Below are 101,672 nucleotides of genomic sequence, written 5' to 3'. Positions count from 1 at the left end.
TTAACACTTCTCCAAAATTCTTGGATTTCTGAGCAATCCCAGAAAATATGAGTGTGGTCCCCTATCTTTCCATGAAAAAGGTATATTATTATAAATTACTAATTATGGATAATATGCTTTTACTTTTGTCTACAGCTGAGCTTGTTCCCTGTTTGGGAAACTGAACTTGAATTACATATATAGATATTATATTGTACAACAGAGGTTGTCCCATGTTTCCAATCACATTTCACACAATAAAACTTACTGCCTTCAACTTCAGGAAGGGGGCACCCAGATTTGAACTAGGGACCTCTTGATCTGCAGTCAAATGTTCTACCACTGAGCTATACCCCCTCATGGGACTGGACTGACCCTAGACGCTATCTGACGAACGCATGAATGTGTACAAACTTTGCTTGATGAATATCTGTCTCGCCCTCTAGAGGGAGGAGAACTTAGGTCACAATCACTCTCCCGCCTCCAACTAGTTCAGAACGCAGCAGCTAGGCTTCTGAATCTGATCCTGGCCTCTCTCCATTGGCTCCCTGTCAGTTTTAAAATTGATTTTAAGGTTTTACTGATCACTTTTAAAGCACGCCGTGGTCTGGCTCCAAGCTACATCACAAAATTGTTGACCCCTTATGTGCCTGCACGCAGCCTTAGATCCTCAGGTGGATCCTGCTGGCTGTTCCAAAGTCGAGGTTGAAAACTAAAGGTGACCGTGTTTTTGCCATCAAGGCCCCTCGGCTTTGAAACATCCTACCTGAGGAGATAAGGCTCACAGAGTCAGTGACTTCTTTCAAATCACTTCTTAAAACCATCTTTATAGACTTGCTTTCATGTGGGGTTTTCTTTTCACCTTTTCTTTTACTTGTTCATTTATCTTCATTGTCATATTACTGCTTTTATGTGTTTAAGTTTCCATGTGACATAGCTTTACATTTATTCATTTAATTTGAACACTTCCTTGTTTCCGACCACCTACACGTGGTGGTCTGGCCTCCTCGTCACATTTCATCCTGCTGATTGTTATTTCTCTTATATTTACTTGTCTTGCTTTGCTCCTCCATCACATCCTCTCAGGTGAGAGTGATCACAACAAGGACACAAACAACCCGGCTGAATGTTCGGGTGGTACTGAAGCAGCAAGGCCTCATGGGAATGAGCAGTGTGGAAAATCAGGGGGGCTTAACTGGGACAGACAGGCCGGCTAAATGACTCAGCACCACCAGGTCCAAACAGAGCGCTGCCACAAAGAGGGCCGGTGGAGAGCCGGTTCAGGCCCAAAGCTCCAGTCTGCCTGTCAGCAGGAATCCTGGGGCCCTGAATACACCACACACACATTGATGTGCATACCACACAAACACATCACCTCAGAGGCACAGCACTCAGACACAAACACGTTTAATAATGATGCCACACTAATTACCAATAAATCTTTTAATAGGATCATATGCCGGGAATTAGACGGCGTCGACAGTCATGTCAGCAGCTCTGAGGTCAGTGCTGTCATCACCCTGTTGTTATCAGGGATATTTTCTATCTTTAACATGCTGATGTGCTTACATTTGTTATTTAGGATGAAATATAAAGATCACCTGAGGCTGGAAATGCCATTAGATGTAATTAGTTAATTCATGGAGGTAATAAAAAAAAAAAAAATCAACCAATCTCTGTGTCGCACCATTTTTTCAAGAAAAAGGCCCTTTGTGTCACACAATGTTTTCTCATCTGGCAGCCCGACACGGTCGCAGAGCAGAAACTTCTCAGCCTCCTGTTTTTCATCACGAGTCGAGCAAAAGAGCAAAACGAGAGGAAGAAAGAAAATGAGGGAGAAAGAGGAAAGAGGAGAAATGAGTGCATCAATCAAGTGGCTTCCTGCTGCCAACAATGAGCTCAGTCTCCTGCGTGCTTTCATTTACTGGACTCACTGAGTCTGGACAAGGCACAACTGTCCTCCGATGCATGTAGACAAACCAACGGACGAGAGTTACCGGTTGTACGCCTCCACCAATCACAGCATTAGCAGTCTACATACATTTCTTTATCCAGACTCATGAAACCACTGTGGCCTTGTGAGTTTCCAGACATGCACTGGACTCCACAAGTGCACATTAGTGCCAAAATTAAAAGCATTCTCTTGAGGCGTTCCTATGAACTTTGACCAGCAAACTTATATCACTTCTTCTTTGAGTCCAATTGAACGTTCCCACTAACTTTGAAAGGATTCCCTCAAAGAGTTCTCGAGACATTGCGTTCACAAGGAAGAACAATTGTTTTATGTTTCAAAATCGAATCAGTTCACCCTTGAGTTCAACTGAACCCAATTTGGATAAATTGAGATATCGTGTTCACAAGAATGGGACAGACGTACAAAAACATAAAGCCTCCGATCGCTGGCTGTCGTCAGCACGGACGCATAAAAACAACAAACAGGATATTAAAAAAAATCTTTATTTGTTTTGTAGAGAGGCCATGACAAATACATATACATATGTATATTTATACATATATGTCATTAGAGATACTATTCTTTTCTTGCTGTAAAATAAATTTGATACATTAGACTTTGCACTGCAAGTCCTGTCATGATACATAATCATACATTTACATATATAGATATATAGAGAACTAGTTTGTATTCTTTCGATTATCCCAGGGTCCTTTGTCTTCTTCAACACTGTACTTACTCAAGCTGCCTTTATCCTGTAGCAGCCCCATAGAAGCATCTTCATGTTAGCGTTAAGGCAGCAGCCCCCGAAAACCATTTAATACTTGTTGTCTGAACCCTGGGATAAACAAAGTCGTCTTCTGGTTTGAACAGCGAACTCTGACATCCAGCACTGGCTCTGATCCTGCTCGTCTTTGTCTCTCACACACCCCTCAATTTCATTTTAATAACCCAGATCCGATGAAAACATTTCCCTGGAGCTTCTTTTGTAAATGAAGCCTTTTTAAAGGTTGTATTCATGAGACCTTGTAGATGTTAGAAGGTACAACAGCTAAATGATGCAAAGTTTCCATAACCTGTCAGATAATCATCATTTTAATGAATATCTTTGGATGTGTGGAAAGTATTTTGTTTGGAGCTGGAACAAGAAGCGTGCAGCCAGAGTTCGTTTTCCACCCATTTTTCATTTATAAACCCCATTTCTGTAATGTCTGCAAAACCAGCTGCTTCCTACAATTGAACGAAACTATGTCTTGAAAGTATCATTAACTTTGACACAGTCTAATTATAAAAAATATATTTATACATATATATTTGCTTATAAAATCTAATTGGAATGGACGTGGGGATATAAATAAAAGTGAAACAATTTTCACATTTTAAGTCAAATTTGGTAACGAGAACAAAAAAAAACAAAAAAAACATTCATTTGACAAAAAAGTGCATCTGATTGAAAATTGATCATTAAGCTAAGGGTTCTCTGTCAAGGATGTTTGGGCCTGACACACATGGACAGTATGATCCTCAGCAAAGGAAGTCCCACATTAAGGCCTTTACCGTCTGCTGACTGATACCAAGTTCAGACCATGACCCTGCTCCGTCCCTTTTTGGCACATTGTAGGCTCAGAACAACTGTGATACTGAAGAGCTGCGAGAGGAAGAAGGCAGCTGGAAGGAGAAGTCACACTGAGGCAAGAGGTAGAACCACAGAAGAGTCACTTTAAGAAGAAAAATCCACACCCAGCTCCTCTTTCACTGTTACATGTCGTCCTCATGCTTTATATGATGATTGCATCCAAATTCTGTTGGTTCCCGAAGTGCACTGATTCTCTTAATTACCTCCACCATGCAGCTTATGTTTCCCAGGATTACACAAAAACTACTGAAGATATTTCCATTACATTTTTTGGAGGGATGGGGAATGACCCAAGGAAGAACACATTCAATTTTGGAGCGGATTCAGATTTTTAAAGGCTCCTTTTAGATATAGACTGCAATAATGACAGTGACTAAAAAAATATTTTTTCCGTGCAGACAGATTCAGAGTCAAATCTCTTTCCTCTCTCTCTCCTTTTTACAAAACATAACATCAGGAGTGCAGCTACCTCACCAGGCGCCCCGTGTAAAGTCCTCAAGTCCTCCTGCAGCACCCACAGGTTCGGTTCTAACCCGGCCCTTTGCTGGGTGTCTTCCCCACCCTCTCTCCCAATTTCACATCCAAATTCTGTGGCATCAATAAAGGCCACAGTGCTCTCGAAGGTCCACTGCTCTGCAAATATTCTCACAACCGTCAAGCATTCTTCTACATATATGGATAGAAAATTTTGTGCACAATTTTCAAGATTTTTTAACCTGTTGCAATTCCTGATCTAATGACGGATGTGTTTGCCGAAGCTAAGTTATATGAGATTGCTTAATATCATTTTATATTTTCATAGAAAAGAATATGTTGACATTTTGTTGTGTTGTGCAAAGAAAACATGTCATTTTTGGCAAGGTGGGAAAGGTCATCGTGTGTTACAAGTCTTTTTAGACAGATTTATTTTCGTCCAGATTGTTAAAATAATGTTGAAATACCTTCAGAGCTTTATTAAAGTGTTGTTAATCAACCTGAGTTTTTCAAAGAGGACTGCATGATTACTTTGAGAGAAACAAATAGTCACAGATATCACAATTTGTGATTCGAATGGTTATAGTTTAGATGAGAGGCAGATTGGAGCGAGGAGCTGCAGTGCATCGTGGTCTTTGGAGGTTTAAGACAGTGGACGTAATTGTGTATTTATCTCTTGTCATGAATTTGTGATTGCTAAGACACATCCTCTGTCTCCTGAGGGGCTCAAACCAAAACATGACATAGCTTATTTACTTCAGAGGTTTTCAACAGCTGAACAATATTTTGCCATTAAACTCCAGTTAAAGACAAAACTCCATGTGATATCACTTCTTCTGTTGTTGTTGTTTTTTTTACCACCAATTCGTAGCCAGAAATAGAAAAGGAGTTCTAACTGAGGGTGGAGTTTTCTTTGTTCCAGAGCAGGAACAGAAACAGGAAGTAGCTGCAATTTGCCAAAGTTGGAAAAACCTGTCCAATTAACACTGTAGTGCACTGGGGGGGGGCGATCAACATCCACTGGGGACACTTGAGCTCTAGGCCTGCTGTAGCTTTAAAAGTCAAACACCTGAGACTTCCTGGTCTCAGGTGCCCAACAAGCGAAGGTAAACACAGGGGAGGATACTTTATCATGTGCTGAGACTCAGTGATGCTGCATTTGGAGTGTGTGTATCCGAGTGATACTTCATCTGTGTTTTGTTTCCCCCTGGTGGTGACTTTTGTACTTACATTGGTTTTAAAGGCACCAATGTTTGACAGTTTGGATCTCTTTGTCTCTACTTTGGATCTGTGTGAGCGAACACTGATTCGTCTTTGAAGCCCCTGCATTGTGGCAGAGGCTCAGTGGGTTTCACACTGTTCCAGGTCTGGACTCCTGTCATGGTTTGATTTCGAGGAAGCTGCAGATTCTGCCGAGGCTGCTGTGCCACTTCATGGTAAGAAAGTTCAGAAACCAGGCGGGTTTCAGCACAGAATCTGAGAGAACGGATGTCTGAGCAGCTCCTCAGCGCTCGGCCTGTGTTTGGCCTCCACGAAGATGCAGCGGATAAAGTCCCGTGACTGGTCGGAGGTGTTTGAGGGTAGCAGTGGGTTGGTGGGCTGGGTCGCGATCTTGAATATGGCTGCCATGGCCTCATATTCAGCCCACGGAGGCTTTTCTGTCAGCATCTCCACCACAGTACAACCAAGGCTCCTGTAGAAGATGTGCATGATTAGTAATTCATAACAAGCTGAAACAAACACCACACATTTTGTCCCAGCTGCTTTGAAGGAATGTTTGGAGTGGAAACTTTCACACTTGCTGTCTGCAGAGGGCCTCCTCCACCTGTTGGGGAGGTGCACGCCCTCCAGGGAGCATCACTCCCCCTCCAAGCCTCGGCTCAGAACATGGAACATACCATCCTCTGTTATGACCTGTCTGACTGGCTGTCAGCCAGTCACATTACTCGCCTTATTGGGTCACCACCCAATCACATTCATAAGGGAATGTTCTCTGCTCTGTGTGTGGGAGCGTGGTAAGAACCAGGATACATACACCAGACGCCACACTTTATTAAAAAAGTGTTTCACAAGCATCAAGCTTCTGTCATTCAAAGAGTAATAAGTATATACTTTTCATTCTATCAAGTTCCCACATATCCCATCAGCCCCTGGTGGGTTCAGATCAGTCAGTACATGTACATCGCCCCTGTCCCCATTTTAAACTGAACCAGTTTTACTGAGAGATGCAAAGCAGTTGTTAAAAAAACACTTGTATGCAGGTGTTTGACATTCCCACTAAATTGTTGCCTGCACGTAAAGTGTAAAAAGCCACAACGTCTGTGTTTGCACATGTGCACGTTTGTTTCACTTCAGCAGCATTAACAGATATTATTCCCTTACAGGACCAAGTGCTCCAATGTGTGTGACACTAGATTATCAGAGTAACTACAATAGTTAACTTGTAAATCCGTTAAAAATCCCAAATTAAAAGTGCACAGGGATTAATTTATTATGTGTTTGCCAAAAAAACTATTTCATTATTTGTATCTGTCACTTTTTCACTGATTGCAATAAAGATTTGTTAACAATGAATCCATTTATATTAGAGCCCGACCGATGAGCTTATAACAATATTAGGGAAAGCATTTCCAATACAGATATAATAATAATATTTATAAATATAAAAAATTGGCAATGTCAAACCCTTATGACAAAGATATATGAAACTCAAACGAAAAAATAAATCTTTTACATGAAATGCAAAACTTTTCTGCATTGTTTTTTCTGTAAAATGAAAGTTTTCATATCGGCAAACATAAATGCTGATATTGATATATCTGTGAAAGACTCATGTCAGCAGAATTTTATCGGCCAACTAATCAGTGTTTTTTTAAAAGCAACGTAAATGATAAAAGTACGAAAAAGTTTAGATTAATCAAAAGTAAGACCATAAAAAAACATTAGGAGTGTCTCATTATCTTAGGCAAAACACACTTTATACAAAAATGATGCTTTAAAACATTAATTTAAAATCTTTCTAATAGTCATGAGGGTCAAACATGACATTTATCAAGTTGTGTGATGAACTGGGATCAAGCTTTGAATGACACTGCTGTGTATTTCCTGGGCCTTACCAGACGTCAGCCTTCCTGCCGTAGCCTTCTCCACTGATCACCTCCGGACTCATCCAGTAGGGGGTGCCGGTCACTGAGCGGATGCCGGTGCCAGAGATGCAGATGGTCTGAAGCCTCTTGCTGGCGCCAAAGTCTCCAAGCTTCACATTGCCCACTGAATCCCGCAGGATGTTGGCACCTGAGAGCCACAGTTGACATGGAACACATCAAATATTTGAACTCATCTTCAATCATCTTCTGCACGTGGTAAAACCCAAAAATCTCTGTCTATTCATGCATCTCCTGCATAAACAGGCTTGTGTATTTAAACAGCACTACCTTTAATGTCCCTGTGTACGATCATGTTGCTGTGCAGATAGGACATCCCCTCCAGGATCTGTCTCGTGTACTTCCGGGTCACATTTTCCGTCAGGGCCCCGTATGCCTTCAGCTGGTCTTTGACTGAACCCTAATAATGAGAAAACGAATCCTTCAAATTCAACTGCTTTCAGATGTCAGTGCAACAACTAACAGACTGTGAATACGCACATGTGTTACGACCACCAACAAGCTCCATCACTTGAGATTTGAACAAAGGATGCATGGAGTGAAAGAGCCTGAATTAACTGTTCACTAAATGTCTCTTAACATATCTACCCCTGCCAAATAACTTTTTTTCACAAAACTTGGTGGAAGGATGTGGTTTGGGTCAGAATCCATTACATTTTGGTCTGGATCCGGAGTTTGTTGGCACTTTTTTTTTGCATAGTGAGTGAGGGTGTTTTTCAACATTTTCCTTGACTTCTCAGAGAATAATACATGGATCTTGATGAAAAAAATGGTAAAAGGGCTGATATTTAGAATTTGGTGCAGATTCATATAAAAATTCTGAACTCGCGAATTTCAATGTGGTTTCATAAGGAGACTGTTGGGCCTTAGGGGTAGTACTCTAGTACTTCTTGTTTGTTTGTTTGTTTGTTTGTTTGGAAGCAGGATTATGCAAAAACTACAGAACTGATTTCCATGAAAACTAGCAGACTACTGGAAGACTGCACAACAAAATGCTAAATCTTTTTTTTTTATCCTTTTTTGGACAAGTAATATGTCTACACACTGGTGGCAGGGTTTTATTTGGCATTCATTATTAATTTTCAGGAGGTTCTGTTTTTATTTTCTCCTCCAGGGGGATTTCTCACCTGAATTCACCCATGAACCACCCACCCTATTGTAATTTTTGTTTTACTAAACAATCAACGGCTTCTTCATCTTTTACATCATTGGTATGTGTTGCTTCTCATTTTAAAATGCCTGAAACACTGGGCCAGGCTACTTCAAAAATTGTTAATCGAAAAGTGTTGTTGTTGAAAAGCCACTTAAGTACTTATTTTTTTAAATATTGGAATCATTTCAAGGGGAACAATCACTTTTCTAAATGCCTACTTTTCTTAATATCACCAAATTAATTCTTTATATTAAGCTGGTTGAGTTACCTGAGTTTAAATTATGATTGTTTTGTTATATTATAATCTTATTGATGCGATTGTTCCATCATATGCAAATGTTGTGGAGCGCAAAGACTTGATTTCTAGTTTTCAACTTGAGAAAACACACATTGCTCTGACCGCTGGTTGAATCTGTGACATTGCTTGGACTCACCCCCGGCATGTACTCCATGAAAATAGTGAGGGTCTTCTCATTGAGATCCCTCAGACAGCCGTAGTACTGAACAATGCGCTCGTGATGCAGGTTTTTCAGCAGCTGGATTTCACACTCCAGAGCACTAACCTCCTGCAGAGAGACATTGAGATGTAGAGAGATATCACGGCTCAGATCTCAGAGATTAAACATGAAGGCTGTCATGTCTGAACAGAGCAGCTTTATTCATTTCCTGTTTTTGTTTGCATTTTTCAGACATGACAAATCCCTGTCGTCTCTCTCAAACCGATGACAAGCAAATAACCTTAAACACAGGGATGAAAAAGAGTCATTTATGGCTGCATGTGGACTCTGCGAAAAAGTGACACCGACAGCAGAGAGTAAATAAAAGTCAACAGCACAGTTCTCCAAAACAAGTGTGTGTTTACTTCAGGGAAAGAGGCCACAACAGAGAGAGAGAGAGAGAGACACACACACACATACACATACACATACACACACACACAGTCATCTCCAAGTCCCAAAACAGAAGCTGCTTTAACAGAAACAACAACTAATTCACATCTGCTACAAACTGGGGGAGCGAGGGAGGGTGAGTGTGTGTGTAAGTGAGTGGCAGGGTGATGGAAGGCCAAGGGGACGCTGACCTGTCGAGCTCCTCCGCAACCACCACCACAACACACATATACAGGAAGTGACAGTGCATGTTTTCTCTGTGGCAGACAGGAAGAGACATTAAAATGGAGGCCGAGGGAGGAAAGATAACCTCTTCAATACATTCCTCTTCATGGGTTATTGACATTTTTTTTCCCTGTGCTTTGATTATCACCTCCTCCAAGGAGGTTGTGTTTTCACCCCTGTCTGTGTGTGTTTCAGCAGGATTGCACAAGAACTACTGAACACAAAAACTTGGTTGAAGGATGGGACATGGGCCAACAGAGAATGGCACGGATCCAGACAAGAAGACGAAACCAGGAGTTGTTTTTCATTAACATTGCATTTTTTTTTTTTACACCTTTTTCCCAGAGAATAAGTCATGGATCTTGATGTGAAAAATCAGGCATACATAGGGGACTGATTTATGAGTGTGTGCAATTTGCGAATTAAATGTTGTTTCATAATAGGGGTAGGTGTTTTTCAGCTGCTGTTCAGTACCCAACAGAGCTACAGACACGTTATAATGTGGATTCAGCAGGGAATCGACAGTTTATATGCATCTTTAAAAGACAGATTTGGTGCAGAATTTAAGTGGAGTGTTGGACCTTGGCGTAAGTTAGCGGTCTACTGATTGTCATTCTAGTTTGTTTTCTGAGGAAAATGAAGGTAAACTCATTAATCCCTGGCTCAGTCATTTATGCTAACTACCTACATTCCAGCACATTAACATTCACAACACATGAGGTAATTCTTATTGTGCCAATGTGTGATTTGATTAATAACCAACCTAAGGTTTAATATTTTACTCTAATGGTTAGAGAGATGAGTTACTGTAAACTGTGAGAATAGTGAGCATAATGATGTAATGCCATTTCCTGACATAAGAGATGAACTTTGTCAAAGTGGTGGTAGCAAAAATGTCTACATGCAATGTCCGCAAAACAAACAATAGTTTTTGTAAGAGGTAATGTCCAAAGCAAAAGTAGAATTGGGGGAATCAAAAAGAGACACTGCACATGTTGTTTCTGTGAAAACAAGCATCATTTTGCGGTGTCCATTATCTTTTGAACACATATTTCGAGAGCTGTTCATCTTATCAGCTTCACACTTGACATGTGAATTGTTCAGGGCCAAAGGAAGTGCAGTGTACAATTTGTTGTGATTTGATACGTTCAAGATTATAAACTTTGAATAAACAGACAACCAGCGCTCTGTAGCAGCGGTGGTGGCTGGGACGTTGGTATTCACAACAACAACAACTGATTCTCCAGGCTGTGGTTCTGCCTACTGATATGAACTTCACCAAACTTTGAAGAAACAGGTGGAGAACTCTTTGTGCAGCAGCAGCTTCAGGTACTGAGGACTGAAGCCAGTTTCTGCGGCTCAATTTGACAGTTTCAGGATGAAAACTGCTACCAGCATCACCACAGGCCAAACAAACAGTCAGATTTAGATACTCCATGTTAAGCTTACTAGCAAGCATCTCACCTTGCTTGTCTCAGGGCTGTCAGGATCAAACTGGACCTGCTTGGCAGCCAGCTCTCTCCCAGTATCCACATCGTAACACAGGTAAACCCGTCCAAATGCCCCCTGGCCCAGGAGCTTCCCCCGCCGCCATGTTACTGGAGCGCTGGGTGCTGCGAAAAAACAACAACACACCTGTTAACCTATGTTTTACATATGAAAAGAGAAGTAACATGAAAACGTCTAATGGCTTGACAGAACTACAAAAGCATTGTTTTCACTTTTACCCTTTAACACACTTTCCTTACAAGCTTCTCCCAGACTTTGCGGTTAGGCTTAAAATATCCCAGATTTTTCTCTCTATGGGATGTAAGAAGTTCACCTTATTCTTATCTGGTTATGATAAGAGAGCAAACAAAGGTATTTTCTAAAGTGTTCCTTAAACCTCATGTGCTTTTTAAATTACGCACAGTAACTCATATGGTACAGCTAGAGGAAACATGTTAAATTCCTCTTTTCCTGCATCTTTCAGGTTTAACTATTTTACTTCACTGGAATCAGTAGCACCATTTTCATTGACCTACCATTTAAACAATTTTTCATCCTGCTAAAAGTTAAATTGGTTGTAACTGACCATAAGATTATCAGGAGCTTTGATTTGAAAATATCAGCATTGTTATTTACCCTTGAACCTTGAATCTATTCATTTCTCAAGAATTCATGTCATCCTAAAAAGTAAAGTGTATTTTCTAAGAAACAGCTACTGCAGATCAACACTCACACTTATGGGCAACAGAACGATCCTGGGGACGGAGTCTGCCCTGGGCATCGACGAGCTGCCAGCTGCCAAGACTCTCCTCGCTGCCGTTGAGTGACCGACGTGAAGGCACAAGGGTGAACAGGTTCCCCTGGGGTCGGCGAATCCGCGGAAACGTCCGGCGACCTGCAGGAGAGCGAGACAGAGGCTCAGGTGAATGTCCCATGATGACCGGGATGGAGGAAATACCACAGAGGGAACACATGAGACCAGGTACATGGTGGATAAATGGAGACATCTTACCTTCGCTGTGGTCCTTGTGATGCAGGGAGACGTGGTACCTACGAGGATAGGTGCCACCCTTTCCAGCTACCCTGTCATACACATGATTCTCCCTGTCTGAAAGCAAATATCAACAAGTCAAAGGTCAGCAGGATTACTCTGTATTTCAACCACAGTTTAGCTCAGTTGCACAGTGGGTCACATAGTGTTCATGTGAGCTACTTTCCCTTACTCTCTGACTCTCCCTTACAGCTTATACCTAAAATGAAAATACTGTTCAGATTAGCTGCTTAAACACTGCTTGTGTAAATTAATGAGGTCACTACAGGCAAACACTGAATATCATAAGCTGGATTCTTTATCAAATCAGTTATGTTGTATGCTCAGATGTTTCAAAGCATAGGCTGGACTATTAATAATGCTTGTGATTGGCATTACAGTGCTTGTTTCACTGTGAACATGAACTTTAGGACACGCGTCTCTCTTGTAGAGACACAGAGTCTCGCCTAATTTGTCTGTGTACCCATGCGGTTCACAGCAAAACAGTTTCAATGTCTATATCAGTCGCGTATGTCCTAAATATTTGCAACACTTCCTGTTTCAGGCTTTAGTATTTTAACATGGTTTTTAAAGTGAAATATTTGCAGGACTAGATCATGCACAACTTCATAACGTAGAGTCCTGGCATTTCGTCGAGTACATAGGCTACTTTAGTCGAGGTAATTCAGTAGTCATACCAAAGACCTCCCGTAGCAGCGCTGCAGCAGACACAGAGCGGACACGCAGCAGACCCAAGTGAAAACATGCCTTCCTGGAATCAGTTAATCTCTTATGAATGTGCCCTTGATTTTAACGTGAGCGACAATATCACTTTCCTTGTTGAGTCCCAACCAGCGCTGCTGTAGCACGCTGGTCGTCTGTTTATTCAAATTGTATGAGTAAAACATGAACGATTCTCAAGATACGTCTTCTGCATACAGACAGACTTAGATTCCGGAATTATCAGATAGATAAACCTGCTACATTACTGGGTTTAAGTTAAAGGATGGTGCTGTTGGAAGAATCTTTGACTGTAGCTGTTCTCACCTGAGCACTCCTGACGGTTATCAGGGTAACTTTTAGCTCTGTGCATGCGAGACTTCCTCAATGATGGGCTGTGAGAGAAAAAAAAGTGTGAAAGAAGTATGAAAATGTTGAGAGGTTTTCCAAAGTAAAGTAGCCATTTCCACAGATCGTATTTGGGTATTGACATAGAGAAGGTTACAGTTATTCCAAAAATAAAACATGAAATGGGCAGTGAGTTCCTGTGCAAGTATTAATGTTGGCGGGCAGTGTTTGATCCTCACCTGTCTGAGTTGCTGTCCAGAGACTGACAGCTTCCAGAGACAGAGTTTTCTGCACTGCTCCAGGGATCCAGCACCTGCACAGGGCACAATGGAAAATGAGAGCTGTGTTTGTGGTTGTGTGTGTGTCTGTGTGTGTGTGTACATGTTTCGGGAAGAAGAGTCTGTCCTAAAATGTATATTTGGAAACTTCGGGAGCATGAACCCAATATTTCCTGAATTATAAAATAGCTTTGCTGGCAGCGAAGGTACAAATGAATAAGTCTGGAGACTCAATGAATGCCTAGCTTGACCTTCTACTCACAAATAATTTAGCTTCTTTACAACTCTTATCATTCCTGCATGAAAATTTAACTACAATCAGCCAAACAACTTTCAGTGCCTGTAAAAGGTCCTGATTCAAGCTGTTGAGGCCGAGTTGTTTATGTGAACCAATTTTAATAGTCTCGAGATCATAAACACATCACATGAATTCTTTTTTTAAGGCGGATTTTCCCCTTTTATTGTGAAGCTATGACTCACACACTGATCGCTGGTCTCTGGGATGAACTCCCCCTCACTGTTTATGCTGGTGTATGAACCTTGGCGGGCGATCCTCTGCTGGCGCTCGGGCACATAGCCAGGAGGCGGCGAGCTACGCCCCGTGTTCTGAGAACCTGGGATTAGACAGCAGTTATGAGCATAAAAAGAAATTAGATGTAGGAAAAATAAGATTCAAGACAATATTTGTATTTTAAAAATTGCAGCAACAATGTGCTTTTTGTATCATTTTTTAAACTAATGGGCCCATGTTGAGATTTATATATATGAAGAACAAGCAGCACAAAGCAACCACGCAGATACTCAACTCCTACACAGATCCATAAATAATTGTGAAAAAAGTGTGTCAAAGAAGAAACAAACACTCCTGACTGGAGTAACGGCTGCGATTTTTATAGTTTTTATATTTATGGCCTGCTGCTGTCATGAAGTTCAGAACCCCCCCAGTGCTCTAGGGGAAAAAAAATAAAGATCCTAAACCAGGCCACTGGTCCACCACACTAATAGAGCTCCGTAATCTGATTGGCTGCCGTCCAGCAGGCATCGTCTAGTGATGGTGAACAGGAAAAGGAAGAGGACCCATTGCTAGAAGGGGAAGCCAAAGAAAGAACAGCCAGAGCCAGAGCCAGAGCAGAGAGAGAGAGAGAGAGAGAGAGAGAGAGAGAGAGAGAGAGAGAGAGTGGAGGCAACAGAGAAAAGGAAACTGAGGTAGTAAAAAAAAAACGGCAAAGGCCCGCTGACATGAGACCTGCCTATAAATTAATATTTACTATATTTATGTCGAGGCTTCTTAGGTGATCATTTTTACGTACAAACCTGGAAAATAAATGGATGCAGTGGAATAGGGAGAAATTTGAAACTAAAAATGTATTCAGTTTTGAATATTTTTTTGAGTGCGGACATTTAATGACAGTTAAAGATATGTACCGGTTGATAGGTGGCGCCCTCTGGGCTCGGCAGATTGGTACACCCCGCTAACGTCTCCAGTGGATTGAGATGACTTGATCCTCACCTGTTTACATGGCACATGGTGAGAGGGGGAGGAGACCTAGAGTCAAGAGACGGATGGACCGGACGGGGGGGGGGAGACAAAAAGTTTAAACATGAACACACACATATTGAAACTATGGGTTCATGTCAGCGAATGCAACATCGATGAAAGAGGAACCTGGATTTGTCACAACAGGGCTGTGCAATGAAGAAATGGCAGTGGTGCAACTGTACACTTTTAACGCACACCCAGTTTATGGGTGTGTGAGTGTGCGTGTGTGTGTTTTTTGTGTCTCACGTTGCTGTGCTCCTGAGTGAGCAGCAGGATCTTGATGCTCTTCATGTTGGAGCTTCGGTCCAGCAGATCGATTGCCTTGTCCAGGTCGTCCTGGCCTCGCAGAGGGATGGACAACTGCCGCGATACAAGTCCAACACATCAACACTCGCACAAACACGTGATCCAACACATACAAATGCAAACATATGAAGGCTGCACAAATGTTTGATCAATAAAATGAATATGAAAAAACACAGTATATATTCAGACATGTTACAACAAAACAAAAAACTTAGAAGCTAATTCTTTGTCCTGGCTTTTGATTAAATGTGTTTTATAGATATTATTGTATTGCATTTATCTAAGTTAAGTACATCAATATTATTAGTATGTTCTTTTATCCCATTTTAGTGAAGTTTATTTCTTGTACTTCTTTATTGTTATTATTGTAGTAATATGTTTAAAATCTATTTTGATTGAAAAAATACCAAATCATTCCCTGATTCCAGCTTCGCAAATTAGGATTTCTAACTTTTCTTTGTCTTATGTGACAGTAAAAATCTTAAAATGTAAGATTAAAATGTTACTTTGGGCTTAAGGAAACTGTAACGGAAAATCTACATATCACTAGATTTTATTAGACATCTAATAGGATAAAATATTAATTCAGAAAATAATGTCAAAACATAGGAAAATGATAGTCTATATCAGATTTCTTTGCACACACACACAATAAACAATCAAGCTGAATCAATGGTAAACCAGCAGCTGAGTCTCCACTTTACCTCATTGTTCATGTAATGCAGGTCTAACTGCTGCCCAAACACGGTCTTAACTTTCTGCTGGATTTCTTCGAACTGCACAGGCCGTCCAAACATCAAGATCCTACGCGTAAAAAGAAATGAAGAAATCAAACAGACAGGCAGATTATGAGAGCTTTGCAGCGGCTGCTCAGGAAACTGCTTTTGAGTTACATGCACACATGCAAGCAGAGTACACACGAGCTGCTGTTTTTCAGAGAGAGCAGATTCCTCTCAGTACACCTTGCATATTTGTAGTTTGTACTGGCAGCCGCAGAGTAACCACAGTCCTTTCCTCTGTGTTCTCCAGCTCACATACCAGTCTGAATTAAAAGCTGGAGCCTGTGTTTGACTCTGAGATGTGCTCGTTTCTCATGAACTGAAACGTGACAGGAACAGCTCGTGCGTGAGTATGTTTATGTCTGTCTCTGCTCTCTCTCACTCACTTATGGATGTACCGTATACATGCATGTGTGTAGAATACCTCCACAGACTGCATGTAAACAAAGCCTGAGACAAACTCACCGTCTCTCCCCTGAGAACTCAAACTTTATCCTGACATCGTCCTGGGGGAACACAGAAACAGAAAGGTCAAGACGTGGTCATCAGAAGTAATCACATAAGATAGACTGTGCTGATATTTTAACTCCAGTTAATTCACCACAAACCCATTCATTATCTTCACCGCTTATCCTTACGCCTGGAGCTGGAGCCAATCCCAGCTGATATTAAGAGTGAGGTGGAGTAAAGCCTGTACATCGCAGAGCCAACATACAGAGACAAGCGTCCAACAGTTTCACACTTAGGGCCCGGTCACACATACTCAAATGTATCAGTGGCAAACCTTGGCCTCCCGGTTCATTTAAGGCGGCGAAGAAAACACTCACTTCCTGTGGTGAGCCAAATCTTAGTGAGGCTTTGCGTGGAGTTCAACCTTGGTGGACTTTGACCCACAATATTCTCTACATATCTGCGTATGTGCGAGCAGGCCCGTGTCTTTGGACTGCGGAGGAGGCTGCAGTACCCGGGGAGAAAATGCAAAATCCACACAAAAAGACCAAGCTGGGATTCGAACAAACCTTCTCAAGTGATTCTTCCAAAAGAATACATCTCAATTAGTTTGACTTTTGGGAGCTGAATTACTTTGAGAATGACTTCCACATGTCATGTCTTCTTCTGTCGGTCTTACTCAATAATTGCCTGCTGGGAACCCATGTCCCTTTATGCCTCTTTCGTTGCTTCATCATTAGCGAACACCCACTTCCACTCATAACAAGCACAAACAAAGTTATAAAGAAAATGGCGGAGAATGTTATCCTTGGGGGACAATCTCTGGTTTTAAGAAAATACTACCAAGCACATGAGTTTCTGTAATGGTTATTTTCTGTGGCCGCGACTCAATGATACTGGTAAAATGCGAGGGTGGGTGGGCTACTGGCCACTTTCCATACAAGCAAAAGATATATTTTTAGAGAGAGTAGATGAAAATAACTGGATTTAATCTGTTTCAGATGAAGGGGTCCCAGAGTTGTGGGTGGCTACTTCGGAAACTCATCTGTCATTACGCTAAATTTGCGAACTGTGTGGGCCAGAGGAAATTCTATAAGCAATGAGAATATTCCTGAACTGGTGATACAAAATTACACTTTTTTTCAAGTACAGTTGTCCATCGTAAAAATGCATTACTCGACACACCAATAGTCATAAGGATACAAAAATACTTTGGCAGCTTTTCAGACCCCGGAAATTCACCATCACTCATATTAGACACAACCTAAAATCTGCAAATCTCACCCAGTTTGTTGAGTTTTCACACATAATGGACACCTGAAGATTTAAAGTGTGGACAGAAGACTTTCCTCTTTATCACCCTTCTTCTTCCTCTTCAAGGAGCCATAATCCTTTTTCAGTTTTCCTTTCTTCTACTAGGTAAATAGTTTATTTGTGGATGTAAAAGTTCGGCTAAGTTAAAAAGCCTTAAGTCTGTGGTTAAGAGAGTTTCTCTCTCGATATTCGTCTGGCCGATACTTCCTTCATTATGCAAACATCGAGCATTATGATGTCACAGGTAAAGTAAGAGCAGAGGCTGACCTTTTCTACACGCATGAGAAACAGTTGACCAATCAAACAGAGTGGGCAAGCTGCCCAATCAGAGCAGCCCAGGCTTTATCAGGGAAAGGGGGGAAACCTCTATCTGAAACCAAGTGTTTCAGATAGAGGCTGAAAAGAGGAGCTGCAGCAACGCTCAGTGACAGACATTACAGCGAGTAAACCTTTTCAAGTAATAACACAAATTAACATTATCCACCTGAATATGATTTAGGACATGGAGAGTGTGATCTTATTCAGGCTTTTATTCTGACAGTGCGCAGGCACACTGTGTTGCTGAGGGACAGTACAAACAACAACAACACACAGCTGTTCATGGAGAAACGTCTGTTGGGATTCATTTAATTGTTAAAGTTTAGGACCAAGATGTTTAGAGTCTTGATTGTAACTGAGTTTTATGACTTTGATGAAACTTTTGTCCATGGTTCCCAAGTTCATATCATGATTTATAAACACAACTTTACATTGATGCACTAGGGTGGACTGTTACAGTACCTGTCTGTTGGTCTGAGCCGGCAACTTGGGTTTGCTGTTGTCGTACGACACCACTGGCTGGCGCCTCGTCATCTGGAGGGCAACCAGGTCCTTCATTATAGAGTGGAGGGCCTGCCTCTCATCTGGAGAGGATAATACGTTGGGAAAAAACAAACAATTAGAGTGCAGATTGGAAAAAGGATGATCTGAGTGTGTAATAATGACAGAAAGTGAGAGAGAGAAAGAGAGGGGTAGGAGCCCGTAGCTGTGCACGGAAAGGTGAGGGGAGACAATTAGTCAGTTATCTTTAACTAAAGCCATATTGAGACTATCCCATGACATGGTATTAGAGCCAGGGAAGGATTGCAGTGTTTTTGATGTGCCTTTTCCCACGTTTGATTTCAGGGCAACCTCTGCCTTGGCTGGACAAACTCACGGAGAGAAAATAATCTCCTTGTGTAGCTTGGACAGACTTCATACAACCACAGAGCAGTGGAGAGAACCAGACCCCATCTATACAACACTGAAAACCAATCCTGTGTCTGCAACAGCAGCAGCAGCTCGCACAGGCTTTGGCCTCTGGGATTGTGTTTGGTGTGATTGCGTGTGTCTGTTTTTATCTCACACTGTGAGGAAACCATGCAGCAAATGTCTGCCTCACAGCAGAATTCAGAAGACTTACTCATTGTGGCAAAGTTTGTGTACGATGGTGCCCCAACAGGCCCTCAGAAACTTGTCTCTGCTGTCCCACAGCCTGGAGTAATGAAAAAACAGAAAGTGGTTATTGATAAGCTCATAAGAACTGAGGCTGTGATTGTTTTTGTTAAGATTTTATTGCTTAGAGACAAGAGTGTGAGTATTGAGAGTCTCTGAGTCACATGGGAGATGACTTATGACCAAGGTTGTAAAGTACCAATAAAACATCAACTAAGTGGTAAACATCAATAAAATAGGGTGTTTGGAAAAATATGAAAAATGAATTCATAGTATCCAGTAGAGACCAATAATCGGACAGTATGATCGTTTCACAAACACATTGTATCTGCGTTTATGAAAACTTGTATTTCACAGCATAAACTCAGCAGATAAGATGTGCATTATGTTAACATTTATTTTTCTTAATTCAAGTTATATATATATATATATATGTATCAAGCCATTTCTTTGTCTTAAGGGTTTGATAACAAGATCTTAGAAATGATTGCCTGAAGGCCGGCCTGATAAAGTGGCTGTCCCGCGCCCTTACTATAAAAAGGTATTTCTGTAATTCATTTACACCTTAGAATGTTTTAATGTGATGCAAGTTAGAGAGCCTAATTTCCATTTACAGCACAGGCCTTTTTCACGTTTGATCCCTTACAGGCATTTAAAAAATGTAACCTAAGCTCTCAGAACACAGACCAGAAGGTCTCTCTGACTGAGGGCCCGAGTGAATGAGAGTGTGTGCAGCACATGAGAGAATGTGCGCTGTGTTTTTTGCCCATGAGAAAGAATGACAATTGGAAACGGCTGAAACTCAAACTACACTGGCAGACAGCGCTCTGGCACAGATCACATGGGAAGAATGAATTCTAACGCGGACTTTTCGGCTTTTTAAAATATCTACCAGCTCTAAACTACTTGATTGCACGAGCTGCAGAAACCAGATTCAGCTGTTATAACTCCATTGCTGAGCAGGGCCACATCTTCTGCTCTCTTCAAGTGTCAACAGCATTATAAACTGAGGCATTTCCTTCAATGGACAGGGTTTCCCCTAAATTTGGACCAATACATCAAGGGGATTTAAACTAATTCAACAAAAGATGAAAACCACCGGACTTGTCTTCTTGTGACTTTGATGTCCTTAAACATGAACTCAGTTTTACGCCAGATGATGAGGACATTTGACTGACTTTACTTAAGGCTTAAAACAGTCCAATGCCTTCTCTACCAGAGATGCACTGATGCTTTTTCTTCCCTTCTCCAGTACCTCAACTATGGCAGCTTGTTGTGCCTAAATGAATGCAACTGATGACTATAAAGAAACTGCATGCCATGATCTGACGCATGTGGCCGACACTTGATCTGCTTAGTAAGATCAGTATCGGGACAGATATTATTGCGGTTCTTTATATACTCATGGATGGTGGCTCAGGAAGTAGACAGAAGATCAGTGGTTTGATCCCCGGCACCTCCAGTCTGCATTCTGAAGGGTCCTAGGGGAAGATACTGAACCCCAAATCCCCCCTGACAGCTGTGCTGACAGTGTGTGAATGGTGCGTGATAGAAAAAGCGCTGAGTATAAAAGCGCTGTATAATTATGTGTGAATGTGACTTGTACTGTAAAGAGCTTTGAGTGCTCAATAACACTGGAGAAGCTCTGTATAAATACAGTCCATTTAGCATTCAATTTACCATGGTTGATCCTGTAGCAAAACAAATCACTGTTGGGGCAAAGCATGTGCTTTAATCATGCTGTTTTTATATTGCAAACAAGATTCATCTCTAGCAGAACTTGCCGGTCAATAGTTTCCTAAAGGTCCACAAGAAAAAGAGGAAAACACACATGCAGCAGGTCTGTCTACAGTAGCTCTGTGGTGATGTGCTTGGTGAACCTAGAGAACCAGTGACAAGTGACTGTCGCTGTCTGAGGATGGAGGCTGCAGAAGCCTGAGATCTGAGGATCGGTGAGTCGATCGGAGAAGAGAGCAGCTAGGTGAGCGGGAAACGACTTCTGTGCATGGAACGGGCAACATCAGCACCTGAGGCAACACACTGACTCTTTGGATTTCATGGTAATAATCACCCACAGGAATGTTGGGCACGTCCGACTGTGGTCAGGAGACCGTTGCCACGTTGCTTTCAAGCTTCCGCCACTCTCATGTTCCCCTGCCAACGGAGTGGGTGCCAAACACTTTTGTCCTTCAACCCCCGAGGACTTCACGCTTATGGCATTTTCATCCCATGCTAAATAGCGTGGAGTTTATGAGGTGTGCAGTTCCCCCACTAGTTGCATGGATGTGGGCCCCTCAGGTAACATAGAAACAGAATCTCTTCTCAACCAAACAAAATGTTCTCCAGTAGCCTGAGTGCTGGATCCGCTATCAGATTTGAGAAACCTCACTCGCTCAAAACATGCACCTCAAGGGGTCGTTGTAATCAAAAAAACAACAATTAACCTCTCTGTCCAATCCCCCACAGACCCTCTCATCTCTCCTGATTTTAATTACCTCCCAGGCGGAATGTGGGGAATTTAAAGGAGAAGCCGGCTGCACTGTACCAGTCCAGTCAGCTGTGCCCACTTTATTTTCCTTGTATCATATTTCCAGGACTTGCAGGATTTACATGGATTTTCCTCCCCCCACTCCTCTCTGTCTGCTTTGAGAGGTGTTTAGTCTGAGGCTGTTTTTCCCAGCCACAGTTCTCGCTCTGTCTCTGGCCAGTGATGCATCTGAACTCAGAGCTTCCCGCCACCCCCCCGCCACCCCCACCACCCTGATGTCTCTCCTGTTTCAGGTGCTCATGTGCTTTGGATTCAGGGAAACCCACCATGTTTGAATATTTTTGCAATCTGAATAAGCTGCTCGTTCTTGGCTTGGGTAAAGTTTCAAATGTGCTTGGCGGGGTTTAAACACAGACGGACACACTGGAATATACATTTCAAAAGATAAGGTTATGTAGAACCTCAGTGTGAGTTTTGGAAATGCTGGTTATTCTGCAGGTTCGGATAACAATATTTAAAGGTCAGAAGAGGTCAGATTTATGAAGGAGAATGATGATGTTCTGTGGCCTGTACCTCGATCTATTCAATAAGATTCTGATCATATCAATGAAAAACATAAATCCATAATCCAATATTTCTTCATCCGAGTTATACACTCAGCTTGTTAGGTAAACCAAGATAAAATCAATGCAGTGACCTGCACTAAACCTCCATGGTGATTTTAATGTTTCAGAGAGATGCTGCTTCATGGTCATTTGGTTTTTCTATCATCCTATACATCTCTGTATAATGCAATACAGTACATCAAAACCACAGACTAACCACATTGTTACTGTTTCCACTAGTAACATGAAATGCAACATTGAAAGCATAGTCAAGAAAGTGTACTTGACGTATTAAATGTATTTTGGATTCATCTGCTGACGAGACAGTGACACCATCATGATGCTTGTTTTGTCATTTTTCACAAATGAAGTAACAACAGAGACAAACATTATACCAACTGCAGTAATGACTAAAAGAATGGGAAGAGTATTAATAATGTTGGAATGTGTTCAGATAGTTTTTTGTACCAGTACTGTGTGTTATGCTGGTTGTTAATACAAAATAATAATTTGGGTGCCGATAGGAACTTTTTTTTATTTTTATTGTGGTATCAAGTATCATTTTTTTATCCTAGTATCGTATCAAAATCTAAAATTGTGGCCCTACAGACTACATCCCCCATAATGATCACACAATGGAATAAACACCTCCTTTAAACAGTTGATGCAGGTATGATTCCTTGCAGGATGATACCAGGTGTTCCTATTCAACTGCTTTTGCACACTTTGCTTTGTGTCCCCGTGTTTGCATTTTTAGATTTGGACCCTAGTAGTTCATTAAAAACAATTCTTGGTTCCCATTGTTTTGCCCATTTGTCCTGACTGCTGCATGACTCCCTCATCGTAAACCCGTCAGCCCTGTCACGTGCTGACAGTCAGCTGACAGTCCTCACCTGTTGCCCTGGCGACCCGGGTCAGGGCGAGACGGGACTTGTCCCGAGTGGAGCGGAGCCGCAGTGGGTGCACAGGTAGTTCATTCGGTGTCCTCGGGTTCCTCTCACACCGGTGCGCGTGCGTGTGAGGGCGCCATGGCAGGGGCCGACCCCCCCTCCCCTCCCCTCCCTGCAGGTAACAGGGGGGCTCGTCCTCCTCTTTCAAGTTGGAGCAGGAAAAAAACAAAAACACGCTTCCCCGGGTTGTAAACACAAACTTGAGTCACATGAGAGGTTTCACAGGGGGGAAAGAAAAGCCTACATCAGAGTGATCCAGCTGCTGAGGTCCACACCTCCGCTCCTCTGCAGCCGCTCCAACACATGTCCAGGCTTCATTCACACAGAACTGTGTCCCCCAAATGTGAAAGCAACAAAAAAAACTACCAAAAAAGGTGCAACAACAACCGTGTGGCCTGTATGAAATCCATCTGCGAGGGAAAAGATAGCACACTTTCCGTGATTTTGATTTAATGGCCTCTCTTCCTGATCACTTTGAAGTTTTTTCCTCTCTGGGTTGCCAGGTTTGAATCCAAAATAGCACGAACACCAACACTATCTGATGTGTGATAATATTATATCCTGCGAATATCTGAACTTTTAGGATTAAACAGGATATAACAGCCTAAATAAGAAAAAAAACACAGGCCTGTGTCTGACAGTAATAAATCTGACTCCCATGGAGACACAACGGAGCCAGAACGGACTAAAACAACAGTAAAGATGAATAATTGAGGCCTTTCAGTGTTTCTGGTCCAAATACCAGGGATGTTTTCAGTCAAGTTGGACAAACTCCAGCGATGTTCGGTGCAAATCTGTCTTGAAACACTGTCTCTGGAGTGTGGACAGACTTTTTCCCTGCTTCAGCGACACCGTCACAGAGTCCCGGTGGTCCCCCGGTGGTCCCCCGCTGGTGTCCCGGTGGTCTAGCGGTAATGTAACGGGGGTCCCCCTGCGCTCTCACAACTTTCACCGACCAAAACAAAGCGGAGGAACGCTCCTGAGCTGCGCGCGTCAAACTTCCTGACAGACGAACACTGTCACCGGAACCCGCTTCTTACGTCCCCAGCGCGTCGTGAAAACCTCGCTCTCAGGTCGAGTCCATGTTCTCCAGGTGTTAGACTGCTCCCTGCTCCCGTGCGCGCGGTTTATTAATTCTCGCTTTTGCTAAAAACTATCCACATTAGCGCCGTGCAGCCGCGGGGACGCGCTGTTACTCGGTCGAAGTCTTTTCCACGGGAGCGCGCTGCATATCATTAGAGGGGCGGAGCAGCTGTGACGCGGGTCAGTCACGATGCCTTCAGGAACCGTCGGTAAATCACACGTTCAGTGAACCGCTGGGTCCGTATTAAACGCTGCTTTGTGACTGGTTGTCGGTCACTAAGTGGAGGAAATCCAGCCATTTACTCACAGGATTTAAATCTGCAGCTCTCATCTCTATGTGCATTTCAATGTAGTTGTACTTCTTTTAATAGACGTCGTTTTGTGAATCATGTAACATTGTTTAGAAAAAAATTCTATAAAAATTAAGTTATTATTCATATCTTTATCATTATTATAATTGCAATTCTTGATTATTGTATAAGAGGATTTACATTTTCTTCTTAACTTCACTATATCAGGGGTCTTCAACGTTTTTCAGGCCAAGGACCCCCAAACTGATGGAGAGATGGAGCAGGGACCCCCCCCTACTATATATATTGTATAAAATTGTGTTTTATATTAAACTGGGCCTAGTGCCATGTATAAACATAGCTACCCTGTTATTGCGCATTCAATACTAAGCTATTCAAATAATACACAGGTTCATATATTCATGTTTTTATTGTTGTGTGTCGCTGAATGTGTGCATTGCTGACTGAAAGATAACGTCTTCTGCCTCCATTTATCTGTTCGCTACAATATGTCGGATTCATGTTAATGTGTATTTAAAGACATTTAAATTCGTGGGAAAAAAATTGGTTGGAAAAAAAATTTTACAATTTCAAAAATATAAAAAATTGTCAAATCAACCAAAAATGTTGCGACCCCTAGGGGTTCCGCGGAGGTACTGCAGGCGGGGGAGGGGGGTCGCAACATTTTTGGTTGATTTGACAATTTTTTATATCAGCTGACTGTCAGCACGGACCCCCTGTTGAAGACCTCTGCACTATATTATATATTTAAATCCTGTATTGAAAATGTTAAAGGTCCTCAAATATTGTTGGCACGGTGTATTTTTAAGTTTTACATTTTTGTATTCTTGAGTGAAGTTTCTCAGGACATTAACCACCTGGGGATTAAAGGATCTCTACATAAAGAAACACACTAAAGTCAGCGAATTAAATCAACACCAGCATTTTATTTTTCTCCAAAAGCATGTAAAAAGAAAAAAAGAAAGAAAAAGAAAGAAAATGCACAAAATGATTGTGTATATAGGCGCAGAAAGGAGGCGCTTACATTTGAAAATATTCCATTACACAAATAAGCAATAGAGAGAGAGAGAAGGGAGAAAAGAGGAGAATAGACAGCAAACACAGTCCGAGTGTCCTTTTGCTGTAAGGCCACCTCAATCCACAGGTCAAGTCAGTAATACAGAATACATTTCCAAAGATGCATACATTTAAAATGTCTCGATGACAACAGCATTGAAAAGTAAGTCCACATCAAGTTTAGCACAAAAATGAAATGATTCACAGATCTAACATTGAAAACGTTACACTGCAATCATTCACCTGAGCCTCTTGGCACCAGTGTAAAGTGTACCTTGTCTGCTCTGTTACACGTAGACGTTGCAATTCACAGATTTTGCAGCTGTACCTTGGCGAACTGCTAACGGAGAATGACAAAGACAGCATTTCTAGATACAATACTCTTGATTTTAAAGCATTCTCAGGGATCCAGAGGACCGGTTTAAAATAAAATAAAATAAAAAGGAGGAAAATATAAGGGATACATTGTCACACAGAAGGGTTTTAATTGTTGTACATTATATGTGGATAAAAAGTGGTTTGATTGGGAAAATGGATGCTGGTAAGGTGAAGTAAATATATGTTAAAGAGTGGGACTCAAGAGTAACCAGGTCTGCTTCTGAAAAGGCATGATCAGGAGATTTCTTTGTAAAGATCTGTGCACTCAAATAGTCTCAATTGAAAAAAAAAGCAGTAAGATCAGCTATTTGTTTCTAAGGCTTCTCTTAAAAAAGTAGCAAATATCCATCTGTTAAGTTTAGCTTTGTATCCTGCACAGCATGCTTAAATTCACAGTAACCCTTCAGTCACAAAAAGTACTTTGTGTCATTCAAGTGTCAGTCAAGTCTCAGTGATATTCAGACATTTTGTAAAATTAGATATTTGAATGGCTTTATACTCATTCTTCGCACAGAATGAAAGAAGAGTTGTGGAAATCGTGTCTAACTGGATTTAATTTCTCTTAGGTGTTGCGATTAAATACGATCAAAAGTGGCTGGAGTGCAGCAGCTGCACTGCGAGCTGAGGCAACGTATTCAAAAACATCAAATAAAGGCTCTGTGGAGAACTTCTTGGGCAAAGTTATTTTTCTTACTCTTACACTAGACACTACTGTCGCACTGTCCCCAGCAGGGGGTGCTCTGCACTGGGTTTTGCAAGAAGCACATCCGGGGACCAACAACCTACTGTGATGAACCCTCCATCAGCCACCTACTGTAAATTCAATATTAAGAAATAGGTCCAGGTGCTAAGATGTATTTAGCTAATAAGACATGAGTTGAGAGCAGGAAGGCATTTATTTAAAAAGGACACCTGCTCACGCTTAAGGGGATGACTGGGGGGGAACAAATAACAATGGATGTTCAAGTGGGCGTGTCTATGTCCCCCTTAAAAACTGGCACATTATAGGAACACACTCAAATACAGCAAGAGGGGAACTCATCAGAAGATGCCAAGAACTGAGTGTGAAGTAATAAAGGAACAAATCTGTGTGGTTTCTTGCAAAGATTAAGCTCCGTCCATCAACATCCACATTTGTAGCACAGAACTGTAATGGAAGTTGAATTTAACTGCGTTTACAGCTCCTGTTAAAATGTTTCATACGATGAAGTGAAGCGTGTTTTACGGATGCCGGCTCCCTGCGATTATCAGAATCTTGTCTGGTGATCACACGTGGTCGTATGTGCAAGACTAGAGTACGGCATGACGGGGAATGTTCACTAATCACGAACTACAGCTCTATGTACAGATAGTATACAAAACACAATTAGAGAGTTCCAGAAGAATCTCGAGGGTAAAAGCTCAGAGAGGATCAACTTATGCCATGACATCAGAATCCAAACTCAAGTGCTTTCTAAAAAACGTTAAAAAGTGGTCTGCTATGCATCAATGAGACAAAATCATTCACAACACAGAAGATTGATACAGTCATAAGATAAGGCTATTAAGACTCAGTCATACCAACATGCAACGATAAGACTCAAACCGGTCATTGAGATAAGAACAAACGATGGGATGATGCGAACAATAAGTGAAATAAAAAATAAAAACGAGAGGTGAGCTGTTGCTGATGTGTGCGGTTATGTTACAGTACTCTGTACCCTGTTTGTTCCTCAAATATATGAAACCTGACAAACTGACAAAACTGTCACAGCAAAGTCACAATACCGAGGACTATTATTTTGATTTGTGTTTTGCTAACATGAGGAAATGTTTACTATTTGTTTTAAATCCGTGGGTGAAAATTGACCTGAGTGTATGCTCGACTGCAAAACATGGATGCTCCGTAACCCCTCTGATATGTTTGCCTGAGCATACAATTCATATAGTTAAGAATTAATGGGTGCAAATCATTAAAAATAATAAAAAATATTATTATTATCGTAATACTCCCCATACCAGAGAATGTTTTTGGTCACAATCAACAACCAATTCCATAGAGGAAATTGGAAAATAAAATTAGGAAAATACAAATATCAATAATAGCAAACCCAAAATATATACCTAAAGTAAATTTTTAAGCGGTATGGATTAAGACTGGCCAGTCTTTTCATAGCTGTTTGTGCATGTATCTGTTCTGATGGAATTTAAAAAGCGAGTGAGAGTGTGGGTGATTTAACAGAGCCCCAGCATACGAGGCATGTGTTCATTGTGATGTACTGGAGGTGTTAGTTACGAGGAGGCAAAGGAAGAGGCAGAGGGGGGGACACAGGGAGACATGATTATGCCGTCTTTGTCATATTTTCTTGGTCCTTGGCGGACCAGAGCTCTTTATGCTGTTTGCGTCCAAAGCCCTCGTCATAGTTGCCTTTGCTTTTGAACAGCTGTTGGAAGTGGGGTTTGCAGTAGAATTCGCCTTGAAGAGCTGCAAAGGAGCCAAGGCTGCGAGGAAGTGAGACGTTTAACAGTTAATACACAAACCAAAGTGAAGTAAACACAGGGATAGTAATATAATAGAATATAATCACCTGAGTTTGGCATTGCAGTGCTTGCAGCAGAAGCATGTTGTATGGAAGACCAGGTTGTTGGCAACTAATCTCTCCATTGGGTAGACAGTCTTCTCACATGATGTACAGACTTCCTTTTGAGTCTTAAAGCTGAAAGACTGAGCGACATAAATACACAATTTACTACCAGATGCACCAACAGGAGGCGATGTACACCTTGATCTTCAGTGAGATGAAAGCTACGCTTTTACAAAGACACAAAATGAAGGAAGGACTTCCTCTGCTTTTCTCAGAGATCAAAAGCTGATGAAAGTGAAGTGGGGGCAACAGTAATAACAGACAGATGACGAGAGGACAGTGAATGAGGGATGAGAAAGAAGACAGGCAGTGTATATTTTACCTTTGATCGCTGGACAGGTTTTTCTTCAGTGGGGCCTCTGGTGTCCTGGAAAAGCAAAGAAAAAACAAAGTGTAAGATATATGTATGTAAGACGTATTTTAAATGTTCTTGTGCAGTGCCAGTTCAAAGCCCGCCTGTTTGGGATGGGCTGTTTGCTTGTCCTGTAGTAATGCTGGTTTCAACTTTCTTTCTGAAACTGTTAAAGTGGCCTGCAGTAGAGAGCCGCTGCAAAATAAAGACCTGCTGCTGAGCTCCGTCCACAGAACCCTGAAGCTGCACCACGGCTGCTGCACAAAGAGCTGTTCACCTGTTTATTCAAAGTACGCAGAACCTCGAACTGGAGAATCTGTTACGGTTACTTTTGTCTTGAAAGCACTGTTGTTGTGATCGACAAGGTCATTTACACTGATTAGTCCAAGCCACCGTTGCCATTGAAGCAGAAGGCGGATCCAGGATTTATTTTTTTTTAACTTTAACATTTCAAGATGAAGTGTTTTAAAACATTTCCACTGTTTTCCCAGGGAATTACTCATGGATCTTGATGAAGAAAAAAAAAAAAACAGACTAGAGGGGACTAGAGGTATGTACTCTTCTGAGTGACATTCAAGTTTAAAATGTGTTAATATTAAAAGTATCACGTGTCCAAATCACACCAAATTCTTCCTTGGGCTCTTAACAATACACTTCCTGAATGTGAAGCTTATAAGATGGCTCTCAAGATAAGGGTTTCACATACAGACAGACAGATTTTAATTAGTAGATAGACGTACAGACTTTGGTTATGTTCTTACACGGAACAACAATTATTAGGTGAAATCCGCTCCACATGTCTAATCCATGCAGATGACAAGCAGCAGAAGAACTTCACAAGGATGGATGTTTTCTACTGTCCTCTTGTTACCTTGACCAGTCTGTTAGTATTGTCAATCTGATCTCTCCACCTCTCCTTCCACTTCTATTCGCTCCATCTGTCTCTTAGCACCCCGGGGAAAGGATCAGGTGCCTTCTGTCTGGTCATGTGAGCCGCGCTGTGGGACGCTCAGCATGACACTGCTCTCAACATAACATAGCAGAGCAGCAAAGAACCTGCCTTCTAATTCAGAAACTCCACAAGGCAAAATAACTTGAAATCTAATAAAATGGTGGGAGATTTCTTAGTGAAATAACATGAATGACACGTATTCTGCCAGTCTTTATCTGTGAAAATACTTCACGTTCCTTCCATGCGTGTAATAAAGAGTTTCTGTCACCCAGCTCCCATTGGTAGGTTTTATACTTTGATGTTTCTGGCTGCCATTTTTAACGCAGGTCCCCACATTTCTGTGCACACTGTAGGTGTCGTCGTTTTAGTCATCTAATTGCAGTTTGGCTGGCGATGACAGCAGGAATTAAAGTACTTCCCCCAATGCGCTGAGAGGGTTCAGAGGAGAGAGAAAAGCTTCAATGATCTCTGAAGCAGGACAAAGTTACAGAGTAGTAGTAAGTGTATGTCCCTGGCAGCAACAAGCACGGCCTCGTCTTTAAGCAGGACTAACAGGTAGTTCAAGCGGATAATAAACAGACAGAGAGACATTCAGACGCTCGCACAGTAACTGCCATGGAAAAGCCAGTGTGCAGGGAAGAAGGGCAGCCTCTGTTCAGGCAGGGGGAAAAGTCCACTGCAGACTCTGCTAAAACCCTGTTATGTAAGGCCGCTTGGCTGGAGCTGGAGGAAGGGGTGGATGAAGGGGCATTGTGGGACAGCGACCAGACTTGCAAAGATGGCGAGAGCTTCGACAGATAACTGCTGCTTGCTCTCACTCTTTTTAGGAAAAAATAAAGAATCAAGCAGATGCATAGCAGGAAGTATGTGCATCCACCTTCTTCACAAAATGTTGACGTGCTGATGTGAGTTGAGCTCAAAAGCTGATTAACTGACTAATGAAAAGCACGTAAAAACTTTTCCTTTTAAAAGTGAAGTAAAGTTGCTGGGAAAAAAAGTAAAGTGGCTGAAAAACTATAAGGGTCAGACAAATGGGATTCAGCTTTCTATCACATTATTAAACTAGAACTCAGTGTGTCTCCTTAAATTAAAACGAGCTACATTGTGAATTTCTCCCTGGGAAATCAGTGAAAATGTCTGAAAAGACTCAGATCTTTCCTAACCGATACAATATCCTTACAGTAAGTCCAGAAGTTGCTTCAAAACCAATGGACAGGGGTTAAAAAAACATAACCTCATTGGCGGAGGACCAAATGTCTCTAGGAGATAAGTAATGAAGCCGAGTATATTAACAGTTTCTCTTCAGAAGACATCAGCACAAAATTGTCGCTGTACATTAACCACGAACAGCTGCGAACAAAGATGTCGGAATCACTGATGTGCAACATATCTCCCAACCCAATACAACCCGAGGTATGCAAGTCATTGCTACCACACTGTAAAGAGTCTAGTAATATCTCTGATGGCTCCTCTTCACATTGTCTCATGTTGTACAGTCTATAGTCATTTCCTTCTTTGGTAAGCAACCACTTAGTATTTTTGACCTTGTTGAGTGGTGCATTAAAGCAACAGCAGAGGGTTGTCTGCACTTATGAGAACCGACGACATGCTTTAGAAATAAACGTCTCATTAACAGTGAGGCCATGCAGCTTCCTGTAGATGCAATCATGTCTGTCTCCTCTGTATCCCTGGATCCTCCTGAGTTCAGTTAATGTTGCTGTTAGCAGCTCAAACTTTGCTGGTTATCTAGCAGGCTGTTCGCTCAACCGACCTACCACATCCTGCTGCCGCAGGACAACTGCTGAGCCGACACGATGCTGATCTTCTCCAAATTATTTAACACGGTGGAAAACTGAAAACTGAAGTTTGACTGAGAGAAATTGCCACGGTGTATTTGTAGAGAAGGTTTACTTCAGTGCGAGGCTGCAGGAGCACTTAAAAGAAGTCAACAGCAGGCTATTTGTACATATGAAATCATGAAATCAAATTGGCTAAAAAAGGAAAACTGATCTGAGAGAAAGAGAAGATATGCCAATGTTTTTTTGGTAGTCAAAAAAAAAAAACGAAGATTAGTTACCATGTTAGGGAGTAGGCACGCATTCCACGCACACTGGCAGGCTTTAGATAAGCTTGTGTCATCTAGTCTTCTTTGGCCTTATATGTACATGAGTCTCAGTTGTCACCGAACTGCACAAACGTAGCAGGAAGTCATTATGACACATCTGACTTCCTCTGTCATGCAGGGTCCCGACGGGAACGTCAGTTTTGTTAGCAGCTAAATTCCATCTCAATTAACGACTACTTGCTCTGTACGAACGCCTCATCATGCAGAGTGAATTAACCGATCAGAAATATACATCTCACACAGCACCACAACGGAGATAAGACGTTGCATGGTGTCGGTGAATGAAACGCCTTCATGAGCACAGAACATGGTGTTCAATGTTAACATTTGTTGTGCAAGTAATTAGCTCTGAAACGCCCGGCACTGCTTTAACTGTGAAGCAATTGGACATAGCAGAGTGTGAAAAGCTGGAGCCTGCTAGAGAGTTGTATCTTACCAAACAAAGAACACGTTCACATAAGTGGGGAAATCTTGTTGCAATAGAGCTTCGGCTCTTACCTCACAGCATCAATCCCTCACACATCGAGTGCTCGCTTTAATTTTCATCACACCTGATCAGGCCAGCCCGGGCGTGTACCGTGTTCTGTATTCATGTTGCAAATGTTCCATGAGCCTCCAGTCTAATTGAGTGCCCTTTTCTCTTAATATTTGTTTAAAGACTTAGTCTAGGGAAATTCACTCAGTTTGCATCTGCATATTCAGTATGAAGCTACAGCCAGCAGCCGCTTAGCTTAGTGTGGAAAAACAGGCACATAACTGCCCAGTAAAAATATATCTTTTTTTTTTACTTTGTGCAGATCAAACAAGATCTAAAAAGTTGTTTATAAATGTGTTATGAATTGATATTTACCCTGACTAATCGGATTCTGCATCATGTGAAGCTGCAGAATCTCTAGGCAAGGGAAAAGGTCAGAAGCTTTCTGGTTTCCAGTTCTGGTTTGACCAATCATTTTTGAGCAAGGTTCAGTTGCCTGCAGGTGACTGAAATGCATCAGCTATCAGCTTTTTTAAATTTATCTGCATTCAAAGGCAGGTAGCTGTTGATAGAGATTAGCCAAAATGTCATCTGGACTTAAGACACCAATAAAAAGTATCCCCGTTTGTTTGGTGTGTTTGATATAATAAACTAGACAAACTCTTAACAGTGAATGACAAGCAGAAGATGGAGTCTTGGCCCAGGTCTTTACTGTCTACACCGGAAGCCTCAAAATATTGACTTGCTTTAACTGCACACTGAAGATCTTGAGTATCCCCTGAAATCCTTCTAACCAATATCTATATTAAGGGTAACAGGAGACAAATTTGAAGATATATGCAACACGCATGCACCTCAAAATAATGTCTGTACATGCTTTTTGAAAGGAACCAAAACTACAGCCCAGACCAAACTCTTGTCTAAATTACAGCGTTTAAAACGTCTGCCAATGTAAACTACAGCCATTTAAACCAGCTACAGCAACTGTAAAGACGATTAGGAGGGTTAAAGAGTCTCCTCTTCGTCTTGTTGTATTCTGCCCATCAGCCCTATAAAGAGAGCCCCTCCCTCTCCCTTGCACTTGCTCATCACTGAATACACACCATGGTACGCGATTCACTGCAACAGGCCCCTAGAAGGGAAGGCAGGCGCTATGTTAACAAACGTCTTATGTCATTAATCCAAAACAAGGCTCCCACTCTTTCTCGTACCTTAAACTCAGAAGCATGATCATTATTTAATGTTTTGGGAAAGGGTGGTGCAAAAAATACAATTGTTAATAAGCCCATCTATCAGTTGTTAAGCCAATTGTAACAAACTACATTTTTCCAGGAAAGTTCTAGCAAATAAACCAGTTTTAAGGAATTCTTTTTTCAGCCTGCATTATAATTTTTGGACCCAGAAGCCATGGCACTGTTTCAACAACTAAAACTGCTGCTGCAGGGAAGATATGCAGCCGTGACTTGGCAGCAGTCTTCCATCAGCTACTCTGAACATGAAGAGACTGAGCAAGATATGTGGAAGAGATGAGTGAGAAGAAGAAAAAAACATGCAGCCCTAAAGGAAAACTACTTCCCTGTGAGGCAAATCATTCATATTTGCACAACATGAGACTGACTGGGGAACTGGGTAGTGGTAGGATGAAACTGTCTGCTCCTTCAGTGCAGATTCAGTTCACCAGTCTGCAGAGTAATCACATCTGGGAGCGTGTCAGGTCTTTTGGTCAGACACTGCTTCTCTACCCTTTATCCAACTTCCTGTTGGAAGCGAGACAATGACGGGGCATTTTGTTGTGTTTTAAGACAAAGGGTATTGACCGTCAGTGTGTCTCATTACTAAAACTGAAACTTGTTTTTTGTCTCGTCTGCAGAGGCTGTTCAGGTCCAGCTAAAAAAAAATGCAGCTAGATACCAGATAACAGGAACTTCAAGATTGTCATAAAAGAGGTGAAGAAATTAGTGCTGCATCTAATCATTATTTCTGAGACTCATCAGTCTACAGATCATTTTCTCAATTAATTGAGAAATAAAATGAGAAAAAAGGCCAAATGTGAAAAAAATGCCAAGTATATTATATTAAGTATATTACCTTTTTGTTTCACCTTTAGATACTGTATTTATGAAGGTTTCTAATTCTGTGTGATTCTGTTCAAAGACGAACTGAAAGTTATTAGTTGTGGAAAAACCAAAACACACCTTCACAAATAGTATTTCTGAGATTTTTTACTTGTAATGAGTAGTCAGCAACTTTTGCTCCCATGACTTAAGTTTTGACCTGTGTGACTTTCTTTGCCAGAAACCCCTCAAGTGTTTCCTTGTACCTCAGGGCACAAATTGTGTAAGATCTGTTCAATACCAGACTGAAAACTGGTTCTGGACTATTTCTAGTTAATAAAATCAGATACTAATGATTGAATCATGAATAAAAAAAAGCCAACATCAAGGTCCAGTTACTGATCTGTGAACCTGAACTAATAAACCAGTGGTTAATGATGGTTTGCTGTAGCACCTGGTCTGTATGTAATTTTACTTCTTAAAAATAGCAAACAACAAAACAAGTGACGGCCTGTGAAAGAATGTGTTGGGTAGCTGGAGCCTGTGTTGACTGGCTCGCTGTCATCTGCAACCTCTTTGAAGGGGTTGTGAAGAAAACTGCCTCAAGTGCTGCAAGTGATCAGATGTTATCACTGAGCAGAGAAGAGGGAACACCTCATAAACCAAATTCTGCTTCAGGGCTGGAATTTAACATGACAAGCCCTGTCCTGCAAGTACTGCCATCACAGAAAATTTCCATCACACGCTGAAACTGAAGGGTCCTTAAACTGTGGATGGAGATTTTGAAGCCTGGGACAATGAAGGACTAATGTTTCTAACCCGTTTTCCACATAAGGCTTATTTCCCAAAAATGATATGGGGCTAAACACACAAATTTCCTTTAGAGCTCAACGGACTTGAAACGTGACATGTGAGCAGTCTTTTGTTCATAAATGTCACTAGACACCACAAATATTCCAATATTAAGAAGATTGGCAGCTATTTCTGATTACCTGAACCCAAATAAGGTCATACTCAGAATAAGCTACAATCTAATTAGATATGTGGACTCTTTGGACCTTGTGTCTTAATCTCATTCTAACGTCTGGTTGAAGTTTTCAGTTTCCAACTGCTTGGCGACACGTGTCCTGGGTACTGGTGTCAACAAATTGGGAAAAAAAAAAACAAGGAGTATAAGCTTTTGCAAAATTAGAAAGAAAACACTCAAAAGAGGCAACGTTAGCATCGTGCATTTAACTATTTCACCTTTGGGTTTTAAATATATATCGCAGGATCGTGGGCCGCATGACGTGGTGGAAGTAATGTTGACATGAGCTTTGTAACGGTAATATTATGCAATGGGAATATGACTGAAGTATTCTATCAAAAACTTGTGCAAACATCATAATCTGACTAATGTCTGACTCAGTACAAGGTCAATAGCAGCCTTGTAAACATAGTAGTCACTGAAATAAACGAAACACTACATGTAAACCAGATTTCCAACAATAGATTAGTGCTGAAAGCCACAGAGGCAGAAAGCAATGCGAGTTAAAAAAAAAAAAGATATGATCACAATGCAGCATTTAGCTTTTGTCATCTTATTGAAACTGATTTAAAGTTGTACAGGTTTAAGAGCTACACCTTTACAACAAACTGAGATCTGATTTCCAGAAGACCAAAGTGAACCATGTTAAGACATCGAAAATAAATAAATCGAATCAAGGCGACAGCACATTAGGTGTCTCGCCTTCAGTGTCTGAGCTCAATATAGACTTAAGTTTGGCTTAAGTGTTATTTATATTCTCCAGAGGACAAGACAAACAGATAATTGTGCCTTTTTAAAAAAAAATTGAACAGAGGAATAGTTTATTGGATGTATGTATATGACGCACTGGGGAACAGACACAAAATGTACACAAAACAATATTAAGCAATCAATCCGAAAAACAATCAATTACTTATAGCCACCTATACTTGTAACACAATAAATGAATGGGAGAGAATTGGATAAGAATGCTTCCAATACAAACTATTTATCTGACCACTTTTCCCTGCAGCTCATTGGCTCGGGACCTGCTGGCAACCCATTTAAAACTGTTCTTCACATCTGACAGCAGGCGAACACCCCCTCTTCCCAACATATGGTGCCTCTAACGTGCCCAGCAAATCAGGTTTTTGTGCCGTTAATGGCCATTGTTTGACAGATGAGCACATGGTCAAACAAAACTAACGTTATCACACCTAATTGTGCAGCTTTGTTTAATATGCTTTTTCCCCCTCAATCTGCATTATTAAATTTTTGTTTTTTAAGATACAAAGTCAGTCAAATTACAACGACAGCCTCTCAAATCCCCCAGATCACTGACGTAAATCAGCCAGCAGAGCAGGGTGTCAATCTGTGCCGTCAACTCTTACTGAAAATACAGTCCACTGACAGTGGCAGGAAATGAAAATCACCATATACAGTGTTTACTTAAGCCTCGTCACCATATGCCAGGGTTATAATGACAGACTGCTGTTGATGTGGTGGCCCGGACGGATAAAAAGTGGTTTTAACCGACCACAGGGCAGCTTTTAAACTATGTGACAAAACAAACACAGACAAAGACATTTGTATACAGACAGAGTGGAACACATGTCTTCTCCCACCCAGTGTAGAGTTTGGGATCTAATGTTGATAATCCTGTTGCTCAGCCAATTCAGGAATTACTCACAGCAGCTGTTAGCGAGATCATAGAATGCTGTGGATATTTAACGAATCCTTTAACCTTAAGTTTTAATGGAGCGTGGTTGCATGTACACCAAGTATCCTATAGTTTACACCTGGATACTGTGGCATGTGAACACTATCTGTTGGTTGAGAGGTTGAGGAATCAAGACACTATGGACTGACCTTATATGATCATGTATACAAGGATATGAATAACCAGGTCCTTCATGCCCCGTGTAGATAAGATATGTTGAATTGGGCTGAGTTGATATTATATCACTATCAAAAAATAATTCACATCAGTCCATCAGATAATGACAAACATTTATAAAAAGACAAAACATTTTACAAATCTTAGGTAGACAAAGTGTGTGTTATACCTCCTCACAATTTATAAGCATTACATCAATATATTGGACTCTGGTTATATCGCTACTGATAAAAATGATGTTGCGATAACTGTTGATGTTGTTCTACGATGACTGTGTGGCTGAGACGCACATGATGGTCCTGGATCGTTGTGTGAGCATGTACACGAGGATATGGATAACCAGGCTTCTCATGCCTCCTGTAAATATGATATCCTGAATTACATCAGCACCAGGGGTAAAACCTCGGAAGTGGGATGGTGAGCTCGATGTGTGGATACGTTTCGATCAAAGGGTTCGGTAAACACAGCCGCCATTAAAACAGTGGCATCGGATGAATATTCGGCTTTTGTTCGTGTGCTTATTCGTTTAATTGCGTTTGCTCTTTGTCTCTGGGGTTGGATCGTTTGCAAACCCCTCGCACAGACCACTCGGTTGTGTTGCACTTGGTTTGCCACACGCACCACTCAGCAGCTATTGCTCAAATCGGCAAATACACACGTTTATCCGCTATTGTTCTAACCAATACAGAACAATTAAACCACATGTCAATTAACACAAGGGCTAATTTGGAGGAGAACGGTACAATGGATGGCCAGGTTGTAATAGAGCTTGTTGGAAAAAGCAGGGGTAATGCGAGTTGCATGTATTATTCAGTATGTTTCAATCACACTGTGGGGTTAATATTAATTAGCCACCAAGCTAGCTGCCTAACAGGCGTTTTAACGTGCGGCACGTTGCTAGCATTAAGATCAGCACAGCGGCGGGCGTTCCGATGTCCCTTAAATAAACCAAATCTCCTCCCGTGCCCTGAGCACCGTGTTTAAATGAAAGATTAACACCGTGGCTTACACAACACGGCGGCTGCTGCCGCTTTGCTAAAGCCTCACATCATCACCTCACCTCCGCTCAGAGAGAAAAGAGGAGCCGGGAGGAGAGCGGGGCTGCGGAGGGAGGGAGGGAGAGAGGGAGAGAGCGAGGGGAGGGGAGGCTGCGGACACACAACAGCCGAGCAGGGGCACTCACCATCTGCGCTGCTCGTCTGCGACACACCGGCTGGGAAACACGTTCGCTCGGGGGCTGGAGGTGGATGCGGGCTCTCTCATTCACCGCGGCTGGGAGGCTGTGAGGCTGGGAGGCGGACGCTGCTGCTGCGGTGCCGGTGAGTCTGTGCTCCGCTGCTCGGCTTCTTCAACCCTCTGCTTCGCTCGTCTCTCTCCGGCAGGATGTCGAACCCGATTGGCTCTCATCTGCTCGCGGGGCGTTCACGGCCTGCCGGACAAACCAGCGCTGCGTCTGGAGCGAGGACGTCACGCTCTGTCTTTTATTACAGTTCCCTTCACTGCGGGGGGTCGGTCTGTTGTTTATCTCGCTTCTGTTTGTCGTTTCCTTGATGTGCTCTCGTCTTGTTTGTGTGTGTGTGTGTTTTTCTTTTGTCTCTTTTATTCCGTCTCAGCCTGAGACAGAATTATTGATGAAGAAAACAGAAATGTACCACGTTTGTATTTGTAATATAGTTTAATGAAGTATAATTTGAAAAAATAAAACACACATTTCGTTAATTACTGTTATTGTCGTTAATTCATTTAACATGTTTATGTTACCTTTTACTACTGTTGTTGTTGTTGTTCAGACTGTGGGTGTGGTGGGGTGGAAGGGTGTGTGGGGATACACGATTGTTGTCAAGCTAATTTAATGGTTTTATGTTTTGATGTCTTTATATTTTTATGTTTTTATGTCTTATGTGTTTTACCCCTTGCTGTAAACACAAATTGCCCACTGAGGACAAATAAAGTTCAAGGTTGAAAGTTGAAGTTGAAGTGAATTTAAACGGGGATTAGGAGACAAAACAAACACAAAATCTCTTAGAATCTTTCCAATAATGGTCAGAAAGCTTTGTAATAATAACATGTAAATTGCATCATATGTTGATGTTAACGTCTCCCTCCCCTACGATCTGTATGTATACTTATTCGTTAGTTGTTTGAGTTTTTCATCATGACAAAATGTCATTAATATATTTTCATTATGACATGAAATGCGATGAGAACGATCTTTGTGTTTTTCTTGGTAATATGTGTTAACTTCAATAAAAGTATGAAAAAACTTTTTATTACATCTCTTTGTTAAATGATAGGTTCATGCTCTTAAATAATGAAAATGTCTGGTCTCCTGAAATCATTCCTCCCAACTATATTGGTCTCAAAATGTCCAAACCACTCAAATCAGGTGGATTTTTTTCTTATGACGTTTTTTAGTATAAAAATTACCTCTTTGTTCCTTTTGCAGTAATGTTTAACTTATTTTGTTGTTTGTTTTTGCGAAGATTACTATTGGCCTGATGTCACTGATCTATCCTTCCTAAATCAGTTGAATGTCGGCTGTTTTTCCATGTCAGTGTCAAAAACAAACCTAAAAACTAATTATCAACTCAAATACTATTTTGCTTGCATTTTATGATGATTTAATTTATATTCTACCCTCCCATGCCACAGGGCATCTTCACTGTTTGTCACTAAATATAGGCGTGAGCAATTGAAATGAAAAAACATCCCCTGAAGCAAAAAGACATTAACAATACAACCTGCACCCTACGAGGTAACCGCCCTTTGGCAGGTATCACAGCTTGAAAATGCTATTTGTAGCCAGCTAAGAGACTTTCCATTCTTCATTTAGGAATTTTTACGCATTTATCTGGCAGATCACTTCAAGCTCTGAGAGAGGTCAAGTGTCAGCTGCAGTGCAAAGACACCATGTTTAGGATCTACCCACAGATGTTCAGGTCAGGGATCTGTGAGGACGATTTCAAAAGCTTCCCCTGTTTCTTAACATTCTATTTTTTTATGTGTTTAGGACGTTTTTTTTTGTTCATAGCCCATTATTAGTTTATCTGTTCACAACAGATAGAACTATTGGTGCTGAATTTATAGCATTTTTCATACATGTAATTATTTGTTCCCTAGGTGTAAGGTCCCTGTCATTTTAAAGCAGTCATCACGACTGTTGCGCTGCCTCATGAATTCCAATAAAACCACATCAGCCATAAAAAAACAGCTGAGTGTAAAATAGAATGTAAAAAAGGAAATACAGATGGTGGGTCTTGTGATCAGAAAAAAAATCTCTGAGCCACTCATGTACAGTTGTTTTCTATGATTGAACAGAAAGGCTGACAGATTGTTCGCGACAGAAAACAGACACAAACATAAAGAGAAGTGTTTTTAATTAAAACTTCCCATTTGAACACTTGTAATCCCTCTCATACAAACAAACGTTCCTGAAAACACATTTCAAAAGCAGACGGACTAAATGCCAGGGAAAGGCACTTCACTAAAACTTGAATACAAGACACAAAAAGAGCTACTGATAGTTTTTTTTTTAATGTACTTGTAATCACAGAGCGCCTTAGAAAAAAATTAAACGGTTCTAACAGTTAGCTTTGTAGAAAAGAAAATGCAAACACACAAACACACTTGGCAAAGATTCATTAAAAAGGAAAAGAAAATTTGTCAGGTTTGCAAGCACAGAAGCATATTAGGGGCTCAGTGAGTAGAAACAAGACAACAACCAACACGCCCTAATTTGGAATTGTTCACTGACAGGATTCGTTACAGCTCTATTGCTTGATCCTATTGACTTATAATAACAACAGTCTTGATGGTGTATGTACAGTGGCTGTCTCGGAGCTGCTTGTGTTGATCTGTCTGACACACTGTTGAGGCCAAATTGACACTGGCGTCAGTAAACGTACCCCTCGAGCCTTGTGCCTGCACCAGCCTCTGATATGCTCTGCTCTCTGCCTACACAGACAAGCTTGTCGTGGAGCAGTTGTTGCATGAATTATTCTACTGATGTGTTGATTTTTTCCCCCGTTAGTTGTCCCACCTGCTCTTTCTACGTTTTGGTGGATCAGGAACGGCAAAGCTATCATCTTCCCTGTCCCTCCCTCCCCACTCCCCTGTCTCCCCTTCCCTGTCCCTCCCTCCCCACTCCCCTGTCTCCCCTTCCCTGTCCCTCCCCTCCCCACTCCCCCTGTCTCCCCCTTCCCTGTCCCTCCCCTCCCCACCCCCTGTCTCCCCTCCCTGTCCCTCCCCTCCCCACTCCCCCTGTCTCCCACGTCTCGGTCGCTCCTCCGATCATCTCTTTCCCTCCTGCTCCCATCTCCGTTACGACTGTCGCTGTGGCGGCTGCTGCTGTGGCGCTCCCGCTCCCCGTAGCGGTCACGATCTCTGTCTCCGTGCCGATCTCGGTCGCTGTGGCGATCTTCACTGCTGTGTCGGTCGCTCCTGTCACTGTGGCGGTGGTGACTGTCCCCATGGCGCCCACGGTCTTCAACGTGTCTGTCCCGTGAGCTGTCTCTCTGTGAGGGAGGTGAAGGCGGAGGAGGAGGGGGAGGCGGAAGCTGAGGCTGAGGGAAGCTGTGCTGTGAACTGGTTAGACTGGGGGGCACTGAGCTCAGGGTGCCTGCACTGGTGAAGCCTGACATTGACAAGGTGGCACAGTGGGACCTCTCTGAGCCATTAGCAGACTCTGTCGGCACAGAGCTCAGACTGCCAGCACTGGTCCAGCATGACGAGCTGTTAGACTTGGTGCTGAGCTTAGGAGGGCCGCTGGACGCTGCCACAAAGTGGCTTTTATACTGAGCCTAGAGGAGGAGGAAGCATCGAGAAGGAGATATTAACCGCCTGGAGGAAAAACAAGGTGTGATGAAAGTTCAAAGTAAAGATTTTACTGCCTCGTAAGATAAAACAATAAAAATATATCGTCAGGTTGGTGAGAGGACTGATAATCGTCTCACACAGGTTTTGAAATGTCAGTCTTTTCTAAAGCAATTCATTTTTATTTTTCTATAAACAGCTGTGAGTGCAAATTTGCAACTGCCTAAAAGAAAACAGAATGCAGCAAAGACAGTTTAACATGATGCGGGTGACAAATATGGAAATAATAAGCCTGTGCTTTACTACAAGCACAAACAAAAAGCTTTTTTTTAAATAATAACAGCACATGTGCAAAGTCTAATGATGGAAACATCTGATCATATTAAAACAGCCAGTATTTTTTATCAAAAAAACATGAACCTATATTTAGTGGAAAAGACAGAATTGTACCTGGAAGGCTTGTTTCATTGCAGACATGCGGTCCCCCATCGCCCCAGTAGCTGGTTTGCTGTAGCCCTCAAAGCTGCTAGTGGAAGACAACAAGCTGCTGCTGCCACGCTCCTGCAAACACAACAGAGCATTACTCGTCCCTTAGAGTCTTCTCAATCTATAGGAAATATCTTAGCCATCATAGAGGTTTTTGATGTGGTCAGATGGTCAGAGATCAGATGTTCAGTCAGAAATAATCGTTTGTTTATTATTTTATAGCATAGAATAATGATTGTGACAATGACAAGCAGATTTCCAGTCCAGTAATCAATAACTTACAGAACTTTCAGCCCCCAAGCCTGGTCTCTCTCTGTAACCAAGACCACCTCCTCCAATGTTCGGCCTCTTCCCTTTACCCCCCTTGAATCTGGATTTCCTAAACCATGGATTCTGAGAAACAACAGAGAGAAAAATTATTCCAGCGCAAAACACAAGAGGTTTAGGCTAATTAATGTAAAACTTTGCTTATTCCTCTACTTATTTATCTCACCTGCATGGCTAAATCCATCAGTTCTTTAGTAACGGATTGATTCGCTCCCTCCAGATTTCGCACAAGGTCTCCAGCGAATGTAGTGTCTTTGTTGGTAAGGAGAGTGTAAGCTACACCCTTCTCTCCAGCACGACCTGTTCGACCGATCCTGTGCGTGTGTGTGTCGATGTCTCGTGCCACATCGTAGTTCACCACTGTGCGAATGGAAGGAATGTCCAGACCACGCGCTGAGGAGGAATAACAACAGTTGTAATGATCGCCTGCCTTCTCTAATGTAGAGCAAATGTTGCTAATGATCATGTTGTCAGTTTTATTGTTTTCACATTTGGAAAATGTACAAAAAGGGAATTATCAGAGAATTGATGATATATGCACAAGGTAAAATATAGACTATGGTTTTAAATTTTATTCTACGGCACAAAAAGTTATAAACGGGTGCGCTCAGATGGGGGAAGAGGCCAGTCTTTGTTTAGGGGATACCGCAGGTTTTATGTGTGAAACGCCAACCAGGGAATCCTGCTTCTCTTATGGATCATACCACATGTTGGAATATTTCACTGGATGACCAAGTCGGGGATCCCATATTCTGACCGGACTGTGATGAGGCTGTGCGGTTTCCATTGCGTTCGAATCGCAGCGTCTCGCAACGCCTCCACTTGTGATATTATTTTTGCCTTAGTTGGAACAATCTTTCAACCGACTAATTTGAAAATATTATTCTTGGCCTTTATGTTAACCCTGGGACTATTGTGTGATTTTTGTGACCTGTTTATTTGTGTTGTATTGAATATATTGCCGCCCGTCTTTTGTGTTAAAAGTAACGACCGGGCCGGATGTGATTTAATAAGTTTGAGCCTTAATATACGTTGTTTACACATAAAACTGTGTTTTTTGGTTAGTTAATAACTTTCTTTGAATTACTGTGAGGCAAAAGCTGATATTTTCTTTATACTTGGTGATTTTTCAAACCATTCTGTGTTTTCAGTGAACAGATATTGATGCAACAGGTGTCAGATCTGCCCGTGACCTTTAATGTACGTGTATGTACTTTCCCTTAGGGTATTTTAAAATAAGGTTATACAGTTAACCTCAGATGCCAGAAATGCTTGACATGAGTAGGTTCATGTGGATGTTCAAACAAAGGGGGAAGGAAATGGCTACTCACCAGCCACATCAGTGGCCACCAGAACGGGCAAGTTCTTCTTCTTGAAGTCACTGATGACCTTGTTCCTCTCACTCTGGTCCATATCTCCATGCAGGAGGCCAATGCTGTAGCCCTCCTGCGTCAGGTTAGTGGCCAGTTCTTCACAGTTTGCCTTCTTGGTAACGAAGATAAGGACAGAGCCAGAGGAGGTAAACTCTACGAGCCGCCGGATCAGCCAGGCCCATTTTTCTGTCCCACTGTGCAGCATCTCCACGACCTGGGTCACATCCTCATTGGCCTGGTTAGAAAGGGAACACAATATTCATGTTTCAATGACAGGCATAAGTGCTTAAAAGAAACTTGAATAAATATTGTAGTATTATGCAATGGAATATAATAGGGAAAATTGTTGTTCTTGAATTTGTAAATTACATATATTAGTAATTTTATAATTTATGAACACAAACATTCTGAAAAACTGGCATTTGCCTCGTTAGCCGTTTTCAGACATGACCTGCGGGTAAAGTCCGCAGAATTGGATCTAGAGTTAACCCAGAGTTTGTCTTTCACACATGCACAACGCAGCAGGAGGTTCTCTGCACAGACGAGTTTACAACAGCAACAAATCCTCGGCATTGTTCAGGCGAAACAGCTGGATGCAGCAGAGGCAGGAAGTAGCATATTAACTCTGCTGCGGAAATCATGTGATCATGCTTACAGCACCCCCGACACCATCATCAGCTCTTATAGCCACAAACTATCTTGACATCTTTGTCGTGTTTCCTAACGTGCGTGTCACCGCTTTTACACCCGGGAATATTTGTCTTTTTTTTTTTTCTCACATCGAATTCTCCTGGAGTTCTATGGATGTTATACAAGGAGGCCAGGCAAAGAAAGTCCGCAGAAACCGCAGAGCCTCACTCAGACATTTGCGTTCACACGTGCACCTCCTCCGGGAGAATATTCGGAGGAACTGTGAAGTTCAGTGCTCGTCTGGGAGCAGCTTATGTGTAGCTTTTTTTGGGGCAGATGTTTGATGCCACGTACCTCTCCGATGTCTCCCTGCACCACACGGATAGGATCTGTCAAGATGTCTCTGGCCAGCCTTTCGATCTTCTTTCGAAAAGTAGCACTGAACAAAAGAGCTGTGGAGGAAATCATATCCAAAGTAATTAAAGATGCTTTGAAGCCTGACAACTTATGACAATGAAACAGTCCAATTACATAAAGCACTTACTCTGTCTGTCAGGGCGGACATGGCTAGCAATAGACCTAACCTGATATTCTGAAGGGGAAAGAAGGAATTAGCTGCAGTGCATAAAACAGGCCGACAGCATCTTTGTTACAGAACAGATCATTTCAACCCACCAAAGCCCATATCAAACATGCGATCAGCCTCGTCAAACACCAGGTAGGTCACTCTCTGCAGGGACGTGGCCTTCTTTTTTACGTGGTCAATCAGACGACCCTGTGCAAACACAGATTAGCATTAAACCTCCTGTTTGGTGCAGCAGTGGAGTGCAAGTTTTCTTTACAATAGCCAGGTTGGTAGGCTGTTCCCTTACCGGAGTGCACACCACGATCTCTGCCCCCTCCTGCAGAGCCTTGGCTTGCTCCCACATGCTTCCTCCTCCATAGACTGCCACAGAACGCAATGAGTAGGCTTTCCCAAAGCGTTTACATTCTGCGTGGATCTGGTGAACATTTAAAGTCACACACATTAGTGTACAATCTAGAGCAATAAAACTATTAATTAACCTTTCAAAATCTCAACCCAAGATCTCTTCCCTTTGCTTACCTGCTGACAAAGTTCTCTGGTGGGACACACGATAACTGCGATGGGCCCTTCTCCTGCTTCCAACTCCTTCTGGTCCATGATATGAACCAGCATTGGCCAAATAAAAGCTGCAGTTTTACCACTGCCAGTTTTTGCAATACCAATCATGTCACGTCCAGACACAGCTATAGGCACACCCTAAAACAAAACCAATAGAATGTCTTCATCATTATTTAAAAAAAATAAAATTTATATCCAAATATATTGCAACCTTAAAATAAACTTGCACTATACCTGGCACTGAATTGGTGTGGGCTGAGTGAACTCAGACTTGCGGATTTGGTGCATTAGCTGCTCATCAAAGGTGAAGTGGGCAAAGCTGGTCGAGGGTTTTGGAGGGGCAGCACCAGATACCTGAGAATGACAAAGAAAGGGAGCAGGAAAAATATTTAAGTGCCCAGACTATACTTTTTCTTTCCTATTAGCGTGTGGTATATATATTTTTTTGCATGTAAAAGGTCTGCTAAGTTACAATGGCCACAGTGTGTATATACAAGTTATACAGTAAAATTTGCAATAAGTGAATTGTGGACTTACTCGCAAGTTTAGTTTCTGCCTTAGTTCCACCACTTGAATTCCAGTCAGGTTGATTAGCTCCTCGTGCTCAATGTAGAAGTTTTTCTCAAATGGTGGATAATCAATCTGTGAAAAACAGGCCACATAAATCACAACAAAATACTTTAACACAACATTAAAACACAAAATGGTGATTCATAGTTGAGACACAATTCTTAAAACCAACCGTACCTCAGTGTGGTCAATAGGAGGAAGGGGCAAGATGATTTTCTTGGTGGTGGGGGCAATTGGGTTCCCGTCACTGTCATAATCAATGTTTTCATCCTCTTCCTCCAGGGTCAGGCCGGCTGTGGGATTCTCTGCCATGTAGCGGAAGTAGGCTTCCTGCAGAGAGCAGAGCACCTCATGTAAAAAAACTGAGCCAGATTGCTGCATACCACAGCATCCGGACAACACAAAGAGATGCACAATATACCTGGAGAGATGTTCAGCTTTGCAACAAGATGACAAAATTCTGCTTACAATTCTGTGTATAGCTGACATAAATAAAAATATAAAAAATTCAAACATGCTTTCTCTAAGATGACAAGAATACTCTACACAAGAAAAACATCTGCATCATAATGATACTAAATATGCAACCTGCATGGTCGGCTAGAAGGAAAGGCATGGAGTGTTACAAGAACAGAGATCAGAGGGGGAATATTCGGTCCGGAGACCTCTCTGATCAGCGATGTAGTGGATTAAAAACTTTGGAGGGCTCACTCACTTGTTCATCTTCTTCTTCAATGTCATCGCGAATACCCCTGAAATGAGAAGCGGAGAAAAAAAACTTCCCTGCGGCTCGTTCATACACCCAAGACAGCCCACATCCCACTATGACTAAGAACACTTTACTTACCTGATAATATCTATTAAACCAGCAAAAACACTGTTGTGTGTTCCATTATTTGTGCCCCTCATAAGATAAACTTACATTTTTTATTTAGTTTTAATTAAGCAATATATTTTTCCTCTGGTCAAATTTCAAATTAAACACCTACATAAAGACCTTAGAGGCGACTAAAAATGTCAAATGAATGAATAAATCTGAGTAAAATGAAGTCTTACTTGGCTGACTTTTTCTCTTTTTCCTTTTCCTCTAGTTTCCTCATGTCTTTCGCTGCTTGATTCTGAAGGAGAAAAAAACAAAACAAGAGAACAGCAAATTAAGCAGTTGAAATTATAAACTAGTTTCTATCTGTTTAAGTGAAATTATCTGCTCACCTCAACCTCTGCCATGAAGGCATCCAGTGGGTCATCCTCACTGTCTGAGCCGCCGCCACCACCAGACTGCATTTGCTGCCGTGTGGGCGAATTCTCTGCAGGTATATATGGTAGATCAACATTGCTGCTGGAATCCTCTTCATCATCTTCAAAATACCTGGTTTAAATGAGAAAGATGCTGTTTGAAATTCATTCAATAGTAGGAATAACATTACACACTGACCGTTCTCTCCATGGAGGAATATAAAGGGAGGAATGTAATACTCACGCATTTTCCTCATCAAAATTCGCTCTTTTGGTCCCTATTTTATAGAATGACGGGAGCTGCTGGTTCTTCCCATATCCCCCACTTGATCCTGGGGGTCCAAACGATGTTTGAGATTTGTCAGGGACGGCGGGGGCTTCTTCTTTTTTCCCTGCAAGAGAAAATCCTCCAAACCCAAACCCTCGCTTGATACCCGGACCACCTTTGTTCCAGTTCATGACTGTGCTGTGAAAACGAGAGAGAAAAGAAGCCTTTAAAGTTAAAATGTGTGTTATTACCTAATTTCAATGTGTGATATTCATCTGTTGGCCTTGTTCTTTTAATTAAGGCGCTGCAAACTAAATGTTTCTCAGCAAAAGTGTTTCATGGAAATCACTCAGAAGCCTGTCAGTCATCAGGGATCTCTTTCTGGTGTATTTAGCTCCTCAGTAACGGTTCCATGAGAAATACAACTGTGTCATAATAACAAGTAGTAACTGAGCCACCCTGATGATCATCAACTTCAAATCCACAGATTCATCTTTTAGATACTTTCACTTTAATTGACAGGGATTTCCTCCACCCCAATAATACACATAAATAACGAAAACATAAAGCTAAAAAAAAAGCATTAACTGTGCAGTAATGTAGACGAATGCTGCAATACTTATAGTAATATATCCCTTTAGCAGCGGTGAGCCACGATGTGGGAAGAGGCACCAGCAAACATGCGTTACAAACACAGGATCGGTCTATCTGCTGGCGCCAAAGCTTACATGAGCAAAATGACATTTGAATTGATGTCCACTGCGACACGCATGTCTGCTACAAAGCACCAGAACCAGTATTGGTCATATTTCAAACTGCGGTTCGTCTTATCGGGCTGCGAAAACCGAACGTTACAGCGTTAGCATGGAGCTAGTTAGCAGTTTAACAGATGTGACGACACACATTGATGCAGAATCAGGACCAAGCTGCCGGCTCCGGGATATCCCTTCGCATTACAACATTACAACACCTCAACCCTGGCCACGGTTTGTGTAAACATAGCGCTAGCTTTAGCTCAAGGCCGCAAATTGGGGCCGAGGTGGGAGTGTGAGAGGCTCGGTCGTCAATGTGGCTCAACTAGAGGGTATTTTCTCAAATCCCCGTGAAGCAAACCGCAACTTTTCCTTCGATTGCATGTGTCTGTGCGAAGGCAGCGGTGGCCAACCGCCGTGATTTACCTGTTTCAGGCGCCTGTAGATGCTCCAGCCTGCAGCGCCTGTGTTGTCATGAGAAGAAGTGCCCTTTACGTCATCGGTGCGCGCCGAGTCTCTCCGTGGGCGTGTCGTCGTAAATACGCGACCCCGTAGTCAGCCAAGAGAGCGGAGTGGAGAGCTGTCAGGAAAACCCCGCAGGAGAAGATGGGCAGCTAAACAACTTCTCCTGAATTATTACACTCCTCCAGCCAGGCGTTGCTCTTCCCGAACATCACACTGGTAAGTCACTAAGACATCGGAAGCACGCAGTTTGTTGTTGATATAAATCCTGGTGGCTGCTTTAGCTAACGGTCATTTACTAATGCTAACATGCGCACTCCATCACCGCAAAATTAGCAAGAACTGAGCTCAAGAGCTGTTTTCTATTTACTTCAGTACATTTTTGTGACTTTGTGGCTTTTGTGATTCATGTTTTTCACGGACCCTTCGAACTACTTCGACTCCGGTCACTGGAAGTCAGTATATGTGTTTGTATAATGACAGCAACCTTAAAGCACGAGTGTTCATGGTTTGAACCTGAACAATCATTATCAATCAAACTAACAATAACAACTGACAGGGATCATCTGCCAGTTAAGGTTTAATATCACGATGAAGAGTTATAACGTATATGGACAACATCCCTGGCAACATATTTTCTCAATTCACATGATATCACTGAAATGCTCACATATTATTACGGTTCAACAGATGTGTGCAATCCTTACGGATATTGTAAGTATTCTGTGTTCGAAATATGAATCATTGTTTTGATAACGAGTATTGTAGATTTATTGGTTTATTTAACAGTGATAATACATATTAATAAGCTTTACCACAATTGTACCATTAGACATTATTTCATCTGTATTCCCTGGACTGAGGTGTCCTGAAAAATAGAAAATGAAATCGTTTATGATCATGCAGCGTAATATAAGTTAGAAAAAACCATAATAAAATAGAAGACGATATCAGGACACTATTATTATTGTAATTTCATGTACAGTTTAAGATATTCAACACAGAAGCACAAAATACAAGACACACGAAGCAACAAAATGGTAAATTTTAGCGTTGAAATAGCAGCAAATCATTAGTACAGACATGGAGATGGAGATGAAAACAGAGACATCTTCTTAACAGTTGTTTCTCTTTTCTTCACAGATATCCCCTTGGCGTGTTTTCAGCATCGTATGTAACACCCTCAAGAGGATCCATGTCTTTTCTTGTAAGTTGTTTATCATGTACAGCCTATTTTAGACCCACGCTTACAGGGCATGTTTCCCAGTTCAGGATTAAATCTAATTCTCTTCTTTGATCGATATTTGTATTAAAGATTGTGTCTGGTCTTAGAGAAGGCTATAATAACATTTATGATAGCTTTCATTTCAAGCAGCCAGACACTGCTGTCATCATAATAAGTTAATTATGTATAGTTATTAGTTACATTGTAAACTTTCTAAAATGCCGCCTTTTCAATTCTACACACGTTCTACACAAGAAATCCTTAAGAGTGGCAAATTAGGCCATCAGCATGAAACATCTTCATCAGCTTCTTCAGCTTTAAATATGTCATGTTTCTGTATAACCTCTCTCCTTACTCTTGCTTTCATTTCCTCTCTTTTTTTCCCATGTCTGTTATTGTTAACCTCTGTTTCTGTCAGCGTTGGGTATCTGAGAAATTGAGTGTGGAGAGCCTGCGGGATTTGGAGTTATTTGGAGGTGAGGTTCGAGGCAAATACCAACTCACAGCAAAAGGGTTCAGCTTTCCCAAACCACTGCTTACACACTTGTCCCTTTTATGAGCACAAACAGAAAATTCCCCTGCCTCCCCGTCATCTGTTTCCCCTCTGGACTGCTTTTGCATCATTGCTCTTTGCTATAGTAACTTATCAGCAGAGGCATTTGCTAAATAACTTTTTAATTCATGTCCAATTTGGGCTCGTCACATATAAAGACGTTTGTGCCATTTTATTTAATGCTTCCTGTGACTTGTGTAAGTTTGGTGTGTTTATCCTGCGTTTAAAGAAATGTAAATTTGTTTTTTGGCTGTTGAATCTTTTTATTTGCCATTATAGCTAAATTTGGCTTTTTCTTCTTGTGGTGACTGTTGTTTTGTTAAACACATTTGCTTGAATCTAACTTTTAGCATGTTAGATGTAGGTACAACTATGTTTTGAGTAGTTTGGTTTTGGCTAGTATGTGCTGATATGGGCCTCATTGTTGCATTCATGCGTAATGAACTTACTATAAATATTAGGGCACTATTAGCTTATTAGCTGAGTGGAAAAAGCTTTTACGTTATTGTTAATTACAAATAACACATGTGTTTGTGTGGGCTGGTGTAGCTCATGGTGTCAGGGTTTCATCTGAGAAAACTACACACAGTCACAATAATTACAGCCCATTTTACAGATACACAGATAATATAGAGTTAGAACTATGGGATAAGGTTTGTTAAATGCAAGGAGACCTCATGCATGCACTTTCACTTTCTATGGTGAAACAGGGGCTTTTCCATGGGTGTCTTAATGATTTGATATCAGCTTGATCCTGTTTTCTCACAGTTAACAACTCCTGAAAAACAAAAATTCTGAGATCCCTCTCATTAAAAACGATTCAAGGCCTGGAAGATTTTGTTCTTTTACTCCCATGTTATTGAAATGCACTGGGACATTTAAATTGGCTAAACATGCTTTCAATCAGAAGCTTTCATTATCAGCCCTGAATGCTGGTAATTCCCCACATGACGAATGGAAAGGGTTTTATTTTCTCTGTGATATTTCTAGCAGTCACTTAAAGATTGCAGAGGTTTTGATAATAAGTACAGTAAGTGAAAAGAGAGAGAGAGAGGGTCATTTTCAAGTGTGTGTGCAAGCTGCAGATGACACTTCACCTTTGAAGGTTTACTAAAGCTACAAAAGACTGTGTTCTGGCTGTGTAGCAGTAGTTTGTTAAACCTTTTTAAAATGCCATATTTCTCTGGTTTTGGGATTCTGTGGGAAAAGCTTTCTTTCTTTGCAAGCTTTGCCATATTTTCATTTCCTCACTGGCCAATCATTGCTCAATGTTGCATGTTTGTTCCAGTGTATAATTTAATATATTTGCTGTCCCATGATTCCATTGCCTTTCATACTATTTGGACAGAACCTGCTGGGTTTATCTGGATTATTTTTTAATCTAATTCATTTGCGATAAAAATATTTGTAGAAAAATATTTAAGCCAGATTGTTATTCAGAAATTAGCACTTTGCTGCGGCTACAGTTCATTTTTGCTGTTGCAGTTTCAGTTTAATCATGTTCCCGGAGCTTATCATGAAAACTGGCTGCATTGATAATAGTGTGTCATTTAGTCGCTGTAAGCTACTTTTTTCAGATGAATCCTGCTCGTGATAGGAGAACCAGCAAAGATCATCAATGAAACTCTGCAGCATGCAGCAAACTCCCTCTACTAGAGGCTGTGTCCTGGTTCAAGAGCAGCTTTAGAAGCAGATCCTCTTTTTGTTTTGTGTGTGTTCATGTCATTGATGTGGTTTTTCTACCCCAGAGCAAGCTCAGGGACTCTCTCACAGGAAAGTAAGTGTGGTACTCCTGTCCCTGCATCGTCATCACCCGTTTGCCCTTTGTGTATGTGCTGGCATGTGTACGTGCGCATACAGAGCTCAATGTAGAGGAATCCACAAACCCCTGGGGCTTTGCACATTTTATGTATGCATGAGTGTTCCGCTCATAACACGCACTGTCCATGCTCGTAGCTCAGAAGGTCATCTCACTCCACTCATGCAGGCTTGTGTTGGACAGTACAGGGAAGTGGTCGAGTGTACTGTGAAGCTTAAAGAGGTCAAATTATCCTCTCATTCAGCCATAACACTTCTGTCTAAGTGTTTAGTTTGCAGTTGACGTGATGTGCTCAAGGCAACTGTTCTGTTTAGATTTTGGTGTGTTTTAGTTGCCTCACTAAAAAGTCTGTTAGGTCTCCAAGAATATTTTGTGTTGTGAGTGCTCAATGTTTGACACTGCCTGTCTGTGCTGGCGACTTGTTGGTTTGATGGTGAACTGGTGTACTGTCACACTTCACTGTGATGCCCTGCAGGCTGTAGATGGAAGGAGTTCCATGTGTTCGGCTTTAGGAACGCATGGTAACTCCTTCAGAATCGGATCACATTGGCAGTCTCCAATGTACCCCATGTGATCGGATCAGCATTTACAGATGTTCACTAAACCGATGGCTGCCATAGCATGATTGACTTTGCTGTCAAGCCAGAGAAATGTCTCAGGTTTACATATGACAGAAGTCACGATTTGGAATGGTCCACTGATCTTGATCTTGGAAATCGTCATCTCTGGCTCGTACGACAGTTTCCCTTAAAGAAATCCATCATTCTAATTTTGACTGTGTCTTCAGTGTGGTCACCATAGTAACACTCTATTCATACAACTCACCTCCATTTGCTGCCACAGCTTGCTTCTGAAATCTGTCCATTTCCATCATATGAATGTCGAGAAATTGATGGAATTCAGGAGTTCTCACTGCCAAGAATAACCTAAGCTTACCTGTGATGCACATGTCGAAAAGACTTTTTAACTAAAGACATGATGACATATGCAATGTTTAGACCATACTTTGTGTGTACACCATTTTATATTAATTTGTGCTATTGTATTGGAATATTTTTTAATTACTGTACCTACAGTAGTGTATTCTTAAATTTTTTTTGCTGGTGGTGGTTTGAGTACCAGTCCTGTTTTTGTTTTTTTTGTCTTTGGCGCGTGCCACGGTTCACACTAACACCTCGCTAACACTTTGGTGATGTTTTGCTTTCTTAGGCACTTATCAAGCCTACACCTTAACTTGTGGAGTCAGTGTCACAGCCCATCTTCATTTGCTCTGTTTCTTCTCCCCTTACCTTCAGGCCCATGAGGACAGTCAGGAGAGTCTGAGCTCCCTCCCTCGTCGGGACACCATGGGCAGCTTCCTCCCTGACAGCGGCTCATATGAGGTCCTCACCGTTATTGGTAAGTGAAGACAAATACACACCTGGACATGGCTGCTTGTATTTACTTAAAGATATATAGGCAAAGCCTGCAGGACACTTGTTTAACACTGACATGAATATTTTTTTACACCAAGTTGATTCACGCCCTGGTAAATTCTGTACTGATCACTGTATCGCCATTCTTACTGGTTTACCCAATAAACTCCAGCAACGACTCCAAATCATTAAAAACTTAGCTACGATGATCATCAGCTGCACCACCACCACTGACCACATCACATCGCTCCTCATCCAGCTTCACTGGCTTCCAGTTCGACAAAGGATACATTAAAAAAATCCTTCTGCTCACACCTAAACCCCTTCATATCCTGGCCCCCCCCAAACCTGTCTGACATTCTCTGTCCCCACACCCCGTCCCGAGCCCTATGCTCTTCCTCAGCGGCTCCTCACTCTGTCCTCACTTTCAAACTCAGCACTGTAGGTGCCGAAGCCTTCAGCTTCTCTGCACCAAGACACTGGAACTCTCTGACACCTCACACACCTCAGCTGGACTCTATTGGACACTTCAAATCTACAATTAAAACACATCTGTTTAGATGAGTTTACCCAACATAACTCCATGTTATCTTGTCTGTGCCTCTCTGATCTGATTTTAGCCTTTGGTTTTACTCTAATTATTCACATGTTTATACCTAATGTATTGTTAAGTTGTGTGGTGTATTGACGAGGCAGACGCAGGGTTGGCATTCATTGACCTTACTGCCATCTTACTTGATACAGGTCAAAGCGTTACAGGTCAAAACCTTTTACCTTTGAACCCGACCTTGTAAACAGAGGTCCACAAAGCATAAGTAAACATATAATTACCATTAAACACATATGTGGTGAAAAAACCACAAGTTTCATTCAGTGTTCTGAAAAGCACCATGAAATAAGAATAAAAAAGGTTATGATTATCATTAAATCTTTGTTGTCTGTGTTTTAGGCCGGGGCTTGGAGGAATTGATGACCGTGAACCTGGCTCGATACAGACCCACGGGGGAGCACGTAGCCATCCGACGGATTGACTTGGAGCCGTGCACTAATGACATGGTTATCTACCTGCAGGTCTGCACCAGTCTGCCGTCTTCCTTCACTCCCATCAGTCTACATTATTCATATTCCCTTTAGTTTTTTCCTTCCCGTGTATGAACCGTAATTTCTTTAATTTCACTGCCTCCATGTGAATACTTACGTAACCCTTGTGTAACCGTTGTGCATGTCCTAATTAACCATCCTGTCTTTACTGCTCAGCCCTCAGAACCAAATTAGAGTCAGAATCATCTTCTCTTCCTGTCGTCCTGACATAATACGATGTCAAAAATGTCAGATGTCATCATTTTCCTTCCCTCTGCCTCTTAGAGCGAACTTCATGTGTCAAAGTTGTTCCACCACCCGAGTATTCTTCCCTACAAGAGTGTCTTTATAGCTGAAAATGAACTGTGGGTCATCACCCCCTTCATGGCTTATGGTAAGAAATGGACTTAAACCCTTAATACACGATACAAGTTGGTCAGCAATATTTTATAGCAGGGTGTAATGGAGGACAGCTTTCCCTCTGTTCGTGCTTATCTGTGTTTGATTTATTTTTCAGGTTCAGCCAGAGATCTGATCTGCTCACATTTCACTGATGGAATGACTGAGCTGACCATCTCATACATTTTGCTGGGCATGCTGAAAGCTCTCGAGTACATCCACCACATGGGATATGTACACCGGTAAGACACTGACAAGTTTCTAAGACAAATGTGTCGTTTTGTGTCAGATATAAATGTTGTGAAAAATCTGAAAACAAAACATCATATTTGGTAACCATTAGAGAAATTTGATGTCGTCTAATACCCAGGAAATACATACCAAACTTTATTTGGTAATTTTTGCCTCTGTGCTCAACCACAATGGATTTGAAAAAAGGCAAAAAAATAACCCATTGTTTATTTAGTAATCGCAGCTATTTGTATACCCACCATGTTCAGATGGACAGTATGTTTATACATCTGCGTTGGGGAAAAAAATGGATGGACCAATATGTAAATCAGTGTATTTGTAAATGACTTTTCTATTCTTATCAACCACTAAAAGCATTTTACACTACAAGTGACATTCAACAAATCACACACACATATTCATACAGCACTTCTATATGCATTACCTTTGTTATCACACACTATTCACACACTGCCGGCTGTCCATTAGGATTTATTAGATTGACAATTTTGATGAATCAAATTCCAGTCTCACCTCATTCATAAATACAGGCCAGTTAGATTTCCACTGTACTGACTGTGTGTGGTTGTGTGCAGGAGTGTGAAGGCCAGCCACGTGTTGATCTCAGCGGACGGACAGGTTTGCATGTCGGGTCTGCGGAGTATCTTCAGTCTGATCCGTCATGGTCAGAGAGCCCGAGTTGTTCACGATTTTCCTCAGTACAGCAACAAGGTGCTGCCCTGGCTCAGCCCTGAAGTGCTCCAACAGGTACTGATTTCCTCAACACAGACAGTAGCATTGTATGATATTGTGATAATACTGTCTCTGACTATGGACTACCTATTGTGGAAATGTTATTCTGTAACAAAGGTCTATGGATTATATTTTTTTCATGCTGCAACACTCACATGGATGAGGAGTAAAGCCTGAAAGAAATGGAAAGTAGTGGATCATTTTGTAATTTTTTTTTTTTTACAGAACCTGGAAGGCTACGACTCTCGGTCAGACATCTACAGCCTCGGCATCACAGCCTGTGAACTGGCAAATGGACATGTTCCCTTTAAAGACATGCCAGCTACACAGGTGATTGATTGTCAAAATAATACCTGATCAGTTATTTATACTAAAGACAATAGGGGCAAACCTCAGCTAGAATCTTTTTTATATATGTGGTATACTACCAATATCGAAAAGGACAGATATTTTCCAACTCCTCTCTTCACATTCACAGATGCTGCTGGAGAAGCTCAATGGGACAGTGCCATGTTTGCTGGACACCACCACTATTCCACCAGAGGAGCTGTCCATGAAACCGTCCCGCTCTGGGGCCGACTCTGGGATCTGCGAGTGCCCTGGAGCCGGAGGGGTCAGAAGCTCCAATGGAGACCCTTCCTCCTCGTCAGCCGGGCACCCATACAACAGAACATTCTCCACAAACTTCCACGCCTTTGTTGAGCTGTGTCTACAGCGAGACTCAGAAAGGAGGTCTGCGTTTGTCTTCCTACACACTTCAATAGTTAATAAGATGTTTTCAAATGTTTTGAGGTGCAACAAACTGATTTTTTTTTTCTTGTTGTTTTCTGTCAGGCCGTCTGCCGCAACTCTCATAGGTCACCCCTTCTTCAAACAGGTGTGTAAAACATCCCAATTATCTCTTACTGAATTTATCTTAAGGTTAGGGTTGGTAAGTTGTTTCTAAAACACCTTTTCAAACACTATTTGTTGAAATCCTCTTCATGTCTCGATAGCCATCAATAAATAGTCGTATGAAAAGCAGATGTCTGTGGCACTCGCAGGAATGTAATAAACATTCATTCGGACAGAATGAAATGATTGGCTGGCGTACCTGTCTGTCACTAACTAGCCTGCCTGCTTGCGTGCATCCTGCCTCTGCTCTCACTGTGCATGACCGGAGTCTCCAGTCGGAGACATAGACCTCTGAAGCAGAGATGACAGTCAGAAGTTAGCGAGTGAGTCACGTTATAGTCGACTTCTAGCAGTGACTTTGTCAGTGCACTTGCTTGTTTTTTCAGGTGTGTAGCTTTGACGAGAGGGACGATTGGAGGGGGTGGGATGTATCGGTTTGCATTTCTTTTGTGCCTGCTCTACTTTTTCTGTTATCCAGGATTACCAACCCTAACTTAAATTTTTTATTAACTTAGTCATTCTTGCCTCTGGGACAAAAAAAATCATTGCCTTCGTTGCTATTGCCTGAGCGGACATTACATTACATTTCATTAAGCTGACGCTTTTATCCAAAGCGACTTACAATAAGTGCATTCAACCATGAGGGTACAAACCCAGAACAACAAGAATCAAGAAGGTACAATTTTCTTCAAGAAAGCCAAACTTTTTTTTATTCAAGGAATAGTCGGAAGAGATGTGTTTTTAGTCTGCGGCGGAAGATGTGTAGACTTTCTGCTGTCCTGATGTCATTGGGGAGCTCGTTCCACCATTTAGGAGCCAGGACAGCAAAAGATGCGTGTGATGCGTTTTGTACATCATACATGATCTTAAGTCCAGTCTGCAATAAAACCAACATGTTTTCTTTTTTCTCTCTCTCTCACTCAGATCAAACGCCGGCCCTCAGAGGCGCTGCCCGAGCTGCTGCGGCCTGTGACGCCCATCACCAGCTTTGGGAACGTCCAGCCACAGGACACTACCTCTGGGCTGGCCAGTCTGGAGTCGGGTCTCAGCCACCTGGAGGTTGACGACTGGGACTTCTGACGGTGGAGGACTCAGTGGGGAGACACTTGTAGGATTGTGATGGGAAACACTCGCACACAGGACGAGAATAGTTTTTGTTATGATCCCCTTGTAAATAACACAGATCTCAAACTGAAAGGAGTTGCTGTTCTCAGAGGTTAATAGCCAGCAGCCATCTTGCCTCTTTTTGGAGTTTCTTGCACGCTTTTGTTCTCTAGATATGCACAGACTCTTGCACTGCACTGATGGCCTCTCTCTCTCTGTCTTTCCACCCACACAACTGTTTACAGATTGTACTCTCTCATAACAAGGCTCCCCCGGAGTACAGGACTCCTCATGCTGTTGCTGATATGTCAATGAAGGGTTTATGGATGTAGATGTGACCTAAACCCAAAGAATCTCATAAAATGTACCAGTGAAGGGAAGCTGCTACTAAATAGTCAGAGGGGACTCTCTACCTCTTGTTGGAACATGGCCGCTGTATGTGGCCCATCTGCTCAGTGAGACCAACATAAGAACACACCAGTCGTCACAGCTGACTCAGTTAGCACTCTACACCAGATGGAAAGCTTCAACCGTGTCCCGAGGGTCCGCATGTATATGCATTTCTGCATTTCTTCGCTCTTTGCCTGTGTTACAGTGTAAACCACATCTCATGCTTTACGCATCACTTTGCTGCACAAAGGTCAAAGTATAACACCGGTTCAGTTCAACCGTCAGAGCACAGACGTATGTATTTCCTCAAACTTACTCTGGGCGTGATGTTACTTATGTCAAAATATGAATGTTACATTGGTGCTTGTTTTGTCTGCATGTGTTTGACATTGAGGACAAAGCAACATGTTGAAAATGTTAAACTTCAACAATAAACATTGTTCACTTTAAAGATTTAACCTGACGTTATTACACCGTGAGTCAGGAAGCTGTCTACAAAAGTAACTTTATTCATTATTTACACAGACAAACACATAAGGGGAATGTTGAAATGGTTGAGATGCTTCTAATCATCTTCATCAGATGGTGGCTGGTCTGTTGCAGCCTGATGTTTCTCCATCTTGGCCATTAACTCTGGAATAAAGGGAAATAATAGAAAACATGACCGGAGGGAATCAACTTGCAATCATCGCACAAATCCCTTAAGCCGAGTTCCCACTAAACGACTTTCATAGTTGCAGTTTACTGTGTTGCAGTCGTTTTGAGTTCACACAACATGACTGACTTGCAACAGGGCATCACAGACTACACATCTTCACCCCATTTAGTGCTGGAGTTGTCTGTGACGCATCGGCAAGCCTCTCATCGCGTCTTTGACAAGTTCACACAGCGCTTGGCGACTGCAGATCGAGCACCAATCTGGGCTTTTGTCTGCGATTTGCTGAACATGTCTTCGACTGGCAAATTGTGCTGAAAATCGTGTAATGTGAACTCGGCTTTAAAAGTAGTTAATTGTCTCTTCTCAGAAGTCTTTTGTCAGACTCTTCTTACCTTTAGCCGGGTTGAAGACACCATTGGTTTGAGTGTTGCACACGTAGCAGCGCTTTGACTTGCGGTAATGCTGAAGAGCACATGTCTCACAGAAGTAGTGTCTGCACCTGGGAGACATGTGACTGGTTAACACACTGCACCAGATAATAAACCAAGCTCTGTGTGGTGTAGAAGTAGAGAAAAACAAACAATAGGAGGAGACTTACTTCGTGATGATGGGATTCTTAAAGGATTCCCTGCAGATGAAGCACCTAAAGGGCATATCCTCATCGTCGCTGCTCACCTCGTAGTTCTCCTCATCTAGATTTTAAGCACAGGGATGTTCAATAAATGCTACTGCAGGCACAGAAAAACTGACATGAAATCCCCCTCCTGAACTCACTATTGGCTCCGTATCGGCCTTCTTCCAGCTCCCTCTCGATCTGCCAGCCATGTTTGTAGTCTGATCTGTCGTGAAGGAACTTGCAGCTGTCTGAAAGCAGGACAGGAGAACATGATTGTTGAAAAAAAGTTTGCATTCACAGCATCTATTCAACAGATGACTTTCATATTTTAATGGACTTAATCTACGACTCACCTCCAAAACCACAGAAACCAGTCTCCTTATAGTCTTTGCAGATATCTGGCTGGTAGTCCCACCTGACTGTAGCTCTCAAGTGTTCAGGGGCTCGGATTGGTCCTTGTCTGTGAAGATAGAAGAAAATTACATGAATCAACGACTGATGACATTAGCAGTCATCGTTCATCAAATATGTTTCACTCTAGTACTCACCTGACCATGCCAGAGGAGGCGTTGCCCATTGTGGTATCTTTGGGCTTGATTATTTTTTTGTAATTGTTGATGCCACGGTAGATTTTATCATCCTCTTTGCCGGTCAGCTCCTGTTAAAAAGGAGGAAAAAGGGTTAAACCAGTGAAGAGGAAACTATAAATTAACTTTGAAGCAGATGATAGATTTCACTTCTGTGCAAAGGTTGTTTAGAAAAATCAAAACACAATTTAATGTTTCAGGTATGATGTGGTGCATTTTATCACAAAAGTCAAAGAAAAATACATCTACTAGGTGGACTAAGGAACACAATTATGAGTTGTGTAACATTAAGAATAAAAACATCTCATCTCTTACATCTTGGATTTTCTGACTCCGCTCAAATATAGCCTGAGCATCCTTGTCCCTCTCCGTGTCCAGCTCATATGTAGCGGTTGCACCCATGTCGTCGGGTCCCTCTGCTTTCTGTTATGAAGATCAAGAAACAGTGAGAAAGATTTATTCACATCTGCTTTTGTTAAGTTGTGGCTTCACAACAAAGTGACATGTTTCTTAAAAATGTGACATTAAAATAATTTAAAAAAGGCTCAACTCACGGCTGATCGTGTAGACTTGTAGGCAACAGTGACCTTGTCTTCTTTACCTTCTTCACCTTCACTGGACGATACAGCCTCTCGCTCTACTTTCTTAGACTGGAAAGGGACGACACATTAGTCAGTCTCACCGCACTATAACTAGCATATTACCATTTGAAGTATTATTGTACCATCTGAATCATGGGGTTGACTCGGGTGCCTTTCTTGTCCTTTCTGACCACAGAGCTCTGGTCCTCATCACTGCTGCCATCTGAAAAAAACCAAAACAAGTTTGACTTCAGGATAAGCTCCAGTTAATGTTGACACCAAGAACAATTTGATCTCAGTGACTGGTTGAAGCTGACAGAAGGCTCAAACTAACTCAGAACGGACAACATGGTGAATCTGACGGTCGACATCAGATTCCACTCCTTTCAGCCAAGAGCAGAAATCCGAGGCTGCAGTGAACACAGGCCTGATGAATCTGGACAGTTGAAGACTGTATCCTGGTCTGAGGAACCTGGATTTCTGCTGAGGCTGCGGATGTTATGAATTCATGAACCCATGAACCCAATATGCTTTGTGCCATAAATCCAGACTGCTGCTGGTGTGAGGTAGTCACATGTTTTCTTGACACCGCTTGAGTACCACAGAGTATTGTTGCTGCTATGTGAATCCATTTGGCCACAATAAACCACCTTCTAATGGCTACTTATTTCCCACCCTGTCACACGGTGTAGCTGGCAGCAAAACAAAACAAAGAGAAAATGCTATTTACCAAAACACGTCGTATCCCTCCAAATTCAAAGGAAACTAACAGAGTTAGTCTCACTATTCTAACGTTAGCAACAAGCTGGGCTCTTTGCCAGGTAACTACCGCCGTCATTATTAAAACAAATGTGAGGAAAACAAGAACCCGCATCAAGCCTCGCTGTTCACAAAGCTACGTCGTTTCCGCCGTTAGGTGATCTCATTAAAACATCACAATAATTTGTCAAATGATTCATTTTCACCTTTATCGCTGTCGCTTGCTTTTCTCTTTCGTCCCGAGAATTTTTTCTTGGATTTCTTGAACAAAAAAGTACAAGTAGCCGCTTTCGGTTCCTCTGAGTCCGCCATCTTGCCACCAGTATAAAAACCATCACCGCCGCAGCGACAGCGCCCCCTAGTGTTCTGGAGTCGTCACTGTCCCAGAGAAATTCTAATCCAGAATTTGATATTATATTATATTATATCATATTATATAACTAAGCTGTTTTGTATTAAAATCATTAACTTGATTTCACAAGTGAATGAAATAGATTTTCTAAATTTAGGCTATCCTCTCATTAGCATATGTGGACTATGTCTTTGATTAATACATTTTTTCTTAATCTTGATTTTATATTTTCACATTTCTGACCAATCTGCATTAAGTCTCCCTCTGTGCTAATAAATATATATATTTGTGTAAACCATGTAAATGTAAAATATAATATAATATTTTATTTATGTTCCGATAAATGACGTTTTTATTATCACCCTGGTTAGTTTGGAGTTATCACACATGAAAAACAAATGTGTAAATAAATAAATAAATTCATCAATTTAAAAACCTGTATTTCTAGATTTGTTTTTTCTCCCAAAATACAATTCTTCCCTGACAGACCAATATATATCATACATTCATATTTCTTTTGTGGGTATAAGCAATGCAAAATACACGTATTACTAAAAAGTAGTTTGCTAAAGACTCTTTATGCTGTTTTTAATTACACCTTTAAAGCACTTTACGTTGAACTCTCATCGGTACCAAGGGCATGACGTACGCTGACTAAAACCGGAAATGATTGTGGAAATAAAAGCGCCCTTATTAAACAGTCAGCAGAATCAAAGCCAAACAAAAAAAAGGTGGTGTTATTTTGAAAGGTCCACCCGGAAGTGTAACATTGAACCGTGCGTAACTTGCCGCTGGTCTCTGTCCCGTCCTCCTCCAGCAGCAGAAGCGACCTCCCCGGATCCCCCCGCAGAGGACAGCGGGTGTTTGTAGGACACTGGGCCCGCGGAGGGAGGGGTCCTGGCCTGGGCACGGATCCCGAAGAGGCCCCGGGGCCGCCGCTGGATGGAGTCGGGCTGCATGCAGACCGCAATGGCTATGGGTCTGACATCGAAAAAGGCGTCTGCCCGGAGCGTCGGCGTGGAGCGAAAAAACCTCATCACGGTCTGCAGGTACACACATCACGACACCGAGCTGTGTTCATCCGCGGATGCTCCAGCCCAACGCAGAGGGATCAGCTCTCACGTATGATGATAAAATGTAAAATACTGGACATGTGATGAGGCAATAGATGGATGCAGAATAATGGACACTAGGAAGGATGGAGAGGAGGCAGGTGTGTTCACATACCGCTGCCTCTATAGATGAGAACACAGATACATTCGTTTTATATATTGTTTTATGTCAGCACTTATATTTCCTGGATGCACTTTGTTGCAAAATCAATTTACGATCACATATTTGTTGTGATATTTATTCCTTATCCCTCTCAAATCCCTTATAGGAGAGTCTTTTATTTTGAACAGGTTCAGACACCTGCACGATTCCCGTTCATTCGGATAAATGCACTTTCAAATGATGAAGCAAGCACCAGATTAGTGGAATAATATTGAAACGGCTTCTGCCAGCTTCGGTTTCTCTTCTCCATCACAGTCAGGTTGAGTGTCAGTGTGGGACAAGGGCACTGGGAGCAGTGCAAGGACTCCTCCTCTTCCTCCTTCTCCTCCTCCTCCTCCTCCTCTTCCTCCTCCTCCTCCTATCTGTGGTCCTGGGCCCACATAGAACGCTGAGTGCTGATGGTGAGGCTGTGATGAGCAGAACATGGCTCCCATAAATCACTGTCTCGTTGGAGCGGAGAGTTCCTGTTCACCATCCATCAGTTTAACTGTGAGCGGAGACGATTATTAACTCACCTGAGGAGAGATCCTCAGCTGCACAACTTATTTGTAAAAATCTTCTTTCCAGGCGTCGAGCCCCTCTGGGATGTAGTCTCCAGATGATTTTCTTTTACTTTGATATACAATGCAGTAGTTACCTCCACCTTTCTGTTTATTTGTCAGCAGGATGATGCAAAAACTACCAAACGCAATGCCGCAAAACTTGGTGTAAGGATGGGACATGGGCCGTAAAAGAAGCAGTTAAATTTTTTAGCATTGTTTTACACTTTCTTAATTTGTTTTTGGACATTTTCACTGATTTCCCAGAGAATATTTCATAGATGTTGATAAAAAGAACCAGGCTTATGTAAGGGACTGATTTCTATGAGTGTGTGCAATTAAGCTTAATTGAATTCAAGGGCACTGTTGGGCCTTGGTGGAGGTATGTGCTGCAGTTTCCAACTTTTAGGGCTTATGAGCTCTTAAAATGTTTGTGAGCCTGGAGCACAGGATAAACCCTCTGTGTGAACAATGAGTTGTTAAACCAAAGAGTGAGTTTTATTGTGTTTATTTGAATGATTTTTGCCTGGAAGATTCATTTTTATTTCAACCAACCAATCATTTCATCTCTATGATAAATCAAATTATAGTGACTTTATCCTGCTGTGCAGTATTTGCAGTATTTATATTCAGCAACAGAGACTTGTAGGAGGATTGCAGCTATTACTTTGATAGTTCTGGTTTGTTTTATAGTTCCTCCATAAAATATATTACAGTACTGCTATGGTTCTCTAATTACAAATTGACTGTGGTCATAAATAAACAGGGACAGGTATTTATGTCGAGTTTGCAGGCGCTCTAAGGAAGTGACATCATGCACGGCCACCCCTTTCAAAGTACACAAATACAAAAACACAATAACTCTGACACACAATCAAGCATTTTTATTCCAGGACTCTTTCTGTCCAACTGTATTTTAGTGACACGTGCAGTGAAGCAAAAACACACAACAACACCACCACACAGAGTGTATACTTGCAACAGAAGAGAAGTTCTCACAGTGGACTCACAACACAGAGAAATTAGTGTTGTTTTCAGTCAGACCTGAATGTGCTAAGACAGATTTAATCATTTTAAGCATTTTAAGGACAAACATCGGACAAGACAGAAATAAATCTCAAACAGCTTTCCGTCAGTAACACTTACTACACAGTTTCTTTCATTTCACATGATATTGATTAGCTTCACATCGCGGGTAATATTCTTCCAGGCGTGTCAGTGTCGCTGCCTGTCTCATCCTTCATGACGTTTCTGACCTATTTTTTTTTTCTTTTAATGTTCTTCTTCTTGATGCCGTTCTGGTCAGAGTTCATTCAAGTAGTCATAGGTTTGTTGTGAACGTGCAGTGAAATAGGAGAGAGACTCTGAATCAGCAGTGACCCTCTGGCTGGGGCAGGATGCAGGACACAGGATCCAGGCGCTGCCGTGCCGACTGACACGTCAGCTGCTGCCACAGCTGCATTGGCTGCCTGGCGACAGTAGCTAAGCTGACGTTAGTGCTTCATTAGTACACCAAGTACGCCAAGCTTTTATTTCCCCTTATACATCTGTGTATATATAAAATCGGAACTTCCCCCCCCTCATACATGTTTAACATACAATCAGAACACACAGATTAACATTTTCAATTCCCAACAGTTCATTTGAGGAAGTTATGACATTTTGAGGGACGTCTTTGTCTGTTAATTTGTCACATGCTGTTGTCTCATGTTCCTCAACACTGTCCGTCACTCGTGATCACATAACAGACAGACAAGTGAATTTTACTCGATCTTGTGCAGAAAGTCTGCTTTATATCTACTCTGGGTTTCATTACCTTGTTTACAGTGTTTTTTACGACTCATTTGAAATAGAGACACATATGTACAGCAATAGACGAGTGAGTATAACAAAGGAAAACCTGATCAAATGTTGGCACCACCACAGGGAACAGTTTCTGGATGAGGCCTGAGTCAGGGGCTCGGAGGCGTTACAACAGGTCGTCTGTAAATAGACTGAAACCAGGACTCATCATTCAAATAATAATGGCAGAAAAAAAGAAAATCTTACAACTTGAGTTCATCCAAATGATTTTAAATCCTACGTGCATATCCTATGTATCATCCTGCAGAGGCTGGGGTCAGGCTTCACGATGAAGATGACACATGAATATCGGACAACACCCAAAAATTCAAAAGGAATATATTTTGAATGGCTTTTTAGAGTAAAGAGACTTGGAGATATTTATTAAACCACAGTGACAGCTGTGTCGACTGTGCTGTTGCCACTAGCAACAGGTTCCATCTTAACATGGCAACAGGGTTGAGCCTTTCTGTAGCCGGTGGGAATTTTTCATGCAGCTAAAGCTGAACTTTGTTTATATCTGAGCTGAATGGAACATGGCGGAGTCGACAGGCGGTCACAGGACGGTTTGTGTTACAGGCCTCATGCTGCACTCTGATGTTTGAAATGCACTGGTTTTGTTGCTTCAGTCTGGCTAAGAGCTGCCGCGCTGTCATCCTTGTTGACGTGAACCTAAGAAAACATAGATAAAGATGAGTGAGACTGGACAGATCTGACGTGAGGTGTCGGCCCTCGAGCTGCTTCCTGTAAACAAAAGCAACAAGGGAGGGAGAGGAGGTTCGATGAGCTACGTCCTGAGCTCTAGTGGCGGGTGGGGGAGTTGCTCGAGAGGAGAGAATAAAACGTTCTGTTCTCTAGTAAACACTTATACATATTCACATCAGCTGGACATGCTTCTGCAAGTGGGTAGCTCTTTGTTTTTTAATCCGAGGAGTAGTAACGTGTGGCGGTAGCATCATTACGTGACACTCACCACCTCTTACTTTTGAAGAAATAATACAAATCGTTATGTCTTGGAATAATTGTGATTTCTAGTTCAATTTCTGTAACGTTTCTTTGCCTTGTCCCTGATTTATGACACTGTCAAGTGTGTGAAATTACAGCAGAGATTTCTCTAGATTTGACTTAAGGTCTCTCATCAGGAGATCAGCCTGCCCTCTCACCATCAGTAGCACCCTGGTATTCCTCACTTTACCCCCCCCTGTCATGCTCAAACCATCTGATTTACACTCTTCTCCGACCGACGCCCTCACTGTCCAACGTTCACCCTGATCCCTCTGCACCTCCTCTGACCACAAAACACTTTTCCTTGACACTTGTTCACAGAGGGGATGGGTGAGAGAGTGATAGGGACACACCCTGCTGTAGTTTTCAAATGTTTACATCTTTTACTCTATTTGGATTTGGCCCAGATTATTATTCTTATCTTAATGTCCATCAGAGAACAAAGCTTTCTTTCTCTCTCATGGGTGTTTTGGGACGAATCCAGGACACAGAACTTCTCCCTGCAACCGTCCAGGACGATCAACACAGCACCGGCCGGTGTTACACAATGCTGCAGCCAGTGAGGAGTCTGCCTGTGTCATCTGATCCTGCTGATTATGCCAAGACTAAAGAGAGAGACAGAAATAAGAAGAGAAAGAGAAAGCAGTCACAGGGATGTTTACGGGGGGAAGTGAGAAAATAAAGGAAAAAAGCCAAAGTTCAGCGAGTTAATGTGAAGCTGTGTGTGTTTTAGGTTAAGCCGATAAATGCAGTTTTGGTGGTGTGCAGATCAAACACTCTTGTGTAAGTACAGTAGAGGGGTGAAAAGGGAGAACAAGGGGGCATTGACAGAGAGCTGAGAGTGGGCCTGGCAGAGATCCAGGCGGAGTGAGCGGGGGCACAAAAGAAGCTTGTCAGGGGCCCGGCAGTTGTTTTTCAGTGTCAAATCGTACCAAGAGCATGTTGCTACTCCACTCCAACCAATTACATTTAAGCCACGCCAGCGATTTCCCCCCTTCACATCAAGAGAATTTACAAGCGTCGGCCGTAATGTTCTTTTGGAGATAATGCTGTCTCTTTATCAGGTCAGAGAGGCCTTTTGCTACAGTTGACTTCCCTCTGTTATGATTTTAAATGCTCGGGCCATTAATCATGGAGCCCACACTCCCTGGGAACCACTGGGGGCACTTGAAGGTTTCTCCATAATGAGGAGTTACTTGATGCACAAACAGGGAATTTATGAACAGTTACCCTTGTGCACCGTGACTTTTTTGACAGAATTGTACCTTTCTCTACAAGCAAAACTTATTTTCTGAGCAGATTCCTGAAAGCAAGTCACGTCAAAGTAGCATCCGCTCTAAAACACAATATTCTTGCTTGCTATTAAACTGGCATCACCAGCCAAGTGGATTTTTCTGGGTAATGATGGAGTAGAGCACATACTTGCAGGAGCCCTACCTAACCTAACTCTCATGAGCTCTACTCTACATTTAAACCCTGACTTAGCAGAAAACATTATCAGACAGCCACTGACCTGTGTTCTTGATAAATCCGGCATGATCGCAACAAGTCAAAGGCTCCAAAAGTAAATTTAATCCAGTTTTGGCTCTCAGTTGGAATAGACCCTGCTCGGCTGCTGTGGTGGTGTCTGTATGTTCTCTGTGATGGTGCCGTTTTCTCGTGACAGGTTCTGCCAATCCCCCCACCCCGCAGTGCGCTCCCCTCTCATCTAGAGCGTCTTGCGCTTGGGGAAGAAGGCTTTCCGAAACGAGGTGGTGGTGGTGCCTCTGCTGAAGGAGGCACTGCCCAGGGCGATCTTGGTCTTCCCACTGGTGATGGTGGAGGAGCCCAGGGATGTCGTTTTCCTGCCTCTGGTGATGGAGGAGTTCCCCATGGCGAGCTTGCTCTTCCCCCTCTTTATGGTGGTGTTGCCCAGGGAAAGGGCCGTCTTCCCCTCGGTGAAGCTGGTGTTGCCCATTGAGGAGAAGCTTGTCTTCCTGACCCAGATTCGACGGCGGGGTTCGGGGCTCACTCGAAGCGAAGCATCACACACTCATGCAGCACGCCCTGCTCTGCGAAACCTCACGGGTAATAGTAACATCAGCTACAGTCCAGAGAGGACCAGAATGCTAAGCGTGGATAGCACGACCCCCGTGTCGCATAATGCCCTCGTTGAGCTGGTCGACGTGGGCTCTGGAAGGCCACATACCACCCATGTGTCCCTGTGAATGGACAGAGGCAGCCGTAGGTGGCCACAGCCTATCTGGGGAGTCCGGGACAGTGGTGCGATTGTCCCATCACCACGACGACACCGGACAGTTGAAGGACACATTGTTGCAAAGGGGACAATCTGCGGTGACATCACTTTCTTCTGAGCCATTGTTCCCTATAGCCTCTGATTGTAAGATATTCCCTCCGTGTACGACTGTATGCACCATATGTGAAACGAGTCGCATCGATTCGGATTTGATAAAAGAAAGGATGCATGTCTTCCATCTTCTCCACATTTATTTTAGGCTGTGATTGCACCCGCCTTGTCTTTGGGTTGTCCCTCCATTTGATATATAGGTGTGGTCCCTCTGTTTCTGTCCTCGTTGACCTGTTCACAACCCATTCCAGCAATTCCCTCTTTATTTCCCTCCGTTTTATTTAGATGATTGAAAATCCCAATAAAAAGTCAGCTCTACATACAAAACAACCAAGCCAAGCAGGGTTTAGACATGTTAACCTTTATAAGCACTGTTACATCAGTCAGCTTCTATGTAACATAGGGCAGAATAGTTATGGTAATGCAGACAGACTTCAGAATATCAAGCAATCTCATCAGCTTGCACAAATATACCACATTTATACCAATGTTGATGACTTTACATGCACAAAAAAACAGGAGCACCGTGCTGATGAAAAGCATTCACACACTCTCTTTTGTGTCTCCACATACATCACACACAGCTGTTTCACATTTCCCCTCCCTGCCAAGTTGACACACCATAAGCCGTCGTCTCATCGCCGTCACATTTGCATAACACGCTCGGCGCGGCTCTTGATTGCAAACCCATTAGACTCGCGACTCCCTTAGCGTGTTCGCACCTGAGAATCGCCTGTTGTACTCTGCGCAGGCGGGTCCTGTTCTTATTGATCTGTAACTCTTTGACACACACTGATCACAAACATAGCAGCTCTTTATTCTACTAACCTGCTAAAACTGACCAGACAGACATATCCTTGGCTTTTTAAGTGTGTGCAGGATTCATGTGTGAAAATTCCAGTAGACGTTGCTGTGCGTTTCTTTGCCCCTGATGAGGGTGGTTTTGACCACAGACACAGACTTGGTCCCATGAGTGAGTGTCAGAGTGGTGAGTGAGCTCGTGGTCTCCCCTCGTGTGACAGATGTTTTGCCCACTGCTATGCCGGCGTTGCCCAAAATTACTGTGGTTCTGCTCCAGGAGATCGAGGATTTGCCCCAGGAGATGGCGTACTTATTCCTCAGGATCGAAACCCTGCCTTTGGTGAAGGAGGTCTTGCTTGATGAGAATGTGGATTTCCACTCATTGTTAAAGCCTTGTTTGGACTGTTTGGATGCTTTGGGTGCCTTAGCCCTGGCTTCAGGGGTCCTGTCCATCTAGGTGGTCCTGCGCTTGGACATCAAGGCTTTGCGGAAGGAGGTGGTCGTGGTTCCCCGGGAGAAGCTGGCCCCTCCGAGAGCCACGGTCGTCTTTTGCCTTTGAATGGTAGAGTCTCCCATGGAGGTGGTGGTCACTCCCCTGAAGATGGAGGAGTTTCCCAAGGCGACTGTAGTTTTTCCCCTGGCTATGGAGGTCTTTCCCACTGCCAGGGCAGTCTTGCCCTCTGTGATGCTAGTGTTGCCCATCGAAGCTGAGGCAGTCAGCCCGAGCCCGTGCCTGATCACCGGCTCCTAACATGCACGCTGACTTCTCTCTCGTGGTGCAGCAGGGTGAGCTTGTGAGGTCAAAAGCCAAAGCTGCACTACCAGCCCTAAATAGATCAGGCCACCATGTATAGATGAGGGGGAGGGAATTATTTGATCATTCTTCGATGCTGGCCAGTGCTCAAAAGGACACGACCCAAAGGGACCTGGAAGAACAGCGTGCACAAAGGCTGAGAAGACAGGGGATTAATTGTATCGTTTTCATAACACTGCCAAAGCACTGAAGGGGTACATTGTACATTGTACACAAAACAATTGGGGTGACCTCAGTATGATAAGATGGCATGGTTCCCAAAAGAAGAAAAGAACCCTCCCTGCTCTTGTGGCAGCGTTCAAATACAGTCGTACATTTGTCAGCTTGGATACAGTACACGGCTGCATTTCAGAGGCTCGTGCAGCAGGCAACTGGCTCAAAGTTCAAATTCCTTTCGTATGTGAAGTGACCTTTATTTCCTATTGTACTTTTCTGTCCTTTTCTAATTCAAATGTCTGTGTGTGTGCTTCTATTTCAGATTCTCCGTAAAGACTCTCCTAGAAAAGTACACAGCAGAGCCCATAGATGACTCATCTGAGGAGTTTATTAACTTTGCCGCCATTTTAGAGCACATCCTCAGCCACCGCTTCAAAGGTAACACTGCAGGTAACATATAGCAAAGGAAAGAGATGCACACATCAGTTCATATAACTCAGGAAGTGTGACTGCAAGAAGTTATTTAACCTAAAACTAGAATATAAATCTCCTTCCTATATATTAACCACACAAACAAAGTGATATTGTGATCAAAAGGCCAAAGACAATACATGGTTATTCAGTTGGCTGTACTGTTGCCGTGGCTGCATGTTTATAGTGTGAAATAATCCACGGCTGTGTTTAAATCTTGACCCAGGTTCTGGAAGCTGGTTCAGCTCAGATGGACAACGCAGTTTCTGGGAGTATCTCCGAGTGGCCTGCAGCAAAGTGCAGAACAACTGCATTGCCAGCATCGAAAACATAGAGAACATCAGCACATCACGAGCCAAGGCAAGAATGTCTCGATGCACAAATGGGTGTATGAAAAAAAAGCATGAAAAAAAAGCCTGTTCAAAAAGCCTCTGTTCATACTCCCTCCTCACGTTGTCCCACAGGGCCGGGCATGGATTCGAGTGGCGCTGATGGAGAAACGTCTTTCTGAATATGTGTCCACCGCTCTGAGAGACACAAGAACCACCAGGTCAGAGTAATGATTTAATGACTGTATGGACGATGCGTCTCCACTTCCTCCCACTGTCTAGAAATAAAGCGGAAATATCCCGAAAATGACATCTTGTGCTGATTAAGTAATTCAGAGTCAGCATTTGGAGGATAGAGCCGTGGTATTAAAAGGTCCCGCCGATACGTGCACTCAACCAATCACGAGTTTTCTCATCAGAAAAATGAACACATTAACACACATCAGTGTGATTTAAAAAATGACAGAAACCATCTTTGAAAAAAAGTATTTGATGTGTACTTTGACTTTTTAGTTGGGCTCTGCTAACATGGCTGGGGCAGGGTTTATGAACTACATTGCAGACAGCCACCAGGGGGCAGTAGAGACACTTTGGCTTCAGTTTTGGGGAGCTGTCATGTCGTCCCACTTTATATACAGTCTGTGTTGATAACCCAAATAAATATCTTCTTTTTTTGGACTCAAACTGCAACAATCTACTTCACCTCCATGCTGGCTTTGTGTGCTCATCCTAACAACTTAGTTTGTCTTGTGTATAAGTAGAAGAGTTGAACTTTCTGTCCACCAGGGGGAAATACATGCCTGCTCCAGAAGTTTAGAACCTTAGCTTTACTATAAAGTCAGTCACTAATTGGCTGCAGGCAGAATCACAATATTTTCATATCATTGGTTTATGTGAGAGTTAAGGTTTGATAACCACCTCTTCACTTGACAGGAGGTTCTATGACGATGGAGCCATCATGCTGAGAGAGGAGGCCACAGTTCTGACCGGGATGCTGATTGGACTGAGTGCCATTGACTTCAGGTGAGGACACACCCTGCAGACTCTGATATAAAGTGTTTCAATAAGTACATACACATGCATACATTAGTGTACTCAAGGCTTTTCAAATCAACACACTTATGTGGAATCTACTTTATGGTCTGTTACATGAATTATTACTACTATGATTTTGAATTTGGCTTAAACTTTGTTCGTAGTACAGATGGATCTTCAGTCGAATTAAACTGAAATAATAATAAAATACATAAAATATCTATGAATAATCTGTCACAGAAATCTTTTGCAATCTCATGGTGGAATCTAAACTCTTCTAGTTAATAAACCTCTTAAGATATTAATGGATGTATGTGTGTATCCATTAATAACTAGAGTGGCACTCAGAAGCACAGTCATTAGTATATGTTTACCCATCAGGTTTGGGGTGAAAGGTTAAGCAAGGCCGTTTTATTCATAAAGCACATTTCATACACAGAGATAGATTCAAGGTGCTGCACAGGGACATTATAAACAAAAAAGAGACCAAATCAAGATATCACTTTTTTCTCTTTGTTTTTAACAATTGTCAAGCAAATATGAGATTAAAAAGAGTTGAATAAAAGAGGTAAAGAGAATAAAAGAGGTGAAATAAATATAAAGGATGAATATGTTTAAAACCTTAAAAATAAGTTGAAGGAGAAAAAAATACAAAATAGAATAGACAGAACTGTTTAAAATATTACAATTATAATAATAGGTAATGATGATATGACCTTTAAAATTATTTAGTTAAAGGTTCAGCATGTAGAATTTAGTGACATCTAGTGGTGAAGTTGCATGTTGCAGCTGAACACCCCTCACCTCACCCTCCCCTTCTAAACATGAGAGAGAACCTGTGGAAGCCTTCAGTTGTCATAAAAACTCAAAAGGTGTTTAGTTTGTCCATTCTGGGCTACTGTAAAAAAACATGGCATCCTCCGTAGAGAGAACCCGCTCCCGATGTATATATAAAGTATTTAAATATAAAAGGGCCCATTTTTGTTAAATAAAACAACAATTCGTATAATTTAGATGAAACACACCAGTGAAAACATCACTAGGATTATTTGATATTCAATTTCTGCCAATAGATCCCTTTCACCTAAATCTTACACACTGGACCTTTAAAGACTCTTGTGAATAAAACAGTTTTCAATCTGGTTTTAAAAACTGCAATGGATGCAGCATTTCTAAGACCAAAAAAGTCCTTCAGTCATTAATGCAGTTTTGAGAACCAGTCTGTCTTCTTGTCTCTTTCTCTGCAGTTTTTGCTTGAAGGGTGAGACTCTGGACGGGAAATCTCCAGCTATGGTTGACTACACCCCCTACCTGAAGTTCACCCAGAGGTGACCCCCACCCAGTCCATCTTGTCACTTCACCTTTAGCAGCTCACGTGTGTGCAAATGCAACCTTTTAACCCTCGTGCCACCTCTCGCTCTCGTGCAGTTACGACTACCTGAGCGACGAGGACGACCGCCGCAGCGTGGACAGCAGCAACAGCGAGGAGAGCGTCCCCGAGCATCCCTACATCCCTCTGGTGACTGACGAGGAGAGCTGGAGCAACAAGTGCCGCAAGATGGAGCAGAGGTTTAAGATCGTCTACGCCCAGAAGGTGAATCCACAACAAGATCCATTTCTGAAACAAAATGAATGACGTCTAAATACTAACCTTGTTTCTTGGTGTGCAGGGTTACCTGGAGGAGCTGGTGCGTTTGCGGGAGTCCCAGCTGAAGAACGTGGAGACGGAGAACAAGTGTCTGAGATCCAAGGTGGAGGAGCTGATGGTCCAGAGCCAACAGGAGAAGAAGGAGCTGGAGGACATTGTGCTGGAGCTACAGGCACAACTGTAAGAAAACATGTTGAGCTAATAAAAATCTCCAACTATAACCACATGCTATAGTCACAGCAGATCCTGTTTGGATGAAATTCACCTATGTGTTCCTCCTCTCAAACATGTGTTTACTTTTCACACGTGCACGTTTAGTAGCAGGAGTTTAACGAGGAAGTAAAATGGGCATTTTGAAATAACCTTATAATTAGGAACAGTTGTTATTTTCACGTTATTGGTCTATAAATATATTTAATGTTTCTCTATAGAAGAATAAACAAGACTTAAAATTTGATGCAGATGCCATTTTTGATTATACTGGTTTATGATGCAATGCAGAGTAAGAGGCTGCACGTTTAATACTCCAACACATCTGATTTCAAGTGTATCACGATGCAGTGAAAACCAAATACCTGAAGGTGTGAAGCTTGGTGCTGTTACAGCACCCAGAATGCCCCCAAGTCCCCACTTTCCCCCATAGCTTACTTCTGCTGTGTGTCAGACTGTGTTTAGATTCATAAGAAATATGCATTTTTCTAGATCAACCTTAAATAATTGGGTCCATATCATTTTGCTAAAATAAGGAGAAAATCCGACTTGGCTGAGGTGCTGCAGCTTAAAGACATTAAACTGGTACATGCATCTGAAACCTTAAAGAAGGACTCTGACAAAAAGCTTGTAAATAAAAAAAAAAAATATTTGCACATATTTGAGTGTGCAGATGTTTTTTTCCACATGTTGCAAAGTGTTGAAACCTTGTTTTCTCTGTGATTCACCAGCTCGTCCCTCATGCCCTGCGATTCCTCCCATCTGGCCAAAAACCTCTCCATCCCGCTGGTCAACCAGTGGTCCACCATCCGAAACAACACAGGCAATGTCAAACTGTTCCGCAGGTGAACACGCGCACACATTCTGTCTGTTTTATATTTATGGATTTTTATGCCAATGGCTAGAGGTTGTATGTTTTCTAGTTGTCTGTCCTTCCCATTCTGAACATGACACCTCAACAATTCCTCGTAGGAATTTCTTAAAATTTTGATAAAAACATTCAGTTGCACTCAAGAATGTGCTGATAAGATTTTGTTGGTCAAAGGTCAAAAGTCTAACGAATAAACACATTTTTCCTTGTGAATACAGCATTTCAGGTACACCAGCAGGGAATTCCTTCAAATTTGGTGCAAACGTTCACTTGGACTCAAAGTGATGAGATTTTAGTGGTCAAAGGTCACTGTGACCTCAAAGACTAAAGTTTTTGTTCACGAATGTGTTAATAACACCTTTAGAGAATCCTTTCAAATTTGGCCCAAATGTTTACTTAGATTCTCAAAGTAACTGATCAGACTTGGGTGGTCTCGGGTCAAAGGTCAGGATCAAGGCCACCTCAGAAAACATGTTTTTGGGGTCTACAACATTATATCTCAAGTCTGCCTGAAGGGACTTTCTTCGAATTTTGACCAGTTGTTACTTGTACCTCCACAATTAGCAGGTATACAGATAAACCTGCTAAAAAAAGGAGATTGACTCATTTCCCCGTTGCCACTAGAGGAGTTAACCTTTCTAATATTTTCCCCCCACTGTGTCACGAACACAACGAAAACTGAGGCGCTCTCACCTCACAGTTGTTCTCCCGGGTGTCACATTTCTGTCACTGTTTATTGTAACTGGAGCCGATTCGAGTCCTTTGACCCGGGAGTGAATGCCGATTAACTCCATTCCCATTGCAGACAAAAGCCAGATGTTAGTTAGTGTTACATAGATTTTTGACCAGTAGAAAAAGGACTCAAATATGAACTGATTAGATTTCAAAGTTCACGGTGAACTCTTATGAGTCTGGATAAAAATGGATGTAGACTGAAACTGCACTAGTTGGCAGAAGCGTCCAACTGCAGGGTGAATGAAGGAAGATAAAACCTCATCTAACTTTGATCCCTACTGGATATGAACTTTAAGAAGAAGAATACTTGCTATTAAAGTAAAGAGTCTTGTACTCAGTTATTTTATTTGTGCCATCGTGTTATTTCTGTCCCTCCAGGAGGAGTTTCCACAGTTTGGAGCAACTTTCTGCTGATGTCAGCCTGAACTCTGACTCCCAGAGGACTGATGGGAGACAGAACGGAGATGCTGCCTGGACTTCTGCAGGTCAACTGACTTTTTAAGTGCTACCTGAACACACCATAACAACATATTCGTTACAGTTCATACAGTAACATGATATTGAGCTCACAGACGTTACGCCAGTATCACACTGTCATGAAGTCGAGATGGAAAGTCACAACTTGCATTGATTCATATTGGTTTAATTAAATTTTTTCTGCTAATGATAAAGTTACATGTCAGTTCAGCTATTTTATGCCGATATACCTAACAATGTCTAAAAGTGTGCTTAGCTCTACTTTCATAACTCTCTCATACAAAGCTGAGCACTAATGCCACAGTGCTTTTGCTCCAGTTGGAATATTTCTACTCTTCCCAGCTGTATAAAAGCCTCTCAGTGGCATCCACCCATGCACATGTGCATACTCATACAAAGGCAGGCTTGATGCCTGTTTATGGTCTTCAATGTGGGCAGCTTGAACTATGCATTTTCATCAGCTGATCTGTTTTGTCCCTGCAGGAAAAGACAACACTCCATCCATGCTGGGTCTGTGCGGCTCTCTGATGTCTTTACCGAGCTCCAAGTCTCTGGCGAGCCTCAAGTCCAGCGAGTGCTTGGTCAACATCAGCACTGACCCCAGCCCTGCGCTCTCGCCCAGCTAGGAGCTCCAAACCAACCGCGAGTGCGATTGAAACCCCCCCAGCCTGTCTGCCTGGTGATGCTGCGTTGACCAAGACCCTGCTCCCACCGTCCATCCAGCTCCATGAGAATACAACACAGGAAAAGTTGTGGCACCATCTCTGGATTTTTGTACAAGTCGTCATTAAGCAGAATGGATCCATCTTGGTTTTCCCTCATCCTCTCCCACCACAACTTTGCACTATCTGTGAATCTCTGCATCCAGCATCATACCATCCCTCTGCCATACCTTTTCCAAAGCTTCAGTTTATTTCCTAAAGAAGTATTCCTCCCATGGCATCATCTCAGTGTTTGTGCGCCTTTGGCCTGTTGTTTTTCTTTCCTCTTATTTTCTTGTCAAAATGTAACCAAAACAGTCCTGGCAGCTCTATGGATGCAGCCACAAACAAATAGAGGCTTGATTAAGAGATAAAGATGATCAGTATGAAGTAGAGGGACGGGTTTTTACACAGTGACATCGCTGTGCGTTTTGTGTGTTTGACTGAGAGTTTTCTGGGGTCTGCTGCCCCTGAAAGTGCATATCATTCCTGCTCGAGTAATCACACACCACAAACCATTATAGTACATCTATTTATTTTATTCTATCAAATTGCATTCATTTTATTTCACTTTAGCCAAAACAGCTGTCTGTTCTTTTTGCATATATTCAGTATGATTCATTAATTTATTTGTTTTTTCTGTTGCAATAAACTGCCTTTTTCCATTAATGACTGTCTCTTTGTGTTTATCAGTGGAAAAAGAAAAATGGAGGTCCATGCACTGCAACTGCCTTCAATGCAGTTTTAATGAGATATTTTTATGAATAATGAATATTTCAAAATGTTCAGCAGTTTACATAGATGGAAAATTGACTAATATCTGAACAATGACCAGAACAAGCAAAAATGTAATTCAAAAGCAAGGACCACACCACAACAGTATGAAATTTCAAGGCTATCATGGAAATTGATGAATTTGGATGTTGAGGGAAGGAGTTGTGCTCTGATCTGGTCTGAGAGGACGCACTGGAATCTTGGCAAAGAGGTTTTCACCAGCTGGGAGGGAGGGAAAGGAGGATGAAGGGTTTGGGCCAGGGGTGAGGGGAAAATGGATGATGGGACGGGAAGGGAAAGGGTGGGTGGAGAAATGTGAAACAGAGTGTGATGGATTGAGATCACTGCACTAGGCTGAAAACTAGGGGGGGGGACGTAATCCGGAGGAAATAAGACAGAGACGATTCTCTTTTAAGTCTTGGCTCAAACATACTTTTCTTGGAAGCATATTCCTGGATTTACATGGGGTGCCAGGTTATCATTGTTTATTTAAGTACTTCCTTGTATTCTAACCATTAATTTATCTGCTGTAACACTGTTATCATTACTCCTCAGTTGCAGGGAGTCAGAGCAACTACTCCTGTGTATTTCTATTATGCTTCTATTGTGTCGTCTACTACAATTTGCATGCTGTTTATGACAATGTTGCATGCATTGAGCATCTAGTTGTATGGGGCACATGTAGTCTGGCTCCATCTTGTGGTGTAACATTCTAAGATGTTACACCGTTAACACACGGCATACTGTCTAGATTCATACTGTTTCTTATTGGCTACATTAGCCCCTATGGACAATATGTTTGTTTTTGGTTTTAGATTATTCTTTTCACTTTAGTTTAGTATTTTTTTGAGCATTACCTAAGTAATCCTGAAGTCCTATATTTAATGTTTTAAACTCCTGGATGCCTATGGATCAATATCTCTATCTATCTATCTATCTATCTAATGGGAACTGACTTTGGCAGCTTTATTAATCGGCGGGGGGGGGTCTTAATTGTGTTGATAATCAATAATAGGCTGTTAATATGCATGTTTCTCTCAGTGCCATCCATATATCACAATATATTAACAGATCATTTCTGTTCTAGACCCCCTAAGCTTCCTCTGTGACCTTATAAGTCCCTGAACCACACTTTGACGACCACACACACACACACACACACACACACACACACACACACACACACACACACACACACACACACACACACACACACACACACACTGACTGAATAGACCAAGGAGTCGGGTCCGAGGGGGAGGAAGAGGAGGAGGGGGGATGAAAAAAAAGTTGTTTTATGAAGGGGGGGGTCCCTTCAGCAGACAGATGGATGTGATGACCAATAGGTGCTCAGTAGTATTCTGTAGCAACCAATCACGTCGCCCTTGGAAATGAGCCCGCACGAGTGAGTTGCACAGGTTGAGCTGTTGTGTTGTCACTTTGCGCACAGTCCGGACACGAGCAGGAGCGTGTGTCTGTGTGTGTGTCTGTGTGTGTGTGTGTCCTCCTCACACCTCAACATGAAGGATCATTATGTGCAACTTGTTGTGGTTCACTGAAGAAGCAGACTCCCTCTGCTAATGCAACTTGAACACAAAGAATGAGGCAACATTTAAAAAACACCATGGTCTTCACCATCATCATCATCATCATCAGATCGAGCAGGGTGTCCGGCTGTGGGTCGTCCCCCAGGATGGAGTGAATGTGGCCGGGAGACGAGAGTCAGGAGCCGTGAGGAAGGACAGCGAAGGACTGAGAGGGAGAGGGAGAGAGAGAGAGAGGGTGTGTGTGTGTGTGCGAGAGAGAGAGAGAGAGAGAGAGAGAGAGAGAGAGAGAGAGAGAGAGAGAGAGAGTGTGTGTTTTCATAAGCGGAGCTCGGCCGTGGGAGCAGAGCAGAGCAGAGCAGAGCAGAGTGGGGGGATGTCGGGCAGAAGTGGAGGAGCGCCTCGGGGGTGCAGCAACCCCAGCCTGCAGCCCCTCAAAGCCACAGTCCCATACCAGCTCCAGAGGGGCTCCGCTCTCCTCTGCAGGGAGGTCAAGACGGGTAAATACACACTCACTGAGGGGGAGGAGGAGGAGGAGGAGGAGGAGGGTCACATCAGATCAGCATTCACTTCCATGTGCTCCAATGTAGGGATGTCGCGGTGTGGGAATAAAACACACTGGTGTCAACAGCAGTGTTTACTGAGTGACATTTGCTTCACATGTTGTGTGCAGTGTTAAAGTACATAGACTCAGACAGTGTCATAATAATTTTATAGATCTCAAAGAAGTTTTGTGCTGTTGTTTAATTTTAACATCTATCTACCTACCTACCTACCTACCTACCTACCTACCTATCTATCTATCTATCTATCTATCTATCTATCTATCTATCTATCTATCTATCTATCTAATTATTTAACACCAAATATGCTAGGATCGGGCTCTGTCCACTGGTAACACTAACCACCCTATACTCCAAAGTTGAAACCTTTGTTTGCTGTCACACATTTCATCAATATTACCAGCCGTACCGAAGTGTTACCCATGGTCAAAGGTATAACTTCTGCTGTTTGACATCTAAGTGTTGTGGTGTCTTTTGCAACAGCAAAACTGATCGATCTTTCCATAACGTTCTCTTTATTGCATCACAGAGAAACCCAATGATCAGTAATGAATCAGTTAATTTATACCATTTATTTAAATCAACCCTCCAAACATGTTCTTCTTCTGCTTTTTCTCTGTGTTATATTCTTAGTTTTTAAGCTTCACACTTGGCTGGACAATTGGTTTGCTCTGGCAAACTGTGTTGGGCTCTTCTGCGGGGGTTACTTTATTGGGAAAACAACTCATTGGCTAATAACAGATTAATTAATGTTTTATATAATTGTTAGTTGGTTGGAGCTAAGGGGACCGTGTGGAATCAGAGCCTGGAGCTCCCAAAATATGAAGAATGGTGATGATTAAGCGATTTCTGAGTTGATAAGTTCTTAAATCTTAGCTTCCACTGATAGTGACATTGATTATTTGCAGCAAACTTAATTCAGACTTGGTGGACAAGCTTCTCGGTATGTTTCAAGGCTGCTGACCGTGAAACATACCGCTCTTCTCATAATGTTATTTGGACACTCGGTCGCCCCTGTGCACTCTGACCTGTGGGATCTGTGCTGCATGCTTCACGCGAACACAGCAGCAGCTTTAAAGGCCTCTTTGTTTTACTGTGGTTGTGTTGTTCTTTCACCATGTCCCTGAGAGTCACATCTGCATGTAGTGGTGTTTATTTATACATCCTGTCTGCCCTGCAACCTGGTGGCTGTGTGTGTGTCTGTGTGTGTGTGTGTCAGATATACAAATAGCTTGTGGTGACTGTTGCCCATGTTGTGTAGTTGGATGGCTTTGGTCCAGGTCAAAGGCACGGTCCACACCTGCCAGAGATTACAATGAGCTGCCAACACACACACACACACACACACACACACACACACACACACACACACACACACACACACACACACACACACACACACACACACACACACACACACACACACACACACACACACACACACACAGACACACACACACACACAGCACAAGGTTGGGGAGGAAGCCTGGGAGCAATTTTGTGAACGACCACCACTGGTTTTAACATGCTGTTTAGCCTCACACACACACACACACACACACACACACACACACACACACACACACACACACACACACACACACACACACACACACACACACACACACACACACACACACACACACACACACACACACACACACACACACGAGAAGTAATGTTACTACAGGCTGAATATGATCACACAGACAGAAATAGTTTTGAAATGTACTTAGCAAACACTTACACAACCCTGACATGCTAACCCACTTCATGTGTTTTTCTATCTGCTCCCAAAAAGCTGACAGGACGGCGGCTCGTCCTCCCAAACCCACCATCCGCAGAACGCTTTCTTTAGACGCCATCGTTGGACCCTATCTGCAGGGACAGTGGCCCAAAGATGCGGAGAGCGCGGGCGTCACCTGCGTCAACGACAAAGCCACACAGGTGGATATCAGTATATTATGATGGTGCCAAATTACAAGTGGTGCTTTGGTGTAATTACTGTGTTCAAACAAGAGTCTGGATAAACGGCAGTGTGCTATACCAGTGCAACTGGTAGTGTAAGAACAAGTGGTATCTCCCAGACAACCTGTTGCTGCATGTTGCAGAAGAGAGCAGATTGCACTTCTCCTCTCTTGTAAGTCTAGTGTAAGTTTGCGGGCACTGCAGGTGTCTGCTGGTGGTTCCAGTTCCCCGCTGCACGTAGAACGCACCCAACTGGAAATAGTTGTTTTTGTTCTTCTTTTAAAGTATGCTGTTCTCCCCTCGCCACCCCCCACACCACACACCCCACCCAGCCACTGTATATGCCCCTTAACTAGTGCACAAAGACCCGGCCGACTTCACCAAGCTCCGCAGCCTCGTCTCTGCTACTGACACAGTTTACACCCAAACGAACCCCCTTCGCCTCCATTGTGAGGAGCAGACCCCGCCTGACCTCATTGTACAGACAACCCATCCCCCAGCCCTCTCCTCAACCACACACATGCACACCCACTACCACCACCACCACCACCCCACCCAGCAGCTCCTTCTGCCATGTTTCCTCTACATTACTTCAGATAATATAACTGACTGTTTGCCAATATTTGATTCCTTTGCTAATTTGCACAAAAGACGGATGGGAATCAGTTTTGTAGAAGTCGTTTTTAGGGAGACACAAATGTGTGTATGACATTTTATCCATCCGGCAATTAGAATGGCTCTCAGCAGAGCACCTACCTCCTCCAAGGCGCAACAGTCTCCTTATATGCAATCAAGCTGCACCAAATTGCACACAGTCATAGATATCAGTTCCCTTAATATGCCAGATTAAGTGAAAATGTAATAAAAACATTTTAACATGGTAAAGAAAGCGATTAAAAAAATTCCTGGATCCGCCCCTTTCCCAGGGACCCACGCCACAATGAGTTCTTTCTTGGCCCATTTCTCATGCTTCCACCAAGACTTGTGGAAATCCAGTCTGTAGATTTGGCATAAACAGATGAAAACACAACCTCCTTGGCAAAGTTAATTAACCAACATAAATGAGAATTGGAATCGGAGGAAAGTCAGAATTACCAAAATTAGTCGCATTTGTCCTGTCTGTACAAAATTTGATGACAATCCATCCAATATTAGTTAAGAAATAAAATATTGTCGCTTCCAGATCTTTAAAGATTTTTTCGTTTTATGAGTTTAAGTTGAACATCTTTGCATTGTCCACCACTCGTAGCACAAACCAAGCAGTTGGAAGATTTGACCTTGGCCTATTATAAAAACTCAAAATAGAACTATAGATTAATAGATAATAAAGATCATACTTATATGCAGCTCTTATTATTGATGTTGTGTCCACATTGCAAGCAGGACGTTGTGAACGTTAACGAATTGCCTAAGTTGAAAACATTAGCCATGCAGACCAAATGCTCGGCTACCTTTGAATCTTTTTATAGACTTGTGTCCCATGATACCCTGGTCATGTTTTGGGGAGGGTGGGGTTGTTGGTGCTGGATGATGGGGAGGTGGCAGCTGTAACACTACACCGACGTCACCGTGCGACTGACTCATGCTGCGTTCTGACTTATTTAGCCCGGCTGCGATGGACTGGGTACGAGTCGCCTGGACAGGGCAGAGGATGGGGTTGATGTTTCCGTGCGGGCAGCCACTGCACCAGAAAGATTTCTCTGAGTTGTGGGGGGCCGCGTAAAGGAACAGGTTGTGTTTCTGGGGACGTAGAGCTGTGACGTAGCCAGAGAGCTAAACGATTATGCGTAATGTTAGCTGGCTGATGAATGTCATGGACACCGGTGAGTGGAGGCTCAGATTGTTTGCAGGCGTGTGAAGCAGTTGACCCTGAGGAGGCGGCGGAGGCACCAGAAACAGCTGAGTGCCTGCTCCCGTTGGTCAACTCATGATGAACTTCCAGCCGCCTGCACCCAACCAGCAACCTGCAGCGGTCAGCCAGACTCCCACTGGTAGAAGATCAAGAGTCAATGTGAAGAAATCGGTACAGACATATGAGTGACTGTAGGAAGTTGTAGATTAGTGACGTGCAAAATAAGTGCACAAAAAAGTTGTTGGGTGTTTGTGTTTTTTTTCCTCTACAGTATTTGAATACTGACTTAACTGTATGTGTGGTAATGTGTTGAATGCTGATAGTTGCACTGTATTTATAGTCTGCGCAGTGATGCGGTCTGGATGTTTTCTCGTGTGTTTGTGGAAGTGGAGCTGTTTTCCAGCTCAGAGTGGTTTGCCTGTTGCTTTCCTCTGCACAGCTGTTGTGGGGCAGGTGTGCAACAACAGCTGCGGGGCTCCACTTCACTGCTCTAGTGTTGACTAGAGCTCAGTGAGTTGAACAGAAAATAAAAGAGGCCTTCCAACGGTCAACCCTGCTGAGTTCCTTCCATAAAATCATTGTTTCTGCCAGAGCCCTCGTAAGGTTTCGATTGGCAAAACTAACCGCATTCTTAATAATGTCTTTTTTTAAAGACTCCAAGTTCCTGGGCAGAGGAGAGCCAGGGAAGGAGAAGTGCTGGCGGACACAAGCGCTCGGCGTCGTGGGGAAGTGCAGAACACTTGAGGGAGGTGAGTGTTTCAGTCCATAATTGCAGCAGCTTTGTTTCTCACCCGCTCTCAGGCCTCTTTACTCTGCAGCCCTCCCACTAGCAGCATGAAACCCTAACGGCCCCAGAGGGGAAAAGGAGTAACCTCTCCCTTTTCTGAATGAATCGTCTAGTTTCGTTTCCCTCTCCACTCTGCCCTCAGGTGGCCAAGCTGAGGCACCAGTTGCAGAAGCGCTCTCGCCATGCCCCTCCCTCAGCGGCGGGGCACGGGCTCCCCCACCCCCCCGTGCCAGCAGGTCATGCGGCAGGTGTCGCCCAGGTAGCTGCTCTTTTTCCTTTTGAGGATGTGCGAGTTCAAGAAACACAGGACACACATTTTCCAGATTGCCACGGATGCCTAACTGGCTGTCACAGGCAGACCAGGCAGAGCCCCTTAGCAACAGGGATATAAAAAAACACTGGTGCTTTTCTTAGGATCGGCTGTCATCAAAGCTCCTGTGTTACAGCCATTAGGTCACACAGCGACTATTTAAGACCAGAATATCCTACCGTAACATTCCAACACTATAGACGTATGGAACTGACTCTTTTGGAGAAGACACATAAGACACACGTAAGTGCACAGTCACATCTAAATATCGTCTAAATTGTTGCTGTATTTTGTGTGTTCTTCAGGCAACGCCCCTGATGCCCCTGAACCGACTCGCCCCACGACTGAGATGCAGCGTCGAAGGTCTTAACCTGGAGCTGGAAGACGTGTTTGGGTCTGAGAAACCGGACGATCAACTTGAGGTTGGCTCACTGAAATATGCCTACAACACGTATTTTAAATACCTAATAATTATACCTCTCTGCTAAGGCCCAACAGCCCCCTGAAGTTCAATCCAGCTGCACCAAATTTCACACAGTCCCCATTATCTGCCTGATTTCTTTCCATCACGTTCCATGAATTATTTCCTTGGAAAATTTGTGAAAATGTTGAATTCCTGCAATGTTAAAGAAAGTGCATTAAAATTCCAGGATCTTCTCACTGATCCGGAATCGCACAAAATTGAATGGGTTCTTCTCTGACTCATACTGCATTTCTCACTTGTCCAGCACCTCCATTTCCTTTCCTCACTCTTTAATGTTGTTTCCCTGATGCCTTTTAAAAGGTTTTGGACATCCCAGACGGCCACAGGGCTCCTGTCCCTGCCCAGAGGTGCAGCAGTGGCTCTCAGAGCGAGCCCTCCCCCGGGCCCCTGGACCCTTCCCTCCTGTCTCCCTGTCAGTCCCCCTGTCCTCTCGATCCAGCTCTTCTCTCGCCTTCAAACTCCCCTCATACCTTGAACCTGTTGCTTTTGTCACCTTCACAGTCTCCCTGTCCCATCGGAGAGCCAGGTAAGACAACTCTGCGATTTTATATATATTTAGAGATTCTTTCAAATTCTGTTTTTTGTTTTAGGAGTTATTACTAAATGTATTTGGATATTTCTGACCCTACAGAGCCAGTGGACTGTGAGTCTCTGTGTCCCTCTCCATCTTCAATGCTTCCTACATTTGCACTGGATCCTCCTCAGCTGCAGCCCTGCTCCTCTTCTCCTCAGCCCAGTAAAACCTACTCCTTCCAGCGCGAGCCGCCTGAAGGCTGTGAGCGAGTTCGAGTGTGCGAGGAGGCCATGTAAGCACCATGTGTAGATCGTGTTAGCATAACTGGAAAGCTTTGCACTTGTATGTATGAACAAAGTACAACAAAGTAATTTGTGAAAACAATGGGGACAATTAAGAGAGAAGTACAAAGCCCTTGGCTGCGTAAAGTGGGTTTACTTCCTTGATTGTCTGTTTTAGATTGTTACTGAAGTTGTCAGCTGGAATCTGAAACAACAATCTGAAACATCTTGTCTGTCTCCTCACCTCCAGGTCTGCTTGTCTGGATGGGCCTCTCCTCCAGCGGTCCTGCCCCGACCCCAACAAAGTGAACTTTACTCCCCACGGAGGCTCTGCTTTCTGCCCCGTCAGTCTCCTGAAGCCCCTCCTGCCCTCCATGGACCTCCTCTTCCGGGGCTTGTCGGTGTCTCCTGTCACCGGCTGCCCGGGACAAGCGTCTCCCACCAGGCACCTCGGCATGCAGTAGGTGCACATCTGAGGAGATCATCTCAGGACTAAAGCACACTATTCAGCGGGGACCTGGAGGAACTGGATGTGTTTTACATGAAATCACTTGGCTCATCACTGGTGTTACGGGGCACGATCACTGTGATCGATAGAAGAGACTTTGAGACCGTTATCGTCAGACTTCAGACTAACTTTGGCCTGAAAATCTGGCTGCTTTACTGATTATTTCCAACTGCAGGATGTTTGGATTCAGCTGATATTTACTTCATAGGCAGTTGATTTGTTTTGTAAAATAGTCTTCTCCTATGTGGGTTGAGGATTAGACTACAAGCCTTCAGCTCTGGAAATGTTGGCAAATGCTAGAACATTTTTTAGGAACACAGAGGCTTTTTCCTTTTTGATTTTTAGTTATTTGCAAACAGCTCAGAGAAAGACTGCAGTCTGCTGGGAGGATTTTTAGTATCAACATGAGTGAATTCAGAGAACCAAACACAGCTCACGTGTTGACTTGAGTATTACTTCCTTTACTGTCGCCTGACCCCTGTAAAGCGTGGTTAGGTTGAGGTGAAGTTTCAGCTTCATATTTAACAAAAACAAAATACTTGATTGGTTTACTCCTGGAGTTTTATATGTGTTTGGCCTATAGTTTACGGCGGCCTACTTTTCTACAAATGTATTTCTAGCAAGATTTATATTTTTGTATCTTTGTAATGAACTTATGTGGCTGGTGATGCTGTTTTTGTTCACTAAGGAAACTGACTTCTGTACGTTGGTGCTTTGTAAGCAGGGAAATGGTGTTTTATGAGCTTTACTCAGAGATGTTCTGTGACCATGTTTCCCTTCCTAATGCCGATTCTGATACCCGGACATTGCCTATCAGCCGATACAGAATACAAATCCGATACCAGTGCATTTAATAGAATAACAATTTACATAATCTACTTTAACAGTGCACTTGTGCCACTCCTTGAAACTGAAGTCTTGCATTTGTTGCATGTCGCCATTTTACTTGTGGGACTTTGCCGTGGGAAATATTGCCAAATTGTTGACGTTTCAGCTGGCTCTGACAAATGCTACGTTAAACAGAAAATTGCAGTTTAATCTGGGTGAAACTAATATACTTTTAACATGTGGTATCAGATCGGTACTTAGGTTTGCGTACTCGACGATACCCGACCTGGTATTTCCAGTAGTATCGGAGGCCTTTCTGATGCTGGAACATCTCTAGCTTTACTTGCCTATGTGGCCATTGTTCTAAACTGTTGCAACCTCTATAATATTTAGAATATCTCAGACTTGATTATTGCACCCATTTCTTTTTTGTTTTACCCTTTTCAGGGTGATACCAGTTCAGAATGTTTTGTGTGCTTTTGCTTTTGTTCAGAAAATAAAATAAATTTTTTTTGGACATTCAAATATTTTCTACAACACTGTAGTTATTGTTTCTTCGTCTTGTTGTCATTTTCGCCTTTGACACGTGGATTTGTGGTTTTTAAATCTAAGCACCGCCTTTCCCTTATTCTTCACCCATACTCCGCTCTCTGATTGGCCGAGGGCGAATCTCCAGCGCCTACTATGGACCAATGCATTCAATCCACATCCTAGGACGACAAAAAGGAACGGGACATATTCAAGGAAGGCCCTCACATATTTCTATAGCATTCTTTAAAAATGCCATATCATAAAGCACGATTAAAGTCTCAAGTTTGACAAAAATAATTTGTACTTCTTGTCGTGTTTCTCACGCTGGCTTCACGAAATCACAGTGAACACACAGTAATGCGTGTGAGTTCACGGTTTAATGATTGCTCAATGTAATGGGTCAGGCTTCACTGAGGACACCCTCGGGGTCTTTTCACAAAGCCTTTTACATTACGCGACTTCCTTTTTTTTTTATCTCTAAATATAAGTTTGATTCCTGAATGGAGACGCGGACTGACATCCTCTGACAGTCCGTGTGTACGGAGGGAGTCACACGCTGTTGGTGTTACATGTGTCCCGGAGCAGATAGTCTGCTTCTCAGAGGCAGGACGAGTCCAAATAAACCATAATGACTTGATACCTCTAGAAATCCCACACAGGTCTAGACCGGTGAAGACGGTGTTAGAGCATCGGACAAAACACTCCACTGTGCACCAGAGAGCTTGGTGACATTCATCAGAAAACCACCCAGCTTCTAAAAAACTATCACGGCTAATAGGGGGGAAAACACGAGCGCCATTTCCGGGTTCGTGACATCGGCTATAGTGGAGCGGGACGTCGGTGTGAGGGGCGGCGGAGGAGCAGCGGTGTCGGTTTCCATACCCGGGCTGGTGGAGGACAGCATGGCTGCGGGGAAGGGAGCAGGGAAGCCCGCCTCGCTGTGGGACAACATGCGGATACGCTTCATCGTCTGCTTCATCGGAGTGTTCGTGTGTTACTTTTATTACGGCATATTACAAGAGACCATGTAAGTAACAGTCCCACCTCGATGCAGCTGTTGTGTTCACTGCCGAACTCGATTCACAAACCTGCCAATTTAACGTTTTGAGATTGTAATACGAAAGTGTGCGACATTCTCTTAATTGATGCTTTTACATGTGATGTAGCTGCAGCATTTAAAAACGTGTAGGTCCTCTCTACATCAGGGAATATCTTTGTTACTGTATGAACAAAACAAGCTTTACCTTTCCTATCTTGATCAATACATCATATGCAATATCTATTTTACTGTAAGGACAAAACAAGCTTTACCTTTCCTATCTTGATCAATACATCATATGCAATATCTATTTTACTGTAAGGACCAAACTATCTTTATCCTTCCTATCTTCATCAATACAACTTTAATAATCAGCAATCATATCTGTTGTGGTTCTCTGAACTGTGAGTGTGGCTTAAAACTTAACTGCATAACAACTACTGAGGGAAGACATGCATGGTATGCTTACCCCAAGTCACGAGAGGGGACAGGTCTGGTTTCAAACTGGTTTGTGTGGGAGTAAACAGCCTTTTCACAACCGGAACAATTAACTCATGTTAACTATTTTAATCTAATTACACTGAGGCCAGAGTTGTCTTTTTTGAGAGTTCTAGACTACAACTGAAAACTGACACTAAGCTAGACACCACCCTGAGAAAATATCCCCACCACCCTGTCAGTTGTAATTCAATGCATCACAGCCTCTCCTTTACAGGGGGCCTTTTCACAGCTCTGAGTCTGAAGCTATCCACTCCTCAACCCTCCCTCCTGTCAAGGGGGCAGTGAAGGGTTCAGTTTCAGAGTCGCTGTCTGAGAATTGTTAACATCAACACAATGTTGTTCCTCTGACTTCTCCAGCACCCGAGGGGATTATGGCGAAGGAGAAAAGAAGGAGAAGTTCATATTCGCAAGGACATTGGTCTTCATCCAGTGCATCATCAATTCGCTGTTTGCTAAGATCTGTGAGTATGTACTGTACAAGGGAGACAAACACTCCTTAGAATGACTCTTACCCCCGTCAAGGCCCAACAGTCTCTTAAATTCAACCAAGGTGCATCCATATTGCACACACTCATCGATATTGGTCTCCTTTCCACCAAGATCCACCAAGTATTCCCTGGGTTATCCATGAAAATGTTGAAAAACACCATATCTCTCAATTTTGAAGAAGAAAGTTTCATGGTTTTTTTTACTGACCCATACCACATCCTTCCACCAAGCTTAGTCATTATCTGTTGTGTCGTTTTTGCGTAATCTTTCTCACAAACAAACAGACGGAGGCGAAGATGTTTTTTGGTGTCTTTTATTTAACACATGTTTCTCTTTTTCATTAGTGATCCAGTTTTTTGAGCCTTCAAAACAAGATCACACCAAGAACTGGCTCTATATACTGTGTTCCCTGTCTTATCTTGGAGCCATGGTGTCCAGTAACTCTGCCCTTCAGTATGTTAACTATCCCACACAGGTGAGTCGGCTTTTTGGGGGGAAAGTTCATTGAATTTTGGGGATTTTGTATCGGTACTTCTTGACACTCATCTTTTTCTTGTGATAGGTATTGGGAAAATCCTGCAAGCCCATACCAGGTAAATATGATAATATCACTTTGGGTTATATCTTGCATTCTAACTGTATAGCTGTACCAACATATCGCCTCCTGTCACCTAAACAATGTGCTATTAAATGAATGTCTAGGCTTATGTTTGTGTTTTGTAAAGGAAGAAAATAATTTGATTTCAGTAGAGCACATTTTTCACCAAGGCCCAACTGTCCCCTCATGGAAGCACATTTATATTCACTAGATCATTCATCCAGATCCATGGATTTTTCTATGAAATTAACAGACGCGCTTTCTAACAATGTTAAAGAAAGTGAGAAAAATGATTGGTTCTGCCCCCTGATCCGGATCCACATCAAAATGTCCTGCTGCCTTACAGACTAAAAAACAAACGCAAAGAAAAACATAACCTCCTTGGTGGAGGTAATAATAGTTATGGAGGTTTTCTGGAAGCTGGTGAAAGGAGAACTCCGGCAGCAGCTGATGTCTTATGCAGAAGGTTTTAATGTAGACTTGATGCATCAAAGGGACCAGAAGGTGGAACAATATACAAACGCTAACAGAGTAACATTAGCAACTGTCACCCCCAAGTCTGAAGATGTCTCCCACAGCCTCCCAGTATATCTCCCTCTACTTGTGTCACCCATTCTAATACCACATCTCTTAAAAGGCTAGAATTGCTGTCACTCTCTATGTTACATGAAGGTGTTCGCATCCTTTTGGATAGTTAAGTCTAAATATCCATTCCTAAATCACATTGTGTCCTTACGTCTTGCCACTGGTGTAATACGCAAAAGGTTTAAAGGTGATGCCTCTCTGTCAGGAGCATCTGAGTTAGATATGAAAGTCCCTCGACGTAGATACTACAGTGTACTGTCAGTTGGTCCTTTATCTATAACCTGACCTTGGGTACTGATTAGAGAGAGAAGGGAGTATGTGTGGAACGAGGCAGGCCCCACTCTCCCAATGTTGTACAGATATAATGTGTAATATACATAATATACATAATATATAGTGGCATATATAGTAATGTTTGAGGATGGTCAGAAATTCTTCAACAATAATGAAAATGCATTTCTTCTTGAGGCGTCTTCCTTTCCTCTGTCATAAATGTCGATCTAGAGATAAACCGTGTCATTCTGTACAAATTGTACTTTTGACAGTTGACATGCTTGTTTGTTCCTGCTAACTTAGCAAACTCTGCAAATTTCAGGCTTCTCCATTATGTTTCAATATTGACTTACATAATGTACAAAGTTAAGTTGCTGTGTGTCTATGGCACTTGACACACAATAAATGACCTGGGGGACACAGAGCAAACAGATTCTTTTCACAGCACACAGTTGTTGCAGGGCAGAGTATGTTCTGTTTGTACATGAAGGTTATCTCTTATTATACTCACACACATGTTTTTTTTTTTTTCTCACTGTCCATATGTTCAAGTCTCAGGCCTGACATTGTATCCAGGTTAAGATTAGCTCACACCACATGTATGTAACATTAGTATGCACAGCTTAAAGTGACCAGTCATGTTGGTGTTGTGTTGTTTCAGTGATGATCCTTGGAGTTACGATACTGAGGAAGAAGTACCCGCTGGCTAAGTACCTGTGTGTGCTGCTGATCGTGAGCGGCGTTGCTCTGTTCCTCTACAAACCCAACAAGAGCTCAGCTGTGGCAGATGACCACGCGTTTGGCTTTGGAGAGATTCTGCTGGTGAGACCACATGGCTTTATAGTGCACGCATTTCACTCGTATCACATTTACTGTCATGCTATTCGGATCCATCCCCGTCCCCTCACTGTATCCACGACTACTGTGACATTTCCATGACATTTGTCTCGTGGCGTGTTTTCGTGCGTCACAGCTGGTCTCATTGACATTGGACGGTTTGACTGGTGTGGCCCAGGACCACATGAGGGCTCGCTTCCAGGCGAGTGCCAACCACATGATGCTGAACATCAACATGTGGTCCACCCTGGTGCTGGGACTAGGTGAGTAAGCCGAAGTGTCTCTCCGTCAAACTCTAGTGTAACTGAATATGTGCGAGTTAGAATCAGGAGCATGTGTTTTTTTTATTCCAACCAAACCAGGCTAATCTGACTGACTGGCACAGCCGCAGCCAGACAGGAGAAAACTAATGAGCAAAGTCACCTTGGTGGGATTCAGTGCAGAATTAAACACAAACACTGGTGCAATAAACGTCCTGTTGCAGAGCTTCCCCTTTGGATAAAAGTTTGCATGTGTTGCTTTACCGATTCTGTATGAATGAACCTATAAAACGGTTCAAACTAAAAATCATTTAAACCAATGCAGAGTGTATTCACATTTCACCGGTGTAGTTTAGGTATAATATTACATCATTCTGCCAAGTTTCGTGGTAATCCGTCCAGAGGGTTTTGTGTAATCGTGCTAACAAACAAATAAACAAACGCAGATTAAAACATAACCTCCTTGGTGGATGTAAATATAGTTCAGTGTCTTATTTTATCACTATGCTGGGAAACTTTTCCACTCAGCAAACTACAACTGGTATTTCAGTATTAACAACAGAGTTATAACATGGCTGTCTGAGTGGTGTGGTTTATTTTCAAAAATATATGAAATTATTAGTTAGTGTGGATTTATAACATCACAATAAATCCTTACAAAAGATCCCAGGACCAATAACTGCTATGTAACTAATGACAATTCTAATAATAAGTAAAGGACCCAGACAAAAAGCAATCACCGCTGCGTTAGAGGCTCTTGAAGAAAAGGTGAACACGTCTCTCAGGAGGAAAAACTCAATTAATTCAGTCAAGGCAAAGTTTTTAGCATTATCTTTATGGATAAGGAATTCTGAACCTCAAAGACCTCGGGTCTATATGGAGGCTGCTATAATATGCCTGAGATTAAGGCACATAAAACAAATGTGATATAATGAGGGGCTGTCTGAGGTTAGGCACTAATGGGCTGTGTGATAAAGATCAGAAGGTCAAAGCCAATATGAAAACTGAGGGACTTCTATCATTTTTAAAACAAAATAATTGGCTGTTATCTGCCAGCGTGTTTCCATCCTGCCTGAAAGTCTGCTTTCCACTTTCATAAGTCGTATCACATTAAACAAAATACAGTTCTTGTTTTTCAGGACGTCTCAGATTCAGTTTGAGGTTGTATTAAAATACTTGCAAAAGGTCTTAAGTTTCACTCTGTGAAATCTGCCCATAGCCAGGTGCTCTCCTGCTGCCTTTATTATTATCTGCCCTCCACAGCTTTGAAGTGTATTTCCCAAGATATAAAGGTTCTTATTGCTACTCCCATGATTCCATGACACCCCCACACCAAAGCTTCATCTGACTGCTATTACTGTAGTAGGCCACATGGTGGTGCCATGTGGCCGCATTATAAATTATAAACACTGGTATGAATTTCTCAGGACATCAGTGTCAAGGACAGGGCGACCACGAAGCAACCACGACAGAGGAGACTGAGTTATGTTTTTAAAATGACATTAATTGTATTTTCTTTTCCTGCTCCCGCTGCTTTTTTCTTCCTCTCTGCTCTCAGCTGTGTTGTGGACCGGGGAGATCTGGGATTTCCTGAGTTTCACTGAACGTCACCCCAGCATCTTCTACAATATTCTCCTGTTTGGACTCACCAGTGCTTTAGGGCAGGTGGGTGGAAAAACTGAAGTTGTCAGATATTTTTTTTATCTGTTTATTGGGTCGTTAGGTCTGAAAAGCTGTTTTCTCCGGAGTTCAGTGCATGTCTCAGAGCAGCTTATGGGGGTTTTCAGGAAAAATTCCCCATAAACAATTTTCTGGACATTTCCGGGTGTTTGCTGTTCCCATAAGATGAACACAGCAGGAGACTGTCGTGGTCAGACACGTTAACAACAACAGGAATATGTCCAGAATATTCAAGCGAGGGATGGCATGTGGGTGCAGCATGCTGGATGGAGGACATGGCGTATAAATTCTATGGAAAGCAAAGTGTTTTATATTTACAGAACATTGACACCGGCATCAGCCCTTATTACAAAAAGCTCATGTATCCAATCCTTCCAAGTTGACATCTTTGTTGGCGTCATCTAAATGTATGAATCCTCTTTCATCCTGAGATATCTGTATTTTCCTGCTGTATTCTCCCTTGGGCTCACTCTGACATTTTACAAGGTTACTAGAAGGAAAAGTTATGGAAAATGTCCAGAGCAACCGGCTTGAACGTTTGAGTTCTCACCTACACCGCTCTCAGGACAATTCCTGGCATGTCTTCATTGCATGTCTGAAAGCAGCTTATATATTAATAAGCCAAGCTTTTGTACACAGGCCACACTCGTATCATTTAACATAAGTGATCATTTAACATCTGTTTCTAGGATGGCTGTAATGACCTTTCTGATAAGATAGACAGCCATAACAAACAACATCTGTGTCTCATGCTCAGTTAGTCTCTCTTAGTGATACATGTGTAATTGTGATCTATTGTCTGTGTCATGTGAGGACATCTGGGTTTCAATGCATCTGCAAGGAAAGCCTTCAGAGGTGGGTGGTATTACACGCTGTTAACTTGTATTACTCATCACTCTCCTCCCCAATTCACTGGCCATAAATAAACCGCTTCTGCATAAGACATCTGGGTCTCCCCAACCTATTTTCAGCAGCTCGCTAGATTTCGTTTTTCATTATAGATGTGGTCGGTGTAGTTGCAAGGGGAAATCCAGTAAGACTACCTTCTTCACATTGTGTATTCAAATTACAATCTTTTTTAAAATCCTTTTCCAGACCTTCATCTTTATGACGGTGGTGTACTTCGGGCCTCTGACCTGCTCCATCGTCACCACCACGAGGAAGTTCTTCACAATCCTTGGCTCCGTTCTTCTGTTTGGCAACGTCATGTCTACTATGCAGTGGGTCGGCACCATCCTAGTTTTCCTCGGTGAGAATAAACACCCGATTTCCTCTCGTCTTCACTCAAAAAAATCCCACGTTTTTCTCATTAATTCAGATATTATCGATATAAAAATGGTGGGAGATTATAATATCAATTACTAGCAGAAATGAGGCTGATTCCATCAAGAACTGTAGCAGGAGATAGTTACTGTATGTCTTTATTGTATGAAACTAATCGGTCCAGTTGGGGATTATTCAAGTGTTCCACGCAAACCATTGGGTTGACTGGTAAATTATGTACTGAGAATAGGGAAGCCAGTAAATGTGATGCCGACACAGAGAAGATGCCAGTGCTTGTATTTTTTATGTTTTTATTTCATTTTTTATTCTGTTGGTGTACGGGGTGTTTAACTGCCAAGACTTTCCTTTGCTCCTGTATAACATTTTCCGTTGTCTCACCTTAGGTCTTGGATTTGATGCTAAATTTGGCAAGGGCCCAAAGAAGACGACGCACTAACACATCTGGAACGCAGAGAGAGACAGAAACATTGCAGAAGAAATGCAGACACTTTCGAGCCAGTATCTTTATTTTCTTAAGACATCCAGTATAGGCAAACTGTGCCTATGATATGTTCAAGTACCCTATACGTTTTTTTTACATTAACTGTATTTAAAAGTCGTCTTAGTTTTCACTCCCATATTTCTGTTCTGTTGATTATACTGTAAAGAACGTTTAACTAGGGATCAAGTTCTGACTGAGCTGCCATGAGCACTTAACATTGTGTTTGCACCACAAGCTACGACGGTTTTGTGGAAGAATTTGGACTGGCTGACAGTTGCTCCATTGAGACAAATCTTTTAATGTTTCTGAAACCAGCTCGCCTCCCTCGAATGGAAGTTGAACCAAACAAAGCCTAAGAATTTCAGCATTTAACTTACCACCAAATATGGTTTGATTTACAAATTGTTGCTTGATTATCACATCCTGTTTATTTCTTGGCAAACAATTAGCCAAGTTTCCTGCCATTTATAAATAATGAACGATTGTATGTGGCCTGTTGTGTTATGTCCAATCTTACTATTGAATTGTTTTTACTTTTATTTTCTACAAGTCGAAAATCACTTGCCATAAAAGGGATATTGTGATATAATTTCATTGTCATTTTCTTTTTACTCCATTGGTTCACACCAGTGAGCATTTTTAGGATAAAATAAGGAACTAACATCCATCTTAATAGTATATCTTAAACTCCCTTTTAAAAAATCATATCTGGGAAAAGCAACCATATACATTTACTTCAAAACTACTTAATTACAACTTTGAGTACAAGTATAACTTGTGTATTTCTATTTGGGTACTTAGATTGCAGCTCAGAGGGAAACTTTCTTTCCATTTTACTTATTTGACAACATGAGTTACTTTGCAGGTACAGATTCTTAAGATTTATAAAAGTGCAATATTGTCAAGTGAGCACCATAAAGTAGTTAAGACCTTTACCAGCTTCAGCGTCATTGATGCTCACACGTTAATGCATCAATAATTTTAATGTAATAATTTATGTTCATCTGTAATGGGCCATTGTACATAGTTAATGTAGAAATCAGGAAGAGCTTTATTTTCATTATACTCTGGGACAATGAAATTGTAAGCTCTCTTGTGCAAAGATGCAAAATGCATTTTACTTTTGGCGCTTGAAGTATATCTTGATGCAAATACAACTAGTACTTTTGCTGAAGGAAAGTTGTCTGGAAGCAGGATCTTACTTGATTTATTGACTAATTGCGTTGAGGATTTTTGAATTTATTCCTCTACTGGTGTTGTTGGCTGATAAACGTATTTAAAATAAACACATTGAATTTATAAATGCTAATATTTTCCCACGTAGCTGTATAACTTGTAAAACAGGTGGAGTAAAGATCAGCTCTTTTAGACGTGAGAATAAAAAATGATGAAAGACAACAGCGCCACCTGCTGCAACATTGAGACACACAGTTCAGCCTCTCACTGATCCAAGAGACAGGAGCAGTTAAGTTCATCTTATCTCCACAACATTTATTATGAAATCCAACACTTATATGTATTATTAAGTAAATTTATGTCATGTATACTACAGTAGTTAATACCTGATATAAATGTGGCAACAGTATATGAAACAGGATCGAATACACACAGTACATTCAATATTCTACACATTTATTAATGAGAACAATATAAAAAATGAGCAGTATTTGGATGGATTTTGTTTTGGGTTGAAAGCAGGTGAATAAAGCGACATTAGAAAAACCAAACTATCTGCCAGTATACAATATTTTATGGAAATACAGGCAGAAAATAAAAAGAGCACATTTTGATGAAACCAGGTGAAATTACTCGGTTTTTATACATATAGGGAGTCAAATATACTTCATAAACACCGCATATGAATTAATATGGTATGTTTTTTTGACACTCGCTCAGGCACTATTCGAAGCTTCCTACTTTCTTTCCTTGACCTCTCACATTAAATTACGCACCTTGTCGACGGGACTGGTGGTCTTCCGGTTACTTCTGTACGAACTCCGTTAAATCGGACTCCTCACGCGTTCAAAAATGATCGCCACTATCCGTAAACAGCTGAGCAGCCATCCAGCTGTGAGTAAACTCCACTTGTATTCCTTAAAGATTCGTGTTGGAGGCTTTGCTTCTTCAAGCATCTGTCAATTCTCCAGGCTAACCTAGCTTAGCCTGTTCAGCTAACTTAGCTTCGCTAGACTAGTTAGCGTCGGCTAGCTAGTGCTGCTCCGAGTTTGACCGCTCTGACTTTGACAAATCGTGTAAATCGTGTAGAGATGCTTCGTGTTTACTGCTGGTCTCTCACAGATGTGGATGAATAAACGTTTTCCAGACTTCACACGTGTGTTGACTTTGTGGCAGTTGATGCTTTGGAGTCAAATCAGGTCACGTTTTCGCGATTGAAGTTTAACCAAGGAAGCGCCGCTGTGCTGGAACTAGCAGCTACTAGCTTGACTGGGGGTCGTTAGCGAGCAGTTAGCCGTGCTAGCTGAAGTTCAGCCCGTCAAGAAGCGACGGAAGATACAGAAACAACCACGAGTTTTTAACTTATTTAAAGCAGACTGAGTAGAGTTTGTTTAATTTCCACCACCTTGTGTTCTGTGGGTGACGGTGTATGTGAAAGCAGCATCGCAGTGTTGTTGGTGTCCACAGCCTGTCAGCTGTCTCTCTCTCTGTGCTCACTCGTACAGAGCTGTGCTAATCTGTCCTGAAGTTTAAGAACATTTCTCACCAGCATGTCTGTCACTTCCAGCTCATCCCCCTCTTCATCTTCATCGGTGGAGGAGTCGTCATGTCCATGTCGTACCTGGCTCGTCTTGCTTTGAGAAACCCAGAAGTCAGGTAATGCCTCTCTAAACACATGATCTCGTATTTACCTCCCTTCTTTATTTGAAGATGAGAAGTTGTGTAATATATGAAAATGTCACACTGTCTCTGCGGATTCTGTTTTTAATGTGTGCCTATCTTGTCCTCTGCAGCTGGGATCGCAACAACAACCCAGAGCCCTGGAACAAACTGGGCCCCACTTACCAGTACAAGGTGTGTTTCTCCTAAAGTCCTGTTCCTGCTGAGTGTTACTTTTCCGTGCTGAAGTGGTCACTGAAGGAGTAGTTACACACAGGCAGTTATCTTTAAGGATCGTATATGGATCTTTGCCAGACTTAATGCTGAGCTTTGGATCGTTCCTTCAGTTTGATTAATCAAATTACATAATCTGGTTAACTCTGCCTTGTGGTAATACATCTGGTGAAGTCATTAACTGGTCCCTCTTAAACAACAGTAATAGGAGTTTCTACAAGACACTTGAAATTGAATGATTCTGTAATATGTTGGGGCGTCTTGCTGTGCCAAGTCACCTCAACTTTATTCTTATGTGAAATATCTGGGTTTGGCCTCGAGCTAAAATTTGTTTGTGTTCTCAGTTTGCTGCAGTCGGCATGGACTACAGCAAGCTGAAGAAGGACCGTCCCGATTTCTAAAGGGTCACATCTGCTGGACACAAGGCACAAAGTTGGGATGATCCGCCGCACAGCCCCGTTTTGGACTTTCTCTGGAAACCTTTGGGGATGCAGAGGCTACACCCGCACAATGATTCATATTTAACTTCTTCATTGCATCCCATTGGCTTTTTTTGAAATCTTTTCTCTTGTTTCTCATTGTCAGTCGCTCTCAATAAAGCGAATGAGTCTTTTCTCCTCCATACAGAGAAAAGCGCTTCATTTATTGTGGTTTTATTTGTCGGCACTTATGTTTTCAGTTGCCTTGATCCCGACTCATGTTTTTTTATTTGTAATGTCACAAGTGTGTATCGTGTATTTATTGGCATGGTCCCTCAGTTCACTCTCTGTTTACAGTCCTGCTCTGCTGTTGCTGTTTGGGTTTTGCTTTCACCTCATTTCACCTTCGTCCTGCCGTAACCCAACTGCTGGTGACTTGTGTGCCACACTATTCTTGGCTGCTGTCCAGAACCTTATCGGCATGGCAGGGGCAGACTTTACCCTGGTCACAAGTGAGCAGAAAGCTCCCTCTGGTGGCAGCCTGGAAGCTGCAGAGCAGCGTTAATAGGCTTACTGGTCACCCTGTGCTGCTTCTGCAAAGTTTTACAAGCGCACAGGAGACGCTGTAGTCGTATACTTTAAAAGGAAGACTGAGATAGAACACATCACTCCCTGCAAAGGTTGACTGCTGTTTGCTTTGAAGCAATAACATGTTCACGTGTAGCACAAGGCGGTGGAGCCAGGACTGTGAGGTGGGATATTTGGAGGTGTTTCCCTTTATAGAATGCCATCGCTCTCAGCCAGATGAGTTTGTAAATGTCAACAGGTCGTGCTTTTCCATCTGCAGTTTGGAGAAATGTGACAAGGATGAGCAGCCGACGCAGCGCAGGAAAATGTCAAGGAGACCTTCGTATTTGAATAGAA

The 101,672-nt window shown here is 42.4% G+C and overlaps 10 protein-coding genes and 1 non-coding gene across 22 annotated transcripts; 5 read left to right on the top strand and 6 right to left on the bottom strand.

Moving 5' to 3' along the window:
- Positions 1-264: 264 nt before the first annotated feature.
- Positions 265-336, bottom strand: trnac-gca. The gene has a single exon. It is a non-coding gene; the product is annotated as a tRNA-Cys (tRNA).
- A 2,081-nt stretch (positions 337-2,417) lies between these two features.
- Positions 2,418-24,462, bottom strand: map3k3 (mitogen-activated protein kinase kinase kinase 3). The gene is made up of 17 exons (XM_035181077.2): positions 23,188-24,462; positions 19,170-19,241; positions 18,509-18,630; positions 16,430-16,470; positions 15,890-15,989; positions 15,126-15,239; positions 14,765-14,885; positions 13,820-13,953; positions 13,301-13,374; positions 13,041-13,108; positions 11,976-12,071; positions 11,697-11,858; positions 10,940-11,088; positions 8,795-8,926; positions 7,478-7,607; positions 7,160-7,337; positions 2,418-5,736 (listed from the first exon to the last, which is right to left on the bottom strand). The coding sequence occupies exons 2-17, from the start codon at positions 19,171-19,173 to the stop codon at positions 5,508-5,510; spliced, it is 1,854 nt and encodes a 617-aa protein (XP_035036968.1). The 5' UTR covers positions 19,174-19,241; positions 23,188-24,462; the 3' UTR covers positions 2,418-5,507.
- Positions 24,463-25,544: 1,082 nt separating this feature from the next.
- On the bottom strand, positions 25,545-39,004 carry limd2 (LIM domain containing 2). Of its 2 annotated transcripts, none has more exons than XM_035181398.2 (4): positions 38,741-39,004; positions 29,019-29,063; positions 28,640-28,776; positions 25,545-28,553 (listed from the first exon to the last, which is right to left on the bottom strand). In XM_035181398.2, the coding sequence occupies exons 1-4, from the start codon at positions 38,741-38,743 to the stop codon at positions 28,394-28,396; spliced, it is 345 nt and encodes a 114-aa protein (XP_035037289.1). In that variant the 5' UTR covers positions 38,744-39,004; the 3' UTR covers positions 25,545-28,393. The 2 variants fall into 2 exon arrangements, with proteins under 2 accessions (XP_035037289.1, XP_035037290.1); XM_035181399.2 differs by lacking the exon at positions 38,741-39,004 and adding an exon at positions 32,078-32,186.
- A 1,913-nt stretch (positions 39,005-40,917) lies between these two features.
- ddx42 (DEAD (Asp-Glu-Ala-Asp) box helicase 42) lies at positions 40,918-49,679 on the bottom strand. The gene is made up of 19 exons (XM_047343771.1): positions 49,582-49,679; positions 48,380-48,601; positions 48,112-48,268; positions 47,956-48,017; positions 47,615-47,651; positions 47,077-47,229; positions 46,867-46,971; positions 46,564-46,683; positions 46,291-46,467; positions 46,058-46,186; positions 45,861-45,960; positions 45,730-45,777; positions 45,540-45,637; positions 44,514-44,790; positions 43,349-43,575; positions 43,138-43,248; positions 42,820-42,930; positions 41,792-42,356; positions 40,918-41,648 (listed from the first exon to the last, which is right to left on the bottom strand). Exons 2-19 carry the CDS (start codon positions 48,592-48,594, stop codon positions 41,584-41,586), a joined length of 2,757 nt encoding a protein of 918 aa, XP_047199727.1. The 5' UTR covers positions 48,595-48,601; positions 49,582-49,679; the 3' UTR covers positions 40,918-41,583.
- A 1-nt stretch (position 49,680) lies between these two features.
- On the top strand, positions 49,681-59,931 carry strada (STE20 related adaptor alpha). 4 transcript variants are annotated; one of them, XM_035180061.2, is made up of 13 exons: positions 49,681-49,836; positions 50,761-50,824; positions 51,261-51,318; positions 53,144-53,172; positions 54,510-54,612; positions 55,579-55,700; positions 55,995-56,103; positions 56,227-56,350; positions 56,936-57,107; positions 57,318-57,422; positions 57,571-57,824; positions 57,927-57,969; positions 58,911-59,931. In XM_035180061.2, exons 2-13 carry the CDS (start codon positions 50,813-50,815, stop codon positions 59,064-59,066), a joined length of 1,287 nt encoding a protein of 428 aa, XP_035035952.1. In that variant the 5' UTR covers positions 49,681-49,836; positions 50,761-50,812; the 3' UTR covers positions 59,067-59,931. The 4 variants fall into 4 exon arrangements, with proteins under 4 accessions (XP_035035952.1, XP_035035954.1, XP_035035953.1 ...); XM_035180063.2 differs by lacking the exon at positions 51,261-51,318; XM_035180062.2 differs by lacking the exons at positions 51,261-51,318; positions 53,144-53,172.
- A 36-nt stretch (positions 59,932-59,967) lies between these two features.
- rnf113a (ring finger protein 113A) lies at positions 59,968-63,044 on the bottom strand. The gene is made up of 10 exons (XM_035180066.2): positions 62,888-63,044; positions 62,066-62,145; positions 61,896-61,991; positions 61,657-61,764; positions 61,303-61,412; positions 61,108-61,214; positions 60,913-61,002; positions 60,737-60,830; positions 60,531-60,637; positions 59,968-60,113 (listed from the first exon to the last, which is right to left on the bottom strand). The coding sequence occupies exons 1-10, from the start codon at positions 62,991-62,993 to the stop codon at positions 60,046-60,048; spliced, it is 966 nt and encodes a 321-aa protein (XP_035035957.1). The 5' UTR covers positions 62,994-63,044; the 3' UTR covers positions 59,968-60,045.
- A 767-nt stretch (positions 63,045-63,811) lies between these two features.
- On the top strand, positions 63,812-78,958 carry rundc3aa (RUN domain containing 3Aa). 4 transcript variants are annotated; one of them, XM_035180809.2, is made up of 11 exons: positions 63,812-64,082; positions 72,135-72,262; positions 72,510-72,643; positions 72,748-72,833; positions 73,546-73,635; positions 74,895-74,975; positions 75,076-75,241; positions 75,318-75,475; positions 76,237-76,350; positions 77,490-77,596; positions 78,072-78,958. In XM_035180809.2, exons 1-11 carry the CDS (start codon positions 63,976-63,978, stop codon positions 78,212-78,214), a joined length of 1,314 nt encoding a protein of 437 aa, XP_035036700.1. In that variant the 5' UTR covers positions 63,812-63,975; the 3' UTR covers positions 78,215-78,958. The 4 variants fall into 4 exon arrangements, with proteins under 4 accessions (XP_035036700.1, XP_035036701.1, XP_035036699.1 ...); XM_035180810.2 differs by having other exon boundaries at positions 63,814-64,082; positions 72,135-72,250; XM_035180808.2 differs by lacking the exon at positions 63,812-64,082 and adding an exon at positions 71,892-72,052 and having other exon boundaries at positions 72,135-72,250.
- On the bottom strand, positions 65,717-71,291 carry zwi (zwilling). 3 transcript variants are annotated; one of them, XR_004698579.2, is made up of 2 exons: positions 70,870-71,291; positions 65,717-68,299 (listed from the first exon to the last, which is right to left on the bottom strand). XR_004698579.2 is itself a non-coding variant. In XM_035180816.2 (2 exons), exon 1 carries the CDS (start codon positions 69,649-69,651, stop codon positions 69,403-69,405), a length of 249 nt encoding a protein of 82 aa, XP_035036707.1. In that variant the 5' UTR covers positions 69,652-69,970; the 3' UTR covers positions 65,717-67,361; positions 69,208-69,402. The 3 variants fall into 3 exon arrangements, 1 of the variants encoding a protein (XP_035036707.1); XR_004698578.2 differs by lacking the exon at positions 70,870-71,291 and adding an exon at positions 69,208-69,407; XM_035180816.2 differs by lacking the exon at positions 70,870-71,291 and adding an exon at positions 69,208-69,970 and having other exon boundaries at positions 65,717-67,361.
- Positions 78,959-80,498: 1,540 nt separating the features above from the next.
- fam117aa (family with sequence similarity 117 member Aa) lies at positions 80,499-89,227 on the top strand. 3 transcript variants are annotated; one of them, XM_035180811.2, is made up of 8 exons: positions 80,500-81,107; positions 82,972-83,117; positions 85,644-85,739; positions 85,920-86,036; positions 86,393-86,509; positions 86,872-87,097; positions 87,203-87,377; positions 87,617-89,227. In XM_035180811.2, exons 1-8 carry the CDS (start codon positions 80,984-80,986, stop codon positions 87,828-87,830), a joined length of 1,215 nt encoding a protein of 404 aa, XP_035036702.2. In that variant the 5' UTR covers positions 80,500-80,983; the 3' UTR covers positions 87,831-89,227. The 3 variants fall into 3 exon arrangements, with proteins under 3 accessions (XP_035036703.1, XP_035036702.2, XP_035036704.2); XM_035180812.2 differs by lacking the exon at positions 85,920-86,036 and having other exon boundaries at positions 80,499-81,107; XM_035180813.2 differs by lacking the exons at positions 80,500-81,107; positions 82,972-83,117 and adding an exon at positions 84,714-85,161.
- Positions 89,228-89,695: 468 nt separating this feature from the next.
- slc35b1 (solute carrier family 35 member B1) lies at positions 89,696-97,849 on the top strand. Its single transcript, XM_035180814.2, has 9 exons — positions 89,696-90,260; positions 91,131-91,234; positions 91,607-91,737; positions 91,825-91,855; positions 93,380-93,540; positions 93,692-93,818; positions 95,374-95,480; positions 96,591-96,744; positions 97,163-97,849. Exons 1-9 carry the CDS (start codon positions 90,136-90,138, stop codon positions 97,213-97,215), a joined length of 993 nt encoding a protein of 330 aa, XP_035036705.1. The 5' UTR covers positions 89,696-90,135; the 3' UTR covers positions 97,216-97,849.
- Positions 97,850-99,171: 1,322 nt separating this feature from the next.
- ndufa4a (NDUFA4 mitochondrial complex associated a) lies at positions 99,172-100,970 on the top strand. Its single transcript, XM_035180815.2, has 4 exons — positions 99,172-99,330; positions 100,004-100,092; positions 100,230-100,290; positions 100,674-100,970. The coding sequence occupies exons 1-4, from the start codon at positions 99,289-99,291 to the stop codon at positions 100,728-100,730; spliced, it is 249 nt and encodes an 82-aa protein (XP_035036706.1). The 5' UTR covers positions 99,172-99,288; the 3' UTR covers positions 100,731-100,970.
- Positions 100,971-101,672: the final 702 nt, after the last annotated feature.

Source organism: Hippoglossus stenolepis, chromosome 16 (assembly GCF_022539355.2).
Source record: "Hippoglossus stenolepis isolate QCI-W04-F060 chromosome 16, HSTE1.2, whole genome shotgun sequence".
NCBI lineage: Eukaryota > Metazoa > Chordata > Actinopteri > Pleuronectiformes > Pleuronectidae > Hippoglossus > Hippoglossus stenolepis.
The sequence above is the reverse complement of the archived record's forward strand: the minus strand, read 5'-3'. Positions and strand labels throughout refer to the sequence as shown.

Excerpts from the sequence above, each read along its gene's own strand:
- map3k3 (XM_035181077.2), bottom strand. Across the intron at positions 13,375-13,819 it reads CAGAGACCAGCGATCAGTGT|GTGCTGGATCCCTGGAGCAG; the intron begins GTGAGTCATAGC and ends TGCCCTGTGCAG. Across the intron at positions 13,109-13,300 it reads CTGGACAGCAACTCAGACAG|CCCATCATTGAGGAAGTCTC; the intron begins GTGAGGATCAAA and ends TTTCTCTCACAG.
- limd2 (XM_035181398.2), bottom strand. Across the intron at positions 28,777-29,018 it reads AACCTGTCCAGCGATCAAAG|TCTTTCAGCTTTAAGACTCA; the intron begins GTAAAATATACA and ends TATGTCGCTCAG. Across the intron at positions 28,554-28,639 it reads CACTGCAATGCCAAACTCAG|CCTTGGCTCCTTTGCAGCTC; the intron begins GTGATTATATTC and ends ACTTCCTCGCAG.
- ndufa4a (XM_035180815.2), top strand. The coding sequence starts at position 99,289 with ATGATCGCCACTATCCGTAAACAGCTGAGCAGCCATCCAGCT. Across the intron at positions 100,093-100,229 it reads TTGAGAAACCCAGAAGTCAG|CTGGGATCGCAACAACAACC; the intron begins GTAATGCCTCTC and ends TGTCCTCTGCAG. Across the intron at positions 100,291-100,673 it reads GCCCCACTTACCAGTACAAG|TTTGCTGCAGTCGGCATGGA; the intron begins GTGTGTTTCTCC and ends TTGTGTTCTCAG.
- rundc3aa (XM_035180807.2), top strand. The coding sequence starts at position 71,907 with ATGGTTCCCAAAAGAAGAAAAGAACCCTCCCTGCTCTTGTGGCAGCGT. Across the intron at positions 74,976-75,075 it reads TACCTGAAGTTCACCCAGAG|TTACGACTACCTGAGCGACG; the intron begins GTGACCCCCACC and ends GCTCTCGTGCAG. Across the intron at positions 77,597-78,071 it reads TGCTGCCTGGACTTCTGCAG|GAAAAGACAACACTCCATCC; the intron begins GTCAACTGACTT and ends TTGTCCCTGCAG.
- fam117aa (XM_035180811.2), top strand. The coding sequence starts at position 80,984 with ATGTCGGGCAGAAGTGGAGGAGCGCCTCGGGGGTGCAGCAACCCCAGC. Across the intron at positions 86,037-86,392 it reads ATGCGGCAGGTGTCGCCCAG|GCAACGCCCCTGATGCCCCT; the intron begins GTAGCTGCTCTT and ends TGTGTTCTTCAG. Across the intron at positions 87,378-87,616 it reads CGAGTGTGCGAGGAGGCCAT|GTCTGCTTGTCTGGATGGGC; the intron begins GTAAGCACCATG and ends CCTCACCTCCAG.
- ddx42 (XM_047343771.1), bottom strand. The coding sequence starts at position 48,594 with ATGAACTGGAACAAAGGTGGTCCGGGTATCAAGCGAGGGTTTGGGTTT. Across the intron at positions 48,269-48,379 it reads AATTTTGATGAGGAAAATGC|GTATTTTGAAGATGATGAAG; the intron begins GTGAGTATTACA and ends CATTTAAACCAG. Across the intron at positions 44,791-45,539 it reads TGCAGGGAGACATCGGAGAG|GCCAATGAGGATGTGACCCA; the intron begins GTACGTGGCATC and ends CTTTCTAACCAG.
- strada (XM_035180061.2), top strand. Across the intron at positions 54,613-55,578 it reads TGAGGTCCTCACCGTTATTG|GCCGGGGCTTGGAGGAATTG; the intron begins GTAAGTGAAGAC and ends TCTGTGTTTTAG. Across the intron at positions 55,701-55,994 it reads ACATGGTTATCTACCTGCAG|AGCGAACTTCATGTGTCAAA; the intron begins GTCTGCACCAGT and ends TCTGCCTCTTAG.
- rnf113a (XM_035180066.2), bottom strand. The coding sequence starts at position 62,993 with ATGGCGGACTCAGAGGAACCGAAAGCGGCTACTTGTACTTTTTTGTTC. Across the intron at positions 62,146-62,887 it reads AGCAAGCGACAGCGATAAAG|ATGGCAGCAGTGATGAGGAC; the intron begins GTGAAAATGAAT and ends GGTTTTTTTCAG. Across the intron at positions 60,831-60,912 it reads AGGCCGATACGGAGCCAATA|ATGAGGAGAACTACGAGGTG; the intron begins GTGAGTTCAGGA and ends CTTAAAATCTAG.
- zwi (XM_035180816.2), bottom strand. The coding sequence starts at position 69,651 with ATGGGCAACACCAGCTTCACCGAGGGGAAGACGGCCCTTTCCCTGGGC.
- slc35b1 (XM_035180814.2), top strand. The coding sequence starts at position 90,136 with ATGGCTGCGGGGAAGGGAGCAGGGAAGCCCGCCTCGCTGTGGGACAAC. Across the intron at positions 91,235-91,606 it reads TTCGCTGTTTGCTAAGATCT|TGATCCAGTTTTTTGAGCCT; the intron begins GTGAGTATGTAC and ends CTTTTTCATTAG. Across the intron at positions 93,541-93,691 it reads GCTTTGGAGAGATTCTGCTG|CTGGTCTCATTGACATTGGA; the intron begins GTGAGACCACAT and ends CGTGCGTCACAG.